The sequence below is a fragment of the Sinohyriopsis cumingii genome, chromosome 7 (assembly GCF_028554795.1).
Source record: "Sinohyriopsis cumingii isolate HCF-2022 chromosome 7, ASM2855479v2, whole genome shotgun sequence".
In the NCBI taxonomy this organism is placed as follows: domain Eukaryota; kingdom Metazoa; phylum Mollusca; class Bivalvia; order Unionida; family Unionidae; genus Sinohyriopsis; species Sinohyriopsis cumingii.
The window spans coordinates 18,638,524-18,761,153 of record NC_142967.1 but is presented as its reverse complement, the minus strand read 5'-3'; the positions used below and the strand labels follow the sequence as shown (position 1 = coordinate 18,761,153).

The 122,630-nt window shown below is 40.6% G+C and overlaps 1 protein-coding gene across 8 annotated transcripts; it reads right to left on the bottom strand.

The window, feature by feature from the left end:
• Positions 1-1,127: 1,127 nt before the first annotated feature.
• LOC149794811 (heat shock 70 kDa protein 12B-like) lies at positions 1,128-76,104 on the bottom strand. Of its 8 annotated transcripts, none has more exons than XM_089964466.1 (7): positions 75,994-76,104; positions 45,871-45,984; positions 41,809-41,918; positions 27,787-28,068; positions 5,268-5,492; positions 2,779-2,944; positions 1,128-2,393 (listed from the first exon to the last, which is right to left on the bottom strand). In XM_089964466.1, exons 2-7 carry the CDS (start codon positions 45,935-45,937, stop codon positions 1,348-1,350), a joined length of 1,896 nt encoding a protein of 631 aa, XP_089820592.1. In that variant the 5' UTR covers positions 45,938-45,984; positions 75,994-76,104; the 3' UTR covers positions 1,128-1,347. The 8 variants fall into 8 exon arrangements, with proteins under 8 accessions (XP_089820592.1, XP_089820593.1, XP_089820590.1 ...); XM_089964467.1 differs by lacking the exon at positions 75,994-76,104 and adding an exon at positions 74,633-74,758; XM_089964464.1 differs by lacking the exon at positions 75,994-76,104 and adding an exon at positions 72,594-72,910.
• Between the last annotated feature and the right edge of the window lie 46,526 nt (positions 76,105-122,630).

The window sequence follows — 122,630 nt, the reverse complement described above, 5'->3', positions numbered from 1 at the left end:
TAATTAATGTTTCTTCTATCCAGCATTGATACTATCCCATACTAATTATTTTTTGTATGGTTAAAAATTACAGGTATTTTCTCGAATGTTTATCCTGCGAAAACTTGATATTTACCCGTGAAACTATTTATTGTTCAATTCCTTTCACTGATTTAGTGTGTGTGTGTGTGTGTGTCGCTACTATTTGTGTTGCAAAAAGTCAAAATATTTGGGGATTTATAAAATGTCAAATTAATATCTGGAATTACCTTTTTTATACTTATTCCACAGATTCAATGGACTATATGTTAAAGATAATCTTGTAACTGGTAAAAGCTAGCGTATCTTATATTTCATCTCTAGTGACTTAAAGAGAGGGAAAGTATAAGGATATGACCCATTTACCATTAATATATACTTCAAAAACTTGGACATATGTGAACCTATATGGGTATTAGGTTTCAAAGTTATTAATTTAATCTCGCCGTTCCAATTGCCGGCAAAACTATTTTCAGAGGGCGATACGAAAAGAAGACAAATATAGAACTAGCTGTTGTTAATAACAAAACTTCATATCCCTTGCTGACGGCGATGTTTTAATCTGTATTTTAAAATTTTACATTACCGATTTATGGTAGAATGGAAAACTTTGCACAGTTTGAGAAAAATACTTTTGTCGTCTTCATCGATACTATCATCAATGTGTAAAGTTTTGCTTTCCTGAATTAAGCCAAGGAATATGTATCATAAATGGATAAAGCTTTCTGGCGATAAAATACTCTCATGTATGGTTTGATCGAACTGTTGAGTTTACCCATGATTTGCATCAGATATTTCATTAATTGTTCTTTACTGAACCCTGACTGAGGAATATGGAAATGTTTTACAGTATTCACTCTCAATGGACTAAATATTGACTAAAACAGAAAATAATGACACCATACCTGCTCCATCATGTCTTGCTTTCCAACATCAGTGAAAATCTTTTAATGTTGAGTGTGTTTAAGCAGCGTTAAAGTGTAGTTATATTTATAGTAACATGGATTTGCCGTGAAAGTACGAGGTAAATAAAGTCACATTTCAAATTTTTTTGTCTATACCTAATGTAACCTGCTTAGTAATGCAGACAAACGAATGATCACACTATGTAACGTGCATCTTGTGTTTATTCACAAAAGATACATGGTGTGTCCGCATCAAGGCTTTTGTTTATTACGTTCAAGCCTCAGAACTAAAATTACAATTTTACCGCCACCTTGTTTGTGACTATGAAGGGATGCAATATATGTTCTGTAGTTGACCATTTGTTATTTTTGTCCCGCGCAGAATAGATAGAACAAATTCCACAAACAAACTGTTGTATACAAATCAGCCCAAGAAATCAACTGCTGCCGTAAGGACTTTGTTTGTCTTTACTTCCAACACCTGAACAACCAGTTCTGTGCCTCCAAAGAGTATTTTAACAAGCAATGGCCATTTCTTGTGGTCACTATATTTTGACAGATTTATGCTGAGCAAGCCAACGAAAAAGCATCCTTCATCTGTTACGAACCATGTACTTTTGTCTTTGGATGCATACACCTCTAAAACAGCTTGCGTTAATCCATCTTTTACAGGAAAGTATTCTTGTCCCTCTACGTCTTGACCTATTGCAATAGATTGGCCAACCTCAATGTGCTTATTGAATATGTCGTCAACATAAGCAAAGCCGTCAATAATTATCTTCTTTTCAGGAGGATGAAAGCCTGGTTTAAACTTTAATATTCTTGCAATGCCATAAGAGTACTTGCTGATCCGTCTTGTTATAATGGTATGACAATCTCCAAATAACACGGCTCCTTTCAATACAGCGCCTGATGGCTCGTCTGGTCTCAGTACCTTTGTTCCAAACATCTCCTGCATACGGTTGTATACATACTCCGACTCAGAAAATCCCCCCACCATTACAATGTAGGAAAGATCTGGTATATTCTGAAGCAAATCTGAGACATGATGGATGATGTTGGACAAAGTTTGGTCGAAAAAACTTTTGAAAAGTCTATTTCCGATTCGAATCTTTCCATGCTCAAAGTCAACGTTACTTAACAATTCGCAGTTTGTATTGTCAACTTTCATGTCGTCCGCCGACGTGCGCTTATACATCTCGAGAAGAACAGGACATGAAAATGTCACTCTCTCTGTGCTGCAATTGAAAAGTCTCTTCTTTCTGTCAAAAATGTTGAACAATTCTAAATATTCTTCTAAATATTGATTTTTAAATTTGCTCATAACATTCGTTCCAAATGTTTTTGTGAGGAACTGTCTGAATTCTTCGTCAACATTTCTTCCGCCATAGTCACCTCCGGTGGCTTGATGCAGTTCCGCGAGGTTCCCGTCCTCTTGTACCTCGTGACATGTAATATCAGCTGTGCCACCTACAAAACAAAAAATAAACAAAATACTTAGGTTGTTTTTTTATTATGATCATCAACAGAGTTTTTAAATATCGCCGTTACTCGAAAAGAAGGAGCACACACCTGTGGTATTGGACAAGTCAGTTTCCAGTCAAAATCCGATTATATTTCAAAACAATTATATAAGTGATTTTGTGCATTTATTGCCATAATACAACAAAGAAAAACCAGTGACGTTTGTAAAACGATGTACCTCGTGATGTGATTTAAACTGAGAGATACTGAGCCTTATGGCCATCATTTATGGAATAAAATCGTAAATCTAAAATTAAGCTACCGAAACTATTACAAAATGAATCTTTCATCTTCACATGATCTGGCAGAATTCCAAAAGACTCATACCTACCTCCAAGGTCTAGGACAAGATATTTAGTTCCAGGTTGGAATGGTTTTGTTATTTCTGAGTCCTGCTCAGCGGCAGAATTCACTTGTTCTCGAGCCTTAGCCTTACAGTACATCGACGCAACTTCCGGCTCTAAAGCAATGGTGAGACTGTCATCATCAATACCGGCCTGACAGAAAAATTAATTCACCAGATTAAAATACAATCCGTTCCTTATATAATATACTTTATATTTTTTTGGGTGAAACCATGACTAAACTACATTCATCTGAGTTATGCTTGCTCTAAGTTGAAGTACGCCTATTCCCTCTGGTTTGGGCTTAAAATATGACTGATTTCCACCTTACCGGTGATCTAATCGATTTTCTAAACTAGAGGCCGTGTAAGTCCACTGTGTTTTATTAAGCTGTGGGGATGGCTAAGTTCTTAAAATGGGAACTGTTAAACTATATTTCCCACGCAAATCCCATATTATCCTATAAAGTGTATTTATTTCGAGAATACATCAAATTCTGCCTCGTTTTTATGTCAACGAACCTTTTGGTTTCTCCTGTAATTGCTGTTAAGGCGATTGCACCACTATGGGGCATGTAGGGTCTCACACCAGCAACCAAGTAAATCGGAGACAAGTTTACAGAAAGAGAATCTTGATACTGTACAGTATGTTGTGAGCGTGCATTACACAACTGCAGTTATTAAGTAAATATTATAAAGAAACAATTGGACCTCGGACCTTTGTTGTTTACTAGGCAGGAAATCAAGATTCTCGCAGATGCAAGGAAGATGGTGCACCAATTAATCTCAGGACACTCTAGCATCAACAAATACTTGTAATCTCACATAATGTTAAAGTAAAAGGTGTACCCCGATTCAAAAAGGGATACCTGAAAGTCAAGTCAATAATTATATATGTTCAACTTAATAACGTCGACAAACATGTAGCCGCGAAGTCATTCATTGGCCTGTTGATGTTAGAACAATGGCACAAAAAAACTTACCTTTTGGATTTACTAATATGTTCAATATTATCCATGTAATTAAAAGAGCCGCTTCAAAATTAAAGTTATTCTTTCACATTTATTACTGATATGGAGCCAATTTTATATATATATATATATATATATATATATATATATATATATATATATATATATATATATATATATATATATACACACACACATTAATTGTCTGATTCTCTTGTGAAAATGAGGCTTTGTTTTTTCTTGTTGTTGTTGGTTTGCTTTGCTGTGCTTTTTTGGGAGTTTTTTCCCCACCTAAGATATAATAACTGCTAATAAAAAGAATTGTGCAAATAAATATGTTATTTGATGATGACCATGATACGTACCCACTTTCAATTTCAATAAATAAAATAAAATGCAAGTAAACCGGGGGAATTAGTTATGCAACTGAGATTGTGTTATATACTCCATTAAGCTACAAAGCAAAGATGAGAAACAACTCTAACAAAAATTGTGGGAACAGAATGAGTTGTCGATATGCGCAACCTCAAGTCATGGTCATAATATTGCCAAGTTCAATGGTAATCCAACAAACACTGTTACTACATATGTGCTAACGAGTTTTTATATACTCCATATGTATTGTTTAAGGAACGTTTAATTCTCTATGTTTAGCTGCATGATTAATGGCGTAATTTGCGTTAAAATTATACGGATTTAGCGGTAAATTAAAGAAAAAAGACACCCACCCACCCATATATATATATATATATATATATATATATATATATATATATATATATATATATATATATATATATATATATATATATATATATATATATATATATATATACATAGTGCACTTTCTGAAGCCAGTGGCATATGACAATTTTCATTTTCTTAATGTTGATAACTGAACAGCTGCAAATGTTGTGCACTCTAGAAGTTCACTTTTTGGGCAAATATCAAGAGTCATTCAATCATTTGTCTGCTTTAGACAGCGCGTGGTTTAACTAATACCACAAATGATGAAACTTCAGACAAAGTACACGTGAAGTGCACAGGGGTATATCAACATTTCTTTCTTCATTGTGCTCGTTTCAAATGCAAACAGATTCACCCTTCACATCTCTCTTTCAGAAGAACTCAATAATTGTAGAGCGGAACCTCACAAACTGCGGGGCAAGTTGGGCTAGAAAGATTTTATCACACACTGCTGCAAGACAAAATGGGGCAAAAACATAACGATACTTGTAGGAACAAACTGACTGGTGGAAATGTGGATCTTCAAGTGATTCAGTTGATGACCATACTATCTGTCAAGTTTCTTGGCAATCAATAAAACATCGTGGGACTAATTGCGCTAACGAGAAGGACGGTCCAACGAACGAGAGGATTACTGTAAAACCTCGCCAGGGGTGTATGTATACAAGTAAAATTATTTCTTACAATTCTTCTTGGTATACGTGTGGAAAACTGTTTTATTGGTCATATAGAAGGCGTCTAGATATATATTCGGAATACCTGCCGTGCTGCCTCCCGCATGAACTGTTTGGCGCTGTCATTCCATATTGCAGGAACTGTGAGAACCCAGTGAATATCGGGAGCTATCACTGTGACGTATTCACCATCTCCGTTAATATTATCTAGCAGATGGTCCTTAAGGTACTTAATGCCGGCTGCAAAAATATCAACAGCGCGCATGCTTTTCCCCGTCATGTCTTTCAAGGTCATATCTCTGTTCAAGGGCTATAAATATAAAGATTTTTTAAAAATATCAAAAGTGAAATGATAAACATCTATGATAATTTTGAGAAAGGATGGTGGCTGAGAAAAAGAGATCTAAGTATATTTAACAGAGTTAAAAAAGTAGACAATGCTATAAACAAACACGATATATTCATACTCATTACATTTTTCATGTTAAAGTTCTCTCTCTCTCTCTCTCTCTTATGATTTCTTAAGATCTCATGATATACATAATGAAAGAAAATTCGTAAAGCAGTAATACATGATTGGTATTATTTTATTTTTATATTCCGTTACCATGTTTTTTTATATTTTGTCAAGCAATGATTGCAGGGCCTCCAAACCTTGAAAACGTTTGCTATGTATGGGGGAACTAGATTTTTTTTTTTTAAATTGTGCCTGCGTGCACCCTGATTCTTGCCTTTACGATTAGTATAATCATGTTCGTGCACAAGATAATCCACAATGGAGTGTTCAAATTATGGAGAAAGTTTTTATAATAAGCTTAACCTCAATGAAACTAAATAGAACTCGTAACATTCTTGGAGGATGCATTTTGTCTGAGGCACGAAGGACAGCCTCTGTAATAGTGCAGAAGTCACATGTCTGCCTGGATATTTGGCAAGGCAGTGCCTGTAAACCTAACGGTTTGGCTATAAACAATATGTTTTCATATGTAACACACGAACTGTGACAAGTCAAGTACGTAGGGCATCGTTGTCTAGCGGTAACAAATATTTTTTTTTATAAACTCCAACACACACCTCGGGTTTGAATCCTGGCGCCAAGGTTTAAAAAATTAAGTAGCTTCGGTCTATAGCCGTTCTTGATGGCAGCTACTATCGTTTTCAAATACTGCTGCAATAGTCAAACGCGATAGTTATAGCTGATGGCGGCCATCGTCTCCGTGTGGTGGATCAGTATTCTCAAATCGCAGGATTTAATTATAAGTGACAGGTAACTACTTTAAAGTAACGGAGTCTAAGTGTTGCTGCTAAATATATATTTCGTATGTCCTGCTGCCTGATTCATTGTCCAAAAAAGTGCCTACAAAGGTTGCCCTTGCAATGGGAGGTGACCTAAATGCAGTTTATTATTTTAGCCACTTTAGGAAACAGTCTTCAAACACTATGTCGCTGCTGTATGAAGGTAGTGTGAGAGCATGGCACGGTAGAAATGAAGACTACGGTTAATTGGATATGATTGTGAGTGAAAACTGCTCCCATTTATTCTGTACTCGCAGATTATGTTAGCCTTCTTCTTACCTGAAGCATAACGTACATACCGATATAGATTAAATGGATTTGTATAACGTTTCAATCATATTATCCTATTTCAGGTTACCGAACAGAGCATTTCTGTTATTCAGTGCCCAGTTTTCGCAAAAAGTTACCTGTCGTTCCCCCTAAAGTGATATCTTTCATCATCTTCTTGCTAATATTTCCGATAATACTGGGATTTTCATGTAAGGCACACATAGTAGAAAAGAAATATTTTAAAAAATGCATTTATACATGAACGTATCGGAATTGATTTTTATAATAAAAATAGCCGAGGAAAATCTTGAATTTTATTCAGAGAATTAATAATACTACTTTTGAAAGCTTTATTGACAATAGGCTGTTAGTAGTGAATAGGGATACCCTACGGACAATGGGAATTAGCATTACAGAACCCCTTGGGACAATCTACGGACAATGGAAATTTAACATGGCGAAAAATCGTGGGACAATCTACGGACAAGGGGAATTTAACATGGGAATAAATCGTGGGACAATCTACGGACAAGGGGAATTTAACATGGGATTTTTTTTTTTTTAAATTTTTAAAAAAAGGGGTAGGCAATTCAAAGACTATCTCTTTTCGAGAAATATGGCTGGCCCTGAAAAGGGCCTTTGGGTTTTCTTCTTCTAATTTCTTCTTTTCCTCCACCAACTTCTTATTTTAGCTCCAACACTCTTTCTCTTCTTTTTTTTCTCCTTCTCTTCTTTCTTCTCTTCCTCCTCTTCTTCTTTCTTCCTCTTCTCATTTTCCTCTTCTTTTTCAATTTTTTCGTTCCATGTTCTTATTCTTATCTTTTCCTCTTCATCCTCCTTCTCCTCCTTGATCTCTTTCATGACACCACTAATCTTGTCCTTTGCTTTCCTTAAATTGTTAATTTCCATCTTCACACGATGGGGACTATAGGAATAATGGTCTTCAACCAGTCTTATTAGCATCTGTTCCATTATTCCTAAGTTGTCTAAAACGTCTTGCAAGGTTTGTAATTTGTCCATTTGGTTTGACGCCATCTTCTTCTTTGTATTCTTTGCAGAATGGTTTGAACAACTAATACTGTGGGTTCTTATACGAAAAGCGCGAACGTGAAGGAAAACATCCCCCTAAAACATAAAATGGATCTTACCTAGATGATGACCAACATCGCGCGGACGTGAAGGAAAACATCCCCCTACTTTCTCATTTTATATAATATAACCCTAACTATACTCTCCACATTTGCTAAGAAACCCATAATCTACTATTCACACAAACATACCTGAGCTCTTACAAACACACAAACACATACACTTCCACTATTAATAAAGAGTTAGTGTTTATTTTCACACTACTCTACCTACACACATTGGCAAATTAATAGTTATTTCTTTTCTAGAGTATTGGGTAGCCCTGAAAAGGGCTGTTTTTGTTTGGAACTTCATGGACACCTGGTTAATGGTGGCACCTTCCAGGCCTGGCGCCACATACACATCTTATCCCCCAGTTACTTTTTACCTTTTGGGGGGAGAGAGCAGAGGCAGGATATGTCGCTTCAGAATCCCAATTTTCACTCTCTGGGATTCTGAAATTTTTTCTTCTCTCCTTTTCCTCCTCCTCTTCTTTATATCTTCTTTCCTCCTCTTCTTTTTTTCTTCTTTCCTCCTCTCTTATCCTTCCCTCCTCGACAATGGCTTCAGCGGCCAGTTCATTTAATATGCGCCTGGCATATTCCAGATGCACATGAAGTTCCAACAGTTTCTCCAGTCTCGTGTTCATTTTTGGTGTTGATCAATCAACAAGGGTAGCTGGACTGCCGAACGAGTTTCATTTTATACTGAAAGCGCGGACGTGAAGGAAAACATCCCCTAAAAACATAAAATTCATCTTACCTAGATCATGACCAAGAAACAACAACAACGCGCGGACCTAAAAGAAACACTCACTCACGTTTTTATGCTACCCATCACTTCAATAGACTATCCACATACGCAAGGCAATCCAATCTAACCCCAAATATACACCTCAAACAGCCAAAAAACTAACATCATTTTAATCTACTATACACATCAATCTATTTTTTCACTTACAAACACAATTACACAAACACACAAACTCATACCCTCACATTCTTTAAGAAAGAGTTAGTGTTTATTTTCACACTACTCTACCTACACACATTGGCAAATTAATAGTTATTTCTTTTCTAGAGTATTGGGTAGCCCTGAAAAGGGCTGTTTTTTGTTTTGCTATGGCATTCTTTTTTAGTTTCTAAGAATGCGATGTCCTCTGAGGATAGACTTTCTGGCAATAGGTCTGCTTCTTCGGAAAGAGAAGAAGAATTCTTTGGTGTCGATACGACAATCGACAAAGCCTCTGTCAGCTTCAGGTTGTTGCTGCTGCTGTTGTTGTTGCTGCTGTTGCTGCTGTCTCTGAAGTCTGTACTTCTCTGTCCATTCTTCTTTCTCCTTGTTCATTTCTTCTCTGAAGAGCTCTTCTATCAGGTCTTCAGTGATTTTTAACATTCTCACATTCTCTATTTCTTCTGGCTTCGGTATCAGACTGTGTCTGACCCTATGCAAATTCACGTAGGCTTCGTTGAGCTTAGCTAGTTTGGAGCACATCTTCTTAGGAGGATGAGTCGACAATGGATGGCTAGACTGGGAACAACCCGGTTCTTAAAGTTAAAGCGCGGACGTGAAGGAAAACATCCCCCACACGGTTTTCGAGCCGCAACGTTCATGAGAGGGATAGTAAGAAATGAAAGAGCATCAATCCAATATTCTTATAGCTAAACAAACCACAAAGGCATTTTTTTCAAAACACAACATTTTTATTCAAAAATCACTTAACACTAAACAACAACAACTCTAACATTTTTTAACATTAATCCAACACTATAACATCTAACAATTTTTTTCAAATCACAAACATTTTTTTCTTCAAATACCATCTACTTTAAACAAGGCTGACAACGTTGTGAATGAAATTGTGATTTCCACTGTTGGAAATCATTAGGCCATTGATGGACACTACGTTTCCTAGCTTGAGACAAAAGATAAGCATAATGGTCACAAAACCATCGATCTACTTTCACATCGTTTCTAGCAGAAGAACGAGGATCAAAATGAGTCACTAAATGTTCTAAGGAATAGCCCAGGCTGCGATGATGCAGAAAATACACACAGTACTGTCCACACACCAAGGAATCTGTGCCTTGTAATTTCACGTTATTGAATCGGGTGGTTTGAGCATTTCTTCTCATAAAGTCGATGATATCGTCTTCCAAAGGGGGCAATCCGTACGAATCGAAATATTCCACACATCCTTCTTGAGGAAAGTAGACGGCTACCCAGTGGGTTCCTGGGAGATGACTTTCGTCCGTGTTGATCACGTAAGCTTGATGGTCTTTAGGTTTGCGATGAGGGAGTTCATCTTTAGCACAGACGACAGGATTCCAAGAAGCCGTATACGAACTATGGTTCAAAAGGTAATAAAGTTCCCAGGTATCCATTGATTTGTGTTTTTTTTCTTCTTCACAGGTAATAATAAGTCGTCAATTCGATCCTGACTTTTTGCTTGAAAATGTCTGACGAATAAACGGTTATTCGTTCTGTTTCCTCACTCTGATTCAGGAGAGCTTCGATACGATGGATCTCTTGAGTGGTTAATGGTGGACAAGAATGTTCACGCAAGTCTTTATACCACTGGTGCAACACGTCTTTGTTTGAGATGAGACTCCAAGCTTCGTCCAGATATTCGTCCAATTTTTCTTCTTGACTCAACATCAGGCATTTATCGTGTTGAATTTGACTGGGATGATCGTTTTGACATCCATAACAATTTTTCTTGATCAATTCCGTCATTTTGTCGACCAAGTGTTTGGCAAAACAGGAGACTAAATGGGCTTCTTGTTCTGGCCATCTCGACTTCATCATGACAATTTCTTCGTCTTTGTCTTGGGATTCTCCTTCCACGGTCTCCTCACATTTCATGTCCAAAGTTTCTTCACTAGGTAAAGAGGGATAACAGTCTTCCATGGCTTCTAGTAATCTAGAATGACTTCTCTCAAACTGTTGATTTCTATCGTATTGTCAAATTCTGCATACAGGATCACGTTCAACGTTGGATCAGCAGGGTCTCGATTTGCAAACTGAATTTCCACACGAATCTGGCCAGATTTTATAGGGTGGAAATGTCCCTCGTCGCTGCCTTGGTCTGGAGTGAAATCGAAAGCCCACAAAGCGTAGCCTCCTGCATAATCTTCGTACGTAATACCGTGACTGGTATTGGTTCCTAACTGTCCGGTGGCTTCGTACAGGGACAAGTACGATCTCAAGTAATTGTTCTGGGCAAAGTTAGGCTCAAAGGGTCGTGTACACAAGGTCTTGCCGTCACGACTGACTTCGATTTTGGACACGCTAGAGTGTCGAAACTCAAAAGGATTTTCGTTGTGAAGTCCATTGAAAGCTGAATTCCTGACGATACCAACGATCAAACGCTTGGGTAACTGTCCTTGGAACAGATGATCTTCGATCATGGATCGCTGTCCAACAGGAATGGTGAACGTTTTCACTTCCACACGTCGTATGGGATACTTGGCGGTCGTTCTGCTCAACGTCTGACTGATGTCGTTTCCCACTTTAGGTAACACTTCCACACGGCGTACGTAAAGTCTGGCTTCTTGGATAACAGTTTTGTATTCGTTGGCATGGGCCATCAAATGGAAAGCGGCAGTGCTACGATTCAGTCTCAGGCGAATATCAACTCCGTTCAGTAAATACTTTTCTTGTAACCACATGTCCAAATGCAAACGATCCATCAGTTCTAAACTACGTCCTTGCAAAATTTTAGTTCTACGTGTGTTAAACCCCACATTGTGAGGATTGTCATCTTCTGTCAGGGCTGTGTCGCTAAACGTGCCTGCACCTGCCGTGTCAGGTTTCCATACCACGCAAGCATCCAGATGAGTATTCTTGGCTTCTTTTCCGTACGTCAAGAGATTTTCCAAGTAGGCACGATATGGGTAAGTATCCATGCTGCTGCTGACCAGTTTGTTATTCAAGTACAAGTCCACTTCGCTGAACAAGGAATGCATGAAATTGTTGACGGGCGCTACCCTATCATTGGCTCCAGGATTGGTGTTGTCAGTTTTGATCACTTTGACTTTCAAATACAGGTAACTGCTATTCAGATCGATGTAATCTTCGGGTTGTCCTTTGATTTCGAACTCGATGGGAGCGGAATCCGTCAAAGAGGAGACGGGATGAAATTCCACCCACTGGGATTCTTGCATCGTCATCATGGTGGGGGGCATGGCAAACATATCCAGTTCCGTCTTGGAACAAGCACATGACTCTCGGTGCATCATTTTTTCTGTGTCTCAATAATCGAAAACGTCTAAGTCTCGAACGGTTCTTCTTTTCTTGGCTTTTCTAGCTTGAAGTCTGGTGAAAGGGTGTTTTCTTCGTCGTCTCTTTCTGCCTTGTCCTTGCTGAATGCCTGACTCGGTAGCGTGCAGGGCATTTATAGGTGTGTCTCGTCGGCCTAAAATGTCTTTACCCGTTTGCAGCAGGACATTTTTGCCTGCCCTCATGAAGGCTTCTTTAGGGTTTTGTTTGTCGATGATGACATTTTGGAGAAATTCTTTGCCTTGCGTCAGTGCCGCATCTTTCAAGGCGTGCAATCCGCGTGTCACCATCGGTTTCAACACTGGGGCCACCGAACGAAAGGCCGATTTTAACATGTCTCCTAAACCGTGTCCTCGCTGTCGTGCAACCCCTTGGTACACTGGATACATGACTTACTTACGAATCGTGAGAGAACCGTTTTCGAAAATGGAGTTTCACCGTGACTTTTCCTTTGGTAAATGGAATATTTTGTCCCAGATCTCCTTTTATAGTAATGTTGACCGTGTCCAAATACGACTTGCTGACGGGCAAATAGTGAGGATGGACAAATTCGCGGTGGACGTGGTAAGTGTTTCCACCTTCCTCGTCAGCGTTCGCGGCAGAATCCACTTTGAAAGGAATGACACGCAGTAACGGTACGGAGGTGTGTCCCACCACGTTATACTCCACCACATCGGAGTACACGAACATCAAATTCAGTCCTTGGTTCAGTTCTACTGGGGTACGAAATAACTTGCTAAAAGACTCGTTGTCGTAAACGATGGGTAATTCGTTGTTCTTGAGTATGCTCATTCTCAGGTTCATGTCTCCGCCCAACATGTCAAACAATTCAGGACAAAATAAAATGGACATGATTTTACTCCGCTCAAATTTCATCGAGAAGCGACGAGCTGTTTTGTGGTACTCCATGGTGACACTTTTGTTAACATGCTCCAAAGCTTTCAGAAACACGGCATTAAACCTGGAGGCTATGGTGCTGACCAAATGTTGACCACTAAAATAATAGCCTGGGGAAATGAAAAAGTGGTAGGTCCACTTTTGAGTTTTCTCATTATAGGTTTTATTGTCATATATGACGTTCTTATTCAACTCCTGTTGCAATGACTCGTCATGAACTTCCACATGAAAAAAATTTTGATTGGGAAGGACATTGAGGACTAGGGTCGGGTGAATGATTTCCACTAAAGCCACTTCCCAATGGGCTTCGTGATCTAAGGGGATGGCCTGAGGTAATTTGGCCGTGTAACAGCACAACGTGTTGTGGGGAAACACCTCCATGGAACTGTCACTGGGTAAGGTTAAGTAAAATTGGTTTTGGTGACTCATAATTCCAGAGTTCTGTGGCTGTCCGAGGGGTTAGTGGATGTCAGAGGCGTGTCTCCGTCCAAAATGGGGTTCTGGTTGTGGTTGTGGTTGGAGTGGTGACTGGCACTGGCACTGGACACAACGTTCCCGTTCGAGGAGAATTTCAGGGAGGGATTGGGAAGCAGGTAACCGATGCAACTGCTCAATAAAATGGTCCACAATTGTTTGTCTCCTTGTTGCAAACTCAAATTGGCGATGGCTGCCCCGATGACACAATACACCACGAAGATTTGGCAGAAAAAGACGATTTGCGTTTTAGGCACACGTTCTCCACACCACACCCACAAGGGTTGTTTTTGTAAATCTTGCACAGAAGAACTAGGGGAAGAAGGACTGGTCGACGTAGCTGCGTCTGCTGTGTGAAAGGGCATGATGGTCACTTCTTCTTTTTATAGTCGATGACTTGCGAAGCGTCGATCCAAGAATCGAAACTGGGTGGATATCCTTTCCAACGTACTTTGACTTCTTTGACACGTCGTTTGCCCACTTTACGGGTTCTGCGTTCGAGAATGCTTTCGATGTCGTACACGTCGTCTTCTTTTTTGGTGACACGTTGTAACTCGGGCAAATAAAACGTTCCTTTGAGTACTTCTCCGTTCATGTCTTCCAATTTATAGACGGCAGGATGACGGCCATGCACTCGTCCAGTGACGCGAAACAATTCGGTCGTCCAGTTAGGTAAGTAACCTTTGTCGAAAGTGCGTTTGGTTTTGCCAATGCGCACCCAATCTCCTACGGTCAACTCTCCACTTTTCTTGGGGACAGCCCTCGTCGGGGACGTACCAAACAGACGCTCAAACACCAGCACTTCGTTGTCGGGAGTCACTTCTTGCGGGGCACGTCCGATGCTTCGATGGTAAGATTGGTTGTACGCTTGCACCAGCTGCGGTAAGATGTCGATGTACTTCAGAGTGTGGTGATGCGTAAAATATTTCCACATGCGTTCTTTCAAAGTACGTTGAAAACGTTCCACGATGCTGGCTTTGGTTTCGGGATTCTCGGTGGTAAAAAAATGAATGTCACGTTTCTTTAATTCTTTTTGGAAAGCTTGGTTCAGAAATTCGGTGCCTTTCTCCGTTTGCCATCGAAGAGGGCGACGACCGCTTTGTTTCAACACCCGTTGCAGGGCTCGCACTAACTCGCTGCTCGATTTGGAAGTCAAGGGCACGACCCAGGCAAATTTGGAAAAGACGTCGATGACACAAAACAAATATTTGTAGCCGCGATTGTAGCTGGCCAAATGAGAGACATCGGCTAAATCGGCTTGCCATTGATGATCGATGCCTTCCACTCGGGTGCGACTTCTGGCAAACTTGCGTCGAATGGGTTTGTGTAAAGTGTAGGTAGCTTGTTCTTGTAACCATCGTTGCACTTGAGGTAAACGGAGACTTTTCAGTTGCGTTTTGGCAGCACGATACAATTTTTGAACTCCTGCGTAACCTGCAGGATGCGAGGGATCGTAGTAAATGCTGGCTAAGACTTTTTCCATTTTTTGTGTTGGTTGATGTGTTAATAAGGCACCCACTCTTGGAAGAGGCTACTCTTTTTCTCTTGGGGTATTTTCTTGGATTGCAAGGCTTTGCGTGTGCGACCAGCAATAGGTGTCGAAGAGGAGGAGGATGTCTGTGCAGGGGATATCGGTTCTTGTTTCACTTCTGTCTTCACTTTCTTTTTCTCTTGTGATGAAGAAGGGGTGGCCATCATCTTTTTAATCCATCCAATTCTGGAGGTAGGTGGTGTTGTTAACTTGCGTACTTTTTCTGGTGGAGTTAGAAACCCTTCCTCTTCTTCTTCTCCTTTTTCTGTCTTGACCACTGGTACTGGTACTGGTACTGGTACTGGTGATGGTGCTGGACTTTTCATCAAGGTCTTAAAATCTTTCAGAGTGGGTAGAGCTGTTTCGTCTAAAGCTTTCTGGTGAAAGAGTTGCAATCGTTGCAAGAGTTGACCGTACTTTTGCGATTTTTCTGTTTCGGACAAATCTTGGCGATCCATCAAGGACTGCAATTCGTGTTGTAACTGGGACATTTCGCTCAAATTGGGATTGGGAGGTAAATGCGGGGTGCGTTGTTCTTGCCACCGATGGTATTCCATCCATCGTTTGTAAGGCACTAAAGCTAGTTTTCGTCCTTCCATGGGGTTGTCAGGGGTCGATTCTGAGATCTTGGGACTTCCGAGGGCCTTTTTATCTTGCTCCCACCAGTCCTCCCAACATGGTTCCCAAGACTCCTTTCAGTATGGGGCCTAACAAGAGAGGCAAAATGCCTCCACGTTGGACCAACATCTTCTTTTTTTGACGAATGGGAATTTTTTTTCGAACCATTTGGCGAAGAACGTGACGATGCTTGCTTAAGCATTGTTTCTGGTGTTTGGACAAAGGGATCGTGCCTTTCAAGACGTTCAAACAACATTCGCACACGGTATCGATGACCTCTCTGGAAGCCGTTTGAATGAGTTTTTTTCGTAAGGGTGGAGAAGCTTTGGACAGGACAGATAACAGGTCCCCATGTTTGACTAAACGTGGTGGCAGTCCTTTCCTTTTCTTTCCTTGGGGTTTTCTGGAGGGTGACATCTTTGAGTCTTTAGGAGCACCAAAAAACACTGATACCCTACTCGGTCACAGGCCTTTTTTATACTGGAACGCGTCGCCACTGATTGTCTTTACGGCGTATTAGTTTGAGGACAGGCATGACACGTCGTGCAGGGGTACGTAACGGACTAAATCGAGCCAGTTCTTGCTTGGACAAATCCAGTAAACTTTGTAACATGCCCGATCTTTCATGGACTTTGATTTTGGGAGAAGGTACTTTGTGAGCAGCAGCCACTGCCGCTAAATTGGAGGGTAATGCCACTGGGGAAGTTCTTTTGGGGGTCATCAACGGAGAAGTTCTTGGTGTAATCAACGTCTCCAAGTACTCTTCAGTTCCTGGTGACATCAACGGAGAAGTGGACAAACGTGAGGCTGCCGGAGACGCTGTGGCAGGTCGTGGCTTGCGAGTGTAAGGTTGCGTCCTGGCCGAAGTGCCTCTCTTGCGACTAGTTTTCTTCTTCTGTGGACTTTTCTTTTTCTGGGGACTTTTTCTCTGTTTCTTTTTCTGGGGGCTTCTTTTCTTTTTCCGGGGTGATGGTGGTGGTGTCTGGTAAGAGGAGGGTCCTGCCACTGGAGAAGTTATTCTTCTTGGGGACCTGGTCTTTTTCTTTTTCTTCTTGGGGATTCGTTGGACTTTTGTCTTGGGGATAACTTTGGGGGCATTAGGATCCCATCTTAAGAGTGAGCGAATGATGACCCCTCCTAGAGTACCGCTCCCTCCAGGTTTCAAAATGATTTGTTTTTTGGTTTGAGTGTCGATGCGGGGATCGGCCAGTTGGACCAAAGCGACTTTGTTTCGATCGAAAAAGCGTTTGGTTTGATGAGGAATCTGAATGATTCCTTGGAGTAATTGACGTGCCGTCACCGTGAACCATCGTAAGACTTCTTTGAGACTAGCTTCTAAGACACGGGCTCGTGTTTGTGGATCTTTTTCTCGACTGATGCCATACAAGGCACGAATCAATTTGACGGGAAGATGCGACTGAAGGGACGTCATGTTCACACTGTGTGAGACAGACGAAAAAGGGTCTGAGGTTTTTATAGATTTTTTTCATGGGGAGTGAAATGAAGTCGAGGACGGAGACGTGTACAGGACAGGCCCTCCGTCTTGGCACCAGTGGTGAAACAAGTGGGTACGAAATCGCAAATCATCGGGGGTCGTAGGTTTCAAATCGACGAGTAAATAGGCGTGTGGCGTTTGAGTGGCATCGTTTTACGCCTGAGTCAGCCAAGGCGTTCCTAACTGTTTGGCTAAGACTTGCACTTGCGATTTATCTCGAGGACTTTTAAACAAGACCACGTAATGCGCATTGAGACTGATGGTGCGATGGGCTTTACTTTGTTGAAACAAATTTTGGGTGATGTAAACGACACTGGCATTACGGTGATGCCCTTTGCGCGTAAACCACAATTTAATTTCTTCTTCGTCTTCTCCTAACATGTCGTCGAAAATGACCAAATGGGTTAGACGGGAGTCAGAGACGATGCCATCGTCTTCTTTAGGAATGCCTTCCACAAACACGATGGAATCGCCTTGACTTTCTCGCAAGAGGCTGTACGCCGATTGCCACTCTTTGTAACACCACACGATCCGTTGAGGGGGTCGATCGATCAAATGATGTTTATGTTCGATCAAACGTTTGACGAATTCGGTTTTGCCTGAACCGCTAGGTCCAGCAATGAGCATGTTAAAGGGATGGCGAAGATACAAAGCCTCCCAACTGGCACGATCTAAGTGTTCGTCAATGACTTTGACAGTAGAGGAAGAGGGAGCAGAGACAGCAGAGGTAGCCATGGTGTGAGAAATGTCACTTGTGACACTAAAAACAAACAAGACAAGAGTTTATATACTTTTTCAGAACACGTTTATTGAATGTTTCAAATATGAACACGAAAGACAAAAATACATACAACCCAAATAGTGATGTACAGGAATATAAAACACAGCAAAACAATCAAAGTGAAATATAAACAAGTGTCTGTACAACATGTTTTGGGTAACGAAGATGTCCTAGGGACAGTGTGTAATGTTCTTACAGTCTCTACTTGAGGTATTGTCACACAAGTGTCCTCCCGGAATGACCTTTCAGGTATGTCCATGACAGTCCTGTCCTGAAGCGAGTGGTTGTTCTCGGTGACGGGTTCTTCTGGCACCGTCACTAACACAGGTTGAAAAGTAACTTTTTTCCTTGAACAACTCTTGTGCATACTGGGCCACTTCTTGGGTCCAAACCTCAAAACCCCCCTTTTTCCAATCACGAACATCTGTCCAATGAGGGTGTAAGTCACAAGCTACACACACATCGTCATACACGTCTTGGGTCGCTAAAAGTTGACGAATCTTTTTTTCCTGTTGAGGTCGAGAAGTATCCAGATGAAAACGCAAGGCTTTGAACAAAAGGAGTTTTTCGTGACCATTTAAGGCCATGGAGGTGGTAAGTACTGATCGTAAAGAGTCCACAAGGAATCGGCTGGTAAACGAAATCCCAGAAAACAAGTCACTAAGACACACACCACTTGTCGTCCAAAATTGAATGGATACAGTTCTTGTAATAATTGATGGTAATGATCCACGGTTTGAATATGGTCATTGAGTTCCTTCCACGGAATCTGTTGGATGACATGTGACATAAACCGTGGCATGGCAGCCTGTTTTTATATTCTCTTTTTTTCGGATGCAATAGACGTACTTTCTAGCCAGAGATCTTCGTTCTCCAGTAGGGAATCTAAATCTTGCATACTGTAACCGAAACGTTAGAGTTCGTTTAGGTGTTTCCTCTTCCTCTAAGTAGATTCCACGTAAAATATGTTGGTAATCCTTTAACTTGTCTTCCTCAATGCATTGCACTAGGTGAATCTCGAAGTAACCATAATCATGAACATGTCGATCATTAGCGACCTCAAAGTTTTGAACAATGTCTGACCATTGAAAGAATTTCTGACGAATCAGTTCTCTTATACCCTTCAGGTACCAGTGGTTAAAGATCTGGTGACGTATCGGATGCAGTTGTTCTTTACGTTTCACTTGTATTTTGACCAGCTCTCGGTAAATGCGTTCTCTCAACTCCACAGGCAAAGCACGAATGTTCTCTTGTAAAGTATCCATGAATAGGTCATACTAAATCCTCTTTGGTCTGACACAAGAAATGTACTCTTTGCACAAACATGGTTTCACTTCAGTGTCGAATTTAAATCGTTGAGTCACTAATCTACACATTACAATTCGTTCAGAAGTTTCCTCTTTCACCAAGTTGACATTGTGTTCAAGATGTTGGTAATTCGTTAACTCTTCCTCTGGAATTCGATGCAGTACGTTTACAATGTAGTAGATAGAATCGTCAATACCAAACCAATCCTTTTTATAGCCAGGAGGTCGTTGATCAATGTCTGTCCAATGGAACACTTTCAACTCAATCAGTCCTTGTATAGCCTGAAGGTACCAGTGGTTCAAACACCGGTGACGTAACGGATGCAATTGTTCTTTACGTTTCACTTGTATTTTGACGAGTTCTCGATAAATGCGTTCTCTCAACTCCACAGGCAAAGCACGAATGTTCTCTTGTAAAGTATCCATGAACAGATTATTATGGTAAGAAGTTACTTCAATGTCTCGGTCCCACTAAGGGTAAGTAATGACAATTCGGTGACCATCGAGCATGTTCTACGTAGGCCGAATCTTGTGGTTCCCAGTGGTGAAGTGACACACCGCAACTGAAGCACTTGACTTTATCTCCTTCGCCCAAGTAGAAAAATCCGGCTCTGGCTAATTCTTCGGGGGTCGGTCCTCCCAGATACTTTGGCCATTTTCCTTTGAACGATTGAAGACGATTTTCAAAGTCGCAGTATTCCGACAAACGCACAGGAAACGAATATTCGTTTTTCACAGGTTCGTTTCGATGAGGGTTGAGTGAAATGGGCAGGAGTTTGCTCAGGGCTGGATGACATCCGTAGGGAGGTAAACGTGAAGGTCGACATTCCCCTTTAAAACGAAACCCAGTAAAATGTCCAAGAGGACGAGCAGCATCGCTTTCGCATCCCACAGGTTTGACACGCACAGCATCACTTTCCATGACAGGGGTAGGGGCACTAAAGTTCCCATGATGCTTTACGGCATCGCTCAGGTCACAAGGTACAGCATCGGTCCCATCGCAAGGCTCACAATCGCACTCGTCTGCAAACTCCGTTACGCAATTACAATGGTAACCACATGGACAATCGCAGTTTCCTTCCGGACATTTTCCGTCGCAATGTCTGGGTCTTATCCATCCAGTAGAGAAAGATACAGCTTTTTTACAATCCCCAAACTGGAACGATGTCTCTTTCAAAGTATTCATCTTGTTAGCTCGGTCTTGGTAGTCACAATGAACTATCGATCTTGACCATAGCCCCCTTTTTATACTAGTCGCAATGCAGTCTCCAGTTTGTACATCTTTCCTTTTTTACGTTTTTTATGTCTTGTTTCGGAAGGTACCGTCTCTAAGGTACCGTCAACATTGTACCGTAGTGTAATGGGTGGAAAGGCCATAGAAAGGTAAGGGCAGTGCGGAGACCATCGAGTATGTTCCAGAATAGCTGAATCTTTATAGATACATAGATCCATTCGTAACTTCAGTCCGCAAGCGAAACACTGTACCTCGTATCCCAATCCTGACTCAGGTCCCAAGTAGACAAATCCTGTTCTAGCTAAAACATGCGAAGAAGGTAATCCTTCCCTATCCGTAGGCCATTTCTGAAACGTGTCCAATCGACGGGCACAATCACAATAGTCAGGTAAGAAGACTTGAAAATGGTAGGGTTTGAACTTGGAGTTCTCATCGGTTTTCTCACTCGATTCTTGCTGTGGCGAAGTCATCTTTCTGGTGGGTGGCTATCCTCTTACAACCAATGTTTTATACCAACGTGTCCATACGGTAAGGTGAAATGATTGGGAAGTCGAACTCGCTTCTGGTACACGATTTGATAAACTTTTTCCAAAGGTCGACTGACGATGTGGTGAGTGGGTAAACGTACAATCTTGTTCGGTTGGTGAGTGGTCACTTTAAAGTTTCCATCCTCTCCCGATTGCAAGGCTTCTTTCAATACCCCAAAGTTGACCACACGACTGGTACGATAATTCAGAGTCAGTCCTTTCACTTTACACTTCGTGTGCACTTCTCCTTGTTTGTCCCGGTATTCGTAGCGGTAATTTTTGGGACCGCCACTGACGAAACTTAGAATCTTGTCGTCGGGATGCTCGTCTGTCCAGGCTCCTAAACGGTCTCCTTCGATGTTAGGGTGATGTTGAATCGGGTGATGGATGTAAATGCAACTGTCCGTGTCAAAGTACAGAACGCGTTCTTCTAACAGTTCTAAAGCTTCGTACAATTTTAAGCGAGCATGGGCTGTCACGTAAGCCGCAATGATGACATTTCCAAAAGGATCGTCTTGTACAAAGTCCAGATCTTCTTCGTAATTGACCAAGATCAAATTCTCTCGAACGACGTCCACGTGTTTCATGTATTTGGTTTTGTCGTGAATCATCTGGAAGTAGCGGGAAGGTTCTGTCAAATATTCCGTCTTGGGTAAACACGGTCGTTGTGCCATTTTACCCCACAAGCAATTTAACATCACTTTGGCAAACGATCGCCTGCCTTCGTTTTTCTCGATGTGGTCTAAAGTGATGCCTTCTTGTTCGTAATATTTCTCTTTGAATTGTATTTGGTCTTCGGGAGTGTGACACCAGGAAGGATAGCCGCTGGCTTCTTGCTTCAGTTTCAAAAAGGCATCCACGTAGTCGGCGAAAATGCCTTTCTGACTGGGATCACCCTTGCGGTACTGTTGTGTCTTGGGAAAGTAGCAAATCTCGTATACTTCAAACAGTTCGTATCCCATGTCCAGAGCTTTGAACAATTCTACGCTGACCCAGGTTCCCGTCAAGGCCCGTTCTTCCTGGCTGTGATGACAAGGCTGGTCTTGGTTGCACGTTTCGGCACAAGTACGGCACAAGGGAAACATCAGTTTGCCTTGACAATGGTGAGGTAAGACGGGATGGTAGAGGTTCGTGGGAGGCAAAACTTTGCACTTGATCAAGCCTTCGTATTGTCGAATGTTTTTCAGGTCGATGTGTTCCGTCAGCAATTGCGGGTGCTCTACAGGAAAGCGACAATATTTACACACGTAGGGATACAGCGAACACACATCCAAGTATTTGATTTCTTCTCCTTTCTTTTCGTCGGCTTGGTACAGCAAACAGGTGGCATTGGTCCTTCCTCCGTACAAACTATCCCTCGGGTTCAGCGGGTCCATGAACTGGTAACTTTCCACGAGGTGTTTAAACTCGGGATCGGTTTTCATACGGTGATCGTACTCGTGTTCCCACATTTCCACCACTTGGTATCCTTGCTGTTCTAACTTTAGGCGTCGCTGACAAGTGTCCTGGTACAAGTCTTCCATGGTTCGTTGCAAAAACTGATTTTTAGTGCCACGGTCAGGGTAACAGACGGGACATCCGTGAAATAAGCAACCGTTAAACTCGTACACGATCTTGGGGTTTTCTAAGTCCCAGCCATCAACCGAATACGTTCCAATGGTCTTTTCGCCTCCTCCGTTGCGGGCATGCTGAATCCATTTGTCTTCCTTGTCGCACAAGTAATGTAACCAACGTAGGGCTTTGACCGAGTATTGACGCTTGACATAGTGGGTCGTTTGAGGACTGATGACAGCCACGGTGTTTTCAGGCATGAATCGTTGGCGGTACACTAAGGAACACGCTTTGGCAATGGTGCAAGCTTCTTTCAAAGGATCGACCCCTCCGTGTTCCATGAACAGTTCTCGAAATTTTCCACAGCAACGCCGTAAAATGTCCACGTCGGAACGACAATACTTTAGCATTTCTTCCTGAAAGTCGAAAGGGTCCGAGGCGTGAATCTGGTACCAAGCGTAGAAAGCTTCTCGTTGTTCGGTACGCATGTTGTCGGGGTCGTAATAGTGAACCTCAGGCAAATGGGGTAGAACAGCATGTTGATTGGCTTCCGTATTGAAAAAGTGTGGAAAGTACCCTTTAGCCATTTCTGTCATTCCAAACGTTTTAGGCATTCGACTCAAAGGCATGGCCAAATAGCTCATCGAATCTTTAAACTGTACTTGTCCCACTTGCATGAAAATGATTTTGGCTCCGTTCAAAGTCACTTTAGGACGCTCGGTGCCTTGTTCCGTATAGTACCTCAAAAGAAACTGTCCATCGTATCCGGAGAAATTGTGAGCCATCACCGTGGCATGACGATGACAATCTCCGTAACGTTCGATGTCCTCTTGGCTCCACGTCTTGTCGACGGGGTCTAAGACCCATTGGGCAAAATCGGCTAACGTGTTTGGTCCCCGAAAGATTTTTTCACGCCCTCCGGGAATCTTGCTGCAGTGAGGGCAATGACTGAAGATAGGTTCTTGAATGCACTTCTCGCACGCTCGATGAGCCACGCAGAAATTAGGAATGTGAATGCCGGTCTCTTGCATGCATTCGAAATCGAAAAAGATGAAATTGCCTTTCTTCTTGTGACCGTCCTCTTTCTCTGGTGGGGGTTGGTATTTTTGCACGTAGCATTGGTGTTCCAAGTCCACGATGTGGTGACAAATGTGACATTTTTTCTTTCCTCGACATACGTGTGCCTTGGCAGCATTGGTACATATGACTTGTTCACACGTAGGGCACAATCTCAGGAGTTGACAAGCACATTTCTTCTGTGAACCTTGCGTTTTCAGATGTTGTTGGTAACAGGTAGGGCTGACAAACGTGCGCAGACAAGTGGAACAAGGCACTGGTTCTTCGCTCAGACAGGGTGAAGAGGGCAAACATCCTGAGCATTTCAATCCACAATGCTTGTGTTGCTCTCGATTATTATAACCATGGTCACATTTCTCACAGTAATAACCGTATCCCAGAAATCCGGTGATACTGGTAATCGTATCGAAATGGTCATCGTGATGATAAACATGAATGTATTTTCCGTCCTTAAAATCTTGGCCTCGAAACAATAGAGGTCCGCGCATTTCTTGAGGGTGCACTTTCAAGGTGTATCGTGGAGCTAGGACATCTTGCAATTTTTGCATCTCAGGAATGCCGCAGGGTGTGTCTTTGGGCAATCCGGCTTGTTGTAACAAGAGTTCTGCTTCGTTTCGTTGTTTGGCTCGGTCGGAACGTTGAATAGTGTCCCAGGTTCTTTTCCATTCTACCGTGTCGTTCTTGTTGGCATAGGTTCGTCCCACCACGATGGCACGGGCTAAACACATCTGGTCTTGAGGGTTGTTAATTCGGACGAGACTTGTTTTGGTGTTGCGAAGGTCGTCTACCAATAACATCTTTTTGCGTCCAGTCCCTTGAGGAGGAGAGACGTGGGTCATGTCCAGTGTGGCTTTTCCATCGGTGATGTCAAACTGGTCATTAGATTGTTGCACGTGTTGAATCTTGTCCATGACTTTGGAAGCAGTCAATTCTGCAGGGGTGCTAAACTCGATCCAAACAGGGGATTTCAAACCGTCGTGTTGTATGGAAAGTCTCAAGCGATCGTCTTCTTTGGGTTGACATTGCTGCTTGAGTGCAGTGAGCAAAGAATCCCACACCTCGGTGATGAACACTTCTGCTTTCTCTAACGGCACTTCAGCCTTGAAATCTTTAAACTTCACCGTGTATTTGTAAGCCGTGGTTCTAAATTTTCTAGAGGAGCGCTTTTCCGTCTCTCGAATGGAATAGTACTTTTCAGGGTTGACAAAGGGTGGTGAACTTGGTTTAGAGGGTTCGGATTCTGGTTCACTCATGTCCTCTTCAAAATCACTGGCATGAATTTGTGCCAAGATTTCAGCCCTGGTACGAGGCGATAGATCACGTTTCTGCCTCTTACTTTCTTCTTCTTTCTTCTCGAATGAATGGGATCGTTTCATCTTGAAAGCAAAAAGTCAAATGACTCAAGTTCAAACACCATAAACTACTTTATAGTCATAGCAGACCAGCGTATATAAAAGGGTGTGTGTCTTGTCCTTTCACTATTCATTTCACTCTCAAGCCGAACACAACGATGGAAGAGACTGACCAGATGGAACGTTTCGTCAGAGCTTTGCGAGGGGTCATTAGAAAATTCTCTTCAGACCAGCCTACGGACTACTCTCCTTCCTTTAGAGATAAAAGTCAAGATACTTGCTATATCTGTCAGAAGAAAGGGCATTGGTCTTCAGAGTGTCCAGACCGTCAAAAAAGAAAAAAAACAGGGGATAAAAAAGACAAAAGTCAAGATACCTGTTATTATTGTAAAGAAAAAGGACATTGGTCTCCAGATTGCCCAAAAAAGAAACAAGAGGAGTCAGAAGAAAAGAGGAATTCTTCAGAAGAAGAGAGGGATTCTTCAGAGGAAGAGAGGGATTCTTCTGAGGAAGAAAGAAGACAGGTGAAGAAAAAGAAACAAGAGAAAAAAAGAAGAAGGGAAGAAAGCGAGGAGGAAGAAGAAGAGGAAAAGAGTGTGACGGTGAAGAAATTCAAAAAACAGAGAGACTAAACAAGGAGACAGAAGAAATCAATGAACTTTTTATTAAAGTGTTGTGTTGTGAATTGGATTGTAAAAAATGGAGAAAAGAATAAATGAATGATATAAGGTAAGAGTCTTTGAGTTCTGATTTTAAAATAAGAAGCTACACTCACGCACTCATACACAGACACGTACTATAAGGGTAAAATGGGTGGGGTTTTTTGAGTTATTGGCAAATTGAAATTGTATTTCTTTTCGAGAAATGTGGGTGGCCCTGAAAAGGGCCTTTTTTCTTTATGGTGCAGGGGTGAGTTTAACCAATCAATTTTAACTGCCTTATGCCTTTGCCACGGCCAAGGCCTACTTCTGAACTGCGTAATGCTGATGATGATTGGGTTGAAATCACTAAGGGTGGTACGGTAGGCTTAGTCACAGGGTTGACGTGTTTAGCTCGGGAAGGTCGTATTCTCTTCGGTCGTGATAATGAAGTCTGATACATTTGTTTCAGACTTCTTAACTCCGCTAAAATGTCCAACAGTACCGTGACCGTTTGATTTTCACCCTCTTGTTTCTTTGCTGCTACTACTTCTTCTTGCTGTTGCTGCTGTTGTTTTTTTCTTACCTCTTCTTCTTGCTGCTGTTGCTGTAGGAGAAAAACTTGTTCGGCTTCCTTTTGTCGTTGTATAAATTTCTCCAATTCTTCTTTCTGTCTCTGTCTAAAATTCTCCACTTGCGGTAATGAAGAAGGTAACGAAGGTTCCGGAACAAATTCTTGCGAGGAGAGAAAATCCACAAAATCCCAATTCACCTCTTCTGAAAGTAAGTCCGAGTTCCCTTGGGCGGTCTCCCCTGCTGGTGCACCCCAATGGATCGTTTTCTGAGTTTCCGTCATGTTGAATCACTGTCGCATAGATTGACTGCACACAAGCGCTAGCGAATCTATATTGACTACGTGACGTCACAGACTGCTCTCTTCGGATTGGATGCGGGCTGACTGAATTCTGTAACGCGTGTTCGGATTGGTGAATGAACTCAATCCGTTTCAATCCTTTCTGTCCCTATAAATAAGCGCCGTTCACTGCATTGATTCACCTATTCTCGGAGCCTCAACATGTGGACCGACGTTGAATCTTCAACCCTTGTGTCAACAATGATGTTCAGGACGGACATGCTCATGTATGTCCGATCCAAGTGGACCGTTGTCCACAGGACCAACAGCAGCCTGTGGATAAGAAGAGTCTATATAGAGAGACAAGGTTGCCTCAAGAGGACTCTGATGTATGGCCCTGCTGTAAGACGAAGTTTGAGGACAAGAAGATGTCGCAAATGCCCTTTATGTTAAGGGCATATTAACATAAACCAAAGGCCCTTTTCAGGGCCAGCCATATTTCTCGAAAAGAGATAGTCTTTGAATTGCCTACCCCTTTTTTTAAAAATTTAAAAAAAAAAAAATCCCATGTTAAATTCCCCTTGTCCGTAGATTGTCCCACGATTTATTCCCATGTTAAATTCCCCTTGTCCGTAGATTGTCCCACGATTTTTCGCCATGTTAAATTTCCATTGTCCGTAGATTGTTCCAAGGGGTTCTGTAATGCTAATTCCCATTGTCCGTAGGGTATCCCTATTCACTACTGCTGTTTAATCATCGATTAAAAAGTAAACAAATTTAAACAACTAAAGTAAAAATTCATGGTTCACCTATATATGATCAAACTTGCCATACAATACGATGTCCCTGTCAAATCTTGGTCACATAAGACAATGCCCTTGTCAAAATCTCGTCAAAGAACAAAATATCTGTGCCAAATCTCGTCCTGTGTCAAAACCTCATTACAGAATACAGAGCATGTGTCAAATCTTCGTCACATAATACAATGTCCGAGTCTAAACCTATACTTATTCAGATTAGTTATATAAACCAAAAACATGCAAATAAGACATGCAGCAATAATAACAATATTATTAAAATAAAAATACTTTATTTTATATTACACAAAGCCTATAATTTTTCGAGAAAAAAGTTGTATCTTAAACCATGATGCCTCAAGTTTTACATGCAATGTATAAATACCATGAGCTATTTTGTCTGTCTTTATGTATTGAAATGCTCTGCTGTCTTTTGGTCCTGCTTACATCTTAAAATACTCGTCGTATAAATCATGTAAATGAATTAGCAGTATTACCGGATTTTGGTGATAAAGCTCCATTTTGAACCTCTCAAAGTAGTACCAGGCTTCTGCTTCTTTTGCTGTGACCAATGCCCGATATTTTGCTTCCGCCTCCGTACCAAAGGCAGCAAATGTTTTGTCTGGATTCAGGAGAATAGCTGTAGGCGTCTTGATATGGTTTCCTTCCCAGTAATGAGCAAACAATTTACCAGGATCGCATGCGAAACTATAGGCATACCCACTGTACGTTGTTCCAAAGTCGATTGCAGCTGTTAAGAGCCACACGTGCTTCCTAAGCTGAGACAGATCAAACAAAAAAATAATATTTGTAAAGATACATGCCTACGTACCTATAAACATACATACATAAAGCACGATTTAAACTAAAATTCTCCATTCTCTGCACTTGCCACTTCACCCACGGGATCTCTCTCTCTCTCTCTCTCTCTCTCTCTCTCTCTCTCTCATGAAATCATGATATCATTCATTTGTCTGTTGTATTCTTTAACGTTCTAGATCAGTTAAATTTTCTAATACATCTGAAAGAATTGTTTCCTTTGCGGTCTTATTTCTTGCAGTGACAAATTTAAAATACGTACATTACACTTAGCATTAAAACCTTATTTTGAGTTATGTGACACAACAATGAAATAATTACCGTTGCCGGTACCATCGCATCTTCGCTAGTCAAGGTTCCAATATGTCTACCCTATCTACACCTTTGCGGATCGAGCAGATATTTTAGTGCTTTGTACCAACAATGTCTATTGGATTTCATTAGTTGTCTCCTTTAGTATGCATTGGCAACTAACCGATAGCGTGTAATAGCGGTACATTGTATACCGGCTGAAAAAGTTGGAGGCAATTTACTTCAAAAGGATATTTTGTAAACTTAACATCGAAAGTATGATTACGTACCAGAGAAAAGCCTTTACAGGTGTATTTGAGTGAAAGGTATTTGAAAAAACACGGACAGGCAGTGGACACTATCTTATTTATCAACCCATTCAAGTTTTGTGCTTCTTTGTCGCGATCATGTAGGAACAGTGTTCAAATTTGAACAATAATTTTGATTGGATACGGTGGCTTGTCGCCTCATCCAATGAAATTCACAGGCCCGAAGCACAAAAATATCTGCTCGATCCGCCAAGGCGTAGATAGGGTTAACATATCAGAACCTTGGTTAGCGAAGATTGTGCCATCGGCCCAATGTTGGCATTGGACACAGATACATACATACATACATACATACATACATACATACATACATACATACATACATACATTTTCCACGATTAAAACTAAGCTGCTCCCAAAAGTAGCTTCGTTTCACAACACCATTCTCCGCACTTTCCACTTCACACAAAGCATCAGCGACACGTCTGTCTGTGCCTGTCTGTCTTGCTTCCTATCTATCTGTGTTTGTGTGTCTCCCTCTCTCTCGATAGATCGATCGATACGCCGCCTTACAAACCAAGCGGTCGTAATCAAAACAGATTAGAAAAAGACAAAAGACAACCACTCGCAAATAAAACCATCATCTTTTTACATCCAGCACATTTACATTTAAATAATGTTTTCCATTCAGCTCATTAGTCACTCACGCCCACAATTATTATTAAAACAATGAAATATCCGGGATATAATCTACCAATGTACGTAAAATAACGGCTGTTGATATGGCTCATTCATTTGTAGGTCGATATAAATAGATACACAGCATCATCAATCAACCAGAAGCCAACTAGTAGAAACAAAAAACATTTTCAAGCTTTGATTCAAGTAGAAATATTTTTGTAAACTTTTGCAATTTGAACACTTTTGAGGTTTTTTTCTCTGTGTCCCGTCTCGATATTTGTATTTGAAATTGAAAAAAAAATCAGCCGCATATAGCAACTTTTCCATTGCTAACACAATGAAGTCAAAATCACTCAATAAATAAATGAAAAGTTTCAACCATGTTTGTACGTTTTATATAAAACAATGTAATCTCAAACTGATACTGCAAAATCACACAAAAATCATAATTTACCATTAGCCTGCCGAGAATATTGGCAATATGTTTCAGTTGGAGTTTAGCTTTTTTGTTTGTTTTGTTGGAGTGTTCGTTGGGAGTGTTTTTTTTTTGTTTTGTTTTTTTTTGTTTGCTTGTTTTTCGTTGGGTTTTGTTTTTGTTCTTTTTCTCCCGGCTCCTACAACGTCTGTACATCGAAAAACTCCCGTACAAACAGTAGCCATCAACAACTGGTTAAAGACGTAGGCATCTCTTGTTGCGATAACAACGGCACGGGAGGTAGAGAGATATCGATTCTTACTGGTTACAATGCCAACTTCCTACTATTGACATGCCTTCCTTATCATACCATCTCTACCAGTCTACCAGGCACAAGTCGACCCAAAAATAATATCAAAGAATCCTGGAGCATCCAATCAGCGCCGGAAATATTTTGTCAGCTCCAGACCATGACACGTTGCATTGCTACACAAATATATAAACTCACGCTACTATGACATATAAGAAGCTTCCTCCGAAAGTTTAACTCTTCCACCAGTTTCCAGACGATCAACAGTCATGATACCACTCCTGGAGGTAGTTCTGCAGGAGAGCTCGCACGCATGCGGCCATCCAAGCAAAACCATGCGACCAAAGAGCCTTACACCTGACAGCACAGTTTAAACTTAAAAACAATATAAAACTATGATTACAAATAATCAGGGACATGCAGTATCACCTCTCCCGTGACAAATTACAAACTAGCATGACATTACGATGGTCCATTTATCAGTGATTCTAGATGCTTTTCTTGTAATATGAGTAGTCTTTCGGAGATAAACATCGATCTTTATAAGCTGATTCTTCAATCCAAGTATGGTGAAAATCCTAGTTGACAACTACAGACGCTCTGCTGGTACCCAGCCGTTTTCCAAATATAACGCAGAAAAAGCTTCTTAAAAAAGCATGTTCTGACTGGTTAAAAAATCTATGCTTACCCTGCTTGATAGGACGATAAGTCGGGCAAAGAGACTGGGATTCCTAAAGGACAGCCTATATCTACCAAAACCGAAAGATAGTTCAGGACCCTAAGCGCCCAACACTAAATCTTACCAAATTTTTCTTTGCCGTCAGATCATGCTAACGGAAACAGCATCCTCACATGTACGTCGCGACTAAGACACAGGTGTAACTGTGAAGGAAAGCTGTTCACTGGCATCTGTACAATCACAACTTAAAGCCGGCTATTTAATACTTCCAAATCCAATTCTAATTTACATAAATCTTGATCAAAGCAGCAAACAAACGACTTCCAACCAATGCCTTTGAAAATTAATACTCCACGTGAATAATCGCACACAAACAAGAGGCATTGACGCACAAATATACAAATCATGTTAAATAAAAATAAATCGTAGATAAACCGAAACACACATCGCTATCTCAGTTATCCGTGCGACTTTGTCGTTTCAACCAATTTCATAGTATTGGGTCGTCTATAACCCAAACTTTCTGTTTTCCTAGAGCTTCTTTTACACTAGTCACTCTTCCTCCACTGACCATTATCGTTGTTTAAAGGTTTGGTAAATTCATGTTGGTAATGACCCAACTAGTACAATTCCAGCACCAGACTTTTGATCGTCTTGCATCATGCTGTTTGAATTGCTTTTGGTGCCGTTGATCTTCTCAGTATTTATGTTCTTCCATCAATTTTTTTTGTTTTGCTCCATTAATAGCTCTATTTTCATTTCTTCACACATGGTCCTAGATTAGTTGTGACTTAAAAGCAAAGCTAAGCATTTGTGCCTTATACCTCACGGAAGAAAGTCTCTAATTCCACCGCCATTCTGACTGCTTCCTGCAAGCTACTAGGGCGATGGCGCCAGATCTTATGTCTCAGCTCATCAACCTGAACAGCTCTTTTCGGAATCGATCGCGAAGATTTTGTGGGCAACCTGGATATGCCAGCAAAAAAGTCTTTGTGTGGTTTGCCCTAACTCGGGAAGCGTTTCGTCCCTTCTTCTGCAACGGCTTTTAAGCTGCGTCTTGTAGTATTCGTCGTGGTTGCAAGTCAAAAAGTGAGCTTCCAAAAAGCTTTAACCTTCTCAAACCCGACCTGATCGGGCTGGACTTAAAGATCTGTCAAGATATGGAGGGAATCTTTCCTTAGGCATGGGGCTCTAAATGGGTCATATAGTCGTGAACCATCATAAGTATCTGCCTTAATAATCTCCTTACATCGAGCAGTAAAGCCAACATCCTTGGTCAATGCAGACTCTCTTATCTTTGGCTTTGTTGGAGCTCCCAGCTGTACTTGCTCTTACAAAATGATACATGTTTTGCTTAATTATTTATGTTTCTCTGTAATGAGGGTGCCTATGATTTCGACAGAACAATCGGCCTGTGAACTAATCACCCAATCGGAACATTCTCAGCCTTTACCGTCAAGTCGAGACAGAAACTTCGGAGTAATTAGCCCCATTGAGAACTATATTCTGAAATACTTTTATTCATATGGAACAATATGGAAGCGGAAGGAGACAAGTTACAATCGGGACAATTTCGGCCTTTGCTGTTGTAACATATGCGGTGCACTTCAAAAGAGGTGAATCAGCAAACACATAAAAAATGATGCATATTCCTACACAGAACCGACAAGTGGAGAGGGGACAACGGGGGTTATATCCCCGGAGCCTGGGCCGAACAACACTTTCTGATTTTATAAAAGAAAATTTTATTTGAATAAGAATTAGCAGAAGCCAGGGTGTTTTTTACCCCAGGGCCCGTGATCGCTTTCTACGGCCTTGTTCCTACAACTACTTTCGATATTTTTTCATGACCTGACGGAAATTGCCTAGCGATGTTTCTATCGCTAATCGTCCTCCCAGGAATTTAGGAGGTTTTTCGATCATATCTATCAGAATTCTCTCTGTCAGATGCCTTCTCCTTAATAGTCATGAAACCCGGATCTTCACACCTGACGAAAGCATGTACATTTTCATCAAAATATTTGCTCTCAAACCGAGTAGAAATTAGCAAACTGGATATAAGTCAATGTATGTCAATATTCTTCTTATGCTTCGCGGCAGCCAGCGGTATCTGCGTATCGATAAGAGCGTTGTTTGGGGTGTTTTGTGTATGTTTCCTCATGTGGCTATTATAATACCAAGACTTTACAATGAATCACATTTCAATTCTCTTTTATTTCTGCAGCGACATAATATGGTCCTTTTTGTCCAATCAATTTTGGGGATCCCGGATGGCCGAGTAGTCTAACGCGCTCGCCTTTACTGATCACTGCCATCTTACCTGTCTGCATGGGTTTGAGTCTCGGATTCAGCCAATGTGGGTATGTGAGAAAGCTTGCCAGTAGCGTCTCGTGGGTCGGTGGTTCTTTCCAGGGTTCTTCCCCCACTATTACTGATCACTGCCATCTTACCTGTCTGCATGGGTTTGAGTCTCGGGCTTGGCCAATATGGGTATATAAGAAAGATGTCAGTAGCTTTCCGTTGGGCTGTGGTTGTTACCGGGGTTTTCCTTCCATCAGTTATACTGGCCGTCATGTATATACTGTCTTGCGCGATCATGTCAACAAATAAAAAGCTTTTGTCAAAACTTCACAGTCTGCAAAGTTAATAGAAACTATATCAATTTTCCTCTTAATGAAAACCGAACCTGGGCTGGAGGTAAGTTACAAAGTCTTTTCAGGGTCCTTCTTTTGTGAATCAAACACACCAAGCTATATATTCACGGAATGAATACATTACACGATCACTTTGGTCATTTTAATTCGCCCAGAGAGATTATGGGATTTCAATCAATTACTATTCAACTGGCCTAATAGCTTGTCAAGAAAAAAGCAAAACCATAAATACAAAAGTTTCTCACTGACCCAATTATATGAACCAGAATCTTGCTCTAGTATATCATACTCTATTCCACCGTCAAAATACATCCTACCGGTAACAACATTTTCTAATTAAAGGAATATATCTGCTCATATTTAAACTGAAATTAAAATAAAGAAATCTATCTTCTTTCAAACAAAAATTGTTTACAGGTGGGAATCAAACTTCTAAGGAAGATTTGGCCCTCCTACAGTACGCGTTTTTCTTCCTGTTGCTATATCTAATAGCCTGGCTTTAGTTTACAATGGAGTTTCACAATCGTCCAAATTAGCCAACACCTGCACGAGCCTTGCTGGACATCCATTGTTTCCCTCTTTTTACAATGACCTGAAGACAACAGTCGTTGTCAACTGAAGGGTTCTTAAATTCGCAAATACCACAAATAATGTGCCGATAATTATCTAATGACCACAATCAGGAAGCTCTAACTTCACATGTGCGTGTTTTTTTTTAAAATTCATATTTGTATGACTCAACAGTAAATTTTTCCAAGACGAAGACATGTACTTCATGCCATGCGCAATAAAACACGATGAAAACACATAATACAAGGAATTATTGCTACCTCAAATTACAAAACACGTATAGATTAGAATATTCAGAATTCCTTAAATTAGGAAATTATCGAGGGTCCATTTTACGAAACTAATTTAGTGTCGAGAATATTGTTCACTAAAACGTCCGGTACTAGACATCGGCTCATAACTCGGTTTGAGAAATATTTTCCCAACAACAACTCCCCAAAATCAACAAATAATTGCTAAAACCTAGCAAAGCTATCACCTGAGACGTAAATACAAATAGCACGTGCACTAGATTTATTACGGTATTTTTCGAAAAATTAATTTAGAAATTTTAACACGTGAATGTTGTTCACAAACTGGCTTTTTGACGCATGCAGTTGCCAGGCATATGAAAATTTCATGTTCATTGCAACTGTTATCATGTTAGTGTCATTGAAATTTAGGTGGTGTATGCTTTCTCTGTCTTCTTTGCTTTTCTTGTTCTAAATTCTGCATTCTCTACTAAAAATTTCAAACGGAATAAATCACCAGGAAATCAGATAAAAATGGAAACAACACATTTTCAACTGAACCAATCTGCAGATGTCACGCAAGTGAAGCATTCAGCGCCGCTATCCTTAATGCGCTTGCCATCAAAAGAAATGCATTTCAGTTTTGTACCAGCTGTATTATTATGTCACATGGTCCGACTAAAGTATAAAAGATAAACTTAGTGTCCTAGCTACCGACAACATAAAATTAAAAATCTTTAGATCTGTCAGAGTATTGCATCCCGTCACTTCCCTCAAACTTTGAAATTAAAGTTATTACTCTCCTTCTGATAATGAATTCACCCCCAAACTAACCCACACCTGTATTATGAAAACTCGTAGATCTGATCGATCACCATTTCGTTTACTGCGTACTCATATTCATTTTGTATATTTATTTGTTTCCTTCATATTCCTCATCATCATGGTCTTCAGTTGCTGCCTTTAAACTTATCCCTAAGTAGTTTTGTTTTTGTTTTATCATTTTACCTTACAGTGTGATAAGGGTTTCTAATTTTTTCCAGTACCGCGTCTCGTGCTTAGATTTGCATGAAAAATGTACGGGATATAACGCTCGATACGTTGTGAAAATCTGTGATCCAGTGCAACTACTTACTTTGTAATTCAGAGCAATGCAATCCGCGAAACCACAGATACATTAATACCTTAAGCAGACTTTGAAAATCACGAAAACTACTCATTACAATGAGAATCTTCAGTTTCGATAAGATTACCTCCCCTATATATGGGTGTCTTTTGTATCGATATTATTGATCATCATTTCAGGTCGGAAAATGTATGTCCCATTTAACGATATATGTCAGTTGAAACACAGGTAAATAGGTGATACACTTACAAAAAGTAAAGTTGTTGTTTTTAAAGATAGAGTGGATACTCGACCCTTTTTCCATCAGAAACGTTAGACAGCGATTTCCTTTTATTCAAACACACACCAGAATATTCCGCGAACCACCAGCAATATTTATTACTGACTTCAACTAAGAACAATTTATTTAAAGAAACAGTAAAGCATATTAAAATTCATGGCACTAGCAATTTAAATTATTTGTCTGAACTTGAGTCAAATTATCTCTTCCAAACACACTCCGGACTGATTGAAACAATAGCAGCAGGGAAGTTGAACAGACCATTTTCTAGAAGGGTCCATTCACTAAAATAAAGTTTCCTACAAACATGAAAAATACAAGGTCAATAACGACAAAAACAACACAAAGCGATTGTCGTTTGTCACCCTGATTAGAATAAAGAGAATGAGCCGTAAAAAGAGGAGCACTGTGATGAATACTCTTTGACTGATACAAACAAAAATGAAAGTGACCTTATCAAAAGCCTGATAAATACACGTAGCAGCTAAAGGAATACTTTCCTTATCAACATCATTCTCAAGAGCTCTCTTTGCTATAGTTCTGGCAACTGCACAAGCTGGGAATAAATCAGGGAATTCTTTTTCAATTGGATCAACTTTCTGATCCAAACAATGCTTATCAGTTGCATGTGGATTAACCACAACGTTGTCTCCAGTTAGGTCGTTGCCTAGTAATAAATGAATGCCCTCAACGGTTAAATCATACACTGTTCCGACTGTCACTGGTCCTTAGACTAAGTCTGATTACAAATTTACACAGTGGAGAGGAACATTAACAAAGCCACATGCTACTCCCTAAATACAAACACTTTCACTATAAGACGACTTCTCAGTAAAAGGTAAAGTACCTGACAATAAAAGACTATTAGAAGCTCCCGTGTCCCTTAACATTTTACTAGGGATATGATTAGCCGAATCACCCAAGAGTGATATAGAACCCTTCGATATGAGTGGTTCATAATTCTCCATAATACAGTAGACTGGGGTTCATTAGAGGGAAAAAATGTATCGCTTTCAATACCTGACTGTGACCTTGGCTTCATAGAAATAAGAGCATTTGGAATAGGTAAGTCTTGATTCTGATGAATATTTTTCAATTTGTAGCAATCAGAAATAACGTGTCATTTCTTCTTGCAATAAATACACGTAGGAAGAGACAACGAGTTTTGGTCAAGGTCATCTAAAACTTGATTTGTAAAATTTGTGCCAGTCTGAGATTTAGAAGGGATTTTATTAGGCTGAAATACTTTTCTTCCAGAAGACTGTTGAGTGGAAGTTTTATTTATAAAATGAACTTTATGAGTTAAAGAAATACTCATCAGCAGAACAAGCAGTATTTTCCAATGTTTCGACCTGATGCTCGTCAAGATAAGTCTTAACTCGACATGAATTTGTCCAGCATATTTTTGCTATAGCTTCTGAATGTTTGCCGATACGTTTCAGGGACTAATTCATAATCAGTTAAGATGCATTCCTTAACCACATCATAGTCATCATTTTGTTGAACTGACAGTGATTGGTAAATATCACTAGCTTTACCAATAATTACACATTGTAATAATTTAGTCCAATCTTTTTCTCTAAACGGGGAACTAACCTTCTATTCTTTGCAACGGCAAAACTTAAATTTGTATTTTAAGTGGCAATGTGACATTCACTTGCCAGCTCTATTTATGTATTGTAAACTGAAATTCCCTCTCTTTTTCTCTTTCTTCCTTATCTAATAGCATTTGTTTTCCCTGTAACTGCATTTGTTTTTCTTGTAACTGCATTTGTATTTCATCCTCTTTTTCTTCTTTATCTAACTACATTTGTTTTTCTTGTAACTGCATTTGTCTTTCTCTCTTTTTCTTCAGTATCTAATTGCATTTGCATCTGTTCTTCTTTCTTTCCTGTCTCTTTCTATCCTCTTTCTCAAATAGCAACTGCATTTGTTTTTCTTGTTTCTGTAATATTATTTGTTCTTTTTCTTTCTCCAATTTCATTTGTTTTTTCTCTTTCTTCAATTGCAACTGCAAGTACATTTGTTTTTCTTTATCTTTTTGAAGTTCCAGCTTCTTCAACTCGAATCCCATCTTGTATTTTAATTTTAATTCCTTTACTTTTATGCCAGAGTCTGATACAGACCTACTGAACAAAACCAAAGCACGTTTATCCAAACCATTCTTTTCTACCAAGTACTGAACCACAATATTTTTTTATTTCTTGCTTCGTTAAGGAAGTATTTGCCTCAGAAAGATCATATTTTCTGGCAAGTTGAATTAATTCATCTGTTTCGAAAAGGTCTAGCTATTCCTGTGTAGGAATTGAAACAAAGATTTCCACTTCTTACGACATTTTAGAAAAAGCTTGTCGATTTCACTAAATATTTCACAATTGTAAAAAAAAATACTTGGGACTTATAAAAGACTTTAAAAAACTAGGGGAATTCAAATTTCGAAAAATAAAGTTCTGAAATATTTTAGCCAAAATTAATTTAGCCAAGGACGAGTGCCCAATTCTTATGTCACGTGTTTAGGCTCTAATAAACAGTAACAAAAAAAAAGCGAAGACAACATGCTTTGTAAAATTTAACAAGTAATTTATTTCGCTTGGAAACAGTGTCAAAAAAAAAGAACTTAGCTTGTAAGAATCAAATTCAAAAATAATACAAGAATAATACACGAATACAATTTTAGAAGTCCTACTCATGACATGTTCTAATGAAATTTGAGTTCGAGTCCCGAAGAAAACCCAAAATGGAAGGCGGTAGCGTATGCTATAGCTAGTATTGTGCTATTGTGTCTACAGTTCTTTGTTGTTTCACAAACATTATTCCAGTGTTTGAATTTCCGAATAAAATTTCAAGAAATGTCTTTGCCCAAGAATTTCGACGAGCACTCACATATTTCCAGGAAAAAGAATGAATAATTCCATAAAATAAAATTTCGATTCAAAACTCGTCACAAACAAATAATTTTCAGTGTAAAAGGCCAACTTACTAATTTCTCTAGAGACAAAGTTTATACAGTCAAAAAAGACGCCAAATAGATAACCGTATGAGAGTAACGTGATCACCTACCAGAATAGTTTAGAAGGATTTGCATGTCTAAGGTCATGTATTCCAGTACTGCTTGGATCTCAATCTTGTAGCCCACAAAAAAAATAAATAAAAAAGAATTTGTTTACTTGCTTCTCAATCAAGGCCAGGAACTAGGTCAGCAAAATAGTTTATTCACATGGCTGATAGCATCACAGCAAAGGTGTTCCTGCACCACGACATATATTTGTTTCTTTCCAAAATACTGAACGAGTAAACTCACAAATGCAAAGCATAATGATATTTGATAAACTTAGTATTACTGAGGTTTCACTGAGAATAAACTGACATCAAGAACCATCTGACGAAATTTCGCTGAATTTTGATCAACATCATGTAGCACGTCGTTTGTCGACTTGTGTGGGACGTGATCAAAATATTGCTTCTGGTCTGCAAATATTTCAACTTGATTTTATAACGCTGTATCACATTTATTACTTTTCGCTGGAACATTTTGATATATTTAGACAGTCGATATACATTTTTGAGCTGGTGTGAACAAAGGAGCAATCACTGTTATACTCTCAGACAAAACAAAGTTACTTGAATGTGTTGGTGGACGAATGAGAGTTATTGATACTCCAGTGGAAAACATTATATCGCTCGTGATATTATAATATGATACCATCATATTAGTGTCAGTCTGACTCCTGGTCAGATTAAAAAGCTTCAATCGAAATCAGCAAATAAATGTGAACTAAAATAGGACTAAAAAAAGAACAGATCACAGGTGGTCCGAATAAACTATCACTGACATAACGTCAACTCGAGCAATTCAATGAAGCCAAACAATCAAAGACCGGCGTACGCTCTAATATTTCTGCGGGTGCCATTATAGACGCAGTCAAAACGGGTGGTATATTTCCACTTGTTGCAGCTATACCAACTTTACTAGTAGCTGCAGCCCTAGCTGTTGCAAAATGGCTGCACTTGGTGCTGTTGGAACTGCTGCTGGGATGGCATTAAAGAAAGCAACAGGTCACTGAATAAAAACTTACAAAAAAGGGAAAGGGTATAAGACTATCAGCAACTACCCACTCGTGGTACGGAAAAGGTCTGAGACTTCCCGTGACACTTCGTTAGATACAAAGCGCCTCCTTCCTATGTCCAATTTTGATTTACATGATGCTTCTAAAAGTTTAAACATCACAAACTTCAGAGGTGTTTTTATGCGTGATCAATTACTAAAACAACCAAATATCCAGGAAATTGGTATCATTAATCTCGGTGGACGTTCTGGGAAAGGTACTCAGTGGGTTGCATACGCGATTGATCCACGTGGGATTGTTTATTTCGATTCCTATGGACTGGAGCCACCAAACAAATGTTTGAAATATGTCGGCAGCCTGCAAAGCATTTATCTTCAAAACACTCCCGTCCTGTATTCAACATTACCAACACAGACAATAACCGATCCAGCAATATTAGGCCGTGAAGTAATTGCTGTACTCGACGCTGTGTCATCATCAACAATACCACCTTATAAAGTCGTGCACGAGTATACAAGTATACGGTATAAACGTCCACTCTCGTTTTAAACAGATCTTAAAGTATAATGGTAGATATTTACTTACGATCTTCTCAACTGAGTAAAACTCAGCAAAGCGACTTATCTAAATATGCAATCCTTTACGAGGTTAAGGATAAACGCGCTAATCTTTTGAGTCTCCCAAACGTGGAGAAAATTGAAGTCGTTTTTTTTCAGGATAAGGATACGTAAGCAGCAATAATAACACGATCAGAACTGAGATCAATGATCGTTTACTAACACATGTGATTCAGTGACTGGTTCTGCCAATATGGCTTATCATAAAATAACTGGTCTTTTAGAAACAGAATGAGGCGATGACGCTACAACGATGACATACGTTGATGATAGCAACATTCCGATGATGAACTCATTAATGACAATCAATGCTTGAATGACCACATTTAGATCTGAATAATCTAATCATGTACTGATGATTTCTTTGTTAAGACAACATTTATTGGTGTTAAACTATTTGACATCAAAAAGATTACCGACAGTGTAGTATATAAAGTTGCGTCTGGATCAGCATTATGGACTTCACTTAATAAATCCATCAAACATCGCGCTGAGGTTACCGGTTTATACAGGTTCCCAGTACTCGGTACTACGACATTTACTATATCTACCACAATTTCATCGTGTTAACTGGATCTTCTGAATCTATGTTAGTGATGTTGGAGCGAAACGAGAGGAAACATTTGTTGTGGAACCCGAAGAACGTTTTTTTATGTTTGTTGTGTTATTGTGTCTTGAATTAATCGCTAAACTACCACCTACTTAAAATACAGTGTGATCAATAGAAAACAAGTTCATGCATACAACGATCACACTCCGTCAAACAGTGTGATCAGTGGAAGACAATTTCATGCATAAAACGAGCAAACCCTGTCAAACAACGTGATCAATGGGAAGACAACTTCATGCATACAACAAGCGAACCCTGTCAAACAATTTGATCCACATCTTCGGTAGCCAAGGTTCATATATGTTTCTCTGTCTACACCTTCGCGGATTGATTAGAAATGTCATTGCTTCTGGTCCGTGAATTTCATTGGATTCGGCGGCAAGGCACCGCATCCAATCAAAATCAACTTGTTCCCACTTGTTTGACAGAAGGGGAGCACACAACTGGAATGGACTCATAAATAAGCAATTTTCCACTGCCTGTCCCTGTTTTTACAACTATATATTTTTTTCCTCAAATACACCTGTAATGGCTTCTCTCACGATCATAGTCATATTTTCGATGTTAATCTTACAGAGGATCCTTTTGAAGTAAATTGCGTCCACCATTTTCGGCCGATATGCAATGCACTGCTGTTACGCGCTATTGGTTAGTTGGCATTATATACTTAGGGAAGCAAATATGAAATCCAATAGATGTCGCTAAGACAAAGCACTGAAATTTCTGATTGATCGGTCAATGTGTAGATAGGATTAACATATCGGAACCTTGGTTATCAAGGGTGTGTGATCAATGGAAGGCGACTTCATGTATGCAACAAACACACCCTGGATAACTGTGATCAATGGAAGACAATTTAATGCATGCAACGAGCACACCCTGGTTAAAAATATGTACTCACCGTTCTGGCAGCACTCACTTCCGCTTCCTTACGGAACTTTTGTCGTGTACGTGGGCCAATCTCTTCATACTCTCGCCTATTTTGCATTGCAGATGAAAGTCTCTCATAATCTGGATAAAACAATATAAAAGTTATGGGTTTACACAGATCTGATGACACGTTTCAAGTCTTCTTCATTACCTAGAGAGTATTTTTCAAAGAGGTGTTCCGATTGGACTAAAATATTTACTCGCCCTTTGTTTCAGTTAGTGGGGCATCCAATCTCTGTAGACCCGTGGCACATTAATTTGGAAAAAGTGATCAAACTAGTTCATAATCAAAATAAAATATGTAGAGAAGGTAAAATTTGGTCTTCTTTCCGAAGTATTTTTGCTTCAATAGATGTACTACCAGATGAAAATATGAGTGGTCGCATGTGAAAGTCGGGACTAAATAAATGTTTGTTTCTAATCAGAGTTTTACTGTATGCTAGGGATTTCTGTTATCCATTCGATAATATCTTTGAAAGTGTACCCTCCAAACAAACTTACTAAAAACATAATTAATGAAGGGAATAAGTGACACGATGTTTAAACAAAAATACTTTGAATTTGGCTTAAAAATAATGGAAACAAATGTAATATTTAGGAGCAATTATCCGGATTAGAATCCAATTTGTGATTGGATAATTCCGTACTCACATATTTTATAAAGTTTGATGTGTGTTGCTGTGCGTTTAATACATACATACATACATACATACATACATACATACATACATATAAATACGGGTGTATATGCTTCGTTTTCTGCGGTAGACACTGCAAATAGGCTTCGTTTTCTACAATAGACACTTCGAATAGGCTTCGTTTCCTATAGTAGACACTTCAAATAGGTTTCGTTTCCTACAGTAAATAATTCAAATAGGCTTCGTTTTCTACAGTAGGCACTTCGAATAGGATTCGTTTCCTACAGCAGACACTTCAAATAGGTTTCGTCTTCTACTTTAGACACTTCAAATAGGTTTCGTCTTCTACTTTAGACACTTCAAATAGGTTTCGTCTTCTACTTTAGACACTGCAAATAGGCTTCGTTTTCTACAATAGACACTTCGAATAGGCTTCGTTTCCTACAGTAGACACTTCAAATAGGTTTCGTTTCCTACAGTAAATAATTCAAATAGGCTTCGTTTTCTACATTAGGCACTTCGAATAGGATTCGTTTCCTACAGCAGACACTTCAAATAGGTTTCGTTTTCTACTTTAGACATTTCAAATAGGTTTCGTCTTCTACTGTAGACACTTCAAATAGGTTTCGTTTCCTACAGTAAATAATTCAAATAGGCTTCGTTTTCTACAGTAGGCACTTCGAATAGGCTTCGTTTCCTACAGTAGACACTTCAAATAGGTTTCGTCTTCTACTTTAGACACTTCAAATAGGTTTCGTCTTCTGCAGTAGACACTTCAAATAGGTTTCGTCTTCTACTGTAGACACTTCAAATAGGTTTCGTTTCCTACAGTAAACACTTCAAATAGGCTTCGTTTTGTACTGTAGACACTTCAAATAGATTTCGTTTCCTACAGTAAACACTTCAAATAGGCTTCGTTTTCTACAATAGGCACTTCGAATAGGCTTCGTTTCCTACAGTAGACACTTCAAATAGGTTTCGTCTTCTGCAGTAGACACTTCAAATAGGTTTCGTCTTCTGCAGTAGACACTTCAAATAGGTTTCGTCTTCTACTGTAGACACTTCAAATAGGTTTCGTTTCCTACAGTAAACACTTCAAATAGGCTTCGTTTTCTACTGTAGACACTTCAAATAGATTTCGTTTCCTACAGTAAACACTTCAAATAGGCTTCGTTTTCTACAATAGGCACTTCGAATAGGCTTCGTTTCCTACAGTAGACACTTCAAATAGGTTTCGTTTCCTACAGTAAACACTTCAAATAGGCTTCGTTTTCTACAGTAGGCACTTCGAATTTGATTCGTTTCCTACAGTAGACACTTCAAATAGGTTTCGTCTTCTACTGTAGACACTTCAAATAGGTTTCGTCTTCTGCTGTAGACACTTCAAATAGGTTTCGTCTTCTACTGTAGACACTTCAAATAGGTTTCGTCTTCTACTGTAGGCACTTCGAATAGGATTCGTTTCCTACAGTAGACACTTCAAATAGGTTTCGTTTCCTACAGTAAACACTTCAAATAGGCTTCGTTTTCTACAGTAGACACTTCGAATAGGCTTCGTTTCCTACAGTAGACACTTCAAATAGGTTTCGTCTTCTACTGTAGACACTTCGAATAGGTTTCGTCTTCTACTGTAGACACTTCGAATAGGATTCGTCTTCTGCTGTAGACACTTCAAATAGGTTTCATCTTCTGCTGTAGACACTTCAAATAGGTTTCATCTTCTAATGTAAACACTTCAATAAGCTCTCGTATTGAGTTTTAATGTACAAACTCTTGGCGTTATTCTTTTAAATTTTAAACTGAAAATCGTGCATGGACATGATGGACTTTCTTGTGAATCTAAAATTAATACATGTATGTTCGGGTCCGTTTCACTAGTAACATAAAACCGTTTATTTTATAATCAGTTCAACAAGCTAATATTTCTCATATGTTCATTATTGTAATGCCATGGTGGATTATGAGACAGTTTATTTTGTTGCAATGCCATGGTGCATTAGTAGACAGTTTATTTTGTTGCAATGCCATTTTGCATTAGGAGACCGTTAGTTTATTTTGGTGTAATGCCATGGTGCATTAAGAGACCGTTAGTTTACTTTGTTGCAATGCCATGGTGCATTAGTAGACAGTTTATTTTGTTGCAATGCCATGGTGCATTAGGAGACCGTTAGTTTACTTTGGTGTAATGCCATGGTGCATTAGGAGGCCGTTAGTTTACTTTGTTGTTATGCCATAGTGCATTTGGCGACCGTTAGTTTATTTTGTTGTAATGCCATGGTGCATTAGGAGACCGTTAGTTTACTTTGTTGTAATGCCATGGTGCATTAGGAGACCGTTAGTTTACTTTGCTGTTATGCCATGGTGCATTTGGGGACCGTTAGTTTATTTTGTTGTAACGCCATGGTGCATTAGGAGACCGTTAGTTTACTTTGTTGTAATGCCATGGTGCATTAGGAGACCGTTAGTTTACTTTGTTGTAATGCCATGGTGCATTAGGAGACCGTTAGTTTATTATGTTGCAATGCCATGGTGCATTACGAGACAGTTAGTTTATTTTGTTGTAACGCCATGGTGCATTAGGAGACCGTTAGTTTACTTTGTTGTAACGCCATGGTGCATTAGGAGACCGTTAGTTTACTTTGTTGTAATGCCATGGTGCATTTGGGGACCGTTAGTTTACTTTGTTGTAATGCCATGGTGCATTAAGAGACCGTTAGTTTTCTTTGTTGTAACGCCATGGTGCATTTGGGGACCGTTAGTTTACTTTGTTGTAATGCCATGGTGCATTAGGAGACCGTTAGCTTACTTTGTTGTAATGATATAGTGCATTATGAGACCGTTAGTTTACTTTGTTGTAATGCCATGGTGCATTTGGGGACCGTTAGTTTATTTTGTTGTAATGCCATGGTGCATTTGGGGACCGTTAGTTTTCTTTGTTGTAACGCCATGGTGCATTAGGAGACCGTTAGATAACTTTGTTGTAATGCCTTGGCGCATTTGGGGACCGTTAGTTTATTTTGTTGTAATGCCATGGTGCATTTGGGGACCGTTAGTTTACTTTGTTGTAATGCCTTGGCGCATTAGGATACCGTTAGTTTACTTTGTTGTAATGCAATGGTGCATTAGGAGACCGTTATTTTTTGTTGTTTTGTAATGCCATGGTGCATTAGGAAACTACTAGTTTACTTTTTTGTAATGCCTTGGTGCATTAGGAAACTGCTAGTTTACTTTGTCGTAATATTATTATACATTGCGAGACTGTTGCCTTACCTTGGTGTAATGCCATAATACATTAAGATTTTGCTAACTTACATTGTTTTCATGCCGTGATACGTTATAATATTGCTAACTTACTATGTTGTAATACAATCATACATTACGAGACTACAACTTACTTTGTGCCTTATTCGATGAATTGTTCTGTATACTCTTTGATCGATGTTTGGACTCTTTTCCTCCCATTTGTACATCAGTATAGATCAACGAAGATAATCAATGACTTTAAAATCCTGAGAGAAAAAAAAATATGAAAATGAAAGTTTAAAACAAAAATCAAAGAATGTTTGATTTAAAGCAATTAGATTATAGTCAGCTGCATTCTCGTTAAATCTATTCATCCTAAAGGCGGCTACAAGTGTAAAAATCCGTGAATTTGTATTGCATTTTAATATGGCGCTGATTTATCCAGTGACTTGGACCTAGATGTTGTTTCCTTAGCTGGGGAGAAAACAGGTCGAACGCAATTGCTACTTACATATGAATCTGCGTATATAAGAAACAGGTTCAAAGTTATCTGCTGTAATGTCCAAACTTCTTTTTTTTATAGTAAAAAAGAAATATTGCAACTAATCCCATCGTAAATTCGGTACATATTTTAAAATGTGTCACATGTTAGTAATGGTTTCGGCAAGTAAGTTAAAACAATGATAACTCAGTTAATTACTTTCTTCGAATTAGTACCGGTAGAAGTAGTAACAAAAACTAATATGAAAGAAATGGGCTAAATATGACAGGTTTACGTATTATGTTATTTCTTTTCTGTCCGAAAACGCCTAACGAAAAACATTCGTTTTACTGCCTGCAATCAGCGTCCGAAACCGTTTTGTCTGTATTCGTGTCCTTAGTTTCAATACAACAACAGAATCTCGCGAGATATCGGCTTTTACTTTACGTCCACGTTCAAGAGCTCGTTGGCGCCTTCCGTTTTATGCAAGTTCGTTTGTTTGCATTCAGTGGTGTTTACAGTGATTATTCAAATCTTAGTAACCGTGTACTTCTGCGATACATATTGATTCTGATGGCAGGAATGGCAGAGCGGTTGAACTTAATAAGTGCACGGGTATAGCGTTTTCATTTACTGGTAGATGAATAATGGCGGACTCAGTGATTTTTTAAAAATATTTCTAGCGGTCAAATGAATATGAACAAAGACAGACTCTTGAGATGAACAGAGTGTTTAACATGAAATGGTAGGACGAATTTTCATTCCTTAAAAATAATGGAAAGCCGCTATGCCTTGTTTGCTTACAAACCGCTGCCGTGGCAAAAGAATATAATATTAAAGGAATTTTGAGATAATGCGCATAACACCGTATGCCCAGTATGTACGGAAATCACAAACGTATATTTTGACGAACCTGAAAGGACAACATCAGAAACAAAAGGATGCCCTATTTAAGTTTATGAAGCTACAAACTACAAAACTTACTTCATCGTATACAGTTGTCCCAATGCATGTCACGTTGTGAGAAAGAAAAAGGCATTTAGAGATGGAGAGTTGATAATTAAATGTGCTCTGAAGATGTCACAAGTAGTTGGGGGAAGACAAAGCGGCCAGAATATTTGACTTAGTGCCATTGTCTCGTTCAACGGTTGCAAGAAGAGTAAGTAAACTTAACGAACATGTTTCTTTCAAACTGAACGATATGATCCATTATAAATTCTTTTCACGGGCTTTGGATGAAATTACAGACATCAGGGACATGAGCCGGATGCTCCTACTCATTTGAACTGTAGGTGAGGATTTCATGGTACATGAAGAACTAATCAAGATGCAACCCTTCATATGGGAATACAAAGGGTTCAAAAATTTATGCAGCCCTTGATTCTGCCGTCAGTGATAAGGGAAGGTTTCCTAAGTAGTTATGTATTGTAACTGATGGTGCAAGGGATATCGCTGTCAGAAAATTGAGGTTAGTTAGTTTGTTGAAGGCTAATGGAGTCGAGTGCATCACACAGTACACTTCGTTATTCACCAGGGTGGCAGGGTACAGTTTCGTAAATTGGCCCCATGGCAAATTTCTTAACTTAAGGCTATGGTGTGACTTTTTCAGCTATTATTGTTTACTATTTAAAGATAGGGATATATTTGTGAACTAGGTGTTTCGGGCTTGTGTTGTTCTTGAAACTGATGTCAGACATGTACACCTTCCATAACTACTCTGCAGCATGTTGATAGTGAAATTACAACAGTCGGTTAGGAAGAAGAGCTAGCCTCACATAGCAGTAAACACATGGGTTTGGGACAAGTAGAATATCTAAAAAACGGCTTGGATGACAACTATTTTCAATTGCATCAGCCTGTTTAGCACACACTGTTTTGCAGAACTGTCATCTAGGAAAAGGGCTTGTGTTTGCACTGTGAGCATTATATGGTGTCCAAGATGACCTTCGGACATGAAAATTGGAGGTATAAATTTGGGTTTGGGCTTCATAAACGTCTTCTGCTATGAACTGCCATTGACTTCTCTGGTCAAGTGGACAATATTCTTATGACTGTTGTAATATGGGTATCTAAAAATATGGACCTTTTTGACCTCACTTGTGTATTAGATTTTTCTATGATTTTTTATACATGGTCGCTGATTGCGGCATTAGATTTGTACATAAAAACTGGCCCCTGCCCACTTAAGGAAAATTGATAACTTTTTTATGGTGCAGTCAGCCACAACTATTATACTTTTCTGTATTTTGTGTATATTTAAATAATTTTATGCATTAGCTTCATTATATTTCCTTCATTTTTCCATACATCACTAAGTGTTATATGTAATGCTCTTTGAAGAGGGAGGTAACTGCGTTTTGTACCTGATTACATCATGCCAAAGTAGCATATTTTGGACATAACTTACTAAATATGGGGACAAAATGGTAACCGTAATGTATTGTCTTGCTCTTTCTGTAGCTGTCAAGGTTTGAACCTCTATTTTATGAATATTATTCACATTTCAATATAGACACACAGAAACAATTGCATAGCATGTCAACATGCAGTCTTAAAAAAAGTAATTTAACTCCACAGGAGCAGATAGACTTCAGATGAATCATACATAAACATACCGTTGTGAATGTTGAATGTCACCAGTGAAACTGTCTTAGAAATAATGCTGCATATGGCATATTGCTTGCTATATTTTGGTGAGAAAAATGAAAGTTTTAGAACACCGACATAGTTTCTATCTTCATGACCCCACTGTGAAGTTGACATAAGAGATTCATATCTCACACTTGGGTGATAATAGGAAATGTTTCACTGTTATGTATATATCTTGAAATTTCTAGGTTCAGTTAACAAAGGGGAGTAGTAAATGGGGATAGATTAGCGTCAATGGGAATTAGCATTACAGAGACCCCTGGGACAGATTAGCGTCAAGGGAAATTTAACATGGAGAAAAATCGTGGGTCAGATTAGCGTCAAGGGAAATTAACATGGAGAAAAATCGTGGGACGGTTTAGCGTCAAAGGAATTTAAACAGGGTGGGACTTTATAGCGTCAAGGGAAATTGAACATGGGATTTTTTTTTTTTAAATTTTTTAATAAAAGGGTAGGCAATGGAAAGGCTATCTCTTTTCGAGAAATATGGCTGGCCCTGAAAAGGGCCTTTGGGTTTTCTTCTTCTTCTGCTTCTAATTTCTTCTTTTTCTCCACCAACTTCTCATTTTATCTCCAACACTCTTTCTCTTCTTTTCTTTCTTTTTTTCTCCTCCTCTTCTTTCTTCTTCTCCTCCTCCTCTTCTTTCTTCCTCTTTTCATTTTCTTCTTCATTTCAATTTTTTCATTCCATGCTCTCATCCTTATCCTTTCCTCTTCATCCTCCTTCTCCTCCTTTATCTCTTTCATTACACCACTTATCTTGTCCTTTACCTTTCTCAAGTTATTAATTTCCATCTTTACACGATGGGGACTATAGGAATAATGGTCTTCAACGAGTCTTATTAACATCTGTTCCATCATTCCTAAGTTGTCTAAAACGTCTTGCAATGTTTGTATTTTGTCCATTTGGTTAGAAGCCATCTTCTTTGTAGAATGGCTTGAACGACGAATACTGTGGGTTCTTATAGTGAAAGCGCGGACGTGAAGGAAAACATCCCCCTACTTTTCTCATTTCATATAATAAAACCCAAACTATACTCTCCACATACGCTAAGAAACAATAAACAAAATCCATAATCTACTATCCACACAATCGTACGTGAGCGGTTACAAAACCCAAACTATACTCTCCACATACGCTAAGAAACAATAAACAAAATCCATAATCTACTATCCACACAATCGTACGTGAGCGGTTACAAAACCCAAACTATACTCTCCACATACGCTAAGAAACAATAAACAAAATCCATAATCTACTATCCACACAATCGTACGTGAGCAGTTACAAACACAAACACACAAACACATACCCTCGCACTATGAAAAAAGAGTTAGTGTTTATAATCACACTACTCTACCTACACACACACACACACACACACACACACACACACACACACACACACATTGGCAAATCGATAGTTATTTCTTTTCTAGAGTATTGGGTAGCCCTTAAAAGGGCTGTTTTTTTTTTGAACTCCAGATGCACCTATCTAATGGTTGCACCTTCCTGGCCTGGCGCCACACACGCATCTTCTTCCCCAGTCTCCTTTCACCTTTCTTCTGGGGAGCGCAGAGGGAGGATGATTCGCTTCAACACCCCAATCCTCTGTCTCGGGAATATTGTACGACATCCTCTCTTCTAGTTTCTTTTCCTCCTCTTCCCTCTGTCTTCTCTCCTCCTCTTCGTTCTTCATTCTTTCCTCTTCTACTATAGCCTCCGCGGCCAGTTCATTTAACAGGCGCCTGACATATTCCAGATGTATCTGGAGTTCAAGAAGTTTGCTTATTCTGCTATTCATTCTTGTGTTGATCAATCAACAAGGGTAGCTAGACTGCCCAGCGAGTTTCAATTTATAGTGAAAGCGCGGACGTGATGGAAAACATCCCCCTAAAACATAAAATTGATCTTACCTACATCATAACCAAAAAACAACAACGCGCGGACATAAAAGAAACACTCACTCACATTTGTATGCTACCCATCACTATTTTAAAAATTTTTTATAAATCACTTCAATAGACTATCCACATACGCAAAGCAATCCAATCTAACCCCAAATTTACACCTCAAACACCAAAAAAAAAGACATCATTTTAATCTACTATCCATACCAACTTACTTAACCACTTACAAACACAAACACATACCATCACATTTTTTTAAAAAAGAGTTAGTGTTTATTTTCACACTACTCTACCTATACACATTGGCAAATGGATTGTTATTTCTTTTCTAGAGTATTGGGTAGCCCTGAAAATGGCTGGGTTTTTTTTGTTTGCTATGGCATTCTTTTTTAGTTTCTAAGAATGCGATGTCCTCTGAGGATAGACTTTCTGGCGATAGGTCTGCTTCTTCGAAAAGAGAAGAAGAACTCTTTGGTGTCGATACGACAATCCACAAAGCCTCTGTCAGCTTCAGGTTGCTGCTGCTGTTGTTGTTGTTGCTGCTGTTGCTTCTGTCTCTGAAGTCTGTACTTCTCCATCCATTCTTCTTTCTCCCTGTTCATTTCTTCTCTGAAGAGCTCTTCTATCAGGTCTTCGGTGATTTTTAACATTCTTACATTCTCTATTTCTTCTGGCTTCGGTATCAGACTGTGTCTGACCCTATGCAAATTCACGTAGGCTTCGTTGAGTTTAGCTAGTTTGGAGCACATCTTCGTAGGACGATGAGTCGACAATGGATGGTTAGACTGGAAACAACCCGGTTCTTAAAGTCAAAGCGCGGACGTGAAGGAAAACATCCCCACGGTTTTCGAGTCGCAACGTTCAATGAGTGCCATGAGAGGGATAGTAAGAAATGAAAGAGCATCAATCCAACATTCTTATAGCTAAACAAAAGACAAAGGCATTTTTTTCAAAACACAACATTTTTTATTCAAAAATCACTTAACACTAAACAACAACTCTAACATTTTTAACAATAATCCAACAATATAACATCAAACAATTTTTTCAAAACACAACATTTTTTGTTCAAAAATCACTTAACACTAAACAACAACAACTCTAACATTTTTTAACAATAATCCAACACTAAAAGTTTCTCCACTAGGTAAAGAGGGATAACAGTCTTCCATGGTTTCTAGTAATCTAGGATGACTTCTCTCAAACTGTTGATTTCTATGGTATTATCGAATTCTGCATACAGGATGACGTTCACCGTTTCATCAGGGTCTCGGTCTTTAAACTGAATTTCCGCACGAATCTGGCCGGATTTTATAGGGTGGAAATGTCCCTCGTCGCTGCCTTGGTCTGGAGTGAAATCGAAAGCCCACAAAGCGTAGCCTCCTGCATAATCCTCGTACGTAATACCGTGACTGGTATTGGTTCCTAACTGTCCGGTGGCTTCGTACAGGGACAAGTACGATCTCAAGTAATTCTTCTTGGTAAAGTCAGGTTCGAAAGGTCGGGTACACAAGGTCTTGCCATCGCGACTGACTTCGATTTTGGACACGCCAAAGTGTTGAAAGTAGAAAGGATTTTTTTCGGCAGCTCCGTTGAAGGCTGTATTCTCGACGATACCAACGATCAAACGTTTGAGTAACTGTCCTTGGAACAGATGATCTTCGATCATGGATCGCTGTCCCTTGGGAATGGTGAAGGTTTTCACTTCCACGCGTCGTATGGGATACTTGGCGGTCGTTCTGCTCAACGTCTGACTGATGTCGTTTCCCACTTTAGGTAACACTTCCACACGGCGTACGTAGAGTCTGGCTTCTAGGATTTTGGTTTTGTAACCGTCACTATCAGCCATCAAATGGAAAGCGGCACTGCTACGATTCAGTCTCAGGCGGACATCAACCCCGTTCAGCAAATACTTTTCTTGCAACCACATGTCCAAATGCAAACGATCCATCAGTTCTAAACTTGTGTCGGCTCCCGTGATTCTCTTTCTTCGTTCTACAAATCCATCATTGTTGTCTTTCTTTTCATCAGTTTCCAATATTTCAAACTTGGTAGGTTCGTCAGCTTCCCATACCACACAGGCATTGAGATGAGTCTTCTTAACATCTATTCCGTACGTCAAGAGATTTTCCAGGTAGGCACGATAAGGGTAAGTATCCATGCTGCTACTGACCAGTTTGTTATTCAAGTACATGTCCACTCCACTGAACAAGGAATGCATGAAATTGTTGACGGGAGCTACTGCTTCATCGTCTATAGGACCTCCAGTCTTATCTAGAATTCTGACTTTCAGGTACAAGTAACTGCTATTCAGATCGATGTAATCTTCGGGCTGTCCTTTGATTTCAAACTCGATGGGAGCGGAATCGGTCAGTGAGGAGACGGGGTGAAATTCCACCCATTGGGATTCTTGCATCGTCATCATCGTGGGGGGCATGGCAAACAGATCCAGTTCCGTCTTGGAACAAGCGCAAGATTCTCGGTGCATCATTTTTTTTGTCTCTTTTCTCAGTAATCGAAAACGTCTAAGTCTCGAACGGTTCTTCTTTTCTTTGCCTTTCTCGCTTGAAGTCTGGTGAAAGGGTGTTTTCTTCGTCGTCTCTTTCTGCCTTGTCCTTGCTGAATGCCTGACTCGGTAGCGTGCAGGGCATTTATAGGTGTCTCTCGGTGACCCAAAATGTCTTTGCCCGTTTGCAGCAAGACATTTTTGCCTGCCCTCATGAAGGCTTCTTTAGGGTTTTGTTTGTCGATGATGACATTTTGGAGAAATTCTTTGCCTTGCGTCAGTGCCGCATCTTTCAAGGCGTGCAATCCGCGTGTCACCATCGGTTTCAACACCGGGGCCACCGAACGAAAGGCCGATTTTAACATGTCTCCTAAGCCGTGTCCTCGCTGTCGAGCAACCCCTCGGTACACTGGATACATGACTTACTTACGAGTCGTGAGAGAACCGTTTTCGAAAATGGAGTTTCACAGTGACTTTTCCTTTGGTGAATGGAATATTTTGTCCCAGATCTCCTTTTATAGCAATGTTGACCGTGTCCAAATACGACTTGCTGACAGGCAAATAGTGAGGATGGACAAATTCGCGGTGGACGTGGTAAGTGTTTCCACCTTCCTCGTCAGCGTTCGTGACAGAATCTACTTTGAAAGGAATGACACGCAGTAACGGTACGGAGGTGTGTCCCACCACGTTGTACTCCACCATATCGGAATACACGAACATCAAATTCAGTCCTTGGTTCAGTTCTACCGGGGCACGAAATAACTTGCTAAAAGACTCGTTGTCGTAAACGATGGGTAATTCGTTTTTCTTGAGCATGGCCTTTCTCATGTCCATGTCTCCGCCCAACATGTCAAACAATTCAGGACAAAATAAAATGACATGATTTTACTCCGTTCAAATTTCATCAAGAAGCGACGAGCTGCTTTGTGGTACTCCATGGTGACACTTTTGTTAACATGCTCCAAAGCTTTCAGAAACACGACATTAAACCTGGAGGCTATGGTGCTGACCAAATGTTGACCACTAAAATAATAGCCTGGGGGAATGAACAAGTGATAGGTGGTGTACTTTTGTGTACGGGTTTTCTTGTCATATTTGACATTGCTATCCATCCACTGTTGCATTTGCTCGTCATGAACTTCCACATCAAAAAAATTTTGATTGGGAAGGACATTGAGGACTTGGATCGGGTGAATCATTTCTACTAAAGCCACTTCCCAATGGGCTTCGTGATCTAACTGGATGGCTTGAGGTAATTTGGCCGTGTAACAGCACAACGTGTTCTTGGGAAACACCTCCATGGAACTGTCACTGGGTAAAGTTAAGTAAAATTGGTTTTGGTGACTCATAATTCCAGAGTTCTGTGGCTGTCCGAGGGGATATTACTGGACGTCAGAGGCGTGTCTCCGTCTAAAATGGGGTTCTGATTGTGGTTGAAGTGGTGACTGGCACTGGCACTGGACACAAGGTTCCCGGGGTTCCCGTTCGAGGAGAATTTCAGGGAGGGATTAGGAAGCAGGTAACCGATGCAACTGCTCAATAAAATGGTCCACAATTGTTTGTCTCCTTGTTGCAAACTCAAATTGGCAATGGCTGCCCCGATGACACAATACACCACGAAGATTTGGCAGAAAAAGACGATTTGCGTTTTAGGCACACGTTCTCCACACCACACCCACAAGGGTTGTTTTTGTAAATCTTGCACAGAAGAACTAGGTGAAGAAGGAGTGGTCGACGTAGCTGCGTCTGCTGTGTGAAAGGGCATGATGGTCACTTCTTTTTACAGTCGATGACTTGCGAAGCGTCGATCCAAGAATCAAAACTGGGTGGATATCCTTTCCAACGTACTTTGACTTCTTTGACACGTCGTTTGCCCACTTTACGGGTTCTGCGTTCGAGAATGCTTTCGATGTCGTACACGTCGTCTTCTTTTTTGGTGACACGTTGTAACTCGGGCAAATAAAACGTTCCTTTGAGCACTTCTCCGTTCATGTCTTCCAATTTATAGACGGCAGGATGACGGCCATGCACTCGTCCAGTGACGCGAAACAATTCGGTCGTCCAGTTAGGTAAGTAACCTTTGTCGAAAGTGCGTTTGGTTTTGCCAATGCGCACCCAATCTCCTACGGCCAACATTCCACTTTTCTCGGGGACAGCCCTCGTCGGGGACGTACCAAACAGACGCTCAAACACCAACACTTCGTTGTCGGGAGTCACGTCTTGCGGGGCACGTCCGATGCTTCGATGGTAAGATTGGTTGTACGCTTGCACCAGGTGCGGTAAGATGTCGATGTACTTCAGAGTGTGGTGATGCGTAAAATATTTCCACATGCGTTCTTTCAAAGTGCGTTGAAAACGTTCCACGATGCTGGCTTTGGTTTCGGGATTCTCGGTGGTAAAAAAATGAATGTCACGTTTCTTCAATTCTTTTTGGAAAGCTTGGTTCAGAAATTCGGTGCCTTTGTCCGTTTGCCATCGAAGAGGGTGACGACCGCTTTGTTTCAACACCCGTTGCAGGGCTCGCACTAACTCGCTGCTCGATTTGGAAGTCAAGGGCACGACCCAGGCAAATTTGGAAAAGACGTCGATGACACAAAACAAATATTTGTAGCCACGATTGTAGCTGACCAAATGAGAGACATCGGCTAAATCGGCTTGCCATTGATGATCGATGCCTTCCACTCGGGTGCGACTTCTGGCAAACTTGTGTCGAATGGGTTTGTGTAAAGTGTAGGTAGCTTGTTCTTGTAACCATCGTTGCACTTGAGGTAAACGGAGACTTTTCAGTCGCGTTTTGGCAGCACGATACAATTTTTGAACTCCTGCGTAACCTGCAGGATGGGAGGGATCGTAGTAAATGCTGGCTAAGGCTTTTTCCATTTTGTTGTGTTGGTTGGTGTGTTAATAAGACACCCACTCTTGGAGGATGCTACTCTTTTTCTCTTGGGGTATTTTCTTGGATTGCAATGCTTTGCGTGTGCGGCCAGCAATAGGTGTCGAAGAGGAGAAGGATGTCTGAGCGGGGGATATCGGTTCTTGTTTCACTTCTATCTTCACTTCTGTCTTCACTTTCTTTTTCTCTTGTGAGGAAGAAGGGGTGGCCATCATCTTTTTAATCCATCCAATTCTGGAGGTAGGTGGTGTTGTTAACTTGCGTACTTTTTCTGGTGGAGTTTGAAACCCTTCCTCTTCTTCTCCTTTTTCTGTCTTGGTCACGGGTACTGGTGGTACTGGTACTGGTACTGGTACTGGTGATGGTACTGGTGATGGTGCTGGACTTTTCATCAAGGTCTTAAAATCTTTCAGAGTGGGTAGAGCTGTTTCGTCTAAAGCTTTCTGATGAAAGAGTTGCAGTCGTTGCAAGAGTTGATCGTACTTTTGCGATTTTTCTGTTTCGGACAAATCTTGGCGATCCATCAAGGACTGCAATTCGTGTTGTAACTGGGACATCTCGCTCAAATTGGGATTGGGAGGTAAATGCGGGGTGTGTTGTTCTTGCCACCGATGGTATTCCATCCATCGTTTGTAAGGCACTAAAGCTAGTTTTCGTCCTTCCATGGGGTTGTCAGGGGTCGATTCTGAGATCTTGGAACTTCCGAGGCCTTTTTATCTTGCTCCCACCAGTCCTCCCAACATGGTTCCCAAGACTCCTTTCAGTATGGGGCCTAACAAGAGAGGTAAAATACCTCCACGTTGCACTAACATCTTCTTTTTTTGACGAATGGGAATTTTCTTTTGAACCATTTGGCGAAGAACGTGACGATGTTTGCCTAAGCATTGTTTCTGGTGTTTGGACAAAGGGATCGTGCCTTTCAAAACGTTCAAACAACATTCGCACACGGTATCGATGACCTCTTTGGAGGCTGTTTGAATGAGTTTTTCTCGTAGGGGTGGAGAAGCTTTGGACAGGACAGATAACATGTCCCCATGTTTGGCTAAACGTGGTGGCAGTCCTTTCCTTTTCTTTCCTTGGGGTTTTCTGGAGGGTGACATCTTTGAGTCTTCAGGAACACCAAAAAAAACACTGATACCCGACTTGGTCACAGGCCTTTTTTATACTGGAACGCGTCGCCACTGATTGTCTTGACGTCGTATCAGTTTGAGGACAGGCATGACACGTCGTGCAGGGGTACGTAACGGACTAAATCGAGCCAGTTCTTGCTTGGACAAATCCAGTAAACCTTGTAACATGCCCGATCTTTCTTGAACTTTGATTTTGGGAGAAGGTACTTTGTGAGCAGCAGCCACTGCCACTAAATTGGAGGGTCCTGCCACTGGGGAAGTCCTTTTGGGGGTCATCAACGGAGAAGTTCTTGGTGTGATCAACGTCTCCAAGTACTCTTCAGTTCCTGGTGTCATCAACGGAGAAGTGGACAAACGTGAGGATGCAGGAGACGCAGTCACTGCCGTGGCAGATCGTGGTTTGCGAGTGTAAGGTTGCGTCCTGGCCGAAGTGCCTCTCTTGCGACTAGTTTTCTTCTGTGGACTTTTCTTTTTCTGGGGACTTTTTCTCTGTTTCTTTTTCTGGGGGCTTCTTTTCTTTTTCCGGGGTGGTGGTGGTGTCTGGTCAGAGGAGGGTCCTGCCACTGGAGAAGTTCTCCTTGGGGACCTGGTCTTTTTCTTCTTGGCGCTTCGTTGGACTTTTGTCTTGGGGATAACTTTGGGGGCATTAGGATCCCATCTTAAGAGTGAGCGAATGATGACCCCTCCTAGAGTACCGCTCCCTCCAGGTTTCAAAATGATTTGTTTTTTGGTTTGAGTGTCGATGCGGGGATCGGCCAGTTGGACCAAAGCGACTTTGTTTCGATCGAAAAAGCGTTTGGTTTGATGAGGAATCTGAATGATTCCTTGGAGTAATTGACGTGCCGTCACCGTGAACCATCGTAAGACTTCTTTGAGACTAGCTTCTAAGACACGAGCTCGTGTTTGTGGATCTTTTTCTCGACTGATGCCATACAAGGCACGAATCAATTTGACGGGAAGATGCGACTGAAGGGACGTCATGTTCGCACTGAGAGTGAGACAGACGAAAAAGGGTCTGAGGTTTTTATAGATTTTTTTATGGGGAGTGAAATGAAGTCGAGGACGGAGACGTGTACAGGACAGGCCCTCCGTCTTGGCACCAGTGGTGAAACAAGTGGGTACGAAATCGCAAATCCTCGGGAGTCGTAGGTTTCAAATCGACGAGTAAATAGGCGTGTGGCGTTTGAGTGGCATCGTCGTACGCCTGAGTCAGCCAAGGCGTTCCTAACTGTTTGGCTAAGACTTGCACTTGCGATTTATCTCGAGGGCTTTTAAACAAGACCACGTAATGCGCATTGAGACTGATGGTGCGATGGGCTTTACTTTGTTGAAACAAATTTTGGGTGATGTAAACGACACTGGCATTACGGTGATGCCCTTTGCGCGTGAACCACAGTTTAATTTCTTCTTCGTCTTCTCCTAACATGTCGTCGAAAATGACCAAATGGGTTTGACGGGAGTCAGAGACGATGCCGTCGTCTTCTTTAGGAATGCCTTCCACAAACACGATGGAATCGCCTTGACTTTCTCGCAAGAGGCTGTACGCCGATTGCCACACTTTGTAACACCACACGATCCGTTGAGGGGGTCGATCGATCAAATGATGTTTATGTTCGATCAAACGTTTGACGAATTCGGTTTTGCCAGAACCGCTAGGTCCAGCAATGAGCATGTTAAAGGGATGGCGAAGATACAAAGCCTCCCAACTGGCACGATCTAAGTGTTCGTCGATGACTTTGACAGTAGAGGAAGAGGGAGCAGAGACAGTAGAGGTAGCCATGGTGTGAGGAATGTCACTTGTGACACGAAAAACAAACAAGACAAGAGTTTATATACTTTTTTTTCAGAACACGTTTATTGAATGTTTTTTTCAAACATGAATACGAAAGACAAAAATACATAAAAGCCAAAGGCTTAAGTACAAGAATAAAAGGCACATGATAACCATGAACGTGGAATAAAAAACAAGTGTCTGTACAACAACCACATGTTTTGGGTAAAGTTCTAACCAGTTCTATAGTAGGGGGTAAGGTCACACAAGTGTCCTCCCGAAAGGGTCTTTCAGGCCTGTCCACGACAGTCCTGTCCTGGTGACGGGTTCTTCTGGTACCGTCACTAACACGGGTTGAAAAGTAACTTTTTTCCTTGAATAACTCTCGTGCATACTGGGTCACCTCTTGTGTCCAAGCCTCAAAACCCTGGTCTCGGTGATGTCCAACATTTGACTCCTAACCAATCTGGTTTCTTCTTCGTCAACGACATGGTAAGTTACTTCAATGAACAATGAACTATCGATCTTGCCTAGGGTTCCTTTTTATATACAGACCATTACCGACGTGACCGTACGGCAACGTAAAGTGATTGGGAAGTCTCACTCGCTTCTGGTACACGACTTGATAGACTTTTTCTAGGGGCCGACTGACGATGTGGTGAGTGGGTAAACGTACAATCTTGTTCGGTTGATAAGTGGTCACTTTAAAGTTTCCATCCTCTCCCGATTGCAAGGCTTCTTTCAATACCCCAAAGTTGACCACTCGACTGGTACGATGATTCAGAGTCAGTCCTTTCACTTTGCACGTCGTGTGCACTTCTCCTTGTTTGTCCCGGTATTCGTAGCCGTAATTTTTGGGACCACCACTGACGAAGCTTAGAATCTTGTCGTCGGGATGCTCGTCTGTCCAGGCTCCTAAACGGTCTCCTTCGATGTCAGGGTGCTGTTGAATCGGGTGATGGATGTAAATGCAACTGTCCGTGTCAAAGTACAGGACGCGTTCTTCTAACAGTTCTAAAGCTTCGTACAATTTTAAGCGAGCATGAGCTGTCACGTAAGCCGCAATGATGACATTTCCAAAAGGGTCGTCTTGTACAAAGTCCAGATCTTCTTCGTAATTGACCAAGATCAAATCCTCTCGAACGACGTCCACGTGTTTCATGTATTTGGTTTTGTCGTGAATCATCTGGAAGTAGCGGGAAGGTTCTGTCAAATATTCCGTCTTGGGTAAACACGGTCGTTGTGCCATTTTACCCCACAAGCAATTTAACATCACTTTGGCAAACGATCGCCTGCCTTCGTTTTTTTCGATGTGGTCTAAAGAGATGCCTTCTTGTTCGTAGTATTTCTCTTTGAATTGTATTTGGTCTTCGGGAGTGTGACACCAGGAAGGATAGCCGCTGGCTTCTTGTTTCAGTTTCAAAAAGGCATCCACGTAGTCGGCGAAAATGCCTTTCTGAGTAGGGTCACCCTTGTGGTACTGTTGTGTCTTGGGAAAGTGGCAAATTTCGTACACTTCTAACAGTTGGTATCCCATGTCCAGAGCTTTGAACAATTCCACGCTGACCCAGGTTCCCGTCAAGGCACGTTCTTCCTGGCTGTGATGGCAAGGTTGGTCCTGGTTCCACGTTTCGGCACAAGTACGGCACAATGGAAACATCAGTTTGCCTTGACAATGGTGAGGTAAGACGGGATGGTATAGGTTCGTGGGAGGCAAAACTTTACACTTGATCAAGCCTTCGTATTGTCGAATGTTTTTCAGGTCGATGTGTTCCGTCAACAATTGCGGGTGCCCTACAGGAAAGCGACAATATTTGCACACGTAGGGATACAGCGAACACACGTCCAAGTATTTGATTTCTTCTCCTTTCTCTTCGTCGGCTTGGTACAGCAAACAGGTGGCATTGGTCCTTCCTCCGTACAAACTATCCCTCGGGTTCAGCGGGTCCATGAACTGGTAACTTTCCACGAGGCGTTTAAACTCGGGATCGGTTTTCAAACGGTGATCGTACCCGTGTTCCCACATTTCCACCACTTGGTATCCTTCCTGTTCTAACTTTAGGCGTCGCTGACAAGTGTCCTGGTACAAGTCTTCCATGGTTCGTTGCAAAAACTGATTTTTAGTGTCACGGTCAGGGTAACAGACGGGACATCCGTGAAATAAGCAACCGTTAAACTCGTACACGATCTTGGGGTTTTCTAAGTCCCAGCCATCTACCGAATACGTTCCGATGGTCTTTTCGCCTCCTCCGTTGCGGGCATGCTGAATCCATTTGTCTTCCTTGTCGCACAAGTAATGTAACCAACGTAGGGCTTTGACCGAGTATTGACGCTTGACATAGTGGGTCGTTTGAGGACTGATGACAGCCACGGTGTTTTCAGGCATGAATCGTTGGCGGTACACTAAGGAACACGCTTTGGCAATGGTGCAAGCTTCTTTCAAAGGATCGACCCCTCCGTGTTCCATGAACAGTTCTCGAAATTTTCCACAGCAACGTCGTAAAATGTCCACGTCGGAACGACAATACTTTAACATTTCTTCCTGAAAGTCTAAGGGGTCAGAGGCATGAGCCTGGTACCAAGCGTAGAAAGCTTCTCGTTGTTCGGTACGCATGTTGTCGGGGTCGTAATAGTGAGCCTCAAGTAAATGGGGTAGAACGGCGTGTTGATTGGCTTCCGTATTGAAAAAGTGTGGAAAGTACCCTTTAGCCATTTCTGTCATTCCAAACGTTTTAGGCATTCGACTCAAAGGCATGGCCAAGTAATTCATCGAATCTTTAAACTGCACTTGTCCCACTTGCATGAAAATGATTTTGGCTCCGTTCAAAGTGACTTTAGGACGTTCGGTGCCTTGTTCCGTATAGTATCTGAGAAGAAACTGTCCATCGTATCCGGAGAAATTGTGAGCCATCACTGTGGCATGACGATGACAATCTCCGTAACGTTCGATGTCCTCTTGGCTCCACGTCTTGTCGATGGGGTCTAAGACCCATTGGGCAAAATCGGCTAACGTGTTTGGTCCCCGAAAGATTTTTTCACGCCCTCCGGGAATCTTGCTGCAGTGAGGGCAATGACTGAAGATAGGTTCTTGAATGCACTTCTCGCACGCTCGATGAGCCACGCAGAAATTAGGAATGTGAATGCCGGTCTCTTGCATGCATTCGAAATCGAAAAAGATGAAATTGCCTTTCTTCTTGTGACCGTCCTCTTTCTCTGGTGGGGGTTGGTATTTTTGCACGTAGCATTGGTGTTCCAAGTCCACGATGCGGTGACAAATGTGACTTTTTTTTTTCCTGAAGATACGTGTGCCTTGGTACTATTGGTACGTATGCCTTGTCTACACGTAGGGCACAATCTCAAGAGTTGACAAGCACATTTCTGCTGTGAACCTTGCGTCTTCAGATGTTGTTGGTAACAGGTAGGACTGACAAACGTGCGCAAACAAGTCGAACAAGGCACTGGTCCTTCGCTCAGACAGGGTGGAGAGGCCAAACATCCTGGGCATTTCATTCCACAATGCTTGTGTTGCTCTCGATTGTTATAACCATAGTCACATTTCTCACAATAATAACCGTATCCCAGGAATCCAGTGATACTGGTAATGGTATCGAAATGGTCATCGTGATGATAGACATGAATGTATTTTCCGTCCTTAAAATCTTGGCCTCGAAACAACAGAGTTCCACGCATTTCTTGAGGGTGCACTTTCAAGGTGTAGCGTGGAACAAGGGCATCTTGCAATTTTTGCATCTCAGGAATGCCAAAGGGTGTGTCTTTGGACAGTCCGGCTTGTTGTAACAGGAGTTCTGCTTCATTTCGTTGTTTGGCTCGGTCGGATTGTTGAATAGTTTTCCAGGTTCTTTTCCATTCTACCGTGTCGTTCTTGTTGGCATAGGTTCGTCCCACCACAATGGCACGGGCTAAACACATCTGGTCTTGAGGGTTGTTAATTCGGACGAGACTCTTTTTGGTGTTGCGAAGGTCGTCCACCAATAACATCTTTTTGCATCCAGTTCCTTGAGGAGGAGAGACGTGGGCCATTTTCAGTGTGGCTTTACCATCGGTGATGTCAAACTGGTCATTAGATTGTTGCACCTGTTGTATCTTGTCCATGACTTTGGAAGGGGTCAGTTCTGCGGGTCTGCTAAACTCGATCCAAACAGGGGATTTCAAACCGTCGTGATCTATGGATAGTGTCAAGCGATCGTCTTCTTTGGCTTGACATTGTCGCTTGAGTGCGATGAGCAAAGAATCCCACATCTCGGTGATAAACCCTTCTGCTTTCTCCAAGGGTACGTCGGCCTTGAAATCTTTAAACTTCACCGTGTAGGTGTAAGCCGTGGTTCTAAATTTTCTACAGGAGCGCTTTTCCGTCTCTCGAATGGAATAGTACTTTTCAGGGTTGACTAAGGGTGGTGAACTTGGTTTAGAGGGTTCGGATTCTGGTTCACTCATGTCCTCTTCAAAATCACTGGCATGAATTTGTGCCAAGATTTCATCCCTGGTACGAGGCGATAGATCACGTTTCTGCCTCTTACTTTCTTCTTCTTCTTCTTTCTTCTCGAATGAATGGGATCGTTTCATCTTGAGTGCAAAACGTCAAATGACTCAAGTTTAAACACCATAGACTAATTTATAGTCATGGCAAACCAGCGTATATAAAAAGGGTGTGTGTCTTGTCCTTTCACTATTCATTTCACTCTCAAGCCGAGCACAACGATGGAAGAGACCACCCAGATGGAACGTTTCGTCAGAGCTTTGCGAGGGGTCATTAGAAAATTCTCTTCAGACCAGCCGACGGACTACTCTCCTTCCTTTCGAGATAAAAGTCAAGATACTTGCTATATCTGTCAGAAGAAAGGGCATTGGTCTTCAGAGTGTCCAGACCGTCAAAAAAGAAAAAAAAACAGGGGCTAAAAAGACAAAAGTCAAGATACCTGTTATTATTGTAAAGAAAAAGGACATTGGTCTCCAGATTGCCCAAAAAAGAAACAAGAGGAGTCAGAAGAAAAGAAGGATTCTTCAGAAGAAGAGAGGGATTCTTCGGAAGAAGAGAGGGATTCTTCGAAAGAAGAGAGGGATTCTTCAGAGGAAGAAGAGGAAGAAAGAAGACAATTCTATTTAAAAGAGGCAAAGAAACAGGAGAAGAAAAGAAGAAGGGAAGAAAATGAGGAAAAAACGGTGAAGAAATTCAAAAAACAGAGAGACTAAATAATGAGAAAGAAGAAGTGTACGAACTTTTTAAAGTGTTCTGTGGTGAATTGTGAATTGGATTGTAAAAAATGGATAAAAGAATACATGAATGATATAAGGTAAGTGTCTTTGAGTTTTGATTTTAAAATAAGAAGCTACACTCACGCACTCATACACAGACACGTACTATAAGGGTAAAATGGGTGGGGTTTATTTTTGAGTTATTGGCAAATTGAAATTGTATTTCTTTTCGAGAAATGTGGGTGGCCCTGAAAAGGGCCTTTTTTCTTTATGGTGTAGGAGTGAGTTTAACCAATCAACTTTAACTGCCTTAAGCCTTTGCCACGGCCGAGGCCTACTTCTGATGATTGGGTTGAAATCACTAAGGGTGGTACGACAGGCTTAGTCACAGGGTTGGCGTGTTTAGCTCGGGAAGGTCGTATTCTCTTCGGTCGTGATAAAGAAGTCTGATACATTTGTTTCAGACTTCTTAACTCCGCTAAAATGTCCAACAGTACCGTAGCCGTTTGATTTTCACCCTCTTATTTCTTTGCTGCTACTTCTTCTTGCTGTTGTTGCTGTTGTTTTTTTCTTACCTCTTCTTGTTGCTGTTGCTGTTGCTGTAGGAGAAAAGCTTGTTCCGCTTCCTTTTGTCGTTGCATAAATTTCTCCAATTCTTCTTTCTGTCTCTGTCTAAAATTCTCCACTTGCGGTAATGAAGAAGGTAACGAAGGTTCCGGAACAAATTCTTGCGAGGTAAGAAAATCCACAAAATCCCAATGTACCTCTTCTGAAAGTAAGTCCGGGTTCCCTTGGGCAGTCTCCCCTGCTGGTGCACCCCAATGGATCGTTTTCTGAGTTTCCGTCATGTTGAATCACTGTCGCATAGATTGACTGCACACAAACGCTAACGAATCTATATAGACCACGTGACGTCACAGACTGCTCTCTTCGGATTGGATGCGAGCTGACTGAATTTTGTAACGCGTGTTCGGATTGGTGAATGAATTCAATCCGTTTCAATCCTTCCTGTACCTATAAATAAGCGCAGTTCACTGCACTGATTCACCTATTCTCGTCGCTTCAAGATGTGGACCACAGTTGAGTCATCCACCCTTGTGTCTTCCATGATGTTTAGGACGGACATGCTCATGTATGTCAGGTCCAAGTGGACTGTTGTTGATAGGACAGATACTAGTCAATGGATGAGGAGAGTTTACATAGAAAGACAAGGATGTCTCAAGAGGGTACTTGTGTATGGACCGGCAGTTAGAAGGAGTTTAAGAAGTAGAAGAAGAAGATGTGACAGATGCCATCTATGTTAATATTAATATTAACATAAACCCAAAGGCCCTTTTCAGGGCCAGCCATATTTCTCGAAAAGAGATAGCCTTTCCATTGCCTACCCCTTTTTTAAAAAAATTTAAAAAAAAAAAATCCCATGTTCAATTTCCCTTGACGCTATAAAGTCCCACCCTGTTTAAATTCCTTTGACGCTAAACCGTCCCACGATTTTTCTCCATGTTAATTTCCCTTGACGCTAATCTGACCCACGATTTTTCTCCATGTTAAATTTCCCTTGACGCTAATCTGTCCCAGGGGTCTCTGTAATGCTAATTCCCATTGACGCTAATCTATCCCCATTTACTACTAAGGGGGAAAGCTTAAAATTAAGCGGCAGTTTCATGCATTTGACAATACACATACAGTTTCTCCTCTGAAATTCTTATGTTTTCAATGAATGTTAGAAGTACATTAATATCACTTGTTGTTTTCTTTTTGCAGGTCTCCGTTTGCATAGTAAAGATTAGGATTAATCGGTTAATCATGCTTAACGAAACAATAACTTCAATCTCATCCAGATACTCATTTTGATCTAAATGCGCAAGAGAGTGAATTGACAGACAGACTTAGCTTCCGCAGGAGTTGTTTTGTGGTACGTGCTTATTAAAGCCAAGCAGGTGAAGTGCTTTTTATCTTGAACTGAATTGTCCGCTGTAAATATTTCTTCTATACCTTATCTTATTATTTACTATGACTTTGTAAACTCCAGAAATCATTCAAGTCAGCTGTATGTGAAGAAATTTCTGAGTTAAGCTGTATTGAGTAATTGTATATATATGGTCGATTTCAATGGCTATGTATCAATGAATTTATTTGATATGTCACTTTGTAAGTTTAACAGGGTCCCACACATCAGTATATCAATATTCCATCATGGTCTAATGTTAATTGATTAAACTTTGATCTCTCCAGATTAGCTAGACTGTTGTGTTCTGACTACCCCACCCACCCCACCCCATCCCACATACACACGCACACACAATACTGATGCTGATATTAGCATATCCAGAATGATCATGAAAGGTTAGAAACTGCTTGTTTTATATCAGTCTAAAAGTAGTTCTAAAGCACATTATTTACTTAAATGTATGATTTCTTTAAGTTTGCTATAAGAGTTTATATAAACTTTTCACTTCTGTCACTGACAACTAACATAGCATTTCCGTCATTCATTCCTAAAATTTATAACTTGCAAATCTCTTCTTCACAATCATGAAACATTGTAAAGAATTTTGATTCTATCCTGATGCTATGGTGGTAAACAAAGACTAAAAACATTGTAGGCAGCAAACAATTTAAAATATTTCAAGAAATGCAGTCAGTCATAACTCGAGGCACAATGTAAATAATGCAGTGCTTTTTGCCGCAAGGTAGTCACTTTTCTAAAAGCGTAATACGAACATTGTAGGCAGCAAACAATTTAAACTATTTCAAGAAATGCAGTCAGTCATAACTCGAGGCACAATGTAAATAATGCAGTGCTTTTTGCCGCAAGGTAGTCACTTTTCTAAAAGCGTAATACCAATTTTAGTTTTGCGCACAAAACTTTTTCCTTTATACCATTGGACTAGATAATGTATAAATATGTGATACGTACACAACTTTTGACATAAACCATTTTGAGCCAAATTCTTAAGGTGGCAGGGTACAGTTTCGTAAATTGGCCCCATGGCAAATTTCTTAACTTAAGGCTATGGTGTGACTTTTTCAGCTATTATTGTTTACTATTTAAAGATAGGGATATATTTGTGAACTAGGTGTTTCGGGCTTGTGTTGTTCTTGAAACTGATGTCAGGCATGTATACCTTCCATAGCTACTCTGCAGTATGTTGATAGTGAAATACCAATAGTCGGCTAGGAAGAAGAGCTAGCCTCCCATAGCAGTAAACACATAGGTTCGTGGCAAGTAGAATATCTCAAAAAATGTTTAAATGACAACATTTTCAATTGCATCCGCCTGTTTAGTACATACCGTTTTGCATACTTGTCATCTAGGAAAAGGGCTTGAGTTTGCACTGTGAGCATCACATGGTGTCAAAAATGACCTTCGGACATGCAAATTGGAGATATAAATTTGGGTTTGGGGTGCATAAACTTCTTCTTCTATGAAGTGCCATTGACTTCTTTGGTCAAGTGGATAATATTATTATGCTTTACTTAATATAGGCATCTAAAAATATGGACCTTTTTGACCTCACTTGTGTATTTGATTTTTTATGATTTTTTTTTTATACTTGGTCGCTGATTGCGGCAATAAATTTGTACATAAAAATTGTCCCCTGCCCCACCCCCCCCACCCCCAGCATTTTGTGGCAAAACTATTGGAGATGACTAATGTAATTATAATGTACAGTGTTGTCAGCTCAGTGAACTTAATTAGAGTAGGCAAAAAATATCAGTGACGTAGGAAATTCATATATTTCCTTGAAGAAATGAATGCAGAATATAGTGACGTGCCACTGCACTCAAATATCAGGTGGTTGAGTGCTAGGAACTCTGTATTTATTTGCCCTTCAGAATGAAATCCTTTAATTTCTTCAGAATGAGCAAATTGGTAACACATGTTTCCTTTGCGCAGGTTATCACGTAAAATTTTCTCGCTATTTATGAAATTATCCGATCAAAATTAAAAGAATGGGAGCCCCGTAAAGAGAGGTACAAAAATAGTAAGATGGTGGCACTCGTCCCGACTGAAGTGCCCTCTAGTTACGCTGTTACCGCTATATCATAGGAAGATATAGTGACAGGAATAGAGAAACAGAAATAGACTAACAGATACTTAGATATTATCCATTACATCGATATATTACCTTGACTACCTGTAATCATCATTCGAATGATGTGAACCATATGAAGAGCAAGGTCAAGACGTGTAACACTGTAAGCATTGTACGCCCGCCATTGTACAAGTTGTATGATATAAACCATATGACGTGACACGTTTTATATACGTCCCTGGTGAAATGGTTGCATTTCACTTTCGTGTTTTGTTAGTCTCTCATTATAATTCACCTATACCAGCACGGTAGATATATCACCTGCCAGCAGAAGTTGCGTATATTTTCCTCATGACGCCAGTCATAACTACACAATAATAAAGTGTGCATAATGGGAACAAACTCGTGCTTGTGATATTAGTGGTGGCACTGTGTTTCATGGGTGGGTCGTTGAGGACTCTTGGTAATGAACAATTCACTACAGGTGGGTTGAGGATGGTGCTCTGATTGTGAAGTAAGGGATAACATTTATGGTAATAGTGATGTGTCATTTCTTTTAATCAATTATCCTGCAATATTTAGCAGTGAGTGAGCGAAAGAATAACTTGATGATTTTTTTTTAAATCCATGCCTTTTTGTTCACATACTTTAATGCAGCGTACGGCAATGCGTAATCTGTTTGTAGTGAAAAGAAATGCCACTGACACTAATGAATAATCTATTTAGTTGCAAGAGGTGGAATTTGCATAAAACTTGGAGAAATTGAACACGAGCTGTTTTTCTGCACATACTGTTTTCAAATAAAATGGATTTTTGTCGGTCCTGAGCAACAGTTCCAAAATAAGGTAGTTTGGTCTGTTCTGGCCATACGCAGTATGTGATGACGAAGAGTGATCGAGCTATAGCCTACGTGTAGTTTAGTCATTATTTACCCAGTGTTCAATCATCACACACAAACCAGTATCAATAACTATTTATCACAAATACTGACAAATGGCACAAAATCATCACGAATATTCATATAAATAATCAAGTTTCAACTCTGTCCCACCACGTGGTCTATTCGAAAAATCGTAAAATCTACTGTAGAAATGCTCATGGATACATTAATACATATCATATTCACCGCCACTAAGCATGTTGCTCAATACTTAAACATTCACGTGTGTGTGTGTGTGTGTGTGTGACTTGGATTTGTAACGTAGCTTTAACAATTTTTCAGTCATATCGCTACGATGTCTGCAGTGTGGCAGTTTATAGTGATGTCTAGCACTGGGACATCATGCCGCAGACATGTAGCATGATGTCCCACCCAGTCACATTATCCTGATACCAGGCCGATCAGTCCTAACACTAAGCTCTTAATGCTGAGCACCAAGCGAGGCAGCTGCTAGTACCATTTTTGTAAGTCTTCGGTATGACTCGGCCGGGGCTCGAACCCACGACCTTTAGCATCCGAGGCGGACGCTCTAACCGCTAGGCCACCAGAGCGGTTTAACATTGACGATTAGTGACAGTCGTAAGATCCGAAAGAACTGAACCATGTACCGTCTAAAATATGCAACTGTTCATATATCTTACATGATCAGATGTAATATAATATTGTCTGTATTTCTTAATTTGAAACATACGCTTTCTTTTGCAGGATGTGCCTTCTCACACCATAGGAGAAAGACATACCACATCTACAATGGATCTCACGCCTTGAATATATATATATATATATATATATATATATATATATATATATATATATATATATATATATATATATATATATATATATATATAATTTGCATACATATTTGCTTTGTTTAAAGTAATTAGCTAGGGTCAAGTACTTTATATTATCTTTAGAACTGTATTAACAGGACTGACGATACCCGAAGATATGAACTGCGGTGGATCAATATTCACAGAACCACGCGCAGTCAAAGAAGAGAGGAAAAGATGCAAAATGTAAACAATCAAATAAGTCATTTCATAATATGTATTTCAGGAATGTTAAGCGATTTTCTTTGCTATTATCAGTAATAGTTTTTCCGTCTCTATGAGGAGGGCCCTGCGTGGCCGAGTGGTCTAAAGCGCTCTCCGTTACGGATCATTGCCATCTCACCTCTGTCTCGGATTCGGTCAATGTGGGTATGTGAGAAAGCTTGCCAGTAGCTTCTCGTGGGTCGGTGGTTCTTCCCGGGTTCTTCCTCCACCATTAATACTGGCCGCTATGTATCGTGTGCTGAAAATTGGCGTTAAACCCTACAACAAGTATTTACCACGACTGTACCTACAAAGCTTGATATATATCGGGTTACAGGTACGCGTGTAATATGACTGTCAGTCAAGGGAACGTGTTGACTGGATGAAGACAAACATGGCATCCCCTTCACATGGTATCGTGATGTTTTCCACATGAAATGTACGCAGACCCTAATGTATACAAAAAACGTGTCTTGCATAATCTTCATGCAGGAAGTTAATTACAATGCAATAACGCAGTACTATCTCAGTGTTGTGATGTATCCTTTTTCACGTGACGTCATCAAAGGTGCGTACCTCCTTTACCATTTTAATTATCTATCCATGCAAACCGGCTCCTAACAATAGTGTTCTCCCCAGAAAAAATAGGAAGGCACGTCTCATTTTGTGTGTAGGGATATCCTGATACATCACATTATATTAGACATGTCAACCGCACAAGACCGAATTCGTGACTTTTCCCCTTTCTCCAAATAAAGAAATGCATTAACACTGGATACAAAAACCAGTAGAAACATTAAATGATTTTAATTTTTCATGGGCTGAATCAGTCGTTGGTTATCTTTGAAGTTAAAAAGCCAATCGTTGATATATAATTTCATATTTCGTAAAGCATTTAAAGAATACTCGATTTTTTATATTCGACACAAAGTCATGTTCCGTTGGGCACACCATTTCATATTAATACACTTAAGATGAAACAACACCATTTCTACAACATATACAATATTTGACTCTACTAACTAAATTGGTTTCTCAACTCCCTTTGTCATAAGCACATGCTTTCTCGAACAGCATTTGTACATAAAAGTTCTGGCATAATACACATGCAAAGAAATTTTAATTCCATGACTGATATTGTATCCCGAAGCTCATTGTCCTGAAATCTCTTTCAAGTTGGCAATATTGGGGACACCATGCACAATAATATGTTTTAAAAATATCACAAGATTTTCAGACATAACTGTATTTCTATTTGAAAGAAATATGCATGATTGCAGTTCAATTTCATTGTTCCGTCTTTTGATATAAACCAGGGAATTTCCAGCTTTATTTTGTCGTTCGTGTTATTGGGGCACTTAATTTCAAACATAACCTATGTATCACTTCGATTAAGTAAATGTCCTTATCGACAATTAAATCAGACTTTTATCTTCAACATACGTGATGCTGACGATGATTAAGGTTTGATAGAGAGCAAAATGGCGGCACAAGCTGTGCGCGCTTGTACTGTGTATTTGCGTATCAAATCGTGACGTCGGTGAAAACAAAGGTTTGCGCGTAAAGTGCAACATGATGTAGCCAATTTTAGCTTATACAAATACCTTTTCCGCGAAGCAGATTGTACCTACACATTTAAATGACATTTTTAAAAGTCATTAATTTATAACGTTTCACTTATTACGTAATATGTGATATTGGGCTAACCATAACCCACCCACCCTGTTAGGCCTATATACATTACTAATAGCCCTTCATCTGACAGATAATAAACAAAATGTACACTCGGAATGAAGTACCTGATACCATAAAATGGGTCCAAAGGTTCTTCCACGGATAGTGTTAAATGTCCTTGCTCAACTGGTTAACACCATCAGTCTAAAACACGTAGATCTAAATTCAGCTGTTGTGATTTCGAGCCATAAACACCCGTTTTTGTCTATAAAGGGGAAGTCGGAATATTAAGAACAGCCCCTCCCCTTCGGCCACTTAACATAAAGTGACTCACTCGAAATCTTACCCCTGGCCGCTTCCTTGTTAGTTTTCTTCAAGCGTCGGAGCGTTCAGCCATTTGTAACTTTCTCCCCGTAAAGATGTCACAACCAATGTTATTTTTGTTGTTGTTGTTGCACATGAACAAACACAATAACCACCAATAAGAACTGGATATAGCCTATTCAATACAAAGCAGACGAAGAATATACATTCTGACTGTACTGAAATGAACATCACACCAAGAAACGAAGAAACTTCGAGCAAAATTTGCCATTAAATAATTAATCAGTAAGGTACTTATATCGTACATGGCGGGGGGCCCCGAGTGGCCGAGTGGTCTAAAGCGCTCTCCGTTACGGATCATTGCCATCTCACCTCTGTCTGCGTGGGTTCGAGTCTCGGATTCGGCCAATGTGGGTATGTGAGAAAGCTTGCCAGTAGCTTCTCGTGGGTCGGTAGTTCTTTCCGGGGTTTTCCCGGGTTCTTCCTCCACCATTAATACTGGCCGCTATGTATCGTGTGCTGAAAATTGGCGTTAAACCCTACAACAAGTATTTACCACGACTGTACCTACAAAGCTTGATATATATCGGGTTACAGGTACGCGTGTAATATGACTGTCAGTCAAGGGAACGTGTTGACTGGATGAAGACAAATATGGCATCCCCTTCACATGGTATCGTGATGTTTTCCACATGAAATGTACGCAGACCCTAATGTATACAAAAAACGTGTCTTGCATAATCTTCATGCAGGAAGTTAATTACAATGCAATAACGCAGTATTATCTCAGTGTTGTGATGTATCCTTTTTCACGTGACGTCATCAAAGGTGCGTACCTCCTTTACCATTTTAATTATCTATCCATGCAAACCGGCTCCTAACAATAGTGTTCTCCCCAGAAAAAATAGGAAGGCACGTCTCATTTTGTGTGTAGGGATATCCTGATACATCACATTATATTAGACATGTCAACCGCACAAGACCGAATTCGTGACTTTTCCCCTTTCTCCAAATAAAGAAATGCATTAACACTGGATACAAAAACCAGTAGAAACATTAAATGATTTTAATTTTTCATGGGCTGAATCAGTCGTTGGTTATCTTTGAAGTTAAAAAGCCAATCGTTGATATATAATTTCATATTTCGTAAAGCATTTAAAGAATACTCGATTTTTTATATTCGACACAAAGTCATGTTCCGTTGGGCACACCATTTCATATCAATACACTTAAGATGAAACAACACCATTTCCACAACATATACAATATTTGACTCTACTAACTAAATTGGTTTCTCAACTCCCTTTGTCATAATTAATCAGTAAGGTACTTATATCGTACATGGCGGGGGGCCCCGAGTGGCCGAGTGGTCTAAAGCGCTCTCCGTTACGGATCATTGCCATCTCACCTCTGTCTGCGTGGGTTCGAGTCTCGGATTCGGCCAATGTGGGTATGTGAGAAAGCTTGCCAGTAGCTTCTCGTGGGTCGGTAGTTCTTTCCGGGGTTTTCCCGGGTTCTTCCTCCACCATTAATACTGGCCGCCATGTATAGCCTATCATGTGCTGAAAAATGGCGTTAAAACACACAACACATCGTACATGGCGGAAAAATGCGGGATATCTTCTTTACAGTCGTGTTAACTTCAAAAACCTCTGATTATTTAGTGTTCTGCCAACTCACGTCTCAAACCCCTAAGTCACATATACATAAATAATGCATTTGACAGAAAATCCGTTCAGGGCATGCCGTTTTTTATGTAAGCATAACAAAATTCCATAGGATGTATTTAATTATTGATGCCACTATTGGACCTCTGATGTCATTGGCGTACATGTTTTTAGATTGTCAGCGTATTAAAGACATAACGAATGTTATACTCGCAATTTCGGAGAAAATAGATAATATTCCTATCGATGTCATGCAGGTATAGCTAGATCAGGGGTGCACAACCTTTTTCGGCCAAGGGATAGATTGCATTTCTTAAGACCAATCTAAGGCCGCAAACACTAATTTCTTTAATATAATTACTGTTGTTTTAATTTGCCCTGAGGGCTGGACATAGCAGGTTCGCGGGCCGGATCCGGCCCACGGGCCACTGGTTGTGCACCCCTGATCTAGATGAAAGGTCGTTCAAGTTTGCTGGTCAGGATAGTAAGCGGCTACCCTATGCCGACACCAAATGGTGTCGGCGAATTCCAACTTTTCGATAGGCAATTGACTCTGACCCTACACCCCAACATAAATGTCTAAATGTCAAAAATGGAACGGGAAGGGTAAGAGGAACTCGGATTAAAAATTTATGGTGTGTAGATCCTTCGGAAAATATGAACCTATAATCACTTACCCTTAAAAGCTTTCCTTCTATCAAACCTAGAGAACGACGTGCAAGTAAAACACTGGACAAATCAATATTACAGGACTCGGCAATGTATCTCCAATGAATCTAATCTCGTGTTTGAATAAATGTCCAAAGAACAGTTGAAGTGGGTCAGATAATTTTGTGTGATATGTTGCGAACATGCAATGATTTTGTTATAAAAGCATTAATCCAATGACTGTTGACTGAGAATGATTACATCAGCATAGGCCTGATCTTTTGAAGAGATGTCCAAAGGTTGGACCTGTTTATCAAGTTTTATCCGTACATGTAGCAGTATTTAAAGTAAAAACGCGAAATTTGGTTGCATGTGTAACAGTATCGTTTTCTCCAGAGTAGAATTTGTGTTACAAGACAGCAGTATAAATGGAGTGGCATACGATACAACATATTACAGCTGTAAAGTCCAAATTCATAAACTCGATTTTCAATCGCTTAAAAAATGAAGCTTACTTGATATTGTTCAGCTAGGTTGAAAACATTTCGACAAATAAATTATTATTTCATTTGCAAAGACCAATTTTATTAAGTATTAAAATATTCTTGAAATATTTAACTTTTTAAATCTAACAATGTCTCAATATTTGATGAAAAGGTAAAAAAGGTTAGATGCTCCCAAAGTGTTTTTTTAAAGGTATTTATAAAAGAAAATAATTGGGTCTGATTAAAGTATGTCCCTGTTTATAATTTACAGTATTGTCGCGAAATTAGATATCAAGGTATAAGTCGAAATTTACTTATTAGGGGACGATGTTATGTTGGCACCATCCAGGTACTCTGAGACTAAGCAAATACCCTTTTCTTCTGATGACTTCGCACCAACACATATTGTTGTTGATAATCGCTGGGATTTACACACGTTTAGATTGGTCTGCATTTCTCAGGTTGTTTTTATCTGTTTACTTTTAGCAAAGGTTTGTAAACTATATTTATTAAGATGGGTATTAAATAAAATAAATACATAAGAAGAAATACATACGTTCAGCTTATACATAAAAAATATATACATTTATGGCTAATTAAAGAACGTAAGATGAAATCGCATCTCACAAACCTGGTCAATAGATTGATCAAGGACAAAACGTCTAATGTTGTAAAGAGCTTACAGCTTCTAAAGATTAGGCGCTATACAAAGTCCTCATTATTATTATTATTATTATTAAAACGTGTCATTTGACATGGTTAACAGGTAGAGGAATAGTTCTGATGGTGATGCACCACCACAGGATTTCTGTTCCAGACGTTTTTCCGACTGTTTTTCTTCGAATTAACGGATTAATAATTAAATCACTTGATCTGATTTGGAAATGTTAAAAATGCATCCTTACCTCTTTGAAATCCTCTTTTTATGAATAAAATAGAAAGGACATACTTTAGTATCTGATAACGTATCGTTGTGGTGCATGCCCTGATTCTAATAATTTCTTCCTCTTTCAATTTATGTGTTTATTCAAGCACTGAATTATCATTTTCAAGCGGTACATAAATTTAATGAGATAACCAGGTACATGCGATAACATTCTTGACTAACCCATTTGCACATAGGACATCAACACTTTTAACGGTCAATTACAAGCCAGTGCAATATCACAGACAACAAACGAGTATGAAAAAGACTTTGAAAACACACATGTTTGTGTATGCATAGAAAGAGACATAAACTGTATATGTGTACATTATAACATCACTGTATAACATGAACAGACAGATCATGTATACGTCTGTACGTCTATTTAGATACAAGAATAAAGTCTGGACAGACATACGTACATACACATATATCTTATCAATCAACAGTCAGGTGATTTATTGATTCGTTGGCTGAATAAAAGGTAAAACAGATCTAAAATTTGCAGGTGATATATAAGTAGTATAGTGAGATACCCTAGCGTCATTGGGAAAATACATTACAGACCCCCCATTGGGAACGTCTGGCGTCAACCTTTTTTAGCACACCCTGTGAACGTCTAGTGTCAAGGAGAATTGAACATGGAGAATATTGGGACTGTATAGCGATAAGGAAAAGTGGGGTTATTGTATAAGGACAATAGGAATGGAACACGTGAGGTGACGACACGGTACTGAAGATTGGTGACAGTATAGCAAGGGGCTGACCTGAATAAGCACTACTCAAGGGAGAGACAAATACAGGAGAGATACGTACATACATACATACATACATACATACATACATACATACATACATACATACATACATTGAAGAACATCAATCTATCACACAAACAACCGACTAAAAAATGTGTAGGCAAGAAAGCAAATCTTTTCGAGGCATATGAGTGAAACTGAAAAGGACCTTTGGTTTTATGTTAACATCATTCCGGTAACATAGAGGACATCGCATAGGTCTTCTTCTCTTCCTCAAACTTCTTCTGACTTCTGGACCGTAGACGATGACTTTCTTCAAACAGCCTTGTCTCTCCACATAGATTCTTATTTTCCAAACGCTCGTATCGGTGATCCTTATGATTGATGATTGAGTTTTTTCACCAATCCTAACAAGCGTTACAAAACTCAGTCATAGTGTGGAATCTGTCCTCCAATCCTAAGAGAGTTGACTGTGACGTCACATTCCTTATATAGGTGCGCTAGCGTCTGTGCACCGTGAATCAATGCGACAGATTTTTCAAATATGACGGAAACAAAGAAGACACTGAATTGGGGTGCACCTGTCGTGCAGATGAGAAACGATGGTCTAACAGCGGCTACCAAAGTCAACACAGTCCTACTTCCAGAAGAGGTCGATTTTAATTGGGATTTAGTAGATTTTCTTTATTCTTCGCAAGAATTTGTCCCGGTACCAGTACCTTCTGAACCTTCGCCTTCTTTACCACACGTCGAGGATTTTAAACAGAGACAGAAAGAAGAATTGGAGAATTTGTTTACAACAGCAGACAGAAGTAGAACACGCTTTTCTCCTTCGACGGCGTCAGTGAGAAGAAGAGGCAAGAAGAAGGAAACGACAGGAAGAAGAAGAAACAGCAGAGAAGAAACAAGGTCTAGGAGAGAAGGAGGACAGTGAAAGTTAAACAGTGACGGTACTCTTAGACATTTTAGCAGAGTTAAGGAAACAAATGTATCAGACTTCTTTAATACGACCCAAGAGAAAAAGACCTTCCCGAGCAAAACAATCCAGCCCTGTTACTACGCATGCGATTTCACCCTTAGTGATTTCTACCAAATCACCATCGACAGGAGACAGACCAGAAGTAGGCCTTGGGCGTGGCAAAGGCTAAGGCAATTAAAGCTGCTCACGTCACGTTCCTGAGTTGTTTCCTTTTTTTAAACAAACGCCCAACGGCTCTTATCAGGGCCACCCACTTCTCTCGAAAAGAGATAGCACTCATTTCATCAAATACAACTGAAACTCAAAATCCCTTTTTTTGCCCATGATGTACGTGTGTGAGTGGGTGCGTGAGTGTAGGTTCTTATTCTAAAAAATCGGAAAACCAAGAGACACTTACTTTTTCTGTCTGGACTATTCTGGTAAAAAAATTTACAATCCAGTATCACAACACAACACTTTAAAAAGTTCATAGACTTCATCTGTGTCCTTGTTCACTCACTCTGTGTTTTGAATTTCTTCATTTACACAGTTTTTTTCCTTCTCTTCATCTTCACTTTCTCCTCTTCTTCTTTTTTCATTTTCTTTTTTCTCTTTCTGTAGTGTCTGAGTTCTTCCTTTGGGGAGGGTATCTCTTTTTCCTGTTCGGAACCCCTCTCTTCCTCTTGCTCCTGTTGTTTGTTAGGACATTTTGAAAACTAATGTCCTTTCTATTGACAGTGATAACGGGTATCTTGACTTTTGTCTCTTCTGATACCTGTCTTGCTTTTTTGACGGTCCGGACACTCTGTAGTCCGATGCCCTTTCTTCGAACATATAGAGCAAGTATCTTGACTTTTATCTCGAAAGGAGGAGGAGTAGTCCGTCGGCTTATTTGAAAAAAAACTTTCGTATGACACCTTGAAAAGCTCTGATCAGAAGTTCGATGTGTATTCGCTCTTCCATCTTTCTGGTCGGTTTGAGAGTGAAATGAATACTAGAAGGAAAGATACTGACCCTTTTTTATATACGCTGGTCTGACATGAATATAAAGGGACCCATGGCGTTTAAAATGTAGTCATTGGACTTTTTGCAGTCAAGATGAAACGATCGCATCATTTCGTGGAGAACGGTCAAGAAAGTAAGAGGCAGAAACGTGATTTATCAACTCGCACAGTAGCTGAAGTCTTGGCTCAAATTCATTTTGAAGATGACATGAATGAGCCAGAATCCAGACCCAGAAGTCCACCAACATTAACCCCTCAAAACTACTACTACAATCAAGAGATGGAAAAGCGTTCCTCTAAACAATTTAGGACTACGGCTTACACGTACACGGTGAAGTCTAAAGATTTCAAGTCCAAAATACCGTTGGAGAAAGCAGAGGGGTTCATCACCGAGGTGCGGGATTCTTTGGTAAGCACACTGAAACGGCAATATGAAGCCAAAGAAGACGATCGCCTTAGACTTTCCATTCATCACGACAGTTTGAAATCCCTCGTTTGGATCGAGTTTAGCAGCCTAGCAGAATTGACACCTTCCAAATTCATCGACAAGATTCAAAGGTGCAACAATCCAACAACAAGTTTCACATCACCGAAGGAAAAGCGACACTACATGACCCACGTGTCTATTCACCAAGGGACAGGATACAAAAAGGTTTCATTGGTGGACAACCTTCACAGCACCAAAACGAGCCTCATCCGAATTAGCAACCCTCAAGACGTGTTTAGCCTGTGCCATTGTCGTAGGACGAACGTATGCAGACAAGAACGACACGACAGAATGGAAAAGAGCCTGGAAAACTATTGAACAAACAGATCGAGCCAAACAACGAAGAGAAGCAGAACCTTTGTTACTGCAAACGGGGCCATCCAAAGACAAGCCATGTGGCATTCCTGAATGCAAAAATTGCAAGACGTATTGGCTCCACGCTACATCTTGAAAGTACACCTTCAAGAAGTGCATGTACCGCTATTGTTTCATGACAAAGATTTCAAGGACGGAAAAAACATTCACGTCTATTATCACGATGAACATTTCGTTGCCACCACCAGTATCACCGGATTCCTGGGATACAGTATTATTGTGAGAAACCGAACAACGAGAAGAATTTTACGCTTGGTACCAGACTCACGCCTCAGACTCCTTCGACTTTCAGGAGAAAATGTTAAAGCATTGTAGTTCCGAAGTGGACATTTTTACGGCATTGCTGTGAAAACTTTCGAGAACTATTCATGGAACACGGAGGGGTCGATCTTTTGAAAGAAGCCTGAACAATTGCCAAAGCGTTTTCCTTAGTATAGCGCCAACGATTCATGCCCGAAAACACCCTGGTTGTCATCAGCCCTCAAACGACCATCTTTGTCAACCGTCGATACTTGGTAAAAGCCCTACGATGGCTACATTACTTGTGCGGCAAGGAAGACAAATGGATTCAACACGCCCGCAACGGAGGAGGCGAAAAGACCATCGGACCCTGTTAGGTGAATGGCTTGGACTTAAAAAACTCCAAGATCGTGTACGAGTTTAACGGCTGCTTGTTTTACGGATGTCCCCTTTGCTACCTTCAACGTGACACTAAAAATCAGTTTTTACAACGTACCATGAAAGACTTATACGAGACTATTTGTCAGCAACGCTTGAAGTTAAAACAGCAATGATACCAAGTGGGGGAAATGTGCAAACACGAGTACGATAACCGTTTCAAAACCTATCACGATTTTAAACGCATTGTAGAAAGTTACAGGCTGGTGGACCTACTGAATCCACCGGATAGTTTGTACGGAGGACGGAAGAATGCCACCTGTTTGCTGTACCACACAGACGAGGAGAAAAGAGAAGAAATCAAATGCTTGGACGTGTGTTCGCTGTATCCTTACATGTGCAAATATTGTCACTTTTCCGCAGGGCACCCATAATTGCTGACCGAGCACATCGACCTGGAGAACATTCGACAATACGAAGGATTGATCAAGTGCAAAGTCTTGCCTCCCACGGATTTGTACCATCCCGTTTTACCTCACCATTGCCAAGGAAAACTGATTTTTCCCTTGTGCCGTACTTGTAAAGAAACGTGTAATCAAGACCAGCCTTGTCAGCATACCCAGGAAGAACACGTCTTGATGGGTACGTGGGTCTTCGTGGAATTGTTCAAAGTTTTGGACCTGAGATACTGTAAGAAGTGTACAAAATTTACCACTTTACCAAGACAGAAAAATACAACAGTAGTGATCAAACTCAGAATGGCTACGTGGATGCCTTTTTGAAACAAAAACAAGAAGCCAGTGGCTATCCTTCCTCGTGCCAAACTCCCGCAGGCCAAACAAAATTCAAAGAGAAATACTGGGAGCAGGAAGGCATCACTTTAGACTACGTGGGGAAAAACGAAGGAAGGTGATCGTTTGCCAAAGTGATGTTAAATTGCCTTTGGAGTAAAATGGCACAAAGATAGTGTTTACCTAAGAAGGAGCAGTTGAAAGAAACTTCCCGCTACTTCCAGATGATTCACGACAAAACCAAATACATGAAACACGTGTACGTCTCTCGTGAAAATTTGATCCTTGTCAATTACGACGAAGAACTGGATTTTGTAGAAGCCGACGAATTTGGAAATGTCATCATTGCGGCTTACGTGACAGCCCATGCTGGCTTCAAATTGTACGAAGTTTTTTTAACTGTTAGGAGATCGCGCCCTTGACACGGACAGTTTGATCTACATCAATCGCCTGGGTCACTGTTACCCTAAAATCGAAGGAGACCGTTTAGGAGCACCCCGACGACAAGAATCTAAGTTTTGCTAGTGGCGGTCCCAACACTTACGGTTACGAAAACCAGAAGAAAAAAAACAAGGAAAAGTGCACACCGAGTGTAAAATGAGGGATTGACTCTCAGTTATCGCACCAGTCGAGTGGTGAACTTTGGCGTACTGAAAGAAGTCTTGCAGTCAGGACAGGATGGAAACTTTAAATCTTGACCATGAAATTGTACGTTTATCCACACATCAAAATTGTCATTCGGCCTTTGGAAAAATATATCAGATCGTGTACTAAAGTGTATCAAATCGTGTACCAGAAGCGAGTACGGCTTCCCATTCACTTCACTTTACCGTACGGACATGTCGATATTGGTCAGCATATAAAAACGGACAACGTCGAAGACCGATAGTTCATTGTAACTACCAAGACCAAGCGATAAAGATGAATATTTTTAAACAGACACCATTCAAGTTCGTGGATTCTCAGATGGATTGCGATGCTGTCCATTGCGATGAGAGCTATGCCGTACGCTTAGACCTCAGCCATTCAGTACCACATCGTGGAAACTTTGCTATGATTACTCAGCAGGACATCATGGGAGCTTTGCTATGACTACTAATACCACTACTACGACTACTCCTACCATGGAAAGTGATGGTGTGTATCAAAGCTGACGGATGAGAAAGCGATGACACTCGTTAAAGAACAGCTTATCACTTTAGTGTCATCCTCCACGTGAAACCATGCTGCTACCATCCTATGCATGTCATGGAACACTAAGTTAACTCCTGCGGAATTCAAAGTACCATCATCGAAATGAACCTGTGAAAGACGAATATGCATTCCATGTGCATTTGCCTGAATAGTGCGACCTTGAAAGTCGATTCCAAACGTTCTGAGAAATATATCTTAAATATCTGGGAGGACCTACCCCCAAAGAATTAGCCAGAGACGGATTTTTCTACTTAGTCACAGGGGATAAAGTCAAGTGCTTCAGTTGCGGTGTGTCACTACACGAGTGGGAGCAGAAAGATTCGGCATTCCTGGAACATACTCGATGGTCTCCGCATTGTCACTACCTACCTTTAGTGGGACCATATTCATTGAAGTGGCATACCATGTCGTTTGAGATACCAATTTGGCTATGTGTCAAATGTTGGACAACACTGACACAAGTATTTAAACCCCATTTGAAAAGTAATATTCAAGGATTATCAAACGAATTGCAATAGAAGATCTACAAGGATGTTTGGCAGGGACTTGCCAGAGCAAAATCTCAATTGGTGACTGTAGAACGTTTGTCACGAGGAAAGTGAAGAAAGTCAACAAACTCGACAGATTTCTTTGGATCAAGTCTGCGTTCATCCGATCATTCCGCTTTAGACAGTTTACATTAGAATATTTTTTACTGACATTCTTGACCGTTATCCTGAATGGCAGTGGTCAGAAATTACTCACTATGCTCATTACTTTCCCTCGAGGAGAAGATTTTAAGTAAAATAAGGACAATTAGAAATGACCCCTAACGTGGGTATAATTACTAACTAACATGGTCACGAATGCTTTACAAGAGAACATTAATGGTTTGCCTGTGGAGAATAGAGAACGTGTTTACTGAGAGCTGGTCAAAATACAAGTGAAACGCAAAGAACAACTGCATACGTCACGTCACCAATGTTTAAATCACTGGTACCTGAATGCTATAAGAGGACTGCTTTAAATAAAAGTGTTCCGGTGGTCAGACATTGTTAAACTGTATGTGGGAGAGATGGATTGGTTTTTTGTGGCTGCTTCTTTTTACTACAAGGTAGACATACTGCAACAAATTTCAGAGGAAGAGTTAGAGGGTTACCAAAATCTTTTACACAACGTAAACTTAGTTCAAGAGAAAACTTCTGAACGGAGTGTTGTGATGTAGAAGTTAGTGACTAGACCATTTAGATTCGCCACTGGAGTAAGATTATCTCTGTGCAAAAAGTACACGTATTGCCTCTGACAAAAAAGAGGTATAAAAACGGGCTACCATGTCCCGTCGTCGACTTAACAAACAAAATCTATAAAAACCTCAAACACTTTCGGTCTGGCTCACACACCGTCAACATGACGTACCTTCAGTCTCATCCTCCCGTCAATTTGATTCGTCCATGTACGGTATCATTCGCTAAAAAAATCCAGAATTTAATGCTCGTGTCCTAAAAGCCAGTCTCAAAGAAGTCTTACCATGGTTTACGCTGACATCACGTGAATTACTGCAAGGCATCATTCACATTCCTTATCAAACCAAACGCTTGTGTTGAGAGAAACAAAGTAGCCTTGACGCAACTGGCTGATCTCTGCATCGACACTCAAACAAACAAATGTTTTTATTTTGAAACCTGGAGGTAGCTGTTCTTTAGGAAGTGTCATCGTTCGCTTCCTCTGAAAATGGGATCCTAATGCCCCAGAGTAGTCCCCAAGAAAAAAGGCCACTCCCGAAAACGCCAAAACGAACCCAAAAGAAGACAAAGAGCAACGGTGCCAAGACCAGGTCACATCCCCAGAAAAAGAAACGCCCACAGAAAAAGAAAAAGAAATGTCCCCAGTAAAAGCCCCCAGAAAACAGCTTCTTCCCACAAGAGAGGCACTTCGGCCTGGGTGCAACATTACATTCTCAAACCACGACCTGCAGCGTTGGTGACCGCGTCCCAAGTAGCCTCAAGTTCTTCCACTTCTCCATTTCTGGTGATGCCTGCCAAACCCAATTTGATACTCGTTCTTCCTCATTTGATGAAACAATGGTATCACGCGTATCCAAAAACTTCTTAAGCGGTGACACCCTCTTCCTCTTTAGCTACAGTGGCAGCTGTTCAAAAAGTACCTGTCCCCAAAATCAAAGTCCAAGAGAGATCGGGCATGTTACAGAGTTTACTGGATTTCTCCAATCAAGAACTGTCCCGATTTAGTCCTTTGCGAAACCCTCCACCCCGTGTGATGCCTGTCATCAAGTTCATACGACGTAAAGACAATCAGTGCCGACGCATTCCAGCATAAAAAAGACTTGAGGTAAAGGATGGGGATTAGTGTTTTTGTGCTCCTAAACCCCCAAAGATGTCTCCTAAAGGAAGTGCACATCACTCTCTGGCTAAAAAAGGAAAGAAAAGGAAAGGAATTCCTCCTCGTTTAGCCAAACATGGGACATGTTGTCTGTCTTGTCCAAAGCTCATTCATCCGTGCGAAACCAACTCATTCAAACGGCCTCCAAAGACGCTGTCGATACCGTGTGTGAATGTTGTCTAAATATCTTGAAAGGCACCATACCCTTGTCTCCACATCAGAAAGAATGCTTAGCCAAGCATCGACACGTTCTTTGCCAAATGATCCAAAAGAAAATACTCATTCGTCAAAAGAAAAAAGATGTTGGTACAACGCGGAGGAATTTTGCCCATGTTGTTAGGACCCTTGCTGAAAGGAGTATTAGGAACAATGCTGGGAGGGCTCATGGGAGCAAGATTAAGAAAAGGACCAAGAAGATAAAAGGGAACTCTGGAATCAAAAGATCTCAGACGTGACCATTTAAATCGAATGAAAGAACGAAACCTGGCTTTAGTGCGTTACAAAGGATGGATGGAATGTAATCGTTGCCAAGAACAATTTACCCCACATTTGCCTCCCAATCCTCTTTTGACCGAGATGTCCCAGTTACAACACGAAACGCAACCGTTAATGGATCGCAACGATTTGTCAGAAACAGAAAAATCGCAATAATACGGTGAACTATTGCAACAACTTCAACTCTTTCGTCAGATAGTCTTACTCGAAACATCTCTGTAAAATTTGAAAGATTTTAAGACCCTGATGAAAAGTCCATCACCATCACCACCACCACCACCTCCAGAGGTCAAGACAGACGCAGTGCCACGAATGCCTTATGAAGAAGAGGTATGAGGTCTTTCAAACATAGTTAGCAGCTCCCATTCCAACTAAGATCGTAGAGTCCTTGTTGACCCCCTCCCTTACACCCCACCGAGAAGAACTTAAAACTTTGGTTGAATGATGTGTTTCAATCCTCCTTCGACAGAAGGCAAAAAGAAAGAAGGGAAACCAGAAGTGAAAAACCAAAGGAAGCCCAAAGCCATCACATTACCACCCCACCGCCACCACTGCCCTAGACTTCTTGCCCGTGCGACATCGGACACGTAAAGACCGTTTCCAAACCACCAATCCGCCCCATCCAAAGTAGCATCAGCGAGGAGTGGGTGACTTATTAAAAATGGAGAAGGTGTTATACAGAAATTACTACGATCCATCCCATCCTGCCGGTTACGGAGGAGTTCAGAAATGGCATCGTGCTGCCAAAACCCGTCTGAAAAGTCTCCGTTTACCTCAAGTGCAACGATGGTTACATGAACAAGCCAGGTACACTTTACACAAAACCATTCGGCGAAATTTTGCCAGAAGTCGCACCTGAGTGGAGGGCATCGCTCATCAATGGCAAGCTGATTTAGCCGATGTCATTTGGCCACCGACAATATTGGTAACAAATATTTGTTCTGTGTCATCGTCGTCTTTTCTAAATTTGCCTGGGTCTTGCCGTTGACTTCCAAATCGAGCAGTTAGTTAGTGCGAGCCTTCAGACTGATGTTGAAACAAAGCGGTCGTCACCCTCTTTGATGCCAAACATACAAATAAACCGAATTTCTGAACCAAGCTTTCCAGAAAGAATGAAAGAAACGTGATATTTATTTTTTCACCACCGAGAATCCCGAAACTAAAGTCAGTATCGTGGAATATTTTCAACGCACCTTGAAAGAACGCATGTGGAAATATTTTACACGTCAGCACACTATCAAGTACATCGACGTCTTACCACACTTGGTTCAACCATACAACCTATCTTACCATCGAAGCATCGGACGTTCCCCCAAAGAAGTGACTCCCGACAAAGATGTGATTGTTTTTGAGCGACTGTTTGGTACGTCCCCAGCGGTGGCTGTCCCCAAGAAAAGTGGAGTGCTGGCAGCAGGAGATTGTGTAAGAATTGGCAAAACGAAACGCACTTTCTACAAAGGTTACTTACCCAACTGGGCCACTGAATTATTTCATGTCACTGGACGAATTTGTGGTCGTCATCCTGCCGTCGTCTATTAATTTTACGACACGAACGGGGAAGTGTAAGAAGGAACGTTTTATTTGCCCGAGTTACAACGCGTGACCAAAACAGAAGACGAAGTGTATGACATCAAAAGCATTCTCAAACGAAAGTGGGAAAACGCCGTGTCAAAGAAGTTAAAGTGCGTCAGAAAGGATATCCTCCCAGTTTTGATTCTTGGATCGACGCTTCGCAAGTCATCTACTATAAAAAGAAGTAACCATCATGCCATTCCACACAACTTCATCTACCGCTACCACCACACTGACCACTCCTTTACAGAGTTGCTCTCTTCAAAATCTACAAAAATCAACCCTTTATGGCGTGGTGTGGAGAACGTGTGCCCAAAACGCAATTCGTCTTTTTCTCCCAAATCTTTGTGGTGTATTGTGTCATCGGTGCTGCCATTGCTAATTATTTGAGTTTGCAACAAGGAGACAAACAATTGTAGACCATTTTACTGAGCAGTTGCATCCGTTACCTTCTTCCCAATCCTTCCCTGAAATACTCCTCGTACGGGAACAACGGGAGTCTTGTGCCCAACGTCAGTTACCACCCCAACAACAACAACCAAAATAATCCTCTTTTAGACACTCCTCTGATATCGAGTGACCCCTCGGATATCAGCAGAACTCTGGAATTATGAACAACGGCAACCAAGTTTCCTTGACGCTACCCAGTGATAGTTCCATGGAGGTGATTTCCAACAATACTTTGTGTTGCTACATGGCCAAACTAATTCAGGCCATCCAATTGGATCACGATGCCCACTGGGAAGTGGCTATGGTGGAAATCATCCACCCTACACAAATCAAAAACATTACTGAAAATCAAAACACTTTTGCAGCCGGAGTTCATGACGAAGAAGTGCGACATTACTTTAACACTCACAAATCTGTTTTAACTACTGCTGATGATATGATTGATCAACCAAGCAGCAAATTTAAATATTACACCTATCTGTTGACCATTCCTGCAGTCTATTATTATAGCGGCCAACATCTGGTGAACGCCACTGCAACCAAATTCAATGCCATATTTAGCAAATCCTTTGCCAAAGAAATGTTACCCTCGAGCAACATAAAGTAGCTCGTCCCCGACTGATGAAATGTCTGGAAGGATAAGTGGTAGGTATTACATATTTTTTCCTCAATTGTATGACATTTTGGTGGAAACACAAAGATTCTCAAGGATGGAGCCATACCAACCATTACCGACAAGGTGGATTTTGTACACAACATATTCGTTTCCCAGTAGAACTGAACCAAGGACTAAAATTGACCTTTATGTACTCCGATGTGTTGGAGTACAACGTGGTGGGACACATCTCCGTACCGTTACTGCGTGTCATTCCTTTCGAGGTGGATTCTGACACGAACGTTGACGAGGAAGATGGAAACGCCTATCACATTCACCGCGAATTTGTATATCGTCACTGTCAATATTGCTATAAAATGAGATCTGGGAAAAATATTCCATTCACCAAAGGGTGATACAAAATGATTGCATTCCTTAAAAGATGCTGCATAGACGCAAGACAAATAATTTCTCCAAAATGTCGTCATTGACAAACAAAACCCCAGTGAAGTGGATTTGTTCTTGAATAACAAATTGATTAGCAGTAGCATGGATACTTACCCTTACCGAGCCTGCCTTGAAAATCTCTTGGCGTACGGAAAAGAGGACAAGAACACCAATCTGGATGTGTGGTATGGAAACCTGACACAGCAGGTGAGAACACATTTAACAAAGTAGATGACGATAATAAGTTATTTATTGAACGTAAAAAGAAAATTGCTAAAAGCCAAAGTTTAGAACTGATGGATCGCTTGCATTTGGATATGTGGTTGAAAGACAAGCATTTACTGTGTGGAGTAGATATCCGCCTGAGGCTGAATCTCAGTAGTGCCTCTTTCGATTGTATGGCTGATGCTGCAAATTACAAAATCATCATCCAAGAAGCCAGACTTTACGTGCAACGCGTGGAAGTGTTATCTAAAATGGGAAACGATATCAGTCACACTCTGAGTAGACCGAGAGCGAAGTATCCGATACGATGAGTGGAGGTGAAAACATTCACCATTGCCGTTGGATTCCGATCTAAGATCAAAGATCATCTGTTCCAAGGACAGTTACCCAAACGTTTAAGCATTGGTATCGTCAGCAATGAAGCTTTCAACGGTAGAAGCATTGCCAATCCTTTCGAGTTGAAGCATTACAATGTGACCAAGATCGAGGTCTGTCGCGATGGCAAGACCTTGTGCACCAGGCCTTTCGAACCGGAATTTAGTGACGAGAAGAAGAATTACTTGATATCGTACTTGTACCTATACGTAGCCACGGGACAGTTAGGGACCAACATCAGTCGCGGCATTACGTTAGACGATTATTCATGAGGATATTCTTTGTGGGTTTTCGATTTCACTCCAGACCATGGCAGCGACGAGGGACATTTGCACCCTATAAAATCTGGCTAGATTCGAGTGGAACTTCAGTTTTCTACAGCTCTAACCGAGACTGTGAACGTCTTTTGTATGCCTAATTCGATAATACCATAGAAATCAACATTTTGAGAGAAGTCATTCTAGACTATTAATTCCTCTTTGAATTTTGGAGAATCGATGGAAATGGAATGGGAGGATACAGTGGAAGTAGAACTCCAAGACAAACACGAAGAGGAGATAGTGATGAAGTCCAGATGGCCCGAACAATAAAAACATTTAGTCTCTTGCTTTGCCAAACATCTGGCAGAAAAATTACGGAACTGATCAAGAAAGATTGCTTTGGATTTCAAAACGATCATCCCAGACAAATTCAACATGATAGATGTCTGATACTGAGTCAAGAAGAATATATGGACGAGTATCTAGACGAAGCTTGGATTCTCATCTTGGAAAAAGCCGTGTTGCATCAGTGGTATAAATACTTGCGTGATCATTCCTATCCTCCATTGATAACTCTAGAGATATATCACAGCGAAGCTCTCTTGTCTCAGAGTGCAGAGACGAAGTGAAGAAACGGTTACTTGTCAGAAATTTTCAAGCAAAAAGTTAGGATTGAATTGAGGACGTATCATTACCTGTGAAAAAACAAGTAGGAAACAACAAAACAACACACAAAATGGATACCTTAGATCTTTATTACCTTTTGAACCACAGTTCGTACACTGATTCTTGGAATTATGTCGTGTGTGCTAAAGATAAACTACCTCATCGCTAACCTCATCAAGACCATGAAGCTTATGCCATCAACACGGACGACAGTCATCTCCAAGGAAACCACTGGGTAGCCGTCTACTTTCCCAGTGATGAATGTGTGGAGTATTTTTATTCGTATGGATTCCCACCTTTGGAAGACGACATTATTGACTTTATGAGAAGAAATGCCCAGACGACACGATTCAATAATGTAAAATTACAAGGCACAGATTCAATGGTGTGGGTACAATATTGAGTGTATTTTCTTCACCAACGCAGCCTTGGATATTCTTTAGAATATTTAGTGACTTATTTTTATCGTAACTCTTCTAGAAACGATGACAAAGTAGATCGATGGTTTTGTGACCATTATTGTTATCTTTTGTCTTTAGCTAGGAAACGTAGTGTAAATCAATGGCCCAAAGATTTCCATCAGTGGATTTCTAGCTTCACTTCACAACGTTGTCAACCTTGTCAAAAATAGTTTGATATTTGAAATGCGTTTGTTTGTTTGAAAATATGTTTATGGTCAATTCTTGGTTGTTATAGCGTTCCGACTCTAAACATTGTAGGGATGTTTTCTATCGTGTCCGCGCTTAAACCATATAAAGCGAGATAGTCTGCAGTCTAAAGAGCAACCACAAAATATACCAAGATGGAAAACAGAGAAAGCTAACTGGGAAATGTTCCAACATCACTTGAGCAAAATACAACTAGAAGATCTTTATAATGATGACATCAACCAATGGTACAACAGTATAATTCAAACAATAAATGGAGCAGCACAAAACAGCATACCCAAAACAAGCGGGAAAGCCACCAAAAACAGTATACCATGGTGGACCGAGAACTGTCGAATAGACATTAATGAAAAAGCCCTCAATCGATTTAAACACACAAAACTGGCTTCGGACTTCCTGATTTACAAACAAAACGAAGTCAAAACCAAAACTGTAATAAAGAAAACAAAAACTAACTCATGGCAAGCATACTGCTCCACATTCAACCACCAAACAAACTCTAAAGAGGTGTGGACAAACATTAAAGCCATGAGAGGAAAAGTACCAAAAACAACACCAAAATTAACAGGAGCTGACACCAAATCAGAGCTACTATCACAAATCGTTGCCAACTCTAGCAGTAACAACAATCACACTCAAAAATTCATGACACAAAGATTAACACTGGAAAAAGAATTCCCCCTCTTTTACGGATAAACCAACAAAGGTTCACCACTCAACGACTATTTCCGTATTGAAGAATGGAAAAAAAAGCTTTAGCTAATAAAAGGACAACATCCCCAGGAGAAGACAAATTAGGCTATGACATTTATAAGCATCTACCAGTATATATACAAGTCATTACACTAGATTTGATCAACTTAATCTAGGAAACAGGAAATATACCCACATTGTCGAAACAAGCAATATTCATAGCCATTCCAAAACCAGGGAAAGATCCCAAAATGCTAACATCATACAGACCCATCTCCTTGACAAACACCATCTGTAAAATCATGGAGACAATGATTAACAACCGGCTAAGAAAACATCTGGAAAGAAAACATTTGCTCACAGAAAACCAATGTGGATTTAGAAACAGACTTTCCACCATTGACCAACTAATTAGATTGGAAGCAAGCATTAAACTTGCCTTCAATGCCAAACGAAAAAGAGATAGACATCTAATTGCAATATTTCTAGACCTAGAAAAGGCATTTGATTTGGTCTGGACTAAAGGCCTCATCTCGAAACTCAATAGTATGGCATAACGGGTCGGATGCACAAATGGATCTTGAAATTCCTTACGGGAAGACAAATCAAAACCAGAGTAGGTGATGCTCTCTCTGACACATAGACTCTGGACAACGGAACTCCTCAAGGAAGTGTGATAAACCCACACTATTTAACCTTATGGTCAACTACCTCCACGACAATATTACCAACAAACTATTCGAAATATTTCAATTTCCCGACGACAGTGGAATCTGTAAAGCAGGCAACCCAAACAACCAAACTAACAATAGCCAAATACAACAGAGCCTAGATGAAATCGGCAAATGGGCAGACAACTGGGGATTTTAAATATCAGGTACCAAAACTGTTGGAATGCTTTTCTCACCAACAACAAATAGACATATAACATATCCCAATCTCCATCTACAAAACACACCAATCAAATTTATTAAATAAACTTATTTCTTGGGAATGTTAATTGACGAGACGATCAACTGGAAAAAGCACATAACAGCACTATTCAAAAGATGCCAACAGGACCTCAACCTTCTAAAAAGTATTAAGGAGACAAAGTGGGGCGCAGAACAAAAAACAATGCTCATGCGCTACAGATCACTAATCAGGGCTAAACTTGATTATGGCTGCCAAGTGTATGCATCGGCCAACAAAACTATGCTCCAAACACTAAAGAACATACAATACAAAGCGCTTAGACTTTGTACGGGAGCTCTACCTAATACCTCAATCGAAGAACTACAAATATTAACAGGGGATCTACCACTACATCTAAGACGAGAGGAACAAATATTAACTTAATTCACAAAAGTTCCAATCCAACTAAACCTAGGATCAAAAGATGTAACACTCTGCTCAGCAAAAAACTTGTCCCACGCCCTCCTGCAGGCCAAAAAGTACATACCCTCTGCAAAGAAATGGAACTCCCAGGCATTCAAGCAGAACAGTACTAAATATGTGATCTTACCCCATGGAAAACAAACACACCCAAAATCAACCTTATTGCCCAGACATTCGGATCCAAACTACAAAACCCTATAGTAACACTATCAGAAGTACGCAAGACCATCGAGGAAACATACTCTGAACATCTTAAAATCTATACAGTTGATCCAAATCCCAAGAACTAAACGGAACAGCAGCTGCAATAATAATAACTGAACACCTGGTTGCACTCGGAGACAGACTCTTGGGTGATTGTTCCATCTATGCAGCAGAATTCTGGGCAATAAATGAGGCACTTAAATTGATTAAAACCCAAACGTACAGTCAGTACGTTATTATAACAGACTCTCTAAGCGTACTCAAATCCTTCGAGACTGGTACAACAAAAGGCAGAGGTAATGTGTTAGAAGAAACAATGATATCCATTAGAGAAATTGAAGGAAAACAACAAAGCATTGAATTCTTATGGGTGCCTTCGCATATTAATCTAACAGGAAATGACAAAGCTGACCAACAAGCAAAACTTAACCTCATGAACATTACACTATCACACCTTGATTACAGTGTACAAGAGGTATATAGTCAAATAAGAATTAAAATAAACAAGAAATGGCAGCAACTCTGGAAAAATACCAACAAGGGCAGATATCTATTCCAACTGCAAAAAAAGGTCAACAGAGCCATCATGACACCTAAAGACACAGAAACCACCAACTTCCGCATTATTTAATAGGTTAAAAACAGGAAAAACTTTACTAAGAAGCAGTTTTGGAAAACATCTCAAGAAAGAAACAAACCAAACCACAAACTGTCCCCATTGTCCAACATTGGAAACATTAGACCATGTTTTCAACACTTGCCCCAAATATCATAATCAACGAACTAACTTTCAAGAAAAACAGAAGAAATACGGATCCCCTACACCGTCCTGAGAATATTAAACAGGGTATATAATACAAACATCGAAACGATATACAAAAATATGCATTGGAACCTTAAACAAATTAACAAATATGACAAAATATAAGCAAATATAAGAAAATAAAAACATAACATCAAACAAAACATCAATCACTAGACATGACTAAAGCGGTAGGGTACGATATCACATAAAGAACATCACATAAATAAATATATCCACAAGCTAGGTAAATAAACAAAACAAATAAGTCCAAACCTATCACAACTAGTAGACAGGCTAACAAACTTAAAATTAGTGAATAAAAAAACCCAGATGTCATTGAAAAGTCCTAGCGACCCGAGTATTCGGCAAAGATATCTGTCTTATCAAAATAGATTTAGCCTGAAAATAACAACACATAAATAGCTCAATCAAAAACCTAGGAAAATAATCAAACCAAAACAGAAATAGATCTAGCCTGAAAATAAAATCCCATAAATAACTATATCTACAAACTAGGAAAACAATCAAATCAAAAAACATAAATCACCAGACAGGACTAAAACGGTAGGGTAAGACCGCTAGCCAAAGGGCAAGTCCAATTTGGGAAGAAAAAGAAGAAAAAAATGTGTATGTATTTATGTGTGTGTGTGGAAACAAAAAATACAAAAATACAAAAATGTAAAAAAAACACTATTAATTAACACCCTTCCACTGCACGTGTTCAGGCTAATAATACAATACTAACCATACATGTCTGAAAGAACTACACAAATAACTTTACAACTCAACCATGCACGAAACAATAATGTATATAAGGTGGCTAACCCTGCCACCAGGCCCAGTTGCACAAGGCGACAAAGATTGGTAATGAATAAACAAACACTACAAAGAATCAGGTCCCCATAAGAATTAAGACTATAAGGGGACAAAAGGCCAGTGAACAGACCCACCGAACAAGGCGGAAATAAAATAAATAACAGATACACCGACCCCAAAATATTAAACACACAACACTCAAATCCCAACATTACCCATCAGACGAACACATTTATAAATAACAAAATTTAGAGGCACAATGTACTCGCACAAAATCCCAACAAGTAAATGAGAAATGACAGCCCATGGACCAGTCGCAAACATCATGACCTGCCTACAACATTGAAAGTCGAGTCGGAACCAAAACACCTTACTCCAACATCAGACCAACAAAAAGAAGGAAGAAGAGGAGAAAAGAAAACAAAGAAGAAAAAGATGACCGACATCGACTTTCAAATTGCTTTTTTACATGAGGTCCTTCCTTTGGCTTATGAAGTCCTCTTTTGGTAAAAGCTCTATCCACAAAATCCTGATCTGATCCTTTGATTACCACCATCCAAATTCCAAACCAAACAAAACATAACATGAACATTGAAGGTACACCATGTACACAAAATTCTAACTTTTTGTCAAAATAGTTAAGGAAATTATACAACTCAACGAAATTGGAAATTGCACAGGTGGCTCACACACGATTGGGAAAGTACTTGTCAACTAGCAAAACTGGACTAAAATGTGATCATACGCGCTTCAACGTTTCAGGGCGTACCAACATCCAAATGGCTTTCTGCGTCCCCGTGGTGCCTTTCCTCTTTGCCTTGCCTAGACATGTCAGAAATTAAGGAGTGCGACATTTGCACATAAAACGGGTCTGTGGTGGCACCATACCCACATCCCCCGACCAATTAAGAATCTTGACCTTCAGGCCTTAACCGGTTGCGAAAGCACTAGTTGCATATGCTACCTAAATTTTATCATCATCAGTCTAACCATCATTAGTTAGACGCCGAACAGTCAACACGCGGATTGTGTCGTTCTTAAGAAGTAGCAGATCAAAAAAGTTACAAATTGGTTCTTTGCTCAAGCTGTTTAACCGTCAAATCTTGTAACCAGTCTTCAACCAGAACAACAACGATAATAACAGAGGATTTTCCAGACCGCCCAGCTGTTTCGACGTGCAGAAGTGGACAGCAGCCCACTATCCTGCCCGCCAAGCTGTTTCCACCTGCAGATGAGGTCTAGCTGCCTGCCTAGCAGAATTCTGTAATACGTCCACACAATCTTTCATTTCCAGATTAAGTCAGGGATTCTAGAGGTAAATTAATTATTGGTATCAAACCTTCGGGTATACATATATTTGTGCAGTTTACAAAAGTTTCACTCTCTCTTTTTCTCACTTCTCATTCTACCTAACAATTAACATTATTTACATTTATCCAATTAAGTAGTAATAGTATTGTTAACACAGAGAATTCTGGCCCCTCATACAACTCAAACATTATAAATTCGACTCCCTCAAAATATCTAGAGTTACCAGATCACAAGTTAGGATGAACACAAATAGGTATGCGATTAGGAAAACAACTTATTAAACAAGATGAGCAAACTAAACAATTATACTGGAAACAACTCAGCAAGCCCAGACATCTGTGGTAAGATTGGAGAAAATTCGGGAAGTAATGGCATCAGTAACAGGTCCATTCAAAATGTCAGACCGGAGAGTCCCCTTAATTTTCACACCAATCTTGGGCATTTTGCATCTAGACCCACCTCATGCGTCCGTTGGATGTTATCTCAAACACACCGGGCGACGACCTCTTAACATATAACACAGAGACCACAACAGGGGGAAAAAACGATTGGAAATGGGCGGAATGACTGAATCGTCCCAAATGCCCTCGCCCATTCCATGTAACCCGATATTGACCTATCGGGCGGCACTGACAAACGCTACATCCGAGACGACTCTGCCTGCCCCGACCGGCTTGGAAGTGTTGAGCCTGTCGCCAAGTATGAAAAGTCCAATTAAAATTCATTTGAATATAACAACATTGCAACCTTAACAGGATCTCCAAACAAAACAGGAGAGGGCGCGGTGCTTCCGGACTTGTCGGGGCTGCCGGACTTGACGGACTTGTTGGATTTTCCTGCAAAACACTTAAACCCAGAACGCCCCTCTGCCTTCATTGAACCCCCCACACTTACTCTTACTCAACAACTAACCCTCCATTACCAGCACCTACCATCCCATCTCAAATTAATTACCCATCAAGGTGTCTGTCCCCGTTACCACCTTCACCAACCCCATGTCGTTCCCAGAACCACAAATGTCAACAGGACAACCAAATTATAGATGCCCCAAAACCTACTACCACCAGCAACAAGGGTAAAAAAATCCAACGAGGAAAATTGGCTCAATCCCCACTACTACCACAAGACAAGAACAAAAAGGGGCTGACAGATACATCCAAATCAAAGAACCCGAACCACCAAAAGGCAAAAGAAGTCATCCACTCCATATCAGATTTAGCAAATCCAAACATATATGACATACTACCGACAGAAGAAAAATTTATACATAAGTTATCACCGGAAAAGACGAGGGCAAGGTCACCAGATGAGATATTGGATCAAAGAAAGGGTAAAACTCCGATGAACGGAATATCCAAAGCAACATATAGAACTACTGCAATTCCTAGGACAACAACCAAAACAATAAAGATACCTACCAAAACAACCAAGGAAAAAAGACAACCAAACAACCAACAGTACGTAACACTAAGCAAGGGACAAAACAACAAACAAGAAAGGATAATCGACCAATAATAGGAGAATAACAGGTTAAAAATCAATACCACAGTATATACCTAACCATATTCATCGTCAGCAGCAGCTCCAAACAAATCAACTAAGTACCGATAGTTTCGCGTCCATCCAAACTAAAACTTATACAGGAGCCTTCGAAATCATCAGACCAAGATCAAACTACATCACAGTCAAGTGCAGCATCATAAGGCAAGTAACCAAATACATGGAGATACAGCAAATAGGCCCAACCAAAGTCAAAGTAACAAGGCACAAAGCGCTCACAAAAACACCTCAAGCAAAACCCAGCAGGACCAGACAATAAACAAGAAAAAGGAGGAAAAACCTGATGCTGTCCAAAAAATCAGTACCAAACCAACACAGATAAATGGACCAAAATCAAATATAACTTACAAAAAGGTCATTCAATTACATCAAAAATTTAATCTCCTAAATGACAATGACATAGCCTTAGAACTAATAAAGCAGGGAGCCAACATATCAAGACCTTCCAGGTTTAAGTCGAGCCAAGGACAACAGACCAACATAATCCTACTGAACTTCTACTTAATTCCACCACTTCTCGTCTACTTTGATGTCCATTCGTACCCAGTACTCGAATTCAACATCAAACATCGCTTCTGCAATCATTGCAAATCATGGGGACACCAAGCCAGCAGCTGCAAAAATAAAAAAGATGCGACACCTGCGGCGGAAACCACAGCACCAAATGTACATCCTTAGGACAAAAATGTGTTAACTGCAACGGACCCCATCGTCATATTTCCAAAGACTGTAATTACACCAGAAGAGAAGAGGAACTTATAAAAGTGATGAAAGAACAAAAATTGCCTTACGCCAAAGCTAAATCAACTATCCAATCGAAACGCACCGTGCAGGAAAAGTAACCAACACCACAAATACCTGCTATAACTGTGCCGAACCCCAAACCAAACCCTAAGCCAGCCTCTATCCAAGCCCACCCAAATCCAACAAATCAGCTGACAACAGGAACCACTCTCATGCCCTCAAGCATCAATATAAAAACAGGTGGATCATAAACTAAAACAAGGAATCAAGGTTAATAATATTACTACCAAACCAACCAAATCCAACAAATCGACCTTCGTTCGGGAGGTTCGAAACCAAACAAAAACAGAAAATGCAGACCCACCACTACTAAAGAATGCAATTAATAAGGGAGAAAACAATGCAGGTAACACAAGTGCGCCCCCAAAGGAAGAATTCTCACATGACACCATTATTCACTACTTAAAGGATCTCATGGTGGGAATTACAGACATCTCTCTAAATTATCACATACTTTGTATCCCATTCTTCAGGTTATCATCTGACCTATTGGGAAAACACTTCCAAACCAAACACTAATTTGACCTTATATTCACTAACATAATTAATTATAACATCAGGAATGGATACAGCTAGGAAAAAGAATATAATAATCTGGCAATGGAATAGCCGGGGATTAGATATTAATAAAACAGAATTAATAATCAAACTTCAACAATCTAAAATTAAACCTGATTTGATAGTTATTCAAGAAACACTTATTCACCAAAAAACTAAAGATATACCAAAAATCCCAGGTTATTCAGTCAGCAATTTCACTACGAGAGACAACGAGCTAAGAGGGGGTGGTTTAACCATCTTTGTCAGTGAGACACTCCCAAATACATCATTCCAACAGCACCCTGTAGCCACAAATGACACCAGTAATCTCACACCCCTTGAGTATCAATCAATACTCATCCGCAGTGGGCAATTTTTATTTGAAATTTTTAATACATATGACCCGGGCAAGCCTTATGCCGTCTCCCCTCTTAACTATGCCCAACTCATCAGCACAACAAATAAATACATGATATGCGGCGACTTTAACGCACATAGCAAAAGATGGGGAGGAAAGCACCAAAACAAGAGAGGCAAATTAATTGAAGAATGGGTCATCAACAACAATCTGGTCATACTAAATGATGGTACTAAAACCAGAATTTCACCAGCGGATGGATCACTATCACCAATTGATCTAATAATTTGCACACCCAAATTAGCATCTATATCTAATTGGGAAGTAGACAGAGATTCCACGTTGTGCAGTGACCATTTCCCAATACTTATGACTATTAATTTCACCAATCCAGTTGCCACTTCCTCTAAAGTTTCCAAGTGGAGACTGGACAAAGCCAACTGGCATTCATTCAAAGCCTTGCTCGCCGGAATAGCTATAGCCAACCTACGGTAAGATGACATTGACAAATACAATCAAAAAATCCTTGAAGCGATCAACGCAGCCGCTACTCAAAGTATTACCACTACTGGAACCAATAACACCACAAATGCAAAACAACCGACCCCATGGTAGAACGACGACTGTAAAAAAACCTCAATAAATTTCGCCATACAGGTCATTCAACTGATTCTACAAGCTATAAAATAAAAGTAAAACAAGCAAAGAATATCATTAAAAGAGCAAAGGAAAAATCATGGCAAAAGATTTGCTCCACCCTTGAAATTAATCAATGCAATTCAAAACAGGCTTGGAATAAACATAAAGCAATGCAAGGCACAAATAGTAACAATATTCCAAATATCAAGGGTGCAACAACTAACAAAGAAAAAGCAGAACAACCAGCTATACACTTCGCTGGAATGAGCAAAAATGACAACCATACAGCCAAATTATTAGCACATCGAACAACAATAGAGTACAATTATCCATACCTATTTACTGACCTAGATCCAATGATTTTTCCCCTAAATTATCAAAAGGAAAAACAACGGGAATACTATTCTAACCCCTTCCCATAAAGGACACAATATAGAGCCACAAACTCTATATATCCAAGGCTAACCAATCAAATTTGAACGAGTGGCAAAACTTTTAGGCATGTAATACGACCAACATCTTACATGGAATCATCACATCACCGAATTAATACGGAAATGTAGCGGAGACCTTAACCTCCTGAAAAAACATCAAAGGTTTAGAATGGGGTGCAGACCAATATACACTGGTAACACTTTACAAGGCCTTAATTAGATCCAAATTGGATTATGGATGCCAGATCTATGCATCTGCCAAATCATCAATTTTCAAACGCCTTGACATAATTCAAGCAAAAGCTCTGCGTATATGTACAGGCACACTCCGAACTACCTGTAAATAAGAACTACACATCCTAACAGGCGAAACATCTTTAACATTAAGGAGAGAAGAATTAACATTAAGATATACAGCCAGAATTTCTATACACAACTCCAGCCATCCCACAAGGAACATCATTAACAAATGCAGCATCCCAGAGACTCGTCCCCTTCCCACCATCTGGGAAAATGATCCATACATTTCGGGAGGGAATTTACCTTACAAACGGACCATCAGCCGCTCTTATACTTGAACAAAGCAAAGGTCGCCAATGCAAGATTGATGCGTTGGGCGTTGTCTTTACAACCGTATAGTTTCCGAATCGAGGCGATTCGGGGATCGGAAAATGTGGGTGCTGATTTTTTAAGTAGGGTTAATTAGCAGATCATTTTCGTTCAGTATTCAAATTGGAAGTTTTAACAATTGTTTATGTTCACATTCCCTTATTTTTCTAAAAGTGTTACCTCTTTTTTAGGGTATTGTCACGGAATTGTATACACTTTTGATTTATTAAATACATGTACTCGTGTTCCGTTTTTGGTACACAACGATACCCGATGGTGATTTATGTATATTGTGTTGTATTTCGAAATAGTGAGTTCGGTTCATCCTATGCCGCACGTGCGAAGTGCTTTCGATGGGAAGAACCGAAGGCCTTCAGTGCACAGACTATATCTGTGTATAAATACCTCACCGTAGGTTAAAAAAAACTTTACATTACGGATAGTCTTGTCAGTCAGCGGTCTACTATAGGACTTGCATATCTTCAGCTGTAGAGGTATGTAAGTTTGTTAATTTCTTGTATATAAGATATAACTATTGTACTACCACGTTTATTTTTGTATGTTGCTATGTAGCTTTGGTTTACGTAGTATAATGCACATATTTCTATTCTTGTTTGCAACTTAGCAAGGGATTTATATTGGTAATATAAGGCTACGTTTTTAAGAAATTTTTAGTACAGTAGGATTCTTATCGAGCAGGGTTAGGTTTACTTCTGAACCTGTTGTTGTGTAATTATTGTACCGGTAATGTAATCCGTATAACTTACTGTGTATAATGTCATTACGTTATTATGCCCGTGTCATGTATAGTACACGGTATTGGATATATTTTCAGCTGTCGGGAGTGTCCGGGGTGCGTAGGGATGTGTAGAACTGTCCAGAGTGGGTACAGATGTGTAGAGCGGTCCAAAGTGTGCACTGCTGTGTAGTGTCTGGAGTGTCTAGAGCGTCTAGAGTGTCTTGAGTGACCAGAGTGACCCGAGCGTTCAAAGTTATTGGAGTAGTCGAGGTCGACGTGGTGCAAGCTGTAAAGCCAACCACAGGAATTAACCGTAGCAGCCGTGAAGCTGAATTGTAGCAGCCGTGGAGCTGAAATAAAGTGTGCTGATGACGGAGGGTATCTCCTTTCATATAATCAATTTGCCGTTGGCTAATTTGGGGGTTCGTAAAACCCATTGTATCTTTCAGGACTGTAAAGATAAGTTGTATGTCTGTCCCTTTTTATCACCATAATTTCACTACATAATTTCACTACCTGAGTGAATGCATTTTACTACATTAGAAATATTCTGAGTGAATGTATTTTACTACATTAGAAAATTTCTGCATTGTTTACTAGCTGAATAAACTATATCCATCTTTTCATTGACAAATCGTTGTGAACCACTCACCCCTTGTCTTCGTATTTTGTAAAGTAATTTATTTGTATTTTTCATTAAGTCTGTGCGTTATTATGTTAATTAAATCCAATATTTGGATTATATATACAAGCACATATTCATAAGTAATTTGCTCATTCAAATCATTCATTATTAAACATTGCATTTATATCATCGCCAAAAGTGTTCTGTTGTGAATCCAGAAATCCCACCGGTTATTTAGTTACAAATGTCAAGAACCACAACTCGACTGCCTTCGTGCAGAAATAATACGATATCCAGACCCTACTCCATGGACAAGGAAAAAACCAATTATCAACACCTTAGCAACAACCGTCGGATCAAAGGAAGAACATCCTTTGGAAATAAGATCAAAGCTCCTCACTATATTAGACAGCTCTTACAAAGACTTTGTCAAAATATTTACCGACGGGGCGAAATCAAATAACCCAGACAGAACTGCTGCAGTAATCACTATCCCGGGACTGAATAATGAAACAGGAAGCCGGATAAATGTTCAATATACACAGCAAAATTCTGGGCCATATTTGAAGCAGTAAAGACAGCATATGAACAGAGAATTCAGAAAATACTAATAATAAGCGACTCACTTAGTGTGCTTAAAACACTGGAAACAGCCAACTCAAAGGGGCGTGAAAGCCTCCTTAAAGAAACCTACTTGCTACTTAACAACATGGAAAAACAAGACCAAATTGTGGAATTCATGTGGGTCCCGTCGTATATAAACATCCCAGGTAACGACAAGGCCGACCAAGCAGCAAAGAACGCACTGGGCAAACTAGAACCAGCCCAAATCGATTACAGCGTCACAGAATTACACAGCATCATAACCAAAATTATTGTCTATAAATGGCAAACCCAATGGCATACATGCTTTAAAGGACGTACGCTATACTCAATTCAAAAATCAGTGAGTCTCAATACCAAAGCACCGAAAACCAATATCAAGCATCAACAACTGATCATTAGCCGAATCAATACAGGAAAAACCTTACTTGCAAGCAGTATGGGGAAATATGTATTGGTTAATTGTGGATTTGGAGCAAAATGCCCCAAATGCGTTGATGATGAAGACCTCCGGCATGTTTTCAACATATGCCCGAAATATGACGAACAAAGGAAAAAAATTGGTCACTGCATTAAAGAAAATTGGTTCGTCATATACCTACCCCTTAATTCTTTACCAAACCAATCCCAACCCCAATCAAACAAATTGTCCATGTTAATCTTCCTTAAGGCAATTGACAAAATCAATAAAATATAACTCAACCAATCCATATACTTAGACCGGCTTGACACCTTGGGTGATACATAAGCAATCCGGTATAGTCACAGTTTTAGAAGTAGGACCTAATCAATACCCATCCATACAACATCAGATTGTGCATTACCGGACATCCCTCTTAGTGCGGCTAAGTAGGAAATTGGGGGCGGGAGTAGCATACAGTTTACAGCCCGAAATGGGGCGAGTACCGCTAGTGCGCGGGCTGATGCTACACCTGCACCTATCACCCACTTCGGCGCCTTGAGCTGTCCAAATGTATACTCGATTAAGCAATGCAATAGATGATCGGTAATTAAGTAACCATCATTCATACTAACATCTGCTCTATCATTACTTAAGGCATGATGAATCGTCTTAAAATATACTAATTATGACCGGCCAACAAAAATAAACATAAGGTGGCTTAAATCCCAGCCATCAGGGCCCGCTGAACAGTGCGGCAATAAATTGACTCATAAACTAATTAGAAATTAGAGTAACAACCCAAAATTAGACCTATAAGGTGGCTAAAATATTAAAGCCATCAAGATCAGCTACACAATGTGGCACCAAATTACATGATTAGGAAATATGTCCTTAAAACATTAGAACTATAAGGTGACTAAGTCTCAGTCATCAGGTTCCCCACACAAGGCGGAAATATTTATATTTAGCATAGAGACCCCAAATATTACTTGATTAATTAACTTTTCCCTAAAATAGACTAGGAGATTCATCTTGCCATCTATGTCTATATCTTATTCTACAAACAGCACATATGATTTTCCAAATTACAAAACGGCAAACAACGCCATTTACTATTCTGAAAATGGGGCACAAAAATCGATACCGGATGTAGGTCGCAACCCTTCCACTGAGTCCGACTCGCCTGTGCCACCTCCAGCCATGTACCATCTAGGTGAGTGTGTGTGTGGACCATTCCCACTCACGATGAGTCCCGTGAGACATTAATGTCTCCAAATCGGACTAATCAAATAGCACTTCCTAAGTGCATTAATACGTTGGGGGAAGTGGCACCATTCCTTTCCCCTCGAAAAAATCAATCATTCCCAAATGTGAAATTAACCAGTCGTACATGCCCATAAGGACGAACACGACTTTAATTGAAACGACCGACCAACCGACCAGTCTAACCATCCACTGTTGACTCATCCTCCTATGAAAATGCCTTATAATTTAGCTTTTTTAAAAAACAAAGCCTACGTGCATTTGCGTCGTGTCAGGCAAAGCCTAATGCCGAAGCCTGAAGAGATAGAATGTCAGAATGCTGAAAGTGGTCGAAGACCTGATAGGAGAGGTCTTCAGAGAGGAAATAAGGAAGAGTTGGCGGAGAAGTACAGACTTCAGAATCAGAGAGAACAGGAGCAGCGAAAACAACAACAGGAACCAGACAGAGGATTTGTGGACTGTCGTGTAAACATGAGAGTTCTCCATCTCTTTTCGAAGAAGCAGGCCTTATCCTGTGCGAAAGCATGTCGTCAGTCGGAGACGCAATCTTAGAAGATAAAAGATTGCCATAACTCCCGTCCACAAAACCCCAGCCCTTTTCAGGGCTACCCCAGTAGTCTAAAAAAGAGATACTAATTCAATCGACTTGTCAAGTGGCTTGTCAAAATATAGTCTGTGTTGTTTTTTTTTGTAGTTTCGTTTGTAGGTTAAAAGTGAGTTTTTCTTTTAGGTCCGCGCGTTCCATGTTTTTGGGGTGATATGTGTCTTGTACGTTTTGGTATCAGGGGGTGTTGCTTGACATATTATAAAGGGGGGCGCTCGTCAGTCTGGCTACACGTCGTTGATTCATCAACTGAAAGAAGATTAGCAGACTCACCAAGCTTCTGTAACTTCAGGTGCACCCGGAGTATGCCAGGTGCCTCCTGGACGAGCTAGCCATGGAGACAATTGCAGTACCTGAAAGAAATGAAGAGGAGAAGGAGAGAAAAAAGAAGAGAGAGAAGACAAATCCTTTCTCACTTCATGCCAAGGCCTCTGTGTGAGGTTAAGCCTGAGGTGAGGTTATATTCACAGGCAGCACCACCACAACCACGTCGTCTACAGCCACTTCCACAACCACAGCCTTTACAATCTGTAGCAAGAGTCGTGAAAAATGGAAAACTTGGAGTAGGAGTTGCGAGAGCAACCACATCCGCAACATCATTATTCCCGTGTTTGGCGTAGGAGAAGACAGAGGGAAGTCTTCAGGGTTTCGCAAACTCAAGCTTGGGATGACGAGGCCACTTAAGCTGCCTCCGCACTCCCGGCAGCCTCAGTCAATTGGGACAATGCCTGTAGCCGCCGTTGTGCCTATGGTGCCAGGCTTGGGAGTTGTCACCATTAGCCAGGTGCCTCTGAAGTTCAAAACAACAACCCTTCTCAGGGCTACCCAATACTCTTGAAAGGAGACCATTCAAGTTGCCAATTGGTGTGAGTGTGGAGTAGTCTGATTATAAACACTCACCCCATTACTGATGAGATTGTGTGTGTGTGTGTGTGTGTGTGTGTGTGTGTGTGTGTGCTCGCGTACGTTTGTGTGGATAGTAGAGTGTTTGTTTGTATGAGCTCGCGTACATTTGTGTGGATAGTAGATATTGTGTTTTTTCTCCTTCCCGTGTGTGGATAGTAGATATTGGGGTTTGTGATAGTATATTTTGGGTTTGTATGCGTTTGCGTACGTTTGTGAGGATAGTAGATATTGGGGTTTTTGATAGTATATTTTGGGGTTTGTATGCGTTTGCGTACATTTGTGTGGATAGCAGATATTGTGGTTTTTATTATGGTATAATGTTGGGTTTGTATGCGTTCGCGTACATTTGTGTGGATATTAGATGATATGTGAAGTGAGTGTAAGAGATCGTTTCCTTCACGTCCGTGCTTGACATATATAACTTATTACAGCCAATAGTGACTACAATTTTTTTTCTTTAAGTCGCTTTGACATATTAATGAATACAAATATTATCGTATTTACAACGTACACTATGTACTATAATTCTTTCGAACAGTTAAGATGTAGAAAAATTCTGAAACTCGAACAATTTGGCAGAATTGCACAGGTGGCTATCACGTAATTGGGTTTCTTTATTGTCCACTAGTATAACTGGACTTGATTTGAAATGTAAATACGACCTGACGTTTAAGGGCTGTCAGTGTAACGTGCTCGGTGTATTGTTCGAACTAACTACGTAAAACTAAATCTGATTGGCAGTTGAAATTTTCGGTTCGTTCTCCTACTTGGTGGTGGCAGGTATGCAAACTCAGATTTGATTGGTAGTTGAATCCTTTGGCTGGTTTTCTAGCTTGGTGGTGACAGGTATGTAAACCCGAACTTGATTGGGAGTTGAATCCTTTGGCTAGTTTTTCTTCTTGGGCTAACTCGCACAACTTGGTTATGAAAAGTTGCATCTGATTGGAGGCTGAATTCTTTGGCTGGTTTTCCAACTTGGTAGTGTTTGTTGCATAAACTCAAATTTGATTGGTACTTGAATAATCTGGTTGAATTTTAACTTGCAATGTAAATCTAAATGAGCGATTAATTCTTAATTAATTAAATAGTTCTTAACTAATAACTCGTATTCGTTTAGTTGGAAAAATTTGGTATTAATTATGGAAACGCTGATTAAACTCAATAAAAAAGCTCTTATTTGTTGGCGGATTGGAAATTGTTTGTTTGGGTTTGAGCGCCGTTCCTGGGTACCTTTCCACCTTGCCTCGTCCTGACAGACTAATTATGAAGTGTGACATCCACACATAAACAAGAACTGTAGTGGCACCATTCCTACAGTACCGACTAATTAAGAATCTCCACTTTCGAGAATTAACCAGTCACAAAAGCACTCGGTGCATATGCGACTAATTTTTTTTATCATGATCATCGTTCGCGCCATTCTACGGAATAACCAAAGAAGAAGATGGCTTGTAACACAATCGACAAAATTAAGACGTTGCAGGAAGTGGTGGACAATTTCGAGATGAAGAAAGGGATGCTGTTAAAACTGGATGAGGATCACTATTCTTACAGTCCCCACAGAATTAAGATGGAAATAAACAATTTGAGAAAGTCTAAGGGAAAACTAAGGAAAGTGATGGAAAAAAAGAGGAGAAGGAGGATGGGGAGGATAGAACAAGAATGAGAGCTTGGAACGAAAAAATAGAAAAAGAAGAAAAAATGAGAAGAGGAAGAAAGAAGAGAAGGAAAAGTAAAAACAGGAAGAGAAAAATAATGAGAAGCTGGTGGATGAATAGAAGAAATTAGAAGAAGAAAACCAAAGGCCCCTTTCAGGACCACTCGTATGCCTCGAAAAGATTTGCTTACTTGCCTAAATGTTTTAGTCGGTTGTTTGTGTGGTAGATTGATGTTTATCATTGATGTTCTTGCCTAAAAGTGTTTGTGTGATAGGTTGATGTTTAATAATGTATGTATGTATGTATGTATGTATGTATGTATGTATGTATGTATGTATGTCTATATCTCTCCTGTATTTGTCTCTCCCTAGAGTAGTGCGTATTCAGGTCAGCACCTTGCTATATTATATTGTTACCAATCTTCAGTACCGTGACGTCACTTCGCCTGTTCCATTCCTGTAGTCCTTATACAATAACCCCCACTTTTCCGTGTCGCTATACAGTGCCGATATTCCCCGTGTTCAATTCCTCTTGACGCTAGACGTTCCCAGAGTGTGCTAAAAAGGTTGACGCCAGACGTCCCCAAAGGGGGGAGGCTGTAATGTATTTTCCCATTGACGCTAGGGTATCCCACTATACTGCTTATGCATGGGCGATGGGTAATAAAAGGCAAATATATGCACTTGCCGGTGATGGGTATTAAAAGGGAATACAGTACAGGGACAGGTGATCGGCAAAGGCACACAATACACTGGGTCGGGTGATGAACAATCAAATGCAAGATTACAAAGTGCAGGTAATGAACATTCAAGGGCAACCGTTCACAGGAGTGGGTATTATATAATCAGTATTAAGAGTGCATAGGGGCAGGTAAGGGGAAACTAAAAGCAGAATTAAATGTGGGAATGTACTAGACAATCAAAAGCAAGAAGGGATTGAGAATGAGAATTGTCAATAAAGTGTATATAGGACGGGTAACTGAAGGGCACGAATACATAGGGGCAAGTGATTGACAAAGGCAATGGAACACTGGCTGAACGATGAGTTGAAGTACTGAGTCTATAAGGGCAAGAGATTTGGACTCGGGGGAATGGTACATATGGATAGGTGGCAAGCACTCAAATGCTCGAGTGCATAACAGCGGATAATGGTCAGTCCAAAGCAAGAGTACATAGGAGCAAGTGAGGACGTTCATAGTCAGGAGTGCGCGGAAGCAGGTGAAGAGCTGATGGGCAAGTGCATTGAGACAAGTGAGGGACAACGGCAAATGTGCAATGGTACAGATGATGTACTGAGGGTAAGAGTACGTAGAGGCAAGTGATGGCCTGAAGGGCAAGAGTACATGCGGGCAAATGGTGGAGAATCAAAGTCCATGGTACAAACGGACATGTGATGGGCAGTCAAACGCAAGAGTATATAGAAGCGGGTGATGGGCAATACAAATCATGAATACATATGGAGAGGTGATGGACTGCCCAAGGCATAAATACAACGACGATGTAAAGGAGCAATGACTAGCAATCAAAATCAAGATTATAGAGGGCAGGCGATGGTCAGTCAAAGACAATGTTGCATATTGGCTAGGGCTAGGCAGTCAAAGCCAAAATTGCGTATGGTCAGGCGACGGGCAATCAAAATAAGATTGCATAGGGACAACCGATGAGCAATCAAAAAGTCAAGATTACGTAGGGGCAGGAGCTGGACATTCAAAGACAATCTTGAACAGGGGTAGGCGATTGACAATCAAAGACAATATTATACAGAACATGACGCATAATATATACATAAAATACGTGCACATATTTTGAGGGAATGTTATATGATTTGCTTTAGGTCAATAAGAGATACTTGAAAGACTTGAAGAAGTCGCAGTGTATAGTATTAAATAATACCCATTGGCATAGCTAGAATAATTTGGCCCCTATGTGGGCCCCTATACAAAGTCTATCGATGGGCCCTTACCTTATCTACAGTTTAAAAGCAACTCGTTGGTCCCTATACTCATACTATATGGTATCAACGCCAATGATCATACGTTATTTTCCTTGTATGCATTTACACGTTACTCAGTCGGTGATTCTTTGTATACAGGTAACTATACAACATACGGAGAGTAACTGTCGGTTTAAACCACTGATTCTTGTCACTAAGTTTTACACAGCAATAAGATTTGAATGCTCTATAGCTACATCTTGCCGTTCCCGTTCTAAAAAGCACATGGTGGATTTTTGTTGTTGGGTGGGTGGGTGGGGACTTCACCCGCCCCCTTCTCGTCGAAAAGAATGCAATGTAAACATCTAAAAAGTTGGGGAAGAGTTATTTAAACGCATAAAAATGCAAGAGCTTCGAAGGGCTTTCCCCCTTACACAGCTTAGGTTGTTTCGTCCTATAAAACCTTCGCCCACTATTTATTCCCACCCTCCAACAAACGTTCTTCCGCCATTAACCTTGTGCAATATATTGAATATGGAGGACCGAATGCTAATTAGCACACCTATCATCTAAGCAAGCTGGTGGCTTCCGTCTTTGGACAGGAGTATACGAGCCAGGCAGTTCCATCAAGCATTTCAAGCCAATTTGTAGATCGATGTAGCTTCACATAATTCTGTTAAAAAATAATGAATTTGTATTTGGGTCTGGTTATGAAAAATTATATTGCATGGAAATTTATCCCAAATGCCTCATAACAGAACATCATACCCTTCTTATGTGACCTATCTCTTGTACCAAACGTTCAGCTTTTACTGGAAATTTGTAGACGTTTTTAGTTACGAAGAAAAGACAACAAACAAAATGCAACGTCTCTATTGCCATAGTCCCTAAACAATGTGACTATTCGTGCATTGTAATCAGCATGGTGCCGTCTTGAGAGTAAGGTTGGTGCCCAGCGAGCAACTGCGTTCAGTCGACTTCTTTTGACAGTCAAAACTTTCAGATATTTGCATAACAGCAATACATATTAATTTGCAAATGTCCACGCCTAATCTTAAACTTCATTTTTGATGCGTGGAAGACCCGAGGTAGACCGATCAAACATTTTCCACGCTGCGACTTTCAAAAATAGGTGTCCACGCCTCTGTTGTCACCGATGTACATATCTTCAAAGTAACCCAAGATTTGTCAGCATTCCAAATCTAGACCTCTTAATAAACGATTACTGCGCCCTGCTTGGACTTTAATCACTAACTGGATTAAATATCGACCGGCAGGCGTTCTTAATGCTAATACTATTGATTCTTGGTTAGCATAATTGACATCTTAATTATGCAAATGAATTAACGAAATTCACTTCATGTCCTAACTATAATATTTACTTACTAACGATTCATTAGCATAACATTTCCAGACATGGTAATATCGATTCCTAGCATACACGGTTCATATTATTTAAGACAGATAAATTCACACAATTCTCGCAAACTCGTATAGAAAAATAATACATGAAATTCTTAGAATAAACGAGTCATAAAACATTCAAGGTAAATTAATGCAAATAATTATACTCCGAACTCATCAATGGAAAATAATGTATTAATTTGAAACAAATTCAAAATAATAATTACAAACCCATATCACAAAACTGCATGATACTGAGACAATTAACTTGTGCTTTACGAGACCCGCTCGCTTCTTCGTAGCCGAATCTATCCGCAACTGTAAGTTCCGTGTCCCTCAAACTTCTAGATACCCATAACTTGAACAATATGTAACTGGAGAACACTTTTTACTCCCCCGGAGTCAAGAGCATCCCCTTCCGCATAAAAACTTGGGCTGGCTAATGTTATGAGGGAGGGCACTTAAAACATCGAATTTCGGCTGCGAACATCCCTCACCCTTTTTTAGCTTAGGTCATCAGCATTAAATTTATCTAACCACGAAAATTAACACACGCCCATCGAAGTTAGAATAATTCTCTCCCTTACATTCTTATTAAGTAAATCGATTCCTGGAAATTTTCACTTTATGACACTTAATTCAAATGGCCAAAATTGCATCTGGATCGTCTCCACGTTGTCTTTTTCTACTACTTAAGCCCAAATTCACCTCGCCTCGCCCACCTGTATGACCGTTATCCTAACGGATTCTAATTAAAAAATCAGCCATGCCTCAAGCCAGGTATGTTAAAACCATTGAACTCAAGCTATTTACGGAACCTAGTCCATTAGTCAATTTATTTGTTATGTGTCGCATTGAACGAGCAGCAGGGGGGGCGAATCCGACATTTTGTCCAATCGTCATTTGGCTTAATTAATACTTTCTGCACTCAGCGGATCCGGTGTCGTCAGCGCCTGGTAAAAAAAAAACGACGTCGTCGTCGTTGTCATCGTCGAGGGGCCAAATCGACAATTGTCCGGACGTCATTTAGTTTAATTGATACCTTCTGCGCGCCGATCCCAGCGTCGTCAGCGTCCGGTAAACACAGCGACGACCGCGTCGATGTCATCGCCCCCCCTGCTGCTTACAATTTAACCGAATATTTGGTCAAGTCCGATACGATATCGTGTCCGAGGATCATGTAAATTTATCGTTACAAATCCATGTGGGGTCGACTGAGCATGACTAAAAAAGTTTCGAAAAACATTAAAGTCCATGTCACCGCCGCACCATGTCTGCCAAATATTTCGTAGCGTGTGTGTATCAACGCCGTTGAATACAGCAAGAATATTACAGTTGTCTCTGATTACTTTTGGAATCTGAGTGTATCGTTGAGTGACATATATCACGTCAGTGTTTTTATGCCTGCCTCTGGAAAATATCCTAGCTGGGTTTTTTTGATTGTCTAACATAACATCATCGTACACGACTAGATTGTTAACGTCGCCATCAATATCATCAATACCTGGTGCATCATTGATATCTGTAATAAACTCGATGACATTTTTTTTAGCGATCGCTGATGCATTCTCGTTGAAATCTTTCAACACCTCGTAGCATTGTTGATCATCTACGCTAGGAGCAACCAAATACAACTTATCCCACTTCATCCATCTCATTATTAAATTGAGTAACAATTGCGTCTTGCCGGATCCAGATGGTCCGATGATAATCATCCGGATGGAGTTTGGTAACGCTGCAACATGCTTAACTGGTTCTCTTGTTTTAGTCGCTGAAAAGTCAATTATATTCATGTCTCTATACATAAATTATGGATCTATATTGTGTGAAGTGTAGAGTGCGTACTGGCACAAATGATATGACAACCGTTACAACAAGAAATAATAGATCGGCGCTTACTGGTAGGTGTGTACAATGCGGTATAAAGAAATTTAGATTTATTTCTATTAGACCCGGGGATGTTTTAAAAAAAAGCGAGGAGGTGATATTGCAGCCAAGTTATCAAAACTCCCCGGAACCCCGTGGGCAAAGTATCCAGGAGAAAAGCACCTCCCAGGATATAGCTACTGTGGCCCCGGAACGCGATTAGATATCAGACTCGATGATCAAAATCAGCCCAAACCCGGTGAGTATCCAATAAACGCTATCGATAAGGCGTGTCATGCTCATGATGTTGCTTACTACAAAAGTAGCGATCTGCAACAGCGTCATATCGCGGACGTAAAATTAATTCACGCGTTAAATGCTATTCCTGATAAATCCGTCAAAGAAAAATTGGCCTCATGGTTGGTAAAATCGGCTATGAAAGGTAAATTAATGATTGGAAGCGGAGCTTCTCGCGCTGGTAATTGAAAACGCTAGCGTTTATAATAACAACATGGAATCCATCTATTATTCTCCGAGAGGATACTGGAAGGGGAAGGCCGCAATTGGTAAGCTTGCAAGCGCTGCAAAGGTAACAAAGGCCACTGCGGCTAATTGGTTATCCAAACAGGCTATATGGCAAATTTATCTACCACCGCCTAAACAAATCAACTTCTCGCGCTTTGATGTCAGCGTACCTAATGAAGTTCATCAGGCTGATATACTATTTTTGCCGCATGACAACGGTTACAAATACGCGCTAACCGTAGTTGATGTTGCGAGTCGATACAAACAAGCGGAGCCGTTAAAAACAAAGTCAGCAACTGAAGTAGCCGATGCGTTTGGGCGAATTTATCGAAGAGGTCCTCTGCGCTGGCCAAATCTATTACAAGTTGATCCTGGTAGTGAATTTCGCGGCGCTGTTTTATCAACGCTGAAACATCATAGCGTCGCGGTACGACGAGGTCATACTGCGCTACATCGTGATCAGGCAATTGTTGAACGATTCAATCGGACTGTTGCTGAACGGTTATTTGGATATCAGTACGCAAAAGAATTCATCCAAGAAAAACGATCTCGTGAATGGGTCAAAAGGTTGCCAGGCCTAATTTCAGCGTTAAATAACGAGATTACCCGAGCAATCAACATGAAGCCCAGCGACGCGATTAAATACGAGTATATACCCGGAAGATCAAAAATAGATAGCGTTTCCAAGCCGATTCTCGGCGATGTTACCGTGAGATATCTATATGAACCAGGAGAGCTTGAAGGCGGTAAAAAAAGAGCTACTGATCCTATTTGGAGTGTTACCACACATAACATATCAACGATAACACGATCAACTGGCAGACCACCGATCTATAGACTGGATTCAACTGCCCCACAGCGGGGGTTTACACGCGAGCAACTACAAGTGATACCTGACGATACTCAATTACCCCCGCGTGGTCTTAACTAGCGCCGTTGCGTCTATTGCACTCAAGACAGGTCAACCTCACATTGTTTTTGACATGACCGAGACTGTTATCGATCCTGTCCACGGTAAATTGGCGAGCGTCTTTATCCGAATAGCGCCAACTCATTATACAATTGCAACTCGCGCAGTGATTATTCTGTTGTTGTCGTAACGCAATTATTAATTCGGCATCAATATCAAAACGCCGCTGTTTTTTTTTATCCTGTTGGCGGTAACCCGAGAGTTTTCTATCAATGACGCTTGCATCGATGGTGACTCCGTCACTGACTTCGTCAACAACAATTCTTCGAAGCTGATTTATCCTCCGTACTCGGGACACCGCAAGATAGACTAGATTCGACTATTCGATGCGATTATCAACCATCCAAACAACTGTGTCCGTGATGGTTAGTCCCTGCGAGGAATGTATTGTCGTTGCGTATCCTAGCGTCCACGGGGATTTATCAGCACGTAGCGCGTCCTCGACGACGCTGATATCAACGAGCACGATATCATTCAGCACGAGAATTTGTTTTTTTGTCCCTGACGCTGTCGGGGCCGGGATTTCAACTTCAATGTTCTGCCGCCGGGTATCCGTGGGTCTATAACATAACGGCACTGGACGCGTTGGAAACTGTTCCTTATGCAACGTAAACAACTTCCGCTGAAGTGTGTCTCTGACTATCTTTCTACTCGCTACAATCAAATCGTTTGGTCTCCATGTTTCCCAGAATTCATTTAACGGCGTTTCCGGAATCACCTCGCGAATTATTTCACATTGAATTCTATCCGGCTGTAATCTGATTAATTTTTTAACCTCGCGCAGTTGTTCATCAAGTGCTCGGTAATCAGTATCGGTTTCTTCATAATAGTCCACAAAGCCCTTTAACCAATCATGTGGACCCTCGCCGACAAATGGTGGTGGTTGGCCATGGTCGCCACACATGATCACCGCTGTATTCGCGAGCAGCAACCAATCAAGAAACATTTGTAAAGTATCTAACGAAACAGTACATATCTCATCCCAGATGATAACCTCAGGAATAAATTTTTCCCCCATTCGATCAGGAGTCCACTCACCGCCGCTGTATCGAAAAAAGCTGTGATAAGTAACGGCGTCAACATTTCGTTGTTTTATCTCTCGCGCTAGTCTATGGGTCGGTGTAAGCACGATTATACTTGCCCGCGTTCGAAATAATTCAATTGCCCGAGTCGTCTTTCCTGACCCGCCACAGCCGCTTAAATAAACCGTCTTGTGTCTACAAATTGGATCAGAACACGGTGGTGCATTAGACCATTCTGACAATTTATCACCGCGTAGGTAATTGTTTTCAACGGTGACATCTGCTGACGGGGAATAATCGCGTCGTATTTCATTTTTAATTCTCCATGTACCCCAACTCTCGTCCGGACTAGTAAACTCGGCTACGTTTTCCTTATACGCTACGTCAACATAAAACGAATCAACGGCTACTCTAACGGCGGTGTCAGGAAATCTATTTATCATCGAGAATAAATTGATAGCGGCGTAACCCAGCATAGACGCCCTCAAATGCGGGTATGCCGGGCTGTCTCCATCGCTGTAGGTAACAACTGTACCCAACCTTGTTCCATTGGACAAGAAAGCTGTTTCGCAGTTCACGTATCTATTTTTCGCCACTGCGTCCTTGATTACGAAATCATATTCTGCGTCATCTATAATCAGCCGTGAGCAATATCGTTTGTAGTCGCAGTTTTTTCCACCTTGTGTGAACTTGCCGATTATTCTTCTACCGAGATCTTTTGCCTCGTGGTTTCGTTGGTTGAATATCTTTTTGGACCATTCGACGATATATTCCTCGTCGGCATCGATGTGTTTTCTGGACTCGTCAATTATGCTATCTAGACGCTCCGGTTCTGGTAACCAAACTTCAGTCTGCGCTCGGTATGATATAATCGCGTCACTGACAATCAACGATACAAGCATGCTACAATCAATCATATACCGTAGCAGCGCTATTGGCAGCCACTTCTTTTCAGCCATGTGTCTACCGATCCAAATATAGCAACAGCGATGAAGTCCTGCCGCGAACTCAAATGATACTATGCGAGCAAATCCGGTTAAATCAAAATCAGGCAGTGGTCCATTAATAGCAACACGAGTCATTTCATGTCTGGGGTGTCCAAATCGTCTAAAGTACTCAGCGGCGGATCCATACCCGAGAAAACTCGCTGGATAACAGGCAACCATATCAACCGAGATCATAGCGTCGCGGTTGTATTCAGTGTTCCATAATCCACCGTGATAGTATTCCAAACAACTGGATTGTACATCCGGCAGAAATTCCTTGCGTGTTGGACCCCACGCATTTTTCCTCGCTGCAACATGAGCCGCAACCGATGGAATCGTAAAACAATTTGTTAGCAGTTGTTCATCATGCTCTTCAAATTCTATGGCGGTTTTTTTCATCCTGTTGTGAAATGCTTCAGTGCGGTATAATTCACCGTTTGGTCTTACAAACTGATCAAAGGTATCAGCGCTGCGAAGTAACCACACTGATACAGGGTCGTTTTTACACAAACAAGCAATAGCATCAAATAGTTTCCTCTCCGCGAGAAGCCCGTTCTCTTCCAGGAATTCCCCCGGGATATACTTTACCGTTCTATCCCGTGGAAACACTGTGATCGCGGGCGTCCATGCGTGTTCGTTATGATCAATAATTTTGATTGGGGCCCCATTTGATTTGTACTTTGATTCGTATAATACTTCACCGGTTATCGTTGTAACGGTTATTGGAAATCTCAACGACGTTTCTAATCTCGCTATGTCGCTGATGGTTGCTCCACGCTCTTTTACGGTTAGTTCCCACTGGTTGATTTTGCTACGTCGTAAATCAGTCAATTTGTTTCCTCGACACGCATTTGTAAAATGCTCTATTACTCGTTCTGCTACACAATTTATCCCCGTTGACTGTTTCATTGGTTTCAGTTTTCCGATATCAGGTTTCTTATTTAACGGGTATATTCCATAAACAACTGCTGTTTCAGGATACGCTCGTTTATAGTATGGTCTGTCAATTCCGGTTAACAGCCCCGGCTTGGAGTCGCGGCTAACAATGACTGTTTTCTTGTCGCTGAGAACTGGTTCAAATTTATCACGTATGATCCAATTACCTGATTCCACCCGGACAATGAATTTTACTCTAAAGAAATACTTGCTGGAGCCAAGTTGTGATATTATCGTTGCTGCGCGGTTGTCGTTCATGGTAGCATCAACAACGCCATCAATTCGAAATGTTGACCAACTATGAGATGCGCCATCACGCTTGAATTCATTGATACAATCGCGTATTTTACTCAGCAGGGTTCTATCGTTTATTAACGCTTTTGGTGTGTCCTTGAGGAATCTATCGAGATTGAACTTAATATTTTTCCAGGGCTTAATTGCTGCCAATCTCTCGAACTCATCCATATAATTAAAACAAGTATTTAAATGAAAGAATATAGTATAATGAATCACTGCAAATGGTTGATGATTGGGTCGACAACCCCGTGCAATAAATCATGTAGAGGTGAATTCTGCGGGTACCATTTACAAAGCGTTCGTAATGGTTCTCTTGGCCCCCTCCCGTGCTTGGTTTGCCACGTCGGTGTAAGAGGAAAATCGCAGTTGTGTATCAATTGTGGCGGAAAGCGATACAGGGAACTAAAACGCTATTATGACAAACGAATAAAAAACGGCGTCATTGACCCCACCGCTGACTTCGTCATCAAAACCCCCCAAGACTACGTTGAAAGATTTATAATTAAACCAAATAATAAATTAGACAAGTAGTATTATTATATAAATGGACCGAGAATTTCAGCCGCATCCCCTGCTCGTCAATTACGAGGCATCTCGCGACGGCATTGTTAGAAATCGTAGACTGAAGAAGCCGGTTGGTACCGTAAATAATCACGGGTATTTGATATTTGGTGCCGGGGGGGAAATTTATCTTGTTCACAGGGTGGTATTTGAAGCATTTAACGGACTGATCAACGACGGTCTCGTTATTGATCATATTAATAATAATAAGACTGATAATTCTCTTGTAAACTTGCAAGCTATCTCTCGGAGTGAAAACAATAAAAAAGGCCAAACTGGCAAGTTTTCAAAGCAAGCAAGGGGTGTTAAATCGTTTGATACATCAACGCACGAAGAAAAAATATTTCAGTCGATGAATGAGGCAGGAAAATATTTCGATATTTGTAGAGCCTCAGTTCGAGATGTTGCAGAGAATATAACTAAAACAGCGATCTCAAAAAAGACGGGCCACAGAATTCGATTTTTATATATAGATACGAAGTCACCGGCGCCCATGGCGCTGACGAAGTCGCCATGACAGTGTGAAACGTTATTGTCTGTTTCAAAGAAAACGAATTGTTAAACACCCCGGGATTGATACGCGGGGTTTCATTTTTTTTTATTTAAAAACAAGATGTTTTATAGGAATAATGAATATCGAAGACATCAATAATATATTAGCCGAGATTTCAAAATTAAAAAATCAAGGAATTGAATTATCTGATGGTCTCGACAGTGAAAAAATATTATCCGATTATGAAATTATTAACGAGCAATCAAAACGGGGGCGTTTTACCCTGGCCCGTGAGTACTTTTTTATAAAACGATTACAACATACGATTAATGAAAACTTGTACCACAATGACGCAAATGCATTCATTGGACTATTTACTGCCGTTGAAATAATACGAAAAAAACTTGGACGTGTTTATGAACGACGCCGGGAGATTTCTAGTAAGATCAAAAACATTAGAAGGATTATAGACGAAAACTCCGGCGAGAAATTAGAAATTGCTTCGCAATTGCAATAATGGTAGGCGAATCACTTACTACTCGGCTAGCCAGAGAGCGGCTAGCGGCGCTTAGAAAGTTCATACCGTTACGAGACAGGGTCCGAGAGCAACTTCAAACGCGGCAGCAACTACAAACCGATTTTACTGTTGGAAGCGAGCAACTCTTTGCCCCGGTAACTAAAGCGACCAAAGATGTTACGGCGGCAACTGTACCCGTCCTCGATGCGCTTGAAAAGATAGCGGCTCAGACGAACAAACAAAAAGGTCTTTAGAAACACTCCCTGCAAAAATAGCGGCTGCCACAACACGGAGGTCACCACCACTCGCTATAACGGAACCACAAGAACCTTATGTTACAATGGCCGACGAAGAAGAACTAGGTGCTACCGCAAGAGAACCAGAAGAAGAAATACCGGAAGAAATACCGGAAGAAACACCGGAAGAAAAAGAGAAAAGGGGGAATATACCCCGTAATGTACTCAAGAAGAGCACAATAGATCAAATTAGAGGCTTCAGCAGCAGGGAAGAATTAATTGATTTTGCTGCCAACAATTTTGCTAAGAGCATACGAGATAAGGAGCATATCAATAGCGATCAAGAGAAAAATATAAAGTCGTTAAAGGATTGGACAAGAATAGTGTATTTAGCGAGTAAACACGAGAATGCATTACCACATCGTGGTAGTCCCGATTACGAAGCAGCAGAGGGGGCGAATCGGACATTTTGTCCAATCGTTATTTTGCTTAATTAATACTTTCTGCACTCAACGATCTAGTGTCGTCAGCGCCTGGTAAAAAAAAAACGACGTCGGTCCATCTTACACGATGGTGACGTCATTTGGTTTAATTAACACCTTCTGCGCGCCGATCCCCAGTGTCGTCAGCGTCCGGTAAGCACATCGACGACCGCGTCGATGTCATCGCCCCCTCTGCTGCTAAGTGGTTATTTACAATGAAAATTATTTACAACTAACCGAATATTTGGTCAAGTCCGATACGATATCGTGTCCGAGGATCATGTAAATTTATCGTTACAAATCCATGTGGGGTCGACTGAGCATGACTAAAAAAGTTTCGAAAACCATTAAAGTCCATGTCACCGCCACACCAAGTTTGCCAGATATTTCGTAGCGTGTGTGTATCAACGCCGTTGAATACAGCAAGAATATTGCAGTTATCTCTGATTACTTTTGGAATCTGAGTGTATCGTTGAGTGACATATATCACGTCAGTGTTTTTATGCCTGCCTCTGGAAAATATCCTAGCTGGGTTCTTTTGATTGTCTAACATAACATCATCGTACACGACTAGATTGTTAACGTCGCCATCAATATCATCAATACCCGGTGCATCATTGATATCCGTAATAAACTCAATAACATTCTTTTTAGCGATCGCTGATGCATTCTCGTTGAAATCTTTCAACACCTCGTAGCATCGTTGATCATCTACGCTAGGAGCAACCAAATACAACTTATCCCACTTCATCCATCTCATTATTAAATTGAGTAACAATTGCGTCTTGCCGGATCCAGATGGTCCGATGATAATCATCCGGATCGAGTTTGGTAACGCTGCAACATGCTTAACTGGTTCTCTTGTTTTAGTCGCCGAAAAATCAATTATATTCATATCTCTATACATAAATTATGGATCTATATTGTGTGAAGTGTAGAGTGCGTACTGGCACAAATGATATGACAACCGTTACGACAAGAAATAACAGATCGGCGCTTACTGGTAAGTGTGTACAATGCGGTACAAAGAAATTTAGATTTATTTCTATTAGACCCGGAGATGTTTTAAAAAAAAGCGAGGAGGTGACATCGCAGCCAAATTGGCAAAACTCCCCGGAACACCGTGGGCAAAGTATCCAGGAGAAAAACACCTCCCAGGATATAACTACTGTGGCCCCGGAACACGATTAGATATTAGACTCGATGATCAAAATCAGCCCAAACCCGGTGAGTATCCAATAAACGCTATCGATAAGGCGTGTCATGCTCATGATGTTGCTTACAAAAGTAGCGATCTGCAACAGCGTCATATCGCGGATGTAAAATTAATTCACGCGCTAAATGCTATTCCTGATAAATCCGTCAAAGAAAAATTGGCCTCATGGTTGGTAAAATCGGCTATGAAAGGTAAATTAATGATTGGCGCTGGTAATTAATAACAATCATCCAAGAAAAACGATGGATTCCATCTATTATTCTCCGAGAGGATACTGGAAGGGGAAGGCCGCAATTGGTAAGCTTGCAAGCGCTGCAAAGGTAACAAAGACCACTGCGGCTAATTGGTTATCCAAACAGGCTATATGGCAAATCTATCTACCACCGCCTAAACAAATCAACTTCTCGCGCTTTGATGTCAGCGTACCTAATGAAGTTCATCAGGCTGATATACTATTTCTGCCGCATGACAACGGTTACAAATACGCGCTAACCGTAGTTGATGTTGCGAGTCGATACAAACAAGCGGAACCATTGAAAACAAAGTCAGCAACTGAAGTAGCCGATGCGTTTGAGCGGATTTATCGAAGAGGTCCTCTGCGCTGGCCAAATCTATTACAAGTTGATCCTGGTAGTGAATTTCGCGGCGCTGTTTTATCAACGCTGAAACATCATAGCGTCGCGATACGACGAGGTCATACTGCGCTACATCGTGATCAGGCAATTGTTGAACGATTCAATCGGACTCTCGCTGAACGGTTATTTGGATATCAATACGCGAAGGAATTCATCCAAGAAAAACGATCTCGTGAATGGGTTAAAAGGTTGCCAGGTGTAATTGCAGCGTTAAATAACGAGATTACCCGAGTAATCAACATGAAGCCCAGCGACGCGATTAAATACGAGTATATACCCGGAAAATTAAAAATAAATAGCGTTTCTAAGCCGATTCTTGGCGATGTCACTGTTAGATATCTATATGAACCAGGAGAGCTTGAAGGCGGTAAAAAAAGGGCTACCGATCCTATTTGGAGTGTTACCACACATAACATATCAACGATAACACGATCAACTGGTAGACCACCGATCTATAGACTGGATTCAATTGCTCCTCAGCGCGGATTTACACGCGAGCAACTACAAGTGATACCTAACGATACTCAATTACCCCCGCGTGGTCTTAACTAGCGCCGTTGCGTCTATTACACTCAAGACAGGTCAACCTCACATTGTTTTTGACATGACCGAGACTGTTATCGATCCTATCCACGGTAAATTGGCGAGTGTCTTTATCCGAATAACGCCAACTCATTATACAATTGCAACTCGCGCAGTGATTATTCTGTTGTTGTCGTAGCGAGATTATTAATTCGGCATCAATATCAAAACGCCGCTGTTTTTTTTTATCCTGTTGGCGGTAACCCGAGAGTTTTCTATCAATGACGCTTGCATCGATGGTGACTTTGTCGCCGGCTTCGTCAGTGACTCCGTCACCGGCTCCGTCAATAACAATTCTTCGAAGCTGATTTATCCTTCGTACTCTGGACACTGCAAGATAGACTAGATTCGACCATTCGATGCGATTATCAACTATCCAAACAATTGTGTCCGTGATGGTTAGTCCCTGCGAGGAATGTATTGTTGTTGCGTATCCTAGCGTCCACGGGGATTTATCAGCACGTAGCGCGTCCTCGACGACGCTGATATCAACGAGCACGATATCATTCAGCACGAGAATTTGTTTTTCTGTCCGGCCTGGAATTTCAACTTCAATGTTCTGCCGCCGTGTGTCCGCGGGTCTATAACATAACGGCACTGGACGCGTTGGAAACTTTTCCTTATGCAACGTAAACAACTTCCGCTGAAGTGTGTCTCTGACTATCTTTCTACTCGCTACAATCAAATCG

Bases quoted from the DNA above. Each gene is read 5' to 3' on its own strand.
- LOC149794811 (XM_089964466.1), bottom strand. From the start codon at position 45,937: ATGGGAGGAAAAGAGTCCAAACATCGATCAAAGAGTATACAGAACAAT. The intron at 41,919-45,870 runs GTAAGTTGTAGT...TGTTTTATCCAG, and splicing joins TTCATCGAATAAGGCACAAA to ATTATGAGAGACTTTCATCT. The intron at 2,394-2,778 runs GTAGGTATGAGT...TTTGTTTTGTAG, and splicing joins TCTTGTCCTAGACCTTGGAG to GTGGCACAGCTGATATTACA.